This window comes from Balearica regulorum, chromosome 14 (genome assembly GCF_011004875.1).
Source record: "Balearica regulorum gibbericeps isolate bBalReg1 chromosome 14, bBalReg1.pri, whole genome shotgun sequence".
Taxonomy (NCBI): domain Eukaryota; kingdom Metazoa; phylum Chordata; class Aves; order Gruiformes; family Gruidae; genus Balearica; species Balearica regulorum.
The window spans coordinates 3,251,489-3,392,950 of record NC_046197.1 but is presented as its reverse complement, the minus strand read 5'-3'; the positions used below and the strand labels follow the sequence as shown (position 1 = coordinate 3,392,950).

The following is a 141,462-nucleotide window of genomic DNA, read 5'->3' as shown; positions in this document are numbered from 1 at the left end:
TTCTAAGTGCCTGTAATTGCATGTTACCAGAAACTAAAATATAAGCCAAATTTTTGAAATTATAAGTGTTAAGCTTTCCATTTCAATTCCTTCCCCTCCTCCTCCTCAAAAAAAAATCATCAAAACAAAAGAGAGCTTTAAAATGCCTCGCTATCCCACATCATTAATAAAATATACAGCATACTTAGCCTTTAATTGCAAATGTACATTTTGAAAGAAAATACTTTTTTTAAAAAAAATAAATCATTTTCCTTCTCTCCCAGCCGTCCAGCGCCAGAGCCGGGGACCCGCTCACCCCAGCCGGCCGTGCCTCCCTCCATTTTGAAGTGGCGTGTTTCGAATAACGGCAATATCTCCTGCGTGGTTTGGGCCTGCTTGTATGGGCTGGAGTACTGTTTCCCTCACTCAGATAGGTAAGGCTTTGAATTAGGTAAGTTGTGCAGGTCAGACGGGCCTTGCTAAGCCCCGTGTATCAACAGGAGGGAGGAAGCCCAGCATGCCCCCAGCTGGGTTTGGGGGCTGGCAGGGCAGGCTCTGCCCAGGCTAGCGATGCTGATGCTCCTGCCAGCTCCCAGTGACGCCAGTGAGGTTTGTCAGCAAGTCCGAACCCTTCAGGCGGACCAGCTTTGCAGTTGGAGCCCAAGGTGGGAAGGGCTTGTGTCCTTCCTTTGCCCTGTGCTAAAATGGGAGTCGCTTTGCATGGACACGCCACAGCATCTGCCTTGAAAAAAGTCAAACGTTCCCCCCCACCCTTGCACGGGTCTGTGTTTACAACTTCGCTCCTCTGAGAAGGCAGCAGGAAAAAAAAAAATATAAGATTAACCATTTTGTACACTTGATGGCTTCATTGGACAGGCAATAAATCAATACAATTGAATTGGAGAAGATAGCGTTCAAATGCTATTATCCGTCTCTCTGTTATTGAGCTGGGATCCTCGGACTGACTTTCAGAGATCCCTCCACCTCCAGGATTCCCTTCCCCAGGAAACCTGCGGGATTCGACCTGCTCCAGGGCTTGCCCGAACCCACAGTCCTGCACCTTCCTACAGATTTCATCCTTTTTTGGGTTTGTTAGCCAAACCCCATCCTTTTTTGGCTTTGCCGTTACATGGTTATGTTGTTAGAGTGCAAGCAGGAAATCATCTTAAACGCGAACGCTGCTGAAAGATGCTGTACTCGTAACGACAGAGGAGAAATCTACCCGCAGAGCCAAGGGTGGCAATGCCGTGTGCCCCAGGGCAGTGTTTCCAGGGCTGGAAGCAGTGGCTTTAGAGAGCTAACCTGGGCCTCTGCGTATTTGCTTTTGCCTTCTTGCTTTTGCCTTCTAGCAGTGAGATTGCCAGCGAAGGTCTGGCTGCTGCATACCCTGCAATCGTGGGCATTTATTTATTCAGGGCTGCTTGGAGAGCGCAGGGATTTTATCCGAAGGAATTTCCTGGTGCTCCCTGCCTGATTCGGGTGCCCATATTTCCATAGCTTTCCAGGAAAGATGATGCCACTGCAAGGTTTGTTTTTTGTAGAAAAGTCATCGGTAACAGCTTAAGATACCCCAAAGGGCAGATTTAATGTTGATTAAATGGGTCTGACTTCAGCAAAGTCGCTGCTAAGTTATGCCTTCGTAAATGAAAGGTAAATCAAGCCAAAGCGCAAACACTGCAAGGCCTGACGCCGATTTCAAGACTTCAAAAATGCTTTGTTAGCAAAATATTCTGTTTCTCTAATACAGGCTTTACTATTTTAAAGTCACCCTTACGTGGTGGCATAAAGGTTAAAAATTCTTGGTTTACAGGTGAAACCCCCACTCCTCCCACTTTCCTAGATCTTCTCCCAGCTCCAATAATTTGATAAATTTTCCCTTCGACATCCGTAATTTCAGAGTGCCCTCTGGTGTACATACATCTCCAATGCATCGCCCTCGCTCGTGCCTCTTCCCTCTGACAAATTCAACTTGCCTCTAACTCTTTGCATTTATTTATCCCTGTTGCTTCAGGTGTCCGACAAGGGGGCATCAGTCCCAAATGCGAGTCCCCATCCTGGAAACGCACAGACATGAACTTAGCTTGAGTTCCCTGGGAGCTCCATCAGTTCACAAAGGGTTCTGCCGATCTGATGGCAAAATCAGAACCCAAAACCATGATGAAAACAGTCTTGTGTTGCCACCGATGAGAAAAGAACACCTGGAGCGGGGGTCCTTAGCTGAGTTTGAGAAGCAGCTTGTGTAAGCGGTGACACTCCTCTCGGTGTGGTGCCACTGAAGATGGTGAGCCTCGCTGCACAAACGTGCCTGCAGAACTGGTCTGTGTTTTCCAATGTATTAACAAGAAATAAGTGAGCCAAAACAATCCTTGCTCTATCTCCTGTGGATCTAACATACCTGGAGGGTGAGGTTCTTACACTGACTAATGACATTTCTGTCTGATCCCTTTTTTCATTACATGGAGTGACCTATTTTTTTTTTTTAAGATCTATTAGTTTTCAGAACATAAGTCTGCAACAATGCTACGTCTTGTAAAACAAAACCAGTGGAGCCTCTGTGAACCAGCGACTACGCGCCCTTCAGCACTATGGGGAGGAGCAGACGCACGATGGGATGGTGCTGGGAGGACCAGCAGAGGTACGATGGCTCTGCAGAGACCTTGGATGCTGGCAGCAGGGGACAATAAGGCATCAGGTCTAACAAGTGGGTGCTGGGAACCCCTTTGTTCCCCTATGGCCAACATATAGATTGTGGGTTTGCAGCTGACTGACTGTGACTGCTTCCATTTAGATCTGGTCTGATGCAACCTGCTGGTGGATGCCATGATGACTTAGAGCACAGAGGAACACCAATGTGGAGCTCATCCACCTGGTCTCCTGCTCAGCTCCACTATCGCTGTGTGCCACTTGCTCTGAGGGACACCCGGGCACACGGGAGGTGTCCCTGCCACATGCCAGGCGTGTTTGCTAGACAGGAACATACAAGAGTGATGAACCATCCTGCAAGTGAGTGCAACACAGTGACAGTACGTGGGCGACACTAACTTTAGGAGTGCCAAGTGCTAATTGATCTGTCAACAGCTAGCTATTAAAGGCGTTGCTGGGACAGACCTTCCCACCTCAAAACTCTGCTGGTAGGGAAGCTGAAGGGGTTCTGGGCTCTTGCTGAGGTGACAGAAATGGCAGATGATAAGAAAAGTGACTGACAAGTGCTGCTTTGTAATTAAATGTTAAAAGGCACCACGACCAAGGTAAATGAAACTGATGGGCCCAACCTGGCAGAGCAGGAAGCTGCTGAGATGTGTGCAGTACAGCTGGTTGCGTCAGATCAGTGAACATTTTTACTCAACAAAACAAAGTGAAGATCTTGGCAAAGAGCTCCACAGAAGCTTGTTAGAAATTTGCAAATAGAGAGCAAAGCCTGAAAAGTGTAGTATAAGACAGATGGGAACTCTTATTTTGGGGTTTCTGTCAGCTCTCAGATTTCCAAATTTTAGATGAAATTGAAGAAGTATTGAAAAAAAAAAAAAATCTCTTCCTGAGGAAGCTGGAAATCCTCTTTCTTGTAAAGGAAGTTCTACACTCTTTTAAGAACTAACATCCCGTAGGACCCCAACCTCTGCTAAACCTATCACCTGCTTTTTAAAAGTCTGAATCACACAGACACGCATCGTTCATGGCCAGAGTTCTCGACTGGTGTGGGAAATGCAGAGAATTCAACAGGAGGTCCACGTGGTTTTCCTTTGTGTCGTCCAGGAGCCAAGGGAGTTGGGTAACTTTGCCATTGTATGTAACTGCACTGGAGATTAGTTTTCCCCACTACAGGATGAAACTGTGAGATAAGCATCAAGATGATCATGTGAATATTTTGTCACCTTTCCATCTTGACCTGCTGCAAATTACCACCAGCAGTAAAACATAGAGACTTCAGTTGAAGTAGGTTTCCAATGTAGGTGATTGATAGTACGAGCATGTAGGAGCCTCTGCCATAACTGAACAGTCTTCCACTGTGGGATTGTCAGAGATGGCTATGCCTGGATGGAAATGGCTAGCCAAAATACTCTAAACCTCTGCTGCTAGACCTGAAACCCCACTGCAGTGTGTGATCAGTCTCAAAACTGAGTTCTGGATCTGAGTCTTGTAACCAGCACTGCAGTGTATATTGGGCTGGAGTCAAGCTGAGGTCGAGGGGCTCTTGAGCTGTAGGTCTGCTTGGAACATCTGGCATGGAGCCTGGGCTGAGGAGCCCCTCACCTCCTCCCTGTTCGCATCAGATGAAATGCTCGGCCAGCCCAATGTCTGCCTGCCAACAGCGACGGGAAGAAATGTATGAGAGCAGGTTAAGGTTACAGTCAGATTTTCCCCAGAATATCTTCTCAAGCTATTCAAGGACTTCTTGAGCCAGAGAACATTGTCTTTTGTCTATCCCCCCCTTGACTGATTTTTCTTTTACATGTGTGTCCAATGCATGTAAATTCTGGTGTCCCCAGCATCCCGTGACTGTGACTTCCACAGTTCTGCTACGTGTTGGGTGAGGATCTGCCTCCTCCTTTTTTTCTTTTTTTTTTTTATTTAATCTGCCACCTACAAGTTTCATTTTATGCCCTCTATTTCTTGTATTAGGAGAGACAGCAGACAGTCGTTTCCTGTTCTCCATGCTTCTTGTTATTGAACAGCCCTTTATTTTGTGTTTTTTCACAACAGGACTATTGCTACCTATAGTAGTCAAGATGTAGTTGTACCCTGCACTCATATACTGACCTAATGATATTTTCTGTTTCTCTCCCAGTGATTCCTAACATTCAATTTGATTTTTTGACCTTTGCAATGCTTCAGACAGATCATAGAGCTGTGTATTACATCTCTAAAGCCATATTTGTGATCAGAGATCAGACCAGAGCCCATTGTTTCATCTGTATTTCACAACTGTAGTTTGAAAATGTGATAAATGTTCATTTGTTTGGTAAATATCTTTGTCCAAAAGCCTCCAGAAGCCTACAAGCCTATAAGCATATATATATATATGTATATATATATAAAAAAGCATATAAGGTGAACTGAGGATGTTTTGTGTGCAGGAGCTAGTAAACCACCCTGGAATGCTGCTGTGATGCTAAAAACCCCATCCTGCTGCCCCAGCTGGTCAAATATAACCCAGAAGGCAGAATGGTTTAATACTATTGCTTACATTAGATAAGCTCAGTAAAGTCCAGGAAAGAAACCGATTTATGGGGATGGCTTTAAACGTCTGTCTTGTTCTTTTTCATGATTCTGAAGCGGTTTCATTTGAAAGACCTTTCCTAGGCTTGTCTTTGCAAACTTGAGAGCTGCGATTCAGATCCTTGTGTATAACCACAGGGCTCCAGATTCCTGGCCTCTAAGAGTGCCCTCTAGCACAAGCTGGGATGCGTGGACCTGGTTTAGCCTAAAGAGCAAACTGAAACGTAAGAGCTCGCCACACGTATCTCACATATAGTACGTTTTCCTGGCCATGACCTTGACACTTGAGGAGGTGCTTGATGCATCAAAGTTCCTTACCATGAGCAGTCAAAAACTTGGAGTCCTTTTGTTTCCTTCCCTGCAGCATCCTCAGCCTGCAAGGTGGCCTGACGAAGCGTCATGGAACTGAGAGAATGCGGTAGGGAAGTAGAGAGGGTTGAAATTTGCACATTGTCCTGGCTGGGGAAAAAAAGAAGTGCAAAATGATACTGCTGTCAATATGACATCTTTCTGTCTTTATAGCCAGCATGGGGACTGTTGTGGAGAGGGTGAGATGCAGCAGTGCAGGAGCTGGGATGATAAGGAAACATCAGCCTCTCCAGGTTTGCGTGTGGATTCCGCAGATTTTTTTTTTCTTTTATGTGAGTTTTTTGGAGGGAGAGAGTAACAGAAGGCCTCTTTGCACGCTGGAGTTGTGGAGCTGCCTGTCTGCCTATTGCTCTAAGCTGAGAGACCAGAAATAATGTTGGCCATGCTTTTGACTCTCTGGACTTCTGTATTATCAGCTATGTACGCCAGTGGGATCTTGGGGACAAAACATGATGTTTGGCTGGTGTGCTTGATGTTCTTACACAACATGTGAGCAAGGTCAAACACAGTAGGGAACAGAGGGAAGGATAAGGGAGGATTATTTTCTTTCCTTGAGCAGATTGCTTTTGAATGTGGAAGCTGTGAAAGGTGCCGAGAAAGGCAAAAAAGATTCTCAGTGAGCCAAATGGGGTCTGGCACACAGCTTAGTGATGTTTCCTGGCCTGTGAGTTAATTTGGATCATGCCATCCCAGCTCCGAGGTCTGTGACTGTGGCTGAGTGCCCTCAGCCTCCACCATGCAAGACCTTCTAGTAAGCAATCCTCTAACAGGAAAGGTGTAGATAGGAACAGACAGAAAAACCTCACCTGGGAGACCTGGAGGAGCGTGTGAAATGTGGGTGACAATGCAGACAGGTATGTAGGAAGCTGATTTGGGGTCACTAGATGGTGCTGTTGATTTTGAAATGAAAACAGCGCTCACAAGAGGGAATCTGTCCTGAACTTGTACCCAGAGCATCTGCCCAAAATTATACTTGACTGACAGCATCTTGCATGCTTCCCAAACATCAAACGGACCCGCACTTCAGGCGCTGGCAGTGAAGCTATACAGACAAAGGAGTACAACAAACACAGGGAAGTCAGGAACTGGACAAGCCTGTGCTGTGGCCTCACCCCATGGCCTTGGCTCTGCCCTTCCCCGAGCCTGAAGGAACCATTGGGCATAGGGGAGAATATTTTAAAGCCTGTACTTCAGAAGAAGTAGATGTGAAAAGTGACCACCAGAACAGGCTACTTTTATGCGGAGTAGCATGTGTTCTCTCCCATCTCCATGGCCGTGGTTGCCTGTAGGTGATCAGCAGAGATCATGCATGTCTGCAGTGATGCAGCGCATCATTTTGCAATCAAGTTAATTGGGTTTAACAAGCAGAGAAGTGCCGTGGGCTGGCAGCAGGTATAGTAGTAGCGCACAGCAGCAAATGATATTCCAGGGGGAGGCACTGTAGACAAGCTCATGGGGCGAGGGCAGCTGGCATCACTGGAGCAGAGTAGCTGAAAAGGTTATGTGTAGTCTTCCTCACCAGCTTTACGTGCCCATGGCTTATGGAGCTCTTCACAGACATATTCCTTCCTGAGACATCGCAGCCCCAACAACTCCAGACTTTTACTACTCCTTCTACTGGGAAGTGGTCTCACCTTTAGGACCCGCAGGGCACAGAAAGTTTCAAAGTATGTAGATTTTTAGGGCCAATTTTTTCCAGGGAAAAAAAAAAAAAATAGATCCAGAAGACAGTGAAGGTGGAAAAGCAATCTGGATGTAAGACATGCCCTGGAACATGGTGCCCAGGGACGAAACAGCACATGGGAGTGCCGATAGGATCCTCGATCTGAAATGTTGCTGCAAAGCAGTGTATGTGCACAATATACAGAAGTTGGTAGAATTCAGTTTATCTGCTGATTATATCTTGTTTAAGGACCGGAGACCCTCATTTGGTAAGGACTGTCCTAAATACTAGCAAGGGCTGGTGAACATGTTCAGGATACTATTTCCTCTTGAATTGTATCTGGTACACAGTTCTTCCCTCTTTTCTTTAAAGGTATGGCTCTAACACACGTCCAGCATGATGGCAGGCAAGTAGAGACAGCTCATCCCTGCATCAGGTCATATAACTTACACTCTCTGTCCCTCCCCAGAGCGTGGCCATGCTAACCCGCGCTACTCAAACACCTAGCTCCCGTGACAGAGCCCTGACTTAGCACCCATCCTGGTCTGTGACCTGTTGATACGGTCCAAGTCACCACAAAAATCCAACTTTAACTGTTTCCTATTGCAAACACTTGGCTGAGATCCAGGCTAGTACCACCATTTTGGCATGAGTAGAGTCATACCCGAACCTCAGCTACAAGCAAAAAAAAAAAAAAAAAAAAAATCCAAGCATATAATTCTGATGTCTTTTTGTTAAGGGACCTACATTCAGGTACATGTTGTATTATTTCTAAATGAGAATTAATTATCCCATATGCGAGGCTTGATCATTCATACCAAATGTTTAGATCCTGTGTCTGTTGGTATGGTTTTTAGAGTATTTAAGAAAAAAAAGAGAAATTTCAGGCTATCTCAAGTCTGACTTGTGATGCTAACACACCTGGTGTAATTTACCTGCGTAACTTCATTTCTTAGCATCACTGTGAGACCTGAGTGCCTTCTTTGTGGACATCCTCGCTTGTCTGTCACTCTCCCTTTTAGGGATGAATGTCTGAAATCAGGCCCTAACATAAGAAGGATCCTTTGAAAGCTATATGCAAAAATACAGAAGAGTCGGAGCAGCACCAGCGCGTGCTGTCATAAGCATATAGACCAGGTCATCAGCCTTCCCTTCCAGAATGCAGCTTTCTCCAGTGCTGAAGGATCTTCTGATGCAGACCTTCATGCTGCTCTGCAGAAACTGTCTTACAGGCAAAGCTGGGCATGGAACAGACAGTGCACTAAAGGATGATGAAGAAAACTTCTCGTGTCCACCCATGGCAGGATCAGCGGTAAAAAGCAGACTGCAGGTAAGAATGAAGACAACCAGGTAAGGATGGTGTTCTATCACATCTCCCTGTGTTGAGCTGGCTGCGAACCCACCTGGAAGCAGAGGGAAATTATAACCCTGAGGACAAGTCTCCTCAAAGCAAGGGCAGGGCAGCTCTCACCTCTGCTGCACCTCTGTGGTTAGGGCACGGCTCTGTCCTGGCTGTCACTGCAATGCTGGAACAGCGTCCTGCCTGGTACTGCTAATGGTGTATTAATGATAACAGCTAGCGCCTCCCTTCTGCTGCCCCATCCACGGTTATTTCAGGTTAAATTGAAATACTTGGATTTTCAGGTTTGCAAGTGACTTCTTGTTGATATCAAGGACGGGAAAGTGTTCTGATGCCTTTTAAGATTTTGGCCCTGAGTATGTTGGGGCAGAAAATATTGACTGGTGAAAGGAGGAGGAGCCCAGTGAAGATGTTATGCGACAGCTATGGGGCAGCACAGCTGAAGAGTATGTCATTATGTCACCGCGCAAATTAAGATTGCATAGGAAATCTTTGTTGTGCCTGTAGCTTCTGATTGCTTGACTGCAACTGGGCTGTGGCTTTAACTGTGTTTGAAATGCAATTTCCTAAGTTTTGTAAAAGCTTGCTAAAAAGAAAATTCCATTAAGCAAAACCATGTTGACTCCGATTTCTTCCTCAATTCTCCCTGTACAGATATTCTAAATCACTTGTAAGCTTTTTCAGCTATGCTGAATATTACATACTGTAGAGTTGAGCAGAGTAAAATGATCGATATTGTAATGGCCCTCTCATCCTAGTACATGACAGAAATAATAAATGTTATGATATATGACAGCCCTTCTAAAGCCCTATGGAGCCAAATGAGACGCTGTAAGCATATATCTCCTACATCCTACCCCTGTTTTGCTCTCTGTGTCTGTCCTTTGTTTCCTCCCACATTTATTTCCTCAGTAATGGAAGACTGTAATTGAATTAAAAGCGACTCTGTACGCGCCAAGAACATGCTGTGGCTGCACCGCTCCCCTTTGACAGCACTGGTTGGACTTTTGTAACCGCAGCCTGCTTTGTGAGCTGCTCGGTGCTGCGCGGAGCAGGTTTTTGGGTGGTTTTGACCAGTAGTCATGCATTCCTGTTGGCATGACACCAGGTAACTGTACATGTAAAGAGCTGCAGTCTCTTTCACTACCACCACGGAGTATTCACCTTTCCGCTCCAGTCTGTTTGTCATTCGGGGAATGCCAAAACTTCACTTTAAATTTTTATATTAGTTTCCATTTCCAAGCCTAATCAAAGAAATATCTTGGATGAGATGTCTGGTCAATGAATGATGCCCTTCCTTTGCCACTGCCACCAGCCACCACTCTCGGTGGGTTTTCCTGCCTCTGCCACTTGACGAATCCCTGTGCGTATCTTCTCTGTAGTGCAGTGCCAAGCTGCCACTCTTCCTTCATCAAAGGCCACCCTTAGAAGTAATTGCTTCCTAAGGATAGTAAGAAATAAACCAAACCAAAGGTTACAAAATGAAACAAACGCTATTTATTCCTATCCTTTTTTTTCACACACAATTTTATTATTATTATTGTATTTTAGTTGGCCTTGGCAATGCACTTGACAGCACGGCAGTAGGCCATCACCTTTAACGTGAACAGGATTGTAGGGGGACGTACCCTGGTGAACCCACGGCTCAAGTAACCTGGTATTTGGAAAACTGATTGTATCTTGCAAATAGGAGACTCTACATTTAAAAATAAGTGTATGTACTGTGTATGTACTGTGGAACTGGACTTACTGTGAGCTTTGTGGGAAAGCACAAAAGAAGGTGAATGCCACATTTTGACAGGTATGATTTGTTTTTACCTCCGCATCAGCTCTTTTTTGTTTCAGTTTGCCTCATTCTCAGGAACAGAATTCAATGTTCATATTTTATGAGCATGAATGTAGGTATTACGAATACGAGTTACACATCTCAAATTAAGGGAGAGACGTGAGCACTAAGAAGTTATATACTGTTATTTTGGATGAGTGGGTGTTCAGGTAACAGTAACCATGAGATTAGCTCTTTTATAGCACCAAGACACCTGACTCTTACAGATAGGCCCCTGGACATGAGGACAGCCTGGAACAGCAACTCAATGGTGTGCCGTGCCAGGGCCAGCGATGGACTAGCTGTGCTAATGCACACCCAAGCCTCTGCAGGGCTGGTAGCTCTCAGTACAAAAAAAAAAATAAAAATTCTGAATTTTAATTCTGTTGTGACTCACAGATGTTCCCATGTGGCAATTCATGTGAAAGGGTAGTTCACTCCCGTCACACAGCAGCTGACAGGCAGTTTTCCAAAATATTGTTGCTCCCTGGGCTTGAGCCCAATGGCACGTGGAGCAGTAACTCAGAATGGCAGCAAACCTTAACAGGTATGGAGACAGAGAAAGGGGATGCTTTGGTTTTAATTAATCAAAGCTGACAGTGGCCGTCAGATCATGGCACACTCAGTAAAATACGAAGAGTATGTTTCCCTGCAGCAGGGCCCGCCACTGCACGGAAGAGCGCCGGCAGACGCAGGTCAGGGCTGGGAGCCATAAGGCCGTACTCAGGCACCCCCTCTCTCAGTGGGGTTTGTGACATTGAACCTTTTGCTGCGTTGCTGCCCCAGCAAGCCCCTGGGGTGAATGAGCGGTGCTGGGCTCGGAGCCTCCTGAGGGGGGGGCTGCCCGCGGCACCCCGCTGCCCAGCTCACGGCCAAGCAGGGCGCCTTGCCCTTCCTAGGGCTTTCCAGTCAGCCGGCTGGGGAGGCACCTGAGGAGCGCGGCGGAACGGCCAGCTGCCGAGCGCACAGGCTGCGCCTCCCCTGGGCCGCAGGACCCTCCGCCGCCGGGCCCATCCCACCCGGCAGCCGTACGCGCCCGCGGACAGCCATTTCGCGCCGCTGCCCGGCCTGTCCCTTCAGGTTATAGCGGCAAGCAGTCACCTGTTTGGGCGGCGCTCGCCGCCCTTTCCCCGCCAGGCGTGCTAGCGAGGCCACGCCGGCCCCACACGTGAGAGAACAGCCACCCACGGACGGCCCGTCCCGGGCCCGCAGCCGCTCCGGAGCGCGCAGGGACCGCCCCACCGCCTCCATTTTGTGATGGCCGCAGCCCCCCGCGCCCGGAAGGGTGCCGAGGGCCGCGCTCGCGACCACCTCTCCGCGTGAGCGCGCGGCGGAGGGGCGGGGCGACGCGTGCGCAGAGGCGGGCCGAGGAGGCGTGGCTAGCACGTGGGTCTCGCGAGAGCGCGCGGGCTATATCTGGGAGTGGGCGGGCACGCGGCTTCCTTTAGTGCGCGTCCGCCCGCAGCGCCGCATCCCGCCCCGCTCTTCCCGCGCGAGCAGGCCGAGAAGATGGAGGACAGCGCCATGGACATGGAGAGCATGGGCCCCCTGCGCCCACAGACCTTCCTCTTCGGTAACGGCCCGCCGCTCCCCCGGCCCCTCCCCTCCGCTCCCTCAGGCCTCGGGGCCGAGCGTGGAGCGGCTCGAGGCGGCGGGGCCCGCGTGGGGGGCCGCGGCCTGGTGCCGGCCTTGCGCCTCGGCGGGGCGGGGAGAGGGGAGGGGAGGGGAGGGGAGGGGGCGCTTGTCGGGGGAGGGGGCGCGCGGCGCCCGCCGCCCTTACCGCCCTGCGCTCCCCCGTAGCGCGCGCGCCCCACGTGGCGCGCTGCTCGCACGTGGCGGCGGCGCGGCCCGGCGTGGCGCGCTTTTGTTCCTCGCACGGCCCGCCCGTCGGCCCGCCCGTTCCTAAGGACGCGGGCTCGCTCGGAGCGCCCGGCCGGCCGCGGAGCACATGGCATCGCGGCGGGAGGCGGAGCACGTGGAGGGCGGCGGGCCGTGGCACGTTTCCCTGCCGCCGGCCCCGGGGGAGGCCCGGCCCGGCTCGCCGACGCTGGGCGTCCCGGGAGATGGCGTAACCCCGGGCAGCGGCGGAGGACGCTGAACGTGGACGGGCTTCTGGCGGATGGGCTTGAACGGGCCGCGCTGGGAGCTGCGTGCTCGGCGGTAGGCCGCGGGCTCGCCGGGGATTTTCCGCACCCCACGTGTTTCTCTCGTGAGCCTGCGGTGCCGCTGGTTTTCTGCGCGAGTGCGGAGTCTTGAAGCAGCAAGTGTTAAAATAACAAGTGGTTAGCAAATACCCGCGTCTACATAAACCGGTACGTTTATATCTAAATGGTCTTTTTACAGGCTGCGAGCTTAAAGCAGACAAGGAGTATCAGTTCAAAGTAGACGATGAAGAAAATGAGCATCAGTTGTCTTTGAGAACGGCAAGTATTGTTTAGTGTCTAAGCTTTTAAGTAGTAGTGCGTGATGTTGTGAGAAGTAAGTTTTGTAATGCGTAGCTTTTTTCCTTATTATTAAACTTGTTTCTTTTAGTGGCAAGTGATTTTATGTGGATCTGTTAAATAATAAGGTTTCATTGGGAGTGGAGCATACCATGTTACTTACTTGCTGTATTGAAAAACAAATAGTTTAAAATATCCACTGATGTTTTGTTGTTTACAGCAAGCAATACAAGTCTGGAAAAGTTTAAAAATGGAATTCACGGTAGCTTAGTAAATGTGTACTGGATGGAATTAAAGGCCAGAATATACACACTGACATCCCTAATGCAATAGTTCAAATGCTGCAGCATAGGAGGAGGATAGACTTAGCAGAATGATGCACGATCAGTTTTAGTAGAATTTATTAGAAACTTGATTTTGAAAAGCTTTTCCATATATTTCCAAAATATAATTCCAGTGCAGGTTTTTTGTTTGTGGTTTTTTTCATAAGCAGCTAGTAACTAAATCTAAATGGGAGGGTTTATGTTTTGATTTATTGTCCTTAGTGTTGCCCTCTCTAAGGATTTAAGTGGCAAACACTGTCTTTCATTCAGATAATCCATCTCACAGACTCTGCACTGAGCACAATACTCCTGGAAATCAGGGTCTGTACCCTGAGACTTCTTGGATGTGTCCTTGGATCTTTCCGCTGCCCCAGCAAGCAAGAAACAGTGTTTCAAGGCTTTTGTTCTGGGCTAAGGGTGTTAGTTTTGATTAGCAGAAAGAGAATGTGCCACAACTTCACAGGAAAGGAATTAAGAGTTGTGGCATCTCTCTACTTCATGGTTTATTACTGTATTTATTTAAATATAAAGAGATACCGTAATGATACCTGGAAACAAAAGAGCATTACAATTGTGGATAACTTCCTGCAGCAGAATTGCTTCCTACAGGAGACTTGCATAATAATGCTCTCCAAACTTCTTCACAGTGATACTTACAACACTTTAATAGGCAGGCATTACAGTTTTGTGAATCATGTGCCTTCAGTTCTTGCCTTTTATGAAAATTGCAGCCTGGACTTAACAATGACTAATTGGTTCTTAATTAGAATTTCTTTTGAGGGAAGAATATAGCAGTAAAGTACGTATAGGACAAGTTCATGCGGATAGTTCTCATATCTGAATGTCTGTCACACAGATGAAAGGAGTTACTGAGTGATACTTGAGTTGTATGGTTTTATCCAAAGATCCTGTTTTTTGGCAAATTACCTATAGCATCTCTTCTGATGCTGTGCGCTCTTCATGGGGGATGAAGCAGATTGGACACGTACCAGTGCTTAGTTTTTAGGGTTGTGGGGACAAAGTCTAATTCAATAACTTGTCTTCTTAAAGACAAAAGATGATATACAGGAGAAATGGGCATTAAAATAACAAATGACAAACTGGAAGTGTCTTAAAAGGCTTTGAAGATTTTAGACATAGCTACAAACAAGTGTCTTGGCAAGCAGAGAAAGGAGTTGATGGGAGATAAAATGCAAAGGTAGCAAATTCCTGGTGACTGATCTATGCACCTGATAAAAGACTAGATGTTTTATAAAGATTAACTGTCACATAAGGTCAGTTAAGATATAGGTGTGATGATGGACTAAACTAACAGTAAGTGCTGTAATATTGCTTGAAGGGCAAATGACAAGAGTAGCTGGGGGTGGAAGGCATGTTCTTGTCCTCGTGGGTAGTTGCACCATCTGAATGATTCAGTGTTGTTGCTAACCCATTTGAGAGGTGAGATCAGAGCAGCAATTTCACTTATTTACAGTAATGAAACTTGCCAGGAGTAGTGGATCCTAAACCCTGTTTCTCAGCCTTCAGTCTGATGTATCTTGTCTGGATCGTTACGGCCTGCCTAAAACGCAGCTCTCGGAGAATGGAAGTTGGAGTTGTATGCTGCTGCCTGAGGTGTTTACACCCACATCTTCCATGGGGTGTGGATAGCTGGTTTTTTTCATGGGCATTGGGAAAGGAAACAGAGCGCCCTGTTCACTTGTCTCAGGAATAATTGTAGTACTTAAGGCGATTCTTGGTTTTCACATCTCTTGCATGTAATCCTGACTCAGATGCCAGAGGTTCAGAGAACTGGAATTTCAGGCCTGCCCCCTGTCTGTCACTCATTTGCCTCCCTGCAGCTATGACTTTTGAATCAGACTTGTACCCAGTGTAAGGAATTCAGGCACTTGAGTTTTGAATTGCTCTGGGACAGCAGCTCTGAATTAATGCAGAAGGCATATGCATAAATGACAGTAATGGACTGAGCAGATTTAACTCCTAGTTGAATGTCAAGTAAGCAAAAAGTGTGTAGTGTGATAAAGTGAAGCAATTGGCAGGTGAAACGTGGCAGGAAGGGGAAGGATAAAGGCTGTGATTCTGTAGTAGAGTTTTATTTCCCTTCTAGGCATGTGCTTGTACTTCCTCCCTTGGGCCAGCTTCAGTGCTGACTGGACTTGTCACTGACTGATCTCAGTGTAATAATCCAGTAGCAAAAAGTCTTTTCACTCTCATCAAAATACATGCCTCGAGTTGCACCTTGCGAGTGTTATGGGGAAGGAGAGGGTATTGGCTTGGGGAGGAGTGCAACTGAATAGTTAGCAGTCAGAAATACCAATTTCGGTCTTAAGAGATGCGGAGTTTAAAAGACTTCAAAGTAATTGGGAAGGTTCTCAGAATGTGCGTTGTTCTTTACTTCACAGGTTACTTTAGGGGCTGGAGCTAAGGATGAATTACACGTTGTAGAAGCAGAAGCATTGGACTATGAAGGCAACCCTATTAAAGTAGTACTGGCATCTCTGAAAATGTCAGTGCAGCCTACGGTAAGTACAGGAACTTAAAAAAAACTACTATAAATTTGGTCTCAGGTGAGAAAAAAGACAAATTAGAAAATGTTTAGGTTGAATTTTAGTGAAACTGCACAGTGGTCAGTGGGTTCAGACAAGTGTGAAGTTTTGGCATGTGTAGTAAATACAAGCTAAGTATGAATACATTTTTTTTGTGCCTAGTAAACTTATTCTAGTCCTCTGGAGAGGATAGGCTTTTGTTTGAATTATGGGGTTTTTTTACAAGAAATTACAGTAATTCTGCATGTCATCTCTATGTATACAAGTGTATGTGTTGCAAGCAGATGCATCTATAGCCTGCATTGCTTTCTTTAAGCCTGGGTAAGAAAAGTGAGTTTTTTCTGCAGGTCCCAAACTCTTAAGAGATTCTAAAGATGACTGCAACCCTTTCTTGATGTCAGGGCGCCCTACTTGTCATTCCTGCCATCTGGAATGTAATTTGAATCAGCGTTGCTGAGGTTGTACAAGTGGAACTGCACAATGCTGGGGGCAGGTGTGATGGATAATGTTCAAATTGGCATTGTGGCCAAGAGGAGTAGAAACAAATGCGGATTGGTCTGGCTTTGAAAAGAGTGATTTAATTATGATAAGCAATGAGAGTATAGTGAACCCTGTTGTGGCTTATTGACTGTAAACACTTCTGGAATATTCTGTCAGATGCAAATTTGGAGTAACTATTAGCTTTGGAGTCACAGATGCTGGTGCTCTTGGTTTCATTTGAATAGATTGTCTGTTAAGCATGCTTTGCCTTTAATATTTGAATAAATAGCAGCGCTTTTTTCCTTAGGTTTCATTAGGTGGCTTTGAGATCACACCACCGGTGGTCTTGAGGTTGAAATGTGGTTCAGGGCCTGTTTACGTCAGCGGTCAACATCTCGTAGGTATGTGTTACTCAGGTTACTAATCTGTGATCTTGCTACCTGTCAGCACAAGCAGAACTAGTGATGTATCTGGTATCTCAAGCAGTACTTTCTCTGGTACTGACCCTCTGCATCTTTAATTCGCTGTCCTGAGAGGCATGAGGTAACTGTAGGACAAAGGTGTTCAGGGAAATGCTTGCATACATTTTCTTGCCTCTTGTTTTGTATGGATAAGGGGAGTTTGTCAGCCTTGCAATTAGAGTTCTGATTTGTCCCCTTAAAAATGGGTGTTAGGGTCCCGGTGATATTGTCTCACAGCAGAAATTTGAAAAATTTTTTTCTTTCTATGGCTGCTTTTCTGTGAGGAATGTTACAGGATGGTTATTGACCCATTTTGGATTTCAGTCTAGTAGTACATACAGTCCGCTGGAAAAGTGTCTGATCTCAGTGATTAGATCACTATTAGGAAGCTTCCTCCTGTCAATTCAGTACCTCAGTAAAACCTTGCCTGTTGAATTGTGGGTGATACTCTTCTGTTTCTTACTAGCAGTCTTGCTTTAGTTATTGTTAAATAAGGTGAATTTTTTATACATTGCCATCATTTTATCAGCATTAGAGGAAGAACCAGAATCAGACGACGAGGAAGATGATGCAAAAATTATGAACACTTCAACAAAGAGACCAGCCAGTGGAGGAGGAGCTAAAACACCACAGGTATATATACTTTCAATCAGCTTGTCTGCAGAATTTTCTACTGGTTTGGTATTACCTGCCTGTAGGAGTAAGCAGTTAGATGGCTTGCTATGATTTACTTAATATGTGGTCTGTTGATATCAGTGGAGAAGGATTATTTTGTACTTGGGTCTTTACACTTCCGTAATTCAGTACTTGTTAACTATAGATAGTTTCCAAAGCTTTGCTGGAGGGGCTAATATGAATGCTACTTCGGTGTGGAAGCTTTGTCCACTACAGTAACAGAGTGTGTGCAGGTTCTGGTGTAAACATCAGCATACTGCAAGTTTAAATGCTGATCGAAGCTCTGTAGTGTAGAAGGAAAGGTTTGTATGCTCAGGTGTGCTATAAATTTGTCAATAGCTTTTGACTTGGCAGCTGTAACTTCTTGGATTTGAGCTAAATTGATGGAATATGTAGTATGCCACAAATTGTTTTGGATCAAGGTTGCTGTTAATTAAGACAAAATGGTATTGACACATACTTGATCTTTTTTAAGAAAAAAGCAAAATTATCAGAAGATGATGAGGATGACGATGAAGATGAGGAGGAAGATGATGAGTATGTATTGTTTCGATAATGTATTTTGAAAAACAGGGTTAACTTTCAGAATGTGAATTGTATGACATAACTGGATGTTAAGTGAGCAAGCTACTTGGCTACAAAAAAGCAGAATTACCTTGTTTATCTCTGCAATGCAATTAAATTAGTGTTGTTAAAATCAGTCATATTGGGTTATAAAACTTAGTTTCATGTAATTCATTAACTTAATAAATTTAGAATTTTTTTATTAGTTGTAGTGGAAGTCTTAAGATACATGCCTTCAGTATTAAACAAGGAAACACATTGAACTGATTTAACAGTAGTAAGTAGAGTATTTGGCCTAACACCTTGCCATGTGTTAAAATAAGGTGGAGTAGATTTGGGAAGGTGACTTGCTTCCTTCATGAATAAAACCTTTTATTGGGAGGGGAGGGGGAAGGCAAATTCCTGATGTGGTTCAAGTTGTGAGTATGAATCTTGAGTTATGGTGACTACCTTTCTGATTGTAGCGATGAGGATGACTTAGAGGATGATGAGGAAGAAATGAAAACACCAATGAAGAAAGTAAGTGGCATTATGTATATACATACACATTGTGACCCTCTTCACCTATGAAGGATTAAATAGCCTGTTAACTGAATTTGAAAGGAAATGAGTTATAATATCAGGTGGACTTAATATCTGCAACTAAGTTTATTCAGATAGGGGGAGCAAGTGCTAACACCTCTTAACTTACTAATAGGTGTTAATAATTAACTGTCCTGATTTTGAGTCATCTTTGAGGATTCATGTGAAGACCCCCTAAAGCAGAAGGGGGTTTAGAGCTGTGTTTGCCTAAGTGAGATAGCTGTTAAGGTTTGAACTCTGCATTTATGATGATGCAGAAGCTAATTTAGGTGTCCTCCATGCGCAGTGTTCTGTTCTATAATAAACTAGGTATCAGTACAAGGAATGACAATAATTGGGCAGGTAGTGTCTTAAATCAATGAGTTTAAGCACAGCTGTTTGGAATGTGTGAATGGGATGCTTTGGATTTAGTTTAGTCTGCATAAAGAAATTGTAATGGGATTAGAACACTTGAGTGTGCACATCCAATCCATGTTTTAATTACTTTGCTGCAGGGGTGGCTGGGTTCATGCATATGCGCATGTGCAGTTGTCAGACTGGTGTGATTTTGTGTATGATTCTTGGGCAGCAAACAAAATCCTGCTCAAAGGTGTGGCTTGTGCTTTGCCACTTCAGTTAGTCCTACATGCTGTGAAATAGGTCTTTTTAGCAACTTAACCTTTGATTAAAAAACGTATCTAAATGTGTGAGCCGATTGGAAAAGGTTCACTTCAGGCAGCCAAGTGCTCAAATGCCAAATTACATCAGCCCTTGAGTGCCATCTGGTGGTAAAATAAACTAAGACAACTTGGTAATGGCAGAGATAGAAGGTAGTAATTTTTTTGAATTTAAGTACTTTGGCTTGAATTTATATGTTCGGATCTGCTGTTTAGAAACAAACATAGTAAAGTAAAACATTAAATATGCTGCTCTGTCCTAATGAATTTCTGTAGGTGATAGTGCGCAATAGTTGAAGGCCTGGTAAAGACAATCTGAACTGCAGATTGCCTGCCATCTAATCAAATCTAGTGTGGCTGAAAGAAATGTTCCCTTGATTTATACAGGAATTAAGAATGCAGTTCTTAATATGCATGTGGCATTGCCCACGCGCATCCCAGATAATGTTTCTGTATGAAATGCCAAACAAGAGGGTTTTTGTTGGAGATTAAATAGTATGTATTTGTTACTAAGTCTGGAGTATTGTGTTAACAAGCTTAATGTTTACTAGCAGTTTTTCGTGGCAAATGAACTTAAGTGTTTTCTTTTCAGCCTGTCCGTGAGGCTTCAGGAAAAAATATGCAGAAAGCAAAGCAAAACGGAAAAGACTCTAAGCCGTCCACACCAGCATCTAAATCAAAAGTGAGTGAAGACAAATGAGTAAACCAAATGTTTATTCTAGTGTGGAAGCTAGTTTTCTTGCCTAACAGTAACTTTAAATAATGTGCTAACCATTAAGTTTTTTAATCTTAATATGAAGCACACTGGGGATCCTGTTCGTTACATCATGTTCCCCTGTGATGCTCTTCAGTGATCAATCTATAACTACAACAGCCGAGATGCGAAATCAAGTGTGTTGTCCCTTCTGAGTATTGGTGATCCCGTGGATAAAATGCAAGTCTTGTTTTACTCGAACATGCGTGCCAGGAGGGTCGATACAGAAATTAGTGTGGGAAGGATGACAGGATAACATCTGAAAAGCAGTGCAGATGTGTACCTTTTTAAAGCATGACCTAATCTGGCTGCAGTTGTGGAGTAAACTCCAAATCACTCAATGTTTGGGCTAATTTCAGTTTCATTTCTGTTGGGAGAAAGAACTGTGTACGCACCTGCCCAGAAGTCTAAGATGCAAGCTGTGCTAATGGTAGTAACTCCAAATTTGTGTTGTTCTTTTCCTTGTTTCCGAGTAATGTATTGGAAGCACAAATTTAACTTTGTGATTTTTTTGAAAATCTACATGATAGTTATTTTATTCCGTATAAATTTTACAGTAGGTTTTAACATTCTTGTTTTTAGAAAACTTGTTGTTATATACTAAGTAGCTTTATGTATGTGCAAGTTCCTAATGAAATAAATAATTTTCAGACTCCAGATTCCAAGAAGGATAAATCTCTAACTCCGAAAACACCAAAAGTCCCTCTGTCGTTAGAGGAGATTAAAGCAAAAATGCAGGCATCCGTAGATAAGGTGAGTTTTGGAAACTTCAGCTTTCTCAGCCTTATTTTTATACTTCACAGATCAAAGAATTGGGTGTTTTTAAGAAATGGTTACATGACACAGATTGCTGCGCTGTTATCAGTGTATGTTGATGTTGAAGCTCAGAGAAATGAAAACTCACTTGAGATAAAAAGAAGTCTCTGTACTCAGGAGAAACGAGAACACTTGGTTTTTTGATTCCTCCAGTAGTGATGATTAGGAATTTGGTATTTCTTAGTCAACTGTCTCAGTTAAAATTGGGGGGGGGGGGAACCAACAAAAAACCACAAAACCAAAAACCACAGCAACAAATCTTGGGTGATATTTATTCTAAATGTGTCTTAACTAGTGTACACATTTTAGGCAACTAGAGTAAAGCAGAGTTCTTCACATGCTTGGAATACCTGGGTCTTAAAGCAGCATCCAACTTAGATATCCAGATATGTGTGAGGCTTTATAACTTCCAGAAGGGGGAGATAGGTGCTTGTGATACGCATTAATGAATCCATGAAGACCTGAAAGCATTTGCTTTCTGAGCTGGAGATCTGGGGTTAATTGAGTCTCACTCTCAATGGATGTTTCATCTTCTGAAAGTCACAGGGCAGTCACTCAGCTTCTGGTTTGTTGTCAGTTTTAACTAGCACTTCAGTTATGCATATGAATATTCTTCTTAGCTGCTATTTCAGTATAAAAAAGAAAACTGCATTTTAGTTATAGGCTGGTTGGGTAACAGTGTAGCAGGTAATAGCAATTCTTTCCCCCTTAGCCAAGTGTGGAAACCTGTGTACTAGCTAGGGGTGCAGCTGAGTACGTACCTGTACTGCGGAATAGGTGGTAGTGAGGGCTTGACATCTAAACTATACAAGTTCTGGTTTTACTTCATGATTGTGCTTATAGATAGTATGCTCATTTATGACTGAACTAGAAACTTATTTTTGGCTGATGTTGGTGCCATGAAGAATTCTGGTTTGGTGTTTTTTTTTTTAGTTTGGTGTGAGGTGATAAAACTTCCCTCCCTTACAGTGGCAATCAAAAATCAAAGGTCATCTAAAGAATTGGGATTATCTTCTGCTTAGATTCTTAATGTTTTGAGGCAGTTCTGTCCCAGAATACAAAATAAGATAAGAAGTGTTTCAATATAGTGGATGCAGAGTGAGCAATGACAGATTGTGATAAGGATCAAAATGTGTATCCCTAAATTGTGAAGCTGACAGTGATGGATGGCATCATTCTGCTAGGTCAAACTAACCTCTCAGATCCAGCGGATGCTAGGGTGGTTTTTTGCATGACACAGAGGAGCTGTGATTAGTGGTGGTTCTGCAGTGTAAGCAGAAGCAGCTGTGCTGCTCACAGGAGGCAGATGTCCCTGTGGAGGTAAGCATGCAGACCAGATAACTGGCAAGTAGCTTTAGAATATACTTTCTGTTGCTCAAGAGTGATTCTACTGGGAAATGCTGTGTAAGCACAAATGTGTAGAAGCAATAGCAGGCAGCTTAATTTAATGTTTTCCAAGATGGTGCTAGAGCATACCTTAGTAAGGCAAAAGGTTTGTGCTTTGCTGTATACAATAGTGCTTCTAGCTGACAGTCAGCAAGTTAGCAGCTTTTAAAAAAACCAGTAATTTATTAAATTAATAGCATGGAACTGCTGCATTAGGTAGTAAATACATGTGAACAAGCTAATAGGAAAGCATCAGTATGTGACAGAATCCAGGGGTAAGACATTGTCCAAATATCCAAGCTTTTGGTTGCGGTATTGCAGTTTCAAATATTCCTAATGTAGCTTTGTTTCCTTTGAACATAAATTTGCTGTCTTCTGTGATGTGCTGTGTAGCAGCTAAGCGTACTGTCATACTTGGCTAGGTATATTTCAACTGATGTACCTGAAAATGGGAGAAATATTACTCATGGGGCATGTGAAAGTAAATCACTGTCTCTTAAAATAGCGTACTGTATTATTTAGCCTGGAGATAGGAAAAGACATGAAGATAAACCTAGATCCATGAATTCCTGAGTCTGCTTTGTATGTCCAAAGACAATTTCTGACATACAAGCACATGTCTCTAGAATGGTTCTTTTAATTCATAGAACTAATCTAGTAGAATGAGTCTTGAAAGGTAGGTGGGAGATCAGTTATTTTTTGCTTCAGAGAGCTGAAGTTGAAAACCAGCCTGTGAAGGATAGTAATGTCTCAAGTTGCACGCTGTAGTAAGAATTCATAAATATGGAATTAGTTCTAGTTTATCTGAATGGAATATGAGTGTTGACTATAAACAAGGTTATCTTAAGTGGTGAATGCTTGCTGTTATGTTTATGAGCGTGAGCAAAGATGTTTGTACAGCCATTTTGGTGTGTAGGCACTCACTCCAGTGAGAAATACCTGGGTACTGTAGAGAAGCAAACTTTTAAAACTGATTTAAAAGCAGATTGGTTTGGGATGTTGCAAGGTGAGTTCAGTAAAATTCCATGTGTATTGCAAAGGGTTTAAGCTTCGTAAGTTATTTATTGGAATCATTAAATGACCTGCATAGACTAAAGCTTGCTTTTTTCAAAATAGGGTTCTTCCCTTCCGAAGCTGGAACCTAAATTTGCCAACTATGTTAAGAATTGCTTCAGGACGGAGGACCAGAAGGTAACTGAATTTATTGGAACTTGATAAAGTCCAAAAACTTTTATAACCTGACTTAGGGATTCTTTTCCACTTCTTAATCTTTACAAGCTTTGGACTGTTTCAAAGGGTTACAAACCACGAACAATACTTCAAATTAAATAAATGGGAATGGTTTTAAGGGTTTAGTTGGCTAAGATGGGAAAGCTAATATTTTATTACATTTTTCCAGCTTTTTATATGGTTGGTAAATTATCTCTTGCTTACTAAACCCACAGAATTTTCCTTTTGGCACCATACTGGCTAAGGAAATGAGCTGTGGTTTTCCTTGCTGCTGAATTTGGCCACCTAGGCCAGTCTGCTGTTCAGCCTTTTGTTGGGGAGGGTGTCTGGGAGGGGGAACTGTTTTGCGATTGAGATTATGGCTTTCTTACTACATTTTCTCCCAAAGTCAACTGAACTCTTGTAAGAGGGCAAGCCAAAAGGTGGTATCAGGAAGCAAGTTTCTGAATTAGTTATTACTCAACATACACTAGGCTAAAATGTGTCTTGGATTTCCCTATCAAAATTCCTGTAAGTTAAAACTTTCTTCCAGTGACAGAATTCCTTATGCTTTCCTGCTTCCCTCAGTGGTTCAGAGTAAACGTGTCTGATAGACAAATTGATAGGTTCTTGAAGGAATGTTTAAAAGCAGTTAGCCTCAGCTACTGGAGTTGGTCTGACCTAGCCAGGGTAGGCAGAGTTCAGCCAATATTTGCCTAGCTGGTCCACACCCATCCTCTCGCTTATACCTTCACTGAATTCTTATTATTGTGACTTTGAGTGAATAAGTTTTCTAGCAGAAGGACCTAACGTCTTGCTTTTGACTTGATTTTCTCTGAAAGGAATGCATTTTTTTCTTGTAATTTAATGTCAATATTTTGTGGAGTAAAGTGGAGATGGTAAACTGAAAATAACTAGAAAAATGGATTTCAATTTCTAACTTTTTGTGTACACTTCCAGGTCATTCAAGCTCTCTGGCAGTGGAGACAGACTCTGTAAGAAAAGAAAACAGTTTAAACAGTTCATTAAAATCTGCACTCTTACTTCTGTAACCATTATTTGGCTGTCCTTTTTACAAATGCTGAAAGAGCTTTCCCTACTGTGTCTGATAAATGTCATCCAGATTACCTTGCCAAGAATGTGTTGTCCAAAATGCCTGTTTAGTTTTTAAAGACTGGACTCCACCCTCAGCTTCATTTTAAGTATGTATGGAATGTTTTGATAAGGCATGGTGGTGGTGGTGGTCAGACAAATGGAAATGGTGGGGAGACTAAATGTACGTGGAAAAAAAATAAAATTTAGTATTTTAATAAAGTACTATCGTTTCTTTTTTATGGGTTGGGGGTTGTCTGCATGTTGAACCCGGAAGAAAACAGGGTGTTAAAGTTCTCATAGGAGCTACTGCTAAGTATTTTAGCTACTTGTCTTGACCAAGTACACATCAGATAGTCTCATTTATGTTAACTTCAAAACCAACTTTACTCCAATTCTGTGAGCTTTACAGCTACGGAGCAGATGATTGGTGAGAAGACTTAAATGGTAAGTGGGACTTTATTCTTGTCTGGAAGTGACCACTAATTGTATAATTGCCTAAAACAGCCTTTCCTGCTTCTCAGTTTCTGACCTGCTTCATCACTCTTTGGTTTATGGTTTCTCTAACAACTGAGTTCGTAGGGTTTGTGACTCCACTTGTAAAATGTAATACTTTTGATTTGGGAATTGCTGGCTGTGCTGTTCCTCTGAGGTTGTCTCGCATAATGACTGCTGTGAGGGTTTTGTGGAGAAGAGAATTAGCTTGAATGCTGTAGGGTGTGCCTGGGGAGATCAATGCCAGTGGATAAATTCCTGGGAATGATGAGGAGCTAATCCAGCAAATCCCAAAAGCTCAGATGGGCAGGTAGTCCTGTCGCAGCTCCTTGGGCCTTCACCGATTATTGCCTACCAAGGATACAAAGGCTGAGTTAAAATAAATTTTTGCACCATTTTTGGTTGTCATACAAAGTAGAAATGCCAAGATACAAGGGCTCTGAGATGAAGGGAAGGAAAACGTGGATATCGCACCTGGCACTGAACTCATCAAGGCTCTTGTCTAAATGCTGTATCACTTCAAATGCTTGAATGCTATGTTGATGTGTAGTAACTGCAGTGATGGTATGAAGACAGAAAGAATACTAATGTTTAAGCAGTTGTATGGTAACTATTAAACTGATTTAATCCTTGCTATGTGTGAGAATTCAACTGGCTTCTCTTTTTCACAGCAGAAAAACCTTACTTGAGAACAGAAGGGCGTTAGAGCAGACTTAAGCAGGTTGAGGGTTTTTTTCCCCTTGAAGGACTTGCACAGTTGAGGTCTTAGACCTTCACAAGACCCGGTAAAAACCTTTGGGTGGTGCTAACTGGGCACGGAGTCTTTTTTTTACTAGATGTTCTTTTTTCCAAGTTGTTTCAGAAGCAAAATGTATCATTTGGTTTGTAAAATTGTCACTGGAAATACTTTTTTTTAAGGTTTGCTATTATAAAAACATTAGTTCCTATAGTTGAGATTCTGGGCATGATGGAAACCGATGCAAGTCTCCAGAAGCAAATATTTCTGGAAAAACAAAGCCAAGCAAAGTGCATGGTAGAGAAGTGAAACACAGGCGCAAGTCTAGTGTCAAAGATTCATTTAAGCTTGAGTATAACTGCAGTATGTGAAATGGCAGAGTATAAGGGTTTGAAATGCCTGTTTCGGTGGGGTTATGTCAATAGATGAGGTCATATGCACAAGTGAAAGCAAATTTCCCTGGTGAAATAGAGCTAATGGCACAGACAGGCTTATTTAAGCAAAATTGCCCTCAATTTTGGCTGAAACAAGTGAAAATTGTACAGTAATTTCAGTAAGAGGCTATCCAGCCAATAAAATATTCCGAGTATTAAACTTAAGAAAAGCCAGGGTGGGTGTTGTGTGTCTGTAGGCCACTGACCAAAGCAGGTCGGTGGGGCGCAGCCACGCTTGGCACAAGGATGCAGGGGAAGATGGAGCCCCTGGGGGCAGTTCTAAAAGAAAATGTGTTCTGTGCTCTCACCAAGGTATAACGTAAGTCAGATCTCTGTCAGGCTGTGTCACGAGGCATCTTCTGAGCCATCTGCGTCACAGCATAAAAATGGTAACTTCACTTGGCCCCAGTTAGCGTGGTGGCTGTTCTCTGCCAGTTGATGTTGCGGCAGCTCTGGGTGTGAGATGTGGTCGGTGTGGCTGGTTGCTGCCCTGCTCCTGCCTGCGTGGTTGTCTGCCCCGTTCCTCCGGAGCTGACCTTGCCCCTTCCGAAGGCTTTGCTCCCGTGGGGACTGGTCATCCAATGACTCCTGTGGGGCTGCTGGGCTGTGCAACCATATTCTGTAGGATACTTGCGTGGAGCTGCCTAGTTCTTCCAGTTTGAACAGAGCCTCAAAGATTGAATTAAAAAAAAAATCTTAAAGCTCAGATGTGAAAATGCCTGTTGAAGATCCCGAATACCAGGTGGGGGTTATTGGGAGTACTGGTCTTGAATTTCTGCAGAGTCGAAACATGTTTTTACCATGGTAATAATGGCATGATTGCAACAAAGCTGTAATGTTTCGATAGCCAAGTTGAAGGTTGTGGTCCTGGTCCTTGAGGATGGCTTGAGAGCATGGAGGTACATAGTCAAGTGCATTGATGCAAATACAAGCTTCCTGACTCTACCATGGGAAAACAACTTGCCTTCCCTTTACTGGATGGTAAAATGCCTTTCCAGGCGGCTGTCCCTCGACCTCTCCTTTCTCCACAAATTTCTCTCCCTGCTGCCTTTCATGTTGCAGGACCCTTTTGTTCCTTTTTCCATGCTTTGTTTCCTCCTGTGTTTCATTCCTTACAATGAACAAGCAGCCGGTAGTGTTCCCCCCCACAGGACAAGTGGAAGGCCGAGGGGGTGTGGGGGAACCGCGCAGGGTGTGCAGCAGCACTGCTCGTGGTGTTGGCTGCAGCTACAGCTGCTCCATATGGATCTACTTTGTCTCCAAGTCTCTGGTGTTTCTGGGCATCTCATTTCAGAGGAGGTGCTAATAGAAGGATACTGTCCTGCAATAAAACCACCTTTTCCAACTTCAGGAGGTCTTGGTCTGTGGCTTATTCCTTGGGGTGTTCAAGAAAAGTGCTTGTGGCCACCTTACGTCTGTCTCGGGGTTCTTTTTGCTCTTGTGAATCAAACTAGCTTGCCAAAATGGTGTCTTGCACCCCAAGCGCTGTGATGAGGTCGGGGCTCTGTTATTTTGCCAGCGCTCAGCTTGTAGCAGCCTTTGGAGAGGAACAGCTCGAGCATGGCTGGCAGGAGGGTGGAAGGGAGCGTGTGTGGGCTGAGGTAATGGAAAACAGGGCCAGGATGGGTGGTGGTTCTGGGCTTCTTGCCACCCAGACAGTCCCTCAGGGGCTAAGTTCATGCTGGAACATGCTCTCTGTCCTCCTTCCCTAGAAATTGTACCCAGATACCCCAAGCTACGTCCTGTCTGCTTCCAGTGTGCCATTACTGACCAGCAGCCAAACTCTCCCAGCTTTTCCTTCCCTCTTTCCCTGTGGCACAGCCACACAGATCCTCATTCCTCTTGCCATTTTCCCAAAAGGGATTTAAAGACTGGATCCTACTTAGGAAATGTCATAGAAAAACATGCAAATGAATTGGGTGGTTTGGAGCTAAGCGTTGGATGGAGTGCCTTTATTCCCTGGCCTTGTCCGATGGGCAGTAGGTCCTGGCAAGCAGCAGCAAGTGCAATCGGTTGCGTTGAGTGAGGTTTGGAGGTTTTGTGATCTGGTATTTATTAAGGGTTGCTTTGAGTCCTGGCGCTCGTATTTGGAACGAGAGCTGGGTTTGTGATTGGGCACAGGAGCAGCGCTACAGGACTTCGAGGTGTGTCTGAAAGGCCCTGTCTTGTCCTTCCTTCTGCAGTCAGCAGAGGGAATCCCCTGCTCTCTACTTGCTGGTTGTTTATCTACATTTACACTTTTGGGAGCAATTCTGTGCGTTGGATCAGCTCTTCAGTGGCTCTCTGTTGGGCTGTTATGCAAGCCGATTTTAAGCCATGGCTAATTTGGACCAAATAAACTGAGCAAATATATAAACTGTTAATTAAGATGATGTAAGTGTGCCGTGGAGACCACTGGACTCCTAATTGTATGTACACGTGGCCTGTGTCAGTTGTATAGGGATGACTTTTGCTCTGCTCCTTCCTTTTTTCAGAAACTCTTCTCCCTTCCACCACTTCTGTTGGCTCTCCTAACCAAGCCAGAAGAGCCTTTGTAGGAAAAGCATCCTGGGAGAAAAGAAAGAACAAGAAAGGGCAATAAATAATAAAAAAAAAAAGTGAAAAAAGGTGGTTGAGGGTCAAGAGAGAATGGGAGAAATGGAGACCTTCAGTGGGATGCTCAGCAGGGGACCTCTAACTGCCTGCCACTGCCGGAGGTGGCCATGCAGGCAGGGATGTGCTGCTGCCCAGAGACTTGTCCAGCCAAGGGAGTGGAGGTGGGCATGCTTGAACAGCAAATGGCAAAAGGAAGGAACGTAACTAGGCCACTCAGAATTGATGTGCCTCGTTCATCGTAGCCTTAGTGCTTGGCTTATGCTGGTACTAGAAACAGTCTATTTTTAAACTGAAGGCAATTTTGTTAGAAGGGTCCTGCAGTCTTACTCAAGATCCCTTCAATTAATTGCTGGGGCCCTAAGCCTGCTGAGCGCCGTCCAGTTCTGTTGACTTATCTGATATTTAAGGGGAAAATAAGTTCCTCTTGCATGAGGATATAAATTTTCAAAGCTATTTTCACATTAAGCCTGAGGTTTTTTAATTTATTTTTTTAATGAGAAATAACTGCAGGGAGAGTTGAAGGCATATTGTAGCTTGTTGAGGCACTTGGCATTTCACTGCTGTAGCCACCTTTATCCGTGCCTGGTTTGTGTAACTCTTCCCATTACTCCTTATGTTTCTCCCAAAGCTCGTAATTGTGATATTTTTCCCAAGAAAATGGGAGAAGCCTCTTCCCTTGATGAGAGGCTTCTAGTGACAACGTTCACGCTATGTCGAGGCAGTGTATGTTATCCCGGTGCTGCTTTGGGTGTTGCTTCCCAAAGTACTTGCTGCTTTAGCTGTTCCCTGTATGTAAATGCGTGTGTGTGGACAGTGCGGACACTGGACAACTACGGCTAGCAGGTAAAGCTTTCGGTATAGTAATGAGGCCACCTCTGGCCTTTAGGACAGTCTTCCCTCTCCCTTAACTCTTTTTCCCATACTTTTAAGCATATTCTTCAAGTTTTACAGATGGAAATAAGTTGTAACCAAATGACAACCCCCCGCCCCCCAGCTAAGGGCAGTAACATGTCCTGGGATCACCGTAATGAAGGGGACCCAGCCCTTGCGATCTCCAGAAACTACAGAAGGACAGGGAGATTGGGGGATCTTGGCTTCTTTTTTTTTGTTTTTTAATCTTCTAGGGTCTCGAATGAGGAGAGATGCTTCTACTTGTTCCCTCTAGCTTTATGGTCTGGATAGTCCCTTCCAACTCATTCCCAGTTCTCCATCTTGCCACAGCCTTCTCCTTGCTAACAGTCCACCACTGCTCCCCGGGCTTCTCCTCTCTGTCTTCTGATAATTCCCCATTCCTCCTCCAGTCTTTTCTACCCATTGCTGTTGTGAGCAGCACTGTCTTTCCCTGGCCAGTCTGGCGCGCTCAGTCTCTAGAAAAACCTCAAACACCGTTGCAAACGTGGTGCTCCTGCACGGATCTGTTCGCCCTTCTGTGTTGCTTGGCAAAGTCTCCCTGAGAGCCCATCGGGGCTGGTGCCCTAGTTTCAGTCACGGTGAAGAAGGCTGATGATGAAAGCCCAGCCCTGCTGCTTTACTTCCAAGGGGATGGAGCATTCAGCCTTACCTGCTTGTTGGGCTGCGAGATGCTTGTGCATGCCTCAGGAGGATGGGACTTCCAGAGATGTCTCTTTGATCTGTTACACGGGTTTTCAGTAAAAAGACCACCTTTGGGTGTATTTTTGTGTAATCAGCAGAGAGAACCCACCCATCTGTTATTTTTGAGTTCTTCCTCTGAAGCGAGGTGTGGCCTACAGCTCCTCTTCGGAAGGATTAGTAGAAACATACTTTTTTCAACGTTGTTTTCAGAAGGAGCTGTCCTGTCTCAAGGCCTTTGACTTTCTCCAAGATCTCCAAGTTGCTCGTTCGGTTGTGCCATTGCTGAGGACAGTGACACGGGGCATCGAGAGGTCCAGGATGTCACCAGTTGTTCAGTGCCTGCAGGTGTGTGTGCATCAGCCCTGACCTGCCCCAGGGGTGGCACGTGCCAGCTGTGGGACACGTGAGGTCCTGCCTGTGAGATAGCGCCCGGAGCAGTGCAGGGGCAGTGGGCTGGAGCCCACAATGGTGGTGTGGGAAGGGATCGGTCATTCCAGAGAGAAGGAGGCTCCGCAGACAGGAGTGGAGATGGTGACTTGCTGGAGACAGCTTAATTCAGGAGACCAGTCAAAGAGGTTTATGTTTAAGAGCTGTCGAGCTGAAAAGCTCTAAGTTAAGGAAATATTAAGTTTTGAAGCTTAACAGCTTGTGATTTTTTTTTTTTTAGGGAAAAATGAAACCATGGAGGAATATAAATCCAAGAAGCCAAGCCGTAGGATTTAATGCTGTGCAAAGGCTGGAAAGTGGAATTTCCCACCGGTTTGTGTAGGGTTGTCTGCAGAAGTTTGCTTGTTCTTGCCTCCCTTCAGAAGCATTCAAACAGCTGCCACGTGCTTTTGGAACAGAGCTGCAATGCTCCTGGGTGGTGGGACCAAGGAAAGCCCGTGGGCATCCTCCCTGTGTTGGACAGGCAGGGCACCAGGGCAAGGGTGGGCAGGGTGGGGGACGTGGGGTGGGGGCACCCGAGGTGGGCTACCCAGGAGAACAGCGTGTTGAACTAGTCCTCTGGTGTCTCCTTCAGCTTGAGATGTCCATCACTTTCAGTGATTTTGTTTTCCTCATTCCTCTACTGATAAAGCACTGAGATTTGTTTAACGAGCGTGCTGGAGCTTTCGGAGGAATCTGAGGTTTTAGTTCCCAAATCCTATTGAAATTCAGGAGGTGTTTCAGTGGAGAAAAACCTTTGCAAACCCTGAAACCCAGGCTGCTGAATAAAAGGCTTTGTTAATTTTTTTTTTTTCTCTTAATGAAGTAGCGATACACATCAGAGTAAGGGCTGTAGCGTGTTGCGTTCTCCCTTTGCGTGGGGCCATGAGACATGCCTATGGGCTGGAGCTGGAAGAGATGCTGCTCTTGCCTCTGTGTCCAAGGCTGTTGTTGTTGGCTGTGTTGGCTGCAGAAGCTCTTGGGAGCATCCTTGCTCTCTGCAGCGCTGGGCTTTTGGGATTTCCTGGCCACCTCTGTCCTCCCGGGACTCTGCTCTGCCTGCCCTGCCCCAGCTCCCTCCCAGTCCGCAGGCGGCCATCGCACTTTGTTGTCCCTCTTATTAATGCCACGGAGTGAAAGCTGCCGTGCCTGGTATATTATTTGTATTTCCTATTTATTCTGTATTATTCTGTTATTTTATGTGTGTTTATATTTGGCACGCGTGATGTGCTTTTTTCAATCTTCGTTCTGGTGGCCTCCCTGGTCATGGCAGGGAGAACTCCGGCGAAGCTGGGCTGATCTGCATGATCTCTCGCTCACCGTTAAGGGACTTCAGATCATTCCTCACAGCTATTCTCTCCTTAACGCTGAACAGTGGATGTGTTGTCTTTACCCAGGCTCCAGATAGAGACCTTCATCTCTTCCCAGCTGGGCTTCCCAGCAGCTATTAAATAGCAAATACTTCTTGCTAAAAAGATGGGCTCACGCCACACGCGAGTCTCAGTGGTGCCAGCCTGCAGGTCTCTTGACTGAGACCCTGACCCACCCAGGTCACTGCAGGGGATGGATGCTCCTGTATTGGCAGGATTAATGTTTGTAATTCCTGGTGCCATCCCCGCTGGCGTGGTGTGGTTCACGTGTTCCGGGTTGGCATCTGATTTGTAGGGCTTACAACGCACAGCTCAACGGTCACAAGCTAAAAACTTGGTGAGCGTAAGGCACCCAGCAGCAAAAGCGCTATTTTGGGTTCCTTTTTTAGCGAAGGAAAGCTCTGTTACGCATGTTTTCACTGAGCGTTTCAAATGCTTGGTGTGGGAATTCAGCGTTTCTGCTTTCACTGTATTTACACCTTTGTTCGGTGTTCCAGTTCATTTCCTACGCCTCCGTGCGTTTTCAAAGTCCAGGCAAGCGGCAGAGCGATTGCAGACGCGCGTCGGGGCTGCGCTGATCTCGCTGGCTCTTCATCCCTCTCGGGGCTCGGTGAAATCCCAGTGTAAAAGCTGCCTTGGGTTGCTTTTGTTCCTCCACGCATGGTTTGTTTATGTCCGGGGAGAAACTTCAGCGTGCTAAAACCTAAATTCCATCTGGAGCTGACTGATAAGTGAGCCTTCCCTACGCCTTGTGGTATGCGGTGAAATCTGGGAGCTTCAGGGGCCGAGCACCAGCACCCAGCAGCTTTCCAGCCTCGCAGCTGCTGTTTGACGGCCCGCGGTAAAGCGAGGTGCCACCCATGGCATCAGAGCATCAGAATTGCTCAACGCCAAATCGTCGCACGCCCTTCTTGTGTTCAAAGCATGCCGACGCAGAGGTACGGAGCTGCTGCCTTCGGCTGCCTGCGCGGCGTGGGGAAAGCGTTGCGGGGTGCGTTAGCGGATGAAGTGGGCTACAGAAAGCGAGCAAAGCCGTGCGCCTCTGCTCCCGGCTGCACCCTTCTTGTGCAGTTGCTTGCAGGGCTCTGTGTCTCGGGGGATGGATTTTCACTTAGAAATTACAGTTTTGCTTGTTAACCTTTTGTACGGCCTTTCGCTCTCCTCTCCTGTACGTGTCAGCAGGGCTGTTGGCCGTGCTGCCACCTACCACACTGCTGACTTGCAAATTGCTCGCAGGATTTTCATGCACGTTTTGTGTCTGTGTGTGTATATGTGTATATATATATATATGTGGCTTTGTGCTTCCAGTGTTTCACGTCTGGGCTTTAGCCCGGCTCTTTGTGGCTGGTTGGATCACAGTCCTGACCGTTTGCTCTTCACCATGTTCCTCCCGCAAGGTTGGGGCTGAATGTCATGGTGCAAAGACTTAAGTCCTGTCCTCACGGGTATTGCTTCAGGGTTGTTTGGAGGTGGCTCTTCTGGCCAGTGGCAGTAACTGCAAAGCATCCCCTCCCTGCCTGTCCAGGCTACGTGGCAGAAATGTTTCTAAAATCCCTTCTTACCTTGGGATGAAGTTGCCTTTTGGTGTGGAAATTGGATAAAGACAGAAGATGCATGACAGCCCTTCTAAAAGTTGTCTTTCCTTTTACTGAGGGTTTAAAATGTAGAGAATTGGTTAAGAACTGCTTATTGAAATGACCCGAGGCTGGAGCTGCAGATGATGGGAGCAAACAGCGCACGGGTTCGCTCGCCAGCGGCAGGGCTGAGATGCAGAGCTGAACTTGCTCTTTGTAAAAACTCAGCTTGGGGGGGTTATTTCTCCTTTAAATCTCAGCTGTAAAGGAGAAAGGGCCCTGGTGTGCCAGGTGCAGCGGGGCCGGATCCTGTGCCGGCCTTTGCTGCCGGCTTCTCATTCACATTCCAAAGGGGCGTCCAGTGGGTGGGAAGGTTTCCCGCTCAAGCATGCTGCTAAGTCCTCGGCCCCATTGAACGGGTTTCGTGCTCTGTGAAATGTCCGCTCGTTGGGCGATATGGACCACTGGAGCAGCGCAAGGGAAACTCATTTCACTGGGGGCACCTTCGCAGCCCTCCAAGCGAAAGGTCATGCTGCGCAGGCTTTGATTCGAGCCGCTGAAGAGCGGTCGCTAATCCAGTAAGCCCCCCAGGCCCTGTAGGACGACGCGGTCTTAATTCAGGCATTTGCGTCTGTGAGGGGAAGGCAGTGACCCCGGGAGGTCCCGGGGTGCCCGGCAGTGCAGACACCCTGCCCGGCCCGTGCCTCCCTCCTAAACGTCGGGGAACTCCTGGGGACGCGCTCCGCCGGCCTTCGCACCCTGAGCTGCGCCCTCTGAAGAACAAACGGCTGTCAAGCTGTTCGTTTGCCAGTGGGCAGCGACTGTGGTGGCTGGTTTGTGTTGGGAATCAGATCAAACAGCAGCCTTCAGCAGTGAAGCAACAGGCATGGGCGCAGAGCTCTTAATCTTTTTTATATATATATATATATATATGCATGCACATATATATGCATAACAACGTGGAGCTAAGTGATATTTCTATTTTTCCACAGATACGTGAGAGCTGCCTCATCTATTTTCTGTGCTCAGCTGTGTTTTGCAAGGCTGGTAGACTGAGATTCACTCAATATTGGTATTATTCTCCAGGTAACTATTGGGGTTTTAAAGATTAAAGGGCTTTGTCAGACCGATGAGGCAGAAAACATGGATCTAGTTTAAATAAAGAACTCTTGTGTGATTGCAAATGAAATGTTTTCGTAATTGAAAAAAGAAAAACCCAGTGTGCCCTCTTTAAAAGTGCCACCCAGGTGTTGCCCTGGCAGTTCTCACTGTTTGAGATGTCCAGGTGCCTTTTGCTCTGCGCGGATCCAGTCCCTTTGGCAGCCGAAGCGCCGGCTGGGATGCGGCAGTGGGAGGCGGCCGTGCTGCTGGCACATAGCACGTTGGCACGGCCCGGGCCAGCATCGCCTGCGATGAGTTTTTCCATGCGTAGCTCGCAGCTCTGCTGTAGCTGCTGTAATTTTCCCTGCTGCTGGGGAAATTGAAATTAAAAACGTTAGCGGCAGCTTCACAAATTATTTTTCTACCCGTGCCGTTTTCATCTGGGTGCGGCGGCCCTGGGCTGGCTCGGGTGTTGGGCAATGCCATCTGTCGCTGTCTAAGGAGCCTTTTCTCGGAGGTGGGTGATGGGGCTGCCGCGATGCAAGGTCCCAAAGTGGTGGGACAGGTGCTCACGGCCGCTGGAGGGACTTCCATCCCTTCCCCGGCGCGTTGCCAACGGCATTTCTACATCAGACTGGTCTTACGAAGGCCCAAAGTAGAAGAGCATAAACTCGCCTTTAGGTATCGTTTGCATCACTGGGGTGTACAGGTGTAAAACATTGTTCTACCTAAAGCCCCTGAGCTCCTCGAGGCCAGCCTGGTGTTGGTCACGTAAAGCCGCTGATGCTGCCCGTATGGGAGAGGGGGGCAGGTTGCCTGTGGGATGCTTCGGGTACGAAAACCTCACCAAGAAATTCTAACTTCCGTATTATGGTTGCTGTGAGTGTTTTCTGTTCTTGTGGAAGGAGGAAAACGCGATGCTTTCACCTGGCACAGAATGCCACCTGTACGAAAGGTCGAGCTGTGAGGCTTGGCGGGATGGATGTGATGGTAACAGCGCGGCAGCTTGGCACCATCACGGCAAGGATGAGGACCAAGTTTCAGGTTCCCGTTTTCTGCATGGATCCTGCTTCCTCAAGGATAAATCTGCGGTCGGGAAGAGGGAAAGGTGACACGGGCTGTTGGTGAAGCAGGAGAAATCTGGTTTCGGGTGAGGATGACGTCCTTGGTCAGGTGCGGTCTGTGGTGCGCTGGCCATCTGTGGGGGACACTCGGTGGCCTTTTCCGGAGTTCTGCCGGGCAGACAGTCCACGCAGGCTTCCCACAGCCAACTTCTACCATCTTCCCCCTCGGTACGTTATTTATGGCAGGTTGATTTTACAGCCTTGCATTTGTGCCTAAAGAAGAGTTAAAGGGAAAAAAAAAATACCTAAGGAGGGTCAAAGAAACCCCTGGGGGCCCGACTCCTGCCCTGGGCGACAGGACAGACTGTTCCTCAGACAGTTCAGATATGTTTTTCTGATGGCTCTGAGTTTCAGTGGTTGGTAAGCCCAGAAGACGCAATCAAAACTCGTGCTCGCAGATGACCACAAGTGACTGCGAGCCTTAGGGAGGAATTACGGCCTTCTGCCTTCGCAGAACTGCTGTTGCGTGGCGTCTCCTTGGCTGGCACGTACTGGACTTAGCGGGGTGACGGGCTGATGCACGCGGAAATGCTGGGCTTTACGCTCTGCCCTGGGGTGCCCGTCCCATGGGTGACTGAGCAGCGCCCGACGATGGGAGGAGGCGTAGGCTGGGTTCCTCCCCACCCCAACTGCGTAGAGGCAAAGAGGCATTGGTGACGGTTAGGAATATATTGAATATTTTCACATCTAAGTTAAATGCTCTTATTCTGCGCGTCTCTGGATTCTGCTGGTAACGTTTCTGTGTGGGGATCTCAGTGAGCTCAACTAGCAGGGCTCGGAAAAGTGGCTCTGATGGGCTCGGCCATCCTTGGAAATGGCCTTCAGGTGTGGGAAGGTGCCGTGGGGCCGCTGTGATGGGGATGTGTGGTGCCACTGGTGGCAGCGGCATCAGTAACTGACAGCAGTTTGGATTTTTTTTTTTTTACTTATGGATCTATAGGATACACCAGAAGTGTAAAGTTGATTAGAATTATCACATACGTGTATTATTGCTGGAGAGTTTATAAGAACTTGCTTTGGTCACTGTTTTCAAACTTCTTAATGTTTTCTGTGATTCTCGGGGCTGAAACTCTCTGTGATTTGGTGTCTGAATGGTCCCCAGTGATGGCCTCCAGGGATTAAAGATGCCGCTTGATTTGTGGCTGAAAACAGGGGGGGAACGGCCACCTCGGTCCCCAGGGACGTGGGAGCAGCAGGGTCCGACGTGCGCTGGTATTCGAGTGGAGAATTTGGAAAGCTCGGAGGTATGAGCTATGGTTATGTTCTCACTTAATAAGGTGTTAACTGACATTAGGCTCTCTTTGGAGAGTTAGACTATGTGTGGAGGTTAACAGTTCCTGGCGTTTTGTCCGCTATAAGCGAGCTTTCAGAGATGGGGAAAGACTTACCGCATGCTCTCAGCGTGTGAATGTTTTTCTTTACATCATCATCATCATCATCATCATCATCATAATAATAATAATAATTTATGTATTAAAAAAGAGGGGGAAGCCCCTTCGGTGTTACCCCGGGCTGCAGGAGTGGTCCAGCCGAGCCGTGCCGTGCCGAGCCGAGCCGGGCGGGGGTGCGGAGCGGCGGAGCGGCCGCTGGAGGGCAGGCGAACCGTGCCGAAGCGGGCGGGCAGCGGCGGCCGCCGGCCGGGGAAGTGCCGGGCAAAGCCCGACAACCTGACCCCGGTGGAAATATCCCGCCGTGGGAGCGGTGCCGGGCTAATGGACCCGGGCGGGCGCGGCGCTGCCCTGCCCGAGCGGCGGCGGGGCCGGGGGGCGGGTGTCCGGGGCTGGCGGGGCCCCGCTGCCGCCCGCCCGGGGCTCGCCGGGGACGGGACGCGCTCCTGCCGGCTCGGAGGTAAGAGCTGGCCGGGCCCCCGCCGCCCCCCGCCTCGGCCGAGCGCGGTGTGGGAGCGGCCGCGGCTGACACGTGTCGGCGGCGCGGAGAGGAGCGGAGCGGGGCGCGGAGCGGAGCGGCAGCCCGGCCGGGGGGAGGGGGGGGGGCAGCGGCGGGGTCTCTTGGGGGGCTTTTCCCCCCTCGCGTTTCGGGGGAGCAGCGGCGCTGCCCGCTCCGTCGGGCCGGGGAGGGCGCCGAGGGGGCCGGAGCGGCGCGGCCCCGCTCCCCCCCCTCCCGTGTTTTGGTTCGTGGTGGTGGTTTGGGTTTTTTCCCTTTTTTTTTTTTTTTTTTTTTAAAAAAATACTTTCCTCGCCGCCCCTGCCCTCCGTGCCGCGCCGCGCAGGCGGTGCCAGCCCCGCGGGGGCTGCCCGGGCGGGTCCCCGCCTCCCGCTCCGCGCCCCGCGCATCGCCATGCCGCCCGTGCGGAGCGGCGGGGCGCGGAGCGGGGCGCGGCGGCGGCGCTGTGCGGGAGCGGGGCCGCGGAGAGGCTTTATCCGCCTCGCAGGGCTGGCCCGGGGGGGCGGCGGGGGGGCACTTGCTGATGATCGGAAGTTACTGACAATAAGCACCTTCATCCCCCCCAAAGGCGGAGAGAGAGAGAGAGGGAGAGGAGGAGGAGGAGGAGAGACAGGGGGAGAGGAGAGCTGATGCCTAAGCGAGTCACTCGGAGGAGGCAAAGCGGGCGGTACCACAACTTCTCGGCGGCGCGGAGCGGCGCGGAGCGGCGCGGAGCGGAGCTCGCCGGCCGGATCGCTCCCATGTCAGGGCGGCGGTGGGGGACTGCACTCCGCTAGCGTGAAGCCACTGACCTCCCCCCTCTCCTCGCCCAGCGATGTATTCACTGCTCTCAGCCTGCACTTGCCTGTAAGGATTATGGCATATTTTAAAATATTTTTTTGGGGGTATTTTTAGGATTTTTGTATTGTTTTTATTTTTTTCTTAAACTTTCCTTTTGGAGGCTCCGGTTGCGTTTTCCTCGCAATCAGGTGGTAATAGGGACCCGAGCCTTTTTATAAGCAGAGCATCGCTCTGTGCCCTTTTAAAAAATTGCAAACAAAAACAAAGCAAAAAAAAAAAAAAAATCAACTTTAACCATTTTACTGCATCATTTGATCTTTTGTTGCTTTTTTTTTTTCTCCTCTCCAGATGTTTACATTTCCTGCTGCTGTGCTTTCAGGTACAGGTACGTGTCCTTTCTGTCCTCTTTCGCTTTTGGTTGTAAAATAGAAACAAAGGCGGCGTGCTGACCTCGGAGTGCCAGGCAGTTTTGGCTAGGGCTTTCACTTTTTTTTTTTTTTTTCCCCTCTAGTTTTTATAGCCGTATTAAACCGATCCCCGCGCCAGATGCTGGAGTGTCACCGGCCCTGGAAAAGGGCTGCCCCTCTCGCTGAGCTCCTTTTCAATGACCGCTTGTGCTGAGGCACCGCTCTGCGGGCGCTCGGCCGCCCGGTGCGGGCTGGGGCGCAGCCGGGTGCGCCGGTAGCCTGCCGTAGCGGGATCCTCTGGAGTGCATTAGCCTGGCTAATGATGTGAGAGGGAGTGCTGGACTCTCCTCCCTTTGCACAATGTTGATTGATGCACTTGCCTTGGAAGAGCAGGCGCTCTCCTGTTCGCCCTCCTTTTTTTTTTCTTTTCTTTTTTTTTTCTCTTTTTTCCCCCCCCTCCTTCCCCTCCTAGGGAACTTACTCCCAAAAACCGATACTCTGGAAAACATGAGTTTCCCTAGCCAGGAGAAGGAGGCTGTGTGCTCCCTCCCCATTATTCAGTAGAAAGCCATCCAAGTCAGATCCTGCCTTTGATCCTGCCTCGGCAGGAATGAAGCCGTTGGAGGAACACCCCGAGCGGCAAGGCTCTGCAGCCAAGGCGCCTGTGGGACGGGGACGGCGGCTGGGGGTGCCGGGGTGGCCGCTGCACCCCGGGACCGCGCACCTCCCCGGGATGGGGGTTTTAGCTGGGCATCCCAGAGCGGACCCACCTGCGGGGCCGGGCAGAGCAGGTGCCGCTGCCCCGGTGGCTCCAGCCCCCCCATCCCGCTGGGGCTGGGGGCCGCTCACATCACCCCCTTCGGCCCCACGTTGTGCTTCGGCTGGAATTGCACCTGCTCGTCCCCTCGCAGATACCAGACGGCAGCGAGGGACGGTCCCGGGCGAGCGCAGCCGCAGCCTTGAAGGAGGCTCCATCCCTCCGGCCAAGCTAAAAACCCAACCAGCCCCATCCTGTGCTCCCCACCCTCAAAAAAAAAATCCCCGGTCACGTTTTTTTTTTTTTCTCATCCCCTCTGAAAACTGCAGCTTGAACCTAACACCAGCAGAGCCTCCTCTCGGCGGAGCAGCCTCCTCGTCAGGAGAGCATCCACAGCTGTAAATTACCCTGCGGTTGGAAGGCGTTTGCTGTATTTCTCCGGTGCGTTTTTGGGTTTTTGGTGTGGTTTTTTGGTTTTTTTTGTTTTTTTTTCCAAGCCCGAGGAATAACAGGCTGCGCAGGGCTCGCAGCGACGGCACCCTTTGCAACGGGGAGACATTTTTTTGCGCTTGTGCGGTAACTGAAGTTAATCGGCCCTCCAGCCCCCCTCCCTCTCCCCCTCCCTTTGGTGCTTTTAGTGAATCAGAAAAAGTTTGGCTGGCTGCCTGGAAAGCACTTGCTAAAATCTGATCTCTTACTTCAGCAGCCTTAAAACTTGGGAAGTTATTGGCATTTATACAGTTGGAGCTTGCAGGCTTCCAAAGCAATAAAATAATAATAAAAAAAAAAAAAGGCCAAAAAAAAAAAAAAAAAAGCTCTGCGCTCTGGTGCTATTAGAACCATACTTGCTCCATTTCGTGCTGATTTTGCAGCATTTTGCGGGATTTGAGGCCGGGATTCGCTGCGGATGGGTGCTGCGGAGGTGTCCTGGGCTGCGGCTGGAGGGGCGGCGGATCTCACTGGGTGTTACACCGAGAGGCGAGCTCTTTCGGCGATTAGCGTTGGGAGCCAAAACATTAGATTAGTCATACTCAAGGGCCTTCGAGTGAGTGTTTACAGTATTAATGGTAGATGAAAAGATGTGAATGCTGTAAGTTTTTATTGCCCATTTTGTTACACTTTCTTTCTGGATTTATTCATGGGATTACATGTTTTGAGCCTGAATGGGAGCGAGGGATTATAGGATTTCTTTTATAATGATCAGTTTGGGTAGGAGTTAGCCTTTGGTGAACTGGAGTAAATTAATGCATCACTTAGGTTTAATATTTATTTAGGCTAAAGGAAGTTGTTTAGTTTTGCTTAAAGGGCTCTATGTTGTATTGGGGAGATTTAAGAGCGCCTGAAATGGATTATATTCTAAGGCCGCCTTTCGCCCTCCCGTGCAAGCCATGATCAGCGGGTCGTCCCGCGTGTTAGTCTTAGAATTACGCTCCTCTGCTGCTGACTCTTACCCTGTGGCTCTGCAGGCAAAGGTAAAAATCCCTCCAGCGTGCGCTGGGGCTGGACGTATTCTGGGGTAAAATACCGCGGCTCGGGTATTTTGCATCTTCTTTTGGTTACGGCTGCGGTGCGTTGACGTGCAGGCTGCCCGCGGTTAGGGGGTGTGGTAGCTCAGCCGCTGGCTCAAAGCTTTCTCGTAGACCCCGATGCTCCTCTGCAGCCGTCCGCAGGTGACCCCGTCGGGTGTAGCGTCACCCGTGGGTGGGTCGTGGCAGCGCTGGAGAGACGTTCCCCAGCCCGGACTGTGGGGAGGTCGGAGGGACGGGAGTTTTCAGGAGCAGGATTTAGACTCCTGGGTCAGTCGGAGTCCTCCAGGGGTGACGTTTCCACCGAGGAACAGCAGGGAATAGTACCTGGGGGGTCAGGGGGGAGCGCTGCTGGGGCGCGGTGGCCGTGCGATGGCACGGCTGTGAGAACGGCCCTGTAGCTTACGGGGCTGCAAGGAGGAGAGCTCGTTCTCCGGTCCCTTCCCCCGTGGCAGCATTGTCCCCATCTTGTTTTGTTCTCCTGCATCTTGGGAAGTTCCTCTGCTGCTTGGGGTTGCTGCAGTCCCGAAGGCAGCAGGGACACTGGATATCCTTGGGGACGCTGGAGAGGTTAATTTATTTAGCCAGGTTGTTCTTAGGGGTGCCCTTGCACTGCTGGTCACTAAACTCTCCCTCTGTCGCTTATCTTTAGCATCCTTCCATTTAATTCTCCCGCTGCCTTTTCACAATTCCGGGAGCAATTTGTGCTCTATGTGCTTTTTCCCTCCGTGCGTCCCGGAGCAGTTTTGGGGTTGGCTTTGGAGTCAGTCCCTGTTCTTCATGCGGGCGAGAAACCCCAGGAGGACCTTGCTTGGATGGAGGGGATCTCCCATGCTGCGCTGGCTCTGGCAGCCCCGGTGGCCCTTAGGACGTTGGGATTGGGGACATGGGTCTTCAGGAGCTCAGAGGTCCCCCTTTGCCGGGGCAGGTGGGGGCTGGAGGCAGCTTTGGTGTAGGCTCAGCAGTAGGACGTGAGGTTTTGGGTGCCGTCCTGGTTTGCAAAGAGCTTCCAGCTCTCCCGTCCCTGGGCCACCTCCAGCGCATCGTCAGCCAGAGTATGGGGCGATGCTGGCGCGGGCTGCCCGGCCACGCTGTGGAGCGGAGGCTGATGCTGCCTCAGCCTCTTCCCTGCCCTGATAAACCTTGGCGTGTTCTTCTACATGAAGTGCATCTGTCTTAGATTATGAAGAGGTCCCCGATAGGGCCAAATCCTTTGCTTTTATGGCTCTTGTAGGTTAAGATCCAGCTTTGGAATCTGATCCAGAAGCAAACAGGAGGTCAGAGGAGCGCGCAAGGCAGCACCGGGCTATTTTCACATCTGCTGGTGTTGTGTAAGAGGAAGGCTGCCGCGCGCCATGCCAATAGCAACTTATGTTTCTCCTAAGCTCCTGTGCAGCGACAGACAGTTATTGTTTGGGGCTTTGTAAAGTGAGACCCAGAGAAGTGTTGCTTCCACACGTTCAGTGAGCCAGATCCTGCGGTCTGGCGAAGCTGCGTGCAGCACATGTCGGAGGCGTGAGCCTGCTGAGCGGCTCCCTCCCCTCTCCCTGTCTGCTCCTCCCCGGGGGTGGTCGGACATGAGGGACACCGAACGGTGCCCGGGACACCGTTGCGGACGAGCCAGAGCATGGTCCTGGTCACAGCGCGCCCGGTTTGCCTCGCCACGGGGCTCTTGAAGCGGTGCTGGAGCCAAGGGTCCCTGCTCGCCCTGCCCTCGCCCTCCTGGTGGCAGTGCCGGTGGCCGGCACCGCGGGCGGGGTGCTGGACCACGCAGCCCCGGCGGGGTTGTTCTCGTGTCTGCCCTCACCCTCCTCGGGAGGCACGAGCGTCTGTCTTGAGATGGCAGCCAAGGCTGTGTGCCCTGCCGGGGACGGAGGCGCTGGGACATCGCTGCATCACTTTTGAAGCCCGTGCTGTGGGATAGCGCAGGCGCCACTTCGATGGGGAATATCGCTCCGCTCCCTGCGGCAAAGCCCTGCGTGCTGAGACTCGGCAGCAGCTCAGTGCCCTGCGGCTGCCAGCCTAGGAGATCCCGTGCTTGCCATCTCCGCTCAGCCCGGACCGGGACCACCGAGTCCTCGGCACAGCGTCCCCGTGCCGGCACCAACCTCCTGCTCTGTGAGGGTGTCCGAACCCCTCAGATGGAGGTAACGCTCCTCCACGAAAACGTCTGAAGTGAGTTCTGCTTTCCAGCCTTGTCTCGCTGTGGTTCCTGCCGCGCTGCAGTACCCGCCCGAGCTGGCCCGCCCCGCGCTCGTGTGGGGCTGCTAACGCCCGGGTTGTAGAAGTGATGCTGCGAAGGAGAAGATGTGGGAAAGGTAGTCTGGGAAAGGCTGGGAAGTTTTCTGTTGATTTTTCTGATCACAGCTGACTCTTAATTATTAGGCAGTGAGAAGACAGAAGAAACTGCCTAAGCGAAGTGTGATTTAATTAGAGGAGGAGTTGCTCAGTGATGTTGATGAAGCGCATGATCCCATCACAGGCCAGAGTTCCTGAAATGGTCCATGGCTCCAGGTCTGTCCTGCTGCTGGACTCGCGGCGGCGGATGCCGTGCCTGCTCGTGTGGCTCCGCTAGTCTGCAAGCCGCAGAGGCAGAGTTCGGTTGTGTATTAAATCAGTTTTCCCCTGTTTAAAACCCCCTTGCTCTCCGGGAAACAACCATGCTGCTTGCCTCAAGGGGTTTTTATTCCCCGCTGCTGACTCATTGCACTGACCTACGAAGCGTTGTGGCCTGAAGCTGCCCCTCGCACCCTGCTTCTGCCTCCCGGTCCTTGGAGGGCTCAGGCTCGGGGAGGAAGAGGAGACACGTTGGAGCAGCCGCCTGGGCTGGGGCAGGGAAGTCCGGCTCTGCTGAGCGACAGCAGCCTGGCGCCTGTGCTGGTGCACGCTCCGGCTCTCCCATGGGAGAAGCGAGGCTGGGATTAGCATGGAGTGAGTGCAGATGGGGGGTCTTGCTCCTACACGGGTGGGGGTACGCAGCCCATGCCCCCCACGGCGGCCGGCGGCCGCCTGCCCTGGGCATGTGCTGCCTTTGCTTCCCACGGCCCCCAGCCCTTCAGCGTGCTGGGACGGGTCCTCTGCCAGAAGACCCCCTCAAACTCATGTTTAGCAGGAAAATTTGGAAGGACAAAGCTGGCTTCCGGATTCCCATCCCAGCGAGGCAGAAACAGAGGTGAACTCCTTCGGCTTTTGGGGGCTTGGCATTTGCTGGGTGTTGTGGCAATGGGCAGCAAGGCAGAGCTGCTGCTTGGAGGCTTCGACCCGCGCACCTGCGTGTATTGCAGTTTGTCTTTTCAAGGCTCTGGAGATGCGCAGGATGCTTCTGAGAAAGAGAGAAGGACGCGGGTGCTATTGAGGAGAGCACGTAGGAGGGCACGGTAGATGTAGGGTTCAGATTTTCCCCGTTGGAGGTAGCTGGATGCATCGTGGTGGTTTAATTTCTATTTTGCTTTCCTTATTTGCACCTTATTGGACCGAGGCTGGATGGAGGTGAGCGGCGCTGGGTTTGGAGCGGCGCTGGCTGTCGCGGGAGGAATGCCCGCTCGAACCCGCGTGTTCTCAGCTCGTGGAGCAGCTTGGCCGGAGCGCGCTGCGGCAGGAAAGAGGCGAGCGGAACAGGGAAGGGGTGACACTTCCCAAGCCCTGTGTGCGTAGTTGGGACGTGGAGATGGAGCCGGCGGTGGGTCCTTTGGCGAGGGGGAGGCGGGGGTGACTGCTGAGGGCTTCTGGGGGCTCGGGTAGGGTGAGCAGCGCCGGGGGGCTCAGGTGGCCGCTCAGAATATCTGATTTTGCTGTGAGCTGATCGCACCAAGCTGGTCGCATGGATATCTGCCTCTGCTGTGGGAGCTCAAGGGAAAGATTTCCCTGGGGCTGAAAGAATGGGGTTTTTTGATCCATAAAGCTACTTCCCGGATCCTTGGGAGTATTTTTATGGGTCTCTTCCTTTCCTTAGGAGCTGGGAAACCCCATGTCGTAGTGTCTGCTCTCTTCCCTTCACCCTGCCTGAGCAATAGCTGCGTTTGCTTTGATTTTCTGAGGATACAGACACTTTTGATATTGGTTGTGATAAGAGCAGGTGAAAAATGTGTTCAGGGAACAGTGTGAGTCAAAAACCAAACAAAAATAGTGGCTACTGGTGGTGCCAGGGCAGGGGTATGTGAAAGTGGATACCTGCTGCCAGGGCCTTTGCCTCGGGTCTCCGCGAGCTGCTGCGGTGCTGGGAAGGCTGGGGTAGGGCACGCCACGCGCGCTGGGGGGCCGAAGCCTTGGGCACGGGGAGGCACCTAAATCCCCTCCTGCCTGCGAGCCCAGCACAGCCCCGGCGCGGCACAGCCCCCAAACGTGCTTCGGGAAGAGATGCTCTGCTGCGAAGCGTGACCTTCCAGTGCTCTGCTCCTGAGACCGGGGGGCTCCATCTGGGAATCTGTGGCCCCAACAGGTCCAAACCGTAATTTTTTTTTTCTTTTTTCCTTTCCTTCCCTGGGTTTTTGTGTTTTGATCACCTGCTGGGCCACAGCAGCAGGTACAAGCAGAAATTATGCAGAGCTGTGCATGACGTTGCCTACCTGGTATGTCGCTTCTGTGTCCCGGTACCTCTCTAGATGTCCATGGAGGATTAGGCATCCAGTGAAGCAGCTGGAGGGAAAGTAAGGAAAAAAAACCCAACAAAACCCCAACAAAATAGACTGTCTGGCTCTACCAAAGTATTTTCCTGTTGGCATTCAGCAGCCTCGCCATAGCATGAAGAGAAAGAAAGGGGAACAGAGAGAGGAAGGAGGAGGCTTAGCCTGTCATGGTCTGCGCGTTTCCCTTTGTGCGAGCTCCTTGCCGCGCTGGGGGCTGCGGTGGGTGGGTGGGAGCCGACGTGCCAATCTTCCCTGCTTGGCCGGGGCAGGCTGCGGGGCTCGTGCCCCCGGCTCGCCAGCTCGCTTCTGTGCGGGGCTGGGCTCCGCGGGCAGTGCTTCGACACCTCCCTGCCTGTTTCGCCCACACAAACAGCTGGATGTCAAGCTCAACCTCAGGGCCGTGTTTTCCACGTAGCGACAGCACATCTTTCCCCGGCGCAGCACTGTGCCCTCTGCCAAACTCCACTTATGCCCCGCTCGCCGCTCGTGTTTGCTCTTTCATGAGGTTATCCGCTTTATTCCGCTGCAGCCAGCGGAAGAGGGGTCGTGCTGCCGGGAAATCCGAAATGCCTTTAACATACCGACCTTCGAGTGGAGTAACAGCATCTAGCAGCATCCTCCTGCGCAGAGCTCCCATCTCAGCATGGTGCTGCTCCCGCTTCACGAGCGCGTGCCCGTCGAGCCCGCTGGCGATGCTGGCTGAGGTGAACTTTGCTTTGGAGGGAAGCTGGGAGGAAAGGGGGAAGATCCGAGGCTGCGGTGTTGGATAATCACAGCCCCTGCCTCGGGGGGCACTTGACATGGGATAAAAAGCGGGCAGCGGGGAACCCGCGGCAGGTCCTGCTCGCCACCGTATGGCCGGTTGTGACGGGAGAGGAGGCAGAGCCCGGCCCTTGGGCTCACCCCACGCTGAGGGGAAGGTGAGACGGTGCTGCCTGGGGCTCGCTGGGGCAGACCGGGGGTGCTGGGGCTTGTCCCGGGGGGAGGCAGAGCCCCCAGCGGTGGCCAGGCTGAGGGGGCCAGATCCTGCCAGCGACGAGGGGATGGCGCTGAGGGGAAGCAGCGTGGTGAGGTGCCGGCTGTGCCCCACGATGCCTCCTGTGCTGTTAATGTTTTATAATCCAAATCACGTCGAGATTGATGAATGCTAAACCTTGGGGAAGGTCCCGGGGAACTGCATGTTGCACGGATACAAATACCAGAATGCGGCAATTAATAATGGATTGCTCTTCCTACAAGGTATTTCCAGCGCTCCTTATTCCTCCAAGTTCCTTTTTCTCCTTCTGCATACTTCAAATCCCTTTCTTTCCTGCTAAAATACTATCTTTGGCATCATTTTTAAGGACAGCTTGTTAAAAAGCTGTTGTATCTTTTGGAACACCCCGAGCTACTCTTCTGCAGAAATGCAGAATGAACAGAAAAACGCAGGGAGCAGTGGCGAGCCTGGTAAATAACTGGGCTTGCAGCGTGCGTGCAGGGTGCCCGTGGGCATGGCCGGCGGGATATGAGGCCCTGGGAACATTAATTAGAAAATGGGATGAAGGACAATATCGATAGAAGGGCGTTTGGTGGCTTCTCTGTTGCTGGTAATCCCCCGGGAGAGAGGGATGCTCTGGAGAGCTGGCGCGGCAGTGCTGCGATCGCACGGGTTCCCTCTCCCGCAGGTGGGTCTGGGGTCACCCCCCTCCCTGCAAACCCTGGGCCATCCGCTATCCGCGCGGCTCCTTGCGCCGCTCCTGCCGAATTGTCAGGTACGAACCTGAACAGATACTAATATTTATTTTCCCAAGTTGGATTCAAACCAGAGGCAAAATTTGGCTCAGTCCATTTGACTCACTGACAGCGAGTGGGGCGCGTGCTCTACTTCCAGCCATGATCCCCAACTATAAAATTAAAGCTGATTTTGACCCCCTTAAGCTGCCGGGCCTTAAGGTTACAACCCTGCATGAGTAGCATCGGTTCCCTCCGTGGGAGGCTGTACTGTAAGATTGCACGGCGCAGTGCGGTATTGATTATCTGTAAAATAAATTATGATGTATGTAGTGCGGGTTTCTGACCCCGTGGTCGCGACCTCACGGTGATTGGGGAGACTTCCGACCAGCTGAGATCAGAATAGCAAACAGCCCCCCAGCAATCGATAGAAGAACCAGCGGGTCTGTGATTGTTGGGGCCTTTTACAGGAATAATGTTCGATGCTGCGTACGCGTGGCGTTTTTATCCCGGGGAACAGGCGGTTTTTGCTACAGACTTCACCTAGAATTAGATGTGAAACTCCGCGTTGGGCGTTCTGCTGCGTGACGAGCCAGGCTAACCACGGGGCGACCGGGGATGGAAAACTTTGTGGCGCAAAAGGGAGCGCGCGCGTTTTCTGCGTCGGGGTTCTCAACGATCAGCGAAGCTGGTACGTCTTGGCTTGGAAGGGAGGAGCGAGGGGCAGGCGCCGAGGGTCTGCCCTGTTTATATTGTGTATTTATCTTGTGAGTTCAAAACAGCATCATCTCAGCCCCTGGGAGAGAGCTCTTCTCACCTACAAGCCAAACTGACCGATTTCTGGCAAAACCGGTAGCTAGGTTGCAGGGCTGAATATTTAGAGATGCGCAAGCTGCCCGCAGACGTGGATGCGGTGAATGAGGTGCCCGCTCCGGTGCTTTGCTGGGCTTGCTCCCCTGACCTGCGTAGGTGCAGCTGAGCCACCAAAGCACTGGCAAGGTGGGGGACGGAGGGGGAGACAATAAGCGGGCGTGGTCTGCCAGAGAGGCAGAGGGCTTGCTTTTGTGCTGTTTATGTTGAAAGAGTAGGTAATGTGAATTTAATTGCCGTTTGAATTGAGTAAACGAGAAAATGGAATTTATTTGCGCAGTTTTCATTTCTGGGAGCGTGATTTCCCCAGCGCCCGCCATCGCCGTGCGTGCCAAGGAGCTGAATGCCACCAGGTTATGTCGTGGGGTTTCACTTCTGGAGAAGATCCGTGCTAGCTCTGACGCGGGGCCAGCGAGGCTGAGCCCGCAGGGCTGCTCCGTTAGCCGGGTGGCAGGCCCGGGGACGTGGGGAGCTACGGCTGGTCCCAGACCAAACGGGAGCTGTGGGCGTTCCCAGGTCAAATGGGGAACTGCTCGAACTGTTTCTTTGGCACCGTTCGGGTGCCGCGGGGCTCTGACCCGCTCCTGCGGGTCCCCTTGCAGAGGGATGCTCGGAGAGCAGGGGCATGGGGACGTCTGGACCGAGGCACAGTGCTTTACAGCATCCCGGTGCTGTAGGCACGAATGCTGGTGGTTCAAGGAACGGGCTGTTGGGGAATCCCCAGCTTCATGCCATACGGTATCCTTTCTGTGTTTGCCCACGGCTGACCTGAATTTCCGCCCAGCAGCGCTTTTCCCCGCTGCTGGTGACTGGTGACGGACGCAGCAAAGCGTGTTGGGATCTCCCGGGTACCCGCAAGCTGTGCGGGGATGCAGCAGCCCAAACCTCAGAACGTGCCTTCGTGATTTAGTGATTCTAAAGAATCACCTTAATGATTCTTGGTGAAAGAAAACGTCTCTTTTTCTCTGCCCTCCCCTGCCATTTAAAAAATGTTTCAAAAAGGATTTATTTTCCAAAACTGTTGAGAATCGTTCCCTGAAAATGGGAAACCTGCAATCTAAATTAAAACCGAATGAAACTTTTCCCTAACTCAAAGTAGAAAGATAAGAAATCCTATTTGTCCGGCATTTGCAGTCTAAAGATTTCCATGCAGAAGCGCAGCTAATAGGGATCGGTACAAATCTTCTATTAGAAAACAAACCGTGCTTTTCATTTCTGGCCCTGTGTTCGCGTGTTTGTTATATCTGATCCTGAAGGCAGATTGACAGTTTGGTTTGGATTAAATTCAACACATGGTTTATGCCATACTTTCGATAAGGCTCAATAGTAATCTGATTTTTTTTTTTTCTTCATGTAGTCTTTAGTGCATGAGCAGCAGAATTGTCCGTTCCTAGGAATATTTTTGCAGTGAAACCATTGAGGAATTTATTTCCGGAGGGAAGATAAAATTACTGATTTTAAAAACTCTCAAGGTCCCAAGTAAAGTTGAAATTCATTAACTGCAGGCAGTAAGCTTGACGTGACCTGGGCAGCTTTCGAGCTATTTTATTGACTGATAAAAAGAGCATTTTCTTTAAATATCTTTGGAAAGGCAGCAGAGGAGGAGACTGGCTCCTGCAGAGGGACCAGCGCAGGTTCCTGTACTTGTACCACCAGCATCGGCTCACGGTTCTGGTTAGCCGGGAAGGAAGATCGTCACCATTTGCACCTGTACGTGCTTGGGAGCTCTGGCTTCTTCCTGGGAATAATGAGCATTGCCAGTGTCTGCTGGTTCCTTGAAGGACCTCCTGCGGTACGTCCCAAAGACGGGCTTTTAGGTCCATTGGCCCATTAGGTACAAATAAGTTACTTATTTGTATAACATATATATTTATTCTGCTTAGATGGGCTTTGCTCTCCAAAGCTGTGTCTTTTGTCATTGCTCTGATCCCTAGAAAGAAAGTGGGGGGAAAAAAGGTAGAAGAATTGGGCGTGGGGAGGACTGAAGGAGCAGAGGAGGAGCTGCTTGTCGCCTTTGTGGCTCAGCGTTTTGTGCCTGGAAACTTGGCTGCAAAGCGTTGTGTCCGTCCTCGCTGTAGGATGCAGCGATCTGTTGTGGCTAATTTTGGGTCCGCCTCTGATGCAAGTGTGGCGACTTGCGAACGTGGTTATTTTATCGGGGTGAGGTTGGTCCTGAAGCTTGTCTTTGGTGCTTGGTGGGACCTGTCGGTTGGTTGTACGGTGCTAGAACCGGGTGCTGGAAAAGCTCTGACTTGACAGTGATGCTGAAGGCAACTGAGATCCTTATCCCAACTATATATTAACTTAATAAAAAATGAAATTAACGGAGCTGGAGATGAACATTGCCTGGGTCTGCGTTTATTTGAAGCTGCCTCCGGCAGCAAGTTGCACCCAGCGAGGTGCTTAGGTGAGCTCTCCTCTGAGCGATGGAGCTCCCGGGCCGCGTGGCTCAGGGCGAAGTCCTTGTTCCTCAGCAAGACGGTGCGAGTTCCCTGTATCCATCCGTGTTGGGTGAGCCCGGAGATCTCCAGCCTCAGACGGAAAATGTGTGTTTGCACAATTAGCGTGGCCCCTTCCTTCCCTGGGAGCAGAATGGTTTATTGATTTCTTTGGCCCGCTCGCCCCCACCTATTCAGCAATAATGACCCTTCCACCCCAACTCTAAATCATCCCAGCCTGCCTCGCCCGTAAGCCCTCTAATCTTTTTGGGTTGTTGTTGGTATTTATGCTCGTGGAGGTTTATGATCTGTCGGCGCTGGCTGCTGAAATGCTTTATTTATCCATACGCTGGGCCACACAGGGAGCGTCCTTATTCTGGTATCGTGTTCAGGATGCTGTAGTTAAGGTTTGTGTCAGCACTTCCATGCACAAACCTTGTTATTCAGGGGTTTTGCAACTCCGTGGAAAAGAAAACCAGCGACCTGGCACGGCGAGGGGAGACTCAGAGGCACACATGAAAGCCCAACAACCCACTGCCCATTTAGGGATTATTAGATGGGCAACCTCTTTCCTCAAGGAAAATAGCCAAAAACATCCTCCTCCTTTGGTTTGACTTTGTAAAAAGAAAACCCTCTTTTGTGTGCTTGTATTGGTGTCGGATGGGGAAAACACAGTGAGGTAGGACACGGGCTGGAATCCTCTCCGGATGCTTAAAAAATAAACATCCGGCCGATGCGGAACAAAAGTGCCTTCTCCTCTGGAGAAGCCGTGTGGCGTGGAGGGTTTGGGGAAGGCAGTGGCTGCTTGCTTCGCCCGGTCCCACGGCCGGCTCGGCACCGCAGCCCTCCGAACAGTAGGCGACGGGCTACATAAATGTGATTTATTGCCCTGTTAGCGCAGGAGCTTGTGGGCTTATAAATTACTTGGAGATTTCTTGATAATAGAGGGAGTGTGGTATAAAAAAGGAGAGATAATACGGCTTGAGAATGCGTTCCCAAGAACTTTGGGGGAAGGAAAAGTTTTGTGGCCATTGGCGGGTACGGGGTGATGGCTGGCTGTGGTGGTGCAAGAGCCTTTACAGACCGACCCAGCTGGGGAGATGTGTTTTACTGCTCCCTCTTAGTGGCTGGTGGATTTTGGGGGCGCTCCCTGGAGCAGAGCGATAAGTCAGAGTGAAAATGCTCGTGGAGCCCGTTAGCCCGAGGCAGCAGGCTGGGGTTTGCATCGGGGTGAGTTGTTTAAGCAGAATGGATCGGCCACTTGTGTCCGCGAGCAGGAGCAGGCAGTGATGAAGTACCCTCCAGCTCCCTCAGATCAGGGACACTGCGGCAGCAGGGTTTTATAAAGGGAAACTGGGAGTGTCAAGGAGGTTCTTGACGAATTTCATTAGCAGGTACGGAGCTGACGTGACTGGCAGCCCGAAGGCACTGCTCCAAAGCCGTTTTTCTCATCTCCGGGATGGTGCCAGCAGGTCTTGCAGCACGTCACCACGTGTAGCCGAGGGGAGCATGCAGCAGGCTGAAAGCAGCAGTGATGGTACCGGAGCATCATTTTGGGGAGGGCATTAGTGAATTGGGAGGTGCAGGAATACATCTCCTCAAACGTGCCTGGGGCCGGGGGATGCCCGGATTTGGTGCTTGTCTCCCTCTGAGTCCTTGGTTTGCTGAGCGCCTTTGGCAGGGCATGGGGGGAAAGGGTTGGCAGCTTCTCTGCGGGCTTACGAGAGCGCCGGGCTTGACGAGGAGCATCTTGGGTGCCGACACTGAGACAGAGGTGGTTCCCATCTCCTCTGTTTTCCCTTGAAGCTCTTGGAGCTGGCCATACAGTTTGTTCATGGAATGTGAACTTCTAAGCCATTTGTGCTCTTACTTTGGGGGTGTTTTCAGTGTGAAATCGTGCTTTGCTGATTGTTCCTGGGAGCTCTGCCGCGTGTTGCTGTGCAGCATCTCAGACCGTGGTTTCAGGTAGGGCCACCCTGGAGAATTGGTAGGAAATGGAAAAGGTCATTGTTAATGATGACTTTAATTGAGTTTTGCTAAATAAAAGTGGGTCGTCCCAGGTAAGCTGATTTGAAGAGATTTATTTAAAGTAGCACATTTTCAAATGGAAATGGGTTCTGTCTGCCTCCTATGTCAGCAAGGCTCCCGTGGTGAAGTGTTTGGGGTTCAGAGGACATCCAGAATGCCCCATCCTGCCTTACAGTTGATGAAATGGATTTTGCAAGGCAAGCTAAGCATAAAGCAAGATCAAAAGAAAGTATCTCCTTTGCAGAGATGAACGAAACTTTGCATCTTACGTTTCTCATAAGTGAATTACTGATCAAAATTATCTCTGGAAAACCCTGTTCCAGAACTAGCTTGGGAGACTTTTGTGAATGAAGATTTTTGTCGTGTACATGGGAAGAGAACAACTCTTATATTGCAGATGCTTGGTCGTGGTAGCTTGGTGAGAGGAAAAGGAAACTCATGAGCAATGTGTTGGCAAAGTGTGCAACTGAAATGGGGAAAAGCTGCTGAAGGGCAAGGGGGTGCTCATCTCCGTGGCTGTGATTTCACAAATTGCCATTTATTTGTAGGTAATTTGCTGGCCTACTCCACTTTTCACCCTGACTGCTCTTCCTCAAGGCTGTTAACCCGGGACCTTGCTTTTAAGGAGTCCCAGTGTGTTCGGAAAGCTCCGGTGGCTTGTTCCTGGGAGCTGGTCTGCTGGATTGTGCTGTGCTCTTGTCCCAGTTCCCTGCTCTCTCCTATTCAGGACCCTCCAACGTCATTTCCAAACCTAAGCTTTCCTCGTGGAACAGCAGCATTGGGCATCTCTGGGCCCCTGCAGGAACAGGGCAGATGAATCTTACATCCCCTCTGCCCCCTTTCTGTGAATTTTGGGGTTTGATACAGCTGCGTACTTTGATTTTTGAAAAGGAAGGGTTGTGCCCCTGTCTCTTCCAACAGGATCTCAAGTCAGGGCTTGTCTGGTAGACTATTTGGATATGGTGGTTGAGGTCCAAGCACAGAGAATATGTCATTACCTATTGCCTGCGTCATTGGCGAGTGGGAACTGGAAGGAGAAAAGGAAATGCCCAGAGGCGGTTGGTATTTTATTGGGTTTTTCAGACCTGAGGAGAAGTCACTGTCTCTGTGAATCATAACGTGTAGTTTGCAGAGATCTCCTTCGCGTACAACTCCTTTTCCTGTTTTGACACTAAAAGCTTCGGATCAGCCTGGCAGTTGGGGAAGGGCAGGTCTGCGGCGACCCCTCGTCATGCTGCCGTGCGTCAGCAGCACCAGCCCTGCCGTCACAGCTCTATTTCACCAGCTCGGGACGAAGAGCCCGGAGAGGCTGGACATCTCCATCGGGTGTTGTAATTAGGCTCTGAAAGAGAGATCAGCCCAGAGGAACAGGACTTTTCCCCCTCAATAACTAGTATTAGCAGGCTGGTATTCAGGAGACGGGTAACTATTGAGGCTGCAGTGTATTTACGAGTTTCCAGTGATGTTTTAGTAGTTTCCACGACATGGACTTGATACTTGCAAAAGTCTCCCTTCAGAGCGGTGCTGTTGGAGATGGTGGGACTAAAGCAGATGCTCAGTTGAATGATGGCGAAGACAAACTTTAAATGCAGGAGGGGAAGGTGCAAGCTATGGGAGGGATTTTGGGTCTCAAACAGCTAATGTCAGCCAATCCTAAAAGCAGGCATGAAAAACCTGGAGGCTAGTGGGAATGAGCGCAAGGCAGAAGTGAGGTATCGGCAGCACAAATGTTCCCAGCGGAATGACTCCCGCGATGTCAGTAAATCCCCCGATTGGCCTCCGGTTATTGTTAGATGGATTAACCTCCCTGTTCTCGGTCACAACCATTTTCTTATAACCCAGCACGGTGTGGAGCTGCCAAATCATGGGATGAGTGAGCAGCGACACCTGAGGAGGTCCCTTCCCCTGGGCACCGTTCCCGTGTGGGGTCACTGGGTGTTACCTTGCCAGAATAACCAGGAGCAGGACCGGTTGGAGCTTAGTAAAAGGTTTCCAGAGAGGAAACTCGACAGAGGAAAAGTGGCATGGGATAATTCAATAGGGTCTGCAGGCATCTGAATCAGCTGTGTGCTTTTGGAGAAGCCACCTTTCATGTGAGATCAGCGCTTGGGAGCTACTGTCCGGGGAGATGGTTGTTAGCCACATTTTTTTTTTTCTTTTTTCTTTTTTTCCAAATGCAATGGAAAAAAGGTGTTTTGGAACTCCTGCCCTGAGCTCGTGTGCGCTGCTCGGCAGTTGCCATGTTTTACCCTAGAGGGAGTTGCTTTTCTGCAGTGGGAGCGGGGAGCTGTGTGTTCCTTGGACGATGTCAGGGGACCGGGATGAAAGGAGCTACCAGGGTAAACATCGGATCGCTGCTGCGGTGCTGCCACTGCCAATGTTTATTTCTTTTATGGGGGGATTGGTCTCTGGTGATCTTCTGTCTCCTTCTGATGGTGGTGTTTTCCTGAGTATCGCTTGGATTTCCCATGTGTTGTGCTTTTGCTCCTGTTTTTGTGTATGCCCTGGCTGGGCTGGTACGGAGCAGAAGAGCCAGAGATGTCACCTTGGACCTGATGGGCCCATGCTTCAAAGCAGCATGGTAAGTCCTAGGGGTGAACGACTCTGCCTTCTTCCAGGGTTTGGAAACCCCCCGACCGGTTTCAGAGGAGTGAGCTTGGGGTTTCCGCTCTGCCCTGCTGCCGTGGCCAAACGGGTTTGCAGCTGGAGCATCTGCCCTGGGAGGAGGTTGCTGCTGATGGAAGGAAAAGGTCAGGAGTGCTTTGAACCTGGCAGGTTTTTCAGTAATTGGGCTCAGGTCTCGTTTGAAGAGACCAACAAATTGCTGGTAAGTATTTTTAGTGGGGTGCATGCAGCTTTTGTCCCAGGAGCACCCCGCTGGGAGGGCTGCCCCGGTCTCTGCTGCAACCCACCCGGTGTGGCCGAGCCGGGCTCCTCCACCGCTGCGTGTGAAACGGGGTGAGGAGCAGAGGGCGATGGGGACAAACCGTGTGCTCGCCCGGCAGCACCCTGGGGATGGTGGGGGGCAGCCCCTCACCCTTGTTTGTCACCTTTGCAGAACTCCCTGTGCTTTGTGCAAAGGCTTTTAACTTGTTCATGAGCAAGTTGGCTGCTGCTGGGTCTGCTTCAGAAGGGACCTCCTCCGCAGCTCAGACACGGGTTATTGTGCTGCTGCCTCGTTGGGGACCGGGTTTGCTCTTAGTGTGTTTTGGGCTGGAGAGACTTCAGGGTTTCCTCTCGAGGTTTTGTTTCTTGAATGCCTGTTTCAGCTGCTCAGCAACACAAATAGACAACTGCTTGTCACAGTTTGAATTGCTGAGGGGTTTTAATTCCTGCCTGTCAGGGCTGTTTATTCCAGCAGGAGTATTTTCTCCGTAAAGAAAAGAAACTTTTTTTTTTTTTGTGAAGGCAGAGAAGCATGCCAAGCCCCCCGAATCCAGCTGCTGGCTTCGCAGGTTGGTGGGGGCTGTTCTGCAAAGCCTTGGTGCAGTTTTCTTTGCAGCGATACTCATGCCATGAGGAGGCACACGGGCATCGAACTACTTCTGAAAAATATTTATGTGCTGGTGCAAGCAGCGAGGAGCGGTGGCAGTAGCACAGAGCATTGCAGGGATCCTGGGTCATGCGTGGCCTGTGTGAAGCCTGAGGGACGGTGTCACCGGTCAGCAGAGTGTGTGGGGAATTAATAAATAGTGAAACTTCCCCCTGAGCAGAGAGTGTACCCCTTGGGAGGCACAGCGGGAAGGGGGGGATTGTTTTGGGTTTTGTTTTGGCCTCACTGAACTTGATGGTGTTGGAAAGAAGTGTGGTGAAGTGGCAACAACGGGAGCTTAGCTCTTCCCCAGCAAAACCATCTGGGGAGAAACCATGACAGGAAATTTCAGTCGTAAAGGGAATGTTTTGGAAAGGTTAGGCTTGTGGCAGTAGTGAGTTTTGCAGATCAGGACTGTTGTGAAGGCTGTGGTAGTGTAGCATCCTCCAGAGCCAGTCCTGTCTTCTCTCCATGGGTTGTGTGTCTCATGATCCGCGTGGTAGGACGTGTCCGGAGCAACGTTTGTGCAGTGAGGTCTCGGTCCTGGGGAGGTGCTGGCACCAAGGTTTGGGTTGCTCTGTAGTCACAAGGCAGTGCTGTTCAGGCAATGTTTGGCACCAAAGGGGATGAGACCTGAGCAGGGGCCTGGAGGGGACACGGGGGCTTCGCCCTGGCCCTGGAGGGCTCTGCCAAGGTCTAAGGTGAGTGGCAGAGCTACATAAACTGTTGGGTGATACTAGTCCAGCTTATTCCTATGTTTCTTCCAATAAAAAAAATAAATAAAAAAACCCCATTAGTGCAGTCGTAAATGGGAATGTTGTACATCTTGTAAAACCGAGCGCTGAACATGGGAACAAATTTGGAGCCCTGAAACCCAGCCTATCCAACTTCTGTCTGGTGAGTTTGACAGCTACAGCATAAACCTTTGCAACTTCTGCAGCCCAGGCTGCACAGAGATGCCCTGTGGAAGCCTGAGGTGACCTCGTGAAACCACCATGGAAATGTAATGTATTTCAGTAAGTGAGGGAGGATTCTGTTGAGTTGTTTGTTTGGTCTTATTTTAATATCTTCTATTTTTTTCCCCCCTACTTATCTTTTTGAAACTCCTGTTCTTACTATTCTGGAATTTTCACACTATTTCCTAAAAATATAGTTTCACTGAGATATCGTTGGATTTTTTTTAAAATGGAAAAGCAGTGGATCTTGTGGGACAGAGGTGTAGCACTCGAGCAAAGCTAAACTGCTTTGTACCATGTGGCCCCAAGTCTCCCTGCATCTGAATCTCTTCCTGAGACAAAATCACGTGGATCGATGACAACTTTGAGTTGAGATTGCTGAGATGGCCTTAAACTGGTATCAGAGATGTCCTACGAGACCACAGGGCTGGACATTTTAAAGCTCTGTCATGATCTTGTGTCCCAGTTTGGGAACCCCAGAAAGGACAACCAGAGTTACTTGACAAACATGCATCTGATACATGGAGGATCTTAGTTTTCCCCTTGAGACCTCGGTTGGCCAACGGTTGGAGCTGCAGAACTGAGCACCTGCAGATCCCTTTGGGTACGTGGGGACCTGCAGCGACCCTTCGAAACCATCCTGAGGGAGATGAGGTGCCAAAGTTGGAGTGGTCACATCTGCGTGGCGTCGGGTCGGACCTTCTTTCCAGTGCTGACCTCCCTCGCAAGCCCTGGGCAGCGGCTTTGGAAGGTGACGTTTTGCCAGGCACAGTGGAAGTCAGAAGGACCACCCAGTTCTGATAAGGGCAATTTAGAAAGGAAGGGGAAGATTGTGAAAAGAGGGGCAAAGGGGCACAAAGGGAAGGAAAAAAAAAACCCAACACCCCACCGCTGAACAAAAATGAAGATCAAGACCGCTGTTAAACACACTGCCTGCGAGGGAGGTCTCCACCGTGCCTTTTCTAATCTAGAGCCAGCAAGGATTGTATTAACAGCTTCAACGCAATGGAACAAATTAATCCCTGATGTAATTGAAATCGGTGAGGTCTCACAATAGGTGAGTTTGACCCAGTGGGATAGAAATAGAACAAGTATTGGAATGAAGGAGTGAAATGAAGTCACACTGTTCAGCCATTGGTATTTCATTCCTAGAAACAAAGGCCAGACAAACGCAGAGAATACATGGCTCTGCTGGGCATGGTTGAAAGCTGCTCAATAATATCAAGCTTTGAAGGGATATTTCTGTGTGGAGAGGAAGTATATAGCAGAGATATAACAAGCATTAAAAAGAAAGAAAGGCAAAGAAAGAAAGGAAGAAAGAAAAAGCCCTGCTTGCTCGTTGCCTGATTGATAGCTGTGATAAAATACCAGCCCTGAATTAAAAAAAAAAAAAAAAAAAAAAGTCCCAACTGGAGAAAAATAAGAAAAAGGATTAAAATCTGAATTGTGTTTCCAGAGAACCAAAACTGTCAAGAGTTTGTGGCAAGATACCCCCGCCGCTGAGATGCACGGGGTTGGTTTGCTTTGGTTAGCGCAGGTAGCAGAACTGGTCCCACTGGGAAAGAGGTGCCTTTGGGTGCTGGGAGGTGCCTCGGTCTCGGCCCCTTCGTCGCTGCTGCGCCACGGCACGACGCAGGCTCCTGTGTCGGGGGAAGGTGGACGCCGGAGGGGTGAGCTCCCTCTTGCAGGCTGCTGAGCTGCTGTTGCTCATGGTCATTATATTAATAATGTGACTTGGGGGCTGCAGGCAGCGCCCTGGTTCTGAACCGGTGAGAATGGGCCCATGCAGGTGGAGATGTGGGGGATTGGGGTGTTGGGGAACATTTCTGAGAGCTGCATTGCGCACTGGGCTTTGCACCGGCGCGCAGCGCTGGCTGGAGGTGCCTTCCCTTCCTCTGGTTGCACGCAAGTATGGCTGGGGTTTTAAAAGTCATTAATCAAGGCTGAAATCAAGGCTCTTCCCCTGACTGGACCATTTCCTAGCGTGGAACAAGTTTAAAATGTCCCCATCTCACAAATAGTGCATTTTTGCAGTTCTGGCCAAGGCTCACTCCATCATCAAAAGGAGAAATTTGGTTTTCTCGAAGGCGGCATCATCTTTCTCTAGAAAATGGCCAAATACTGACTGATGGGCCATAAAACATTCCGTTTCCTCAAACTCTCTCAGGTTCCAGTTTTTCGGCACTACCTCCAGCCTTCCTCGTCATTTCATACCAGGCTCAGTAAGGCTGTTGTCTGTCGTCCGAGGGTCCATGGACACCGTGCTTTGGGGGAGCTGGGTGGCGGTGGTGCGTGGCTCAGCAGGCTGGCGGGATCTCGGGGAGATGCTGGGGAGTTTGGCTGAGCGATAGCTGTATTCCCCAGGGGCTGCGTCTTTCGGAGAGAGCGAAGGTCTGGCGCTGCCCAAAGAGATTTAATGTATGGCCTCTCTGAATGAGACAGGCAGCTCTCTGGAGAAAAGGAGGCTCTGCTTGCAGAGCAGCTTTTGGATCCAAGTATGTGTCACCTCGCTGAGCTGTATGTCCCCTCTTCCAAGCCCTGGAAACGTCTTCTCTTTGGGTCTTGTTTAACATTTCTGAAATCCAAAGGGACGGCAGGCTCGACCCCCTCATCACCCCATTTCCTTCTCCTTTCCAGCTCCATCCCTACATGCACTTCGCTTAGAGTACATTAAGCAAAGAGCAAACATCACTGAATTTCGCGTACTGCAGCAGCTTGAATGACTCGATTTATGAACGGGCTGTAGAGTGCTACAGCTCTTGTAGAGCCAGATCTTCTGGCATCTGGGTTTTAAATAGGATATTCATGCTTGTCAGATGAAATATTTTTTTCCCACTCAAAAAAAAAAAAAAAATCAAAAACCATTTCAAGTGAAATACTTGGTAAACGCTATTGGTGGACTCTTCTGTGGCGTTTGGGAGTCTTGTGTCTGCATCGTTTTGAACAACCTCTTCCATGGAGCACCAAGTTGCCCTTTCTCACGGTGCATCCCGGAGGGGACGCAGTCATCGTCCAAGGTGATGTCTCCCAAGACTGCGAGTGCAACTTTAGCTTTTCGGATGTTTATTTTTCAAGGGAAAAAATATTTTCCTGTGGATAGCAGGGAGAAACAAACACCAAAACAAAGGTCTAAGTTCTGTTATTTTGAAAGGCTTGGTTACGTTTGTGCAATTCTGGCACTGTCACGCCACAGCCTCTCTCCCGTTGGATGCACAAGGATTCACTCTGAAGTGCCCTTTCCCTTCGCTCCAGGTTCCTGCTGTGCATCTGAATATGGAGCCGCTTTGTGTCAGATAAACTTCCAGATGTGCTTCTAAGCCAAAAGATGTGAATACGTTCAAGTGATGCACGTCCACTTCTGTCTGGCTTCGAGCTAGGCTCTGTAACCTGAGGGTAACAATATCCTGGTGACGGATTGACTTTGTGGTGAAGAGGAGGAAAAAGCAGGAAATAAGGAGTGTGTTGTGTTTCACTGGGCGTCGAGGATGTCTGTCGTGGTGAGCTAGCAAATCCTGCTGTAATTGGCATAGAGGAATTTTGCCAAAGTCATGGAAGCAAAGTGGTTTGTTACTTGCCTTTGCGGACTTGAGAGAGATCTGTCTTGGATATCCTCTTGTTGACCTTACTGAGTTAACTTTCATGTGTTTAGAAGGTCATGGAGAAAATCATTAATATTAGGTTGATTTGATGGCTGAAAGGTAATAAGTATTTCCTGCTTATCAGATGGGGTTTGAAAGGACTTTGAATAGCTCGCTTTGTTTGTCTTTTGCAATCGGTACGGCCCTTCGTGAGAGGGATTTTGTATTCCTAGTTCAGTTTGGGGAATGACGTATGGCTTGCTCTCTGATGAGGCTTGGAGGCTCCATAGGATAAAAAGCAAAAAAATCAGGAAATTCTGAAGTCCGGCTCCCAGCTAACTTGGCCATGCTGTGGGCTTTGGACATCTCATGCTGTAACGCTTTATGACATGAACAGTAACGGATTAACGTCCCCTTTTACTGAAAGGCTCAAAATAGAAAATTGGAGCTGCGGAGATGTTGGCCGGATGGAAAGCCAAATCCTGTAAACGTTTCATTGGATTGGCTATTTATTTTTCAAGGGAAAAAATATTTTTCTGTGGATAACAGGAAGAAACAAACACCAAAGCAAATGTCTAAGTTGTGTTATTTTGAAAGACGAGTATCTCATTGACCTCGGCGAGGCTGTGATTGCTTTCTGTTCACAACAGGGCATCGGTGTTTGCAGAGATGTGGCACGAACTTGTGTGGGACTGATGTTGCCGTGCTGCTGTCAGAGGCTTTCACCATGCTTGAGTGTTTCTGGGGCTGCTTAATGGTGAAACCTTAGGATGCATGAGCAAAATGGTCTTCCCCTCGCCCTCCACCTGAGATTTAACAAATAGGAGAGTCATTCTTTAAGCTGAAGGATCATTGTAAAGCCATTTAAAATGAAATCCACTCATTGTTTGAAAATCATTTGGCAAAAAACCACTTGAAAATCTCCCAGTGTGGGCTGTCTGAAGACAGATGTCCTTTCTGGTCTCTGTGGCTGTTTGGAAAGGAGGTAGGGCTCAACGCACCTGCCTTGAATGATGGGGCAAGTACGACAGAGGAGGGAGACCTGCTGCTTCTCAGGGGTGAGGTGTTTCTGAGGCATTGGTTGCTTGAGATGATGGTTGTTTTTAAAAGTAATGCTGTTTATTCCCTTGCATTACCTCCGTATTGCCAGCTGTATTTTTAGGATGTCTTTGCTAGCTGTATATTATCAGTGAAAGATGTAGCGGTAAATAAATAATAAATGGATGAGGAACTGATTAGAAAGAAAAAGAGAGGAAGAATAAAAATGAAAGCAAATGTGATGCTCTGTTTTAACAACTGTGATTTTGCAGACTATAAACTGTTGGCAAAGAATGAGATGGAGTTCTCTGAAACCCGCTGTCCTGGGATGCTGAAGTTGTCCCGCATAGGCAGCAGCCCATACCGGTTGGATAGATTTCCAAAACAGACCATGATATAACCCCAGGTCCCACCAAAATGCTGGAGGAGATAAAATAATGCAGGAAATCCTTTTCCTGTCCCTAGAGAGTGTCCCACAGGGCACATTGCTGGGCAGGAGCTCGAAGGTGCAAAGCAGCAGCCGTTCATTTCAGGGACCTGCTGTGCTGAACGCTGGATGATCCACAGTCTGTTTTGCAACCTACAGCAAGGATGCGTGGATGGTCAGATTGAAAGGAGTAAAAAAAGGCAGTCATTTTGCATATGATGTTTTTATATGCAGTAATAACATATTAATAGTAAAAAAAAAAAAATTTCCTAAGATTTCTTTTGGCTTTGGTGAAGAGAGGTGAAAGCCCATAAGTTTTCAAGTGATTCTGGAACTTGAAGACATTTCTGCATTTGTTTTTGCGTGGTTGTGATTGTTACAGAAATGCGTTTGAGGGTGGATGGACTTGAATTTAGGTGACCTTCTTTGCGATCGGTTACCGAAGGCGGCATATGTTACTAATTTGTTTGAGATTTATGAAAGAGAGTCTCTCTTACGGTATATATAAATGGACTTTCTTATCTCAGTAAAGTTAGCTGCTTGAGGGAGTATACTCTTCAGGGCAGGGAAACTGTGAGAATGGATTTCAGCACTGATCAAATAGGTTTTATCTCGTGAAATCGACACTGCATGAAATTTTATTTTGGAGTATGGATACTCTCTGCTGCAGGCCAGATGCAGCCCAGGCTGGCATGGCTAATTCACCTTGGCCATGCTCCAGCAGAGCATCTTGTTTCAGCAGAGCGGTTAAGCGCGTGCTTATCTTTAAGCAGGCAGCTGAATCCTGGTGGTTTCACTGATGCTCTGGACCACGGCGTCTTGACCAGGGGGCAGGTCAACTGCAAGGAGAACCTGTAGCATGTTCCTCCTCCAGGATTTCTTCCCCTGGGTTAGAGCCGGATCGGTTACTGGGGAAGTGATGGAGTGATACGTGCTTGGGATGACTTTATTTCAGGGGTCGGTGTCCTCTGCCGATCCCCGCCTCAGGCTGCCGCTGGGCTCGGACAAGGTGTTGGGGTTGTGGGAGATGCCAGCCAGGCCCTCGGCCAAGGGAGGAGGAGATGTCATCCCTCTGGGCTGCGGCGTGCCCTTCTTGCGAAGGGAGGAGACGTTTAATTAGCTGATCTTAGGCAGGAGAACTGTGACAAACATGCGCAGGCGGGATCGTGGCATGTTTGGAGCTGGCCGCAGTGCGGGATGGCTCCGCGGGTGCTCCAGAGTCCACCCGGGCACTGCGGCCACAGGCTGGGGCCTCTGCGGTGAGAGTGCTCGAGAGACGATTAAAAGAGAGAATTCAAGCATGTTTTGGAAAACAGATTGCCTTTTCTGTTTGAAGTTTCCAAGAAAGCAAAGCAACCTGCCCTTCCCCCTGTTTCAGATCCCACCTGTTTTGGTTTTTTTTCTTAGAAAAATGTGAAATTCATTAACATGTGGTGAAAGCAATGTAACGACGTCATCTCAATTTAAAATCTATTTAAAATCTTAAAAATGGTGGAGCCAGAATCTTAACTGTAAATAGCCTTGCTTTTGTGGGTACGATGCAGACTGTCAACATTACTTGAACATCTCTGGTTTTAGTAGTTTAGCATCCTTTGCAACAATATCATTTGAAAAGAAGGCAAGAGGAGATGTAGGAAGAAAAAAAAAAAGAATATTATTCATGTCTAAAGCAAAGTCTTGCTTGCTGTGGTGCCTCGGGAGAGGAGAGCGAGCAGAGCCTGGCTGAGGAGAAGGACATGAGCTCCATCAGCATCCCGCGGTACCCTCCTGGCAGGTGCCGTGGCTGCTTCTCCTCTGGCGTCCCCAGTTTTGGGTCACGGCTTCTTGCTGCGCTCTTTTCTGAGAGTGGGAAATACCACTACGATGAATCGTGTAATTCTTGTCTGTCACCTAAAATGTCTGTTTAGGCGCAGCGTCGCCATGAATCTCCTTTTGCTCAGCCTGGGTGTTTAGCTCCTGGAGTCTCCTCCTGACTTCTGAGAGCAAAATAAGAGAGTTAAATCACTTTCTCTCTTAGGACCTGGGATTCAAATAGCATAATCCCAGCATTTAATAAGGGCAGCAAAAGCGATCCCGCAACATCGCTGTAAACCTGATGGCTGTTGCCGCTGTGTTGAATATAATGTTTTTGTTTGGGTTGCTTAGTGAAGGTCTGGTGCTAAGCAGCACTGCCTGCCTGAAGTTTTCCTCCTGCTGCTCATCTGTGCGTCTACTCGATAATTGGAAACGCTGAAAAGTTCTTCTGAGGTTTTGACTTTCAGGGAGTATTTGGCTTCAAAATATTTGCTGGTATGAGATGACATATGTAGGAGGCTGAAGTGGGGCTGTTTTGCATGTTGTGGCCACTTGTTCTTATGTGTTTTAGCCTGGAATGGACCTGAATGAGGATTTATTGACCCTTTTCCATTTGCAATCCCAGCTCCATCCCCACACCAGTATATCAGAACACTGCTTGCAAGCTTAGGAGGACAAGTGTGCCGTCTCAGGAGTGTGTTAGGAAGAGAAGTAGTAAACCTGCTAGCAGTAAATGTTGTTCCTCAGCCAGTCCCAACCCTAAGCATCATTAAATTCCCATGTGATTCTTATTTTGTGGTGGATTTTGTCTCTTACATGCAAGTGGTAGACAGCATTAGAGTTCACCAACGACAAGTAGACTTTGAATGGTCTTTGTCTTGGTCAAATTAGAAATTGCCTGTTGTGTGGTGGTTTCATGTGGGTGCCACTCAATAATCTTTTGCTTTTGATTTCCGAATGATTTATTGTCCTACGAAGGGAGTCTGCCACCAAAATGTTGTCCATCTGTGAGCGTGGAGTGGACAGCGTGGATGTTGTGGTTCAAACGCTCTCGAGAACAGATCACAGAGCCATTTCTGGGCTTTTGTATTGTGAGGGAATGAAGTGCTTTTGGGTGCATGCTGCCCAGCCTCCCCTTCCAGAGAGCATCCTGAGATGAGAATGTCCACATTGTCTGGTCCTCACCTTGGGCAAGGCGGGACAACTCCCTGGAAGCAAAAGCAGGGATCCTGTTTTGGTGTTTCTTGGGAACAGTTAAGATTGGAAACAAGACCTCCAGAGAAGGGCAGATGTGTCAGAGAAAGTTTCTGGTAATATTTTCAGGCTGTAATGAATTAAGGCTAATTTAATCCATTGGCCGGAAAATCCAGAAGAAGTGGTTGAAGCGATCAGACTCCCGCTGATGGCGGGCTGGACGTGCTGGTTTGGCTCTCGCTGGTTCTTGTGACCTCTCTCCAAGCCCTGGTCCTGTTGAGGCGGACAGAGATGTGTCCATAGACCGTCACCAAGGAGCTGGCTTCACTGAAAAGCGGAGCTGGCAAAAAAGTTAGGCTGAAGAGTGCCCACGTACAAATGACACTTTTATCATAGTGGATTTTATGCCTGTGCGAAGCTGGAGTCCAGTCTGGTAATGTCAGCAGAAATAATTTTTTCCCTTGGCTTGTTCCCTGGATTAACTAATCTGGGGAATCAATGCAGCTACTGAAGGTGAAGCACAAATTCTCTGAAACAGAGTTGTCCATCCCCTTTCTCCCATACTCATCTGTGTAACCTGGTAGAGACTGTGCATATGCAAAAGAGACCCTAATTTATGTCCAGCGTGGCTGACTGGGGTTAAATCAAAGCAGGACCAAGCAGAAGTTTTTACTCAAAAAAACCCCCAAAAAAACAACAACCCACAGTTTGATTGTAAAAACCCAGGTTTGGTTTACTGTCGAGAGCCAGCTCTGGCTAGAATTACACGTTGAGTGCCTGATACCGCGGCCACAGCTGTCAAGTGAAGGGCAGCCAAATCCGAGTCCTCTCGCGCCACATGCCCGTTGGCAGGTTGGTGTGCAGGCTTTCTGCCCAAGATGCTTGTTTTGTTTCATGGTCTGGTCTGTTCTCTCTTCCCCCCCCACCCATCCCCATCCCCTCTCAGATGTTTGCTGCCGAGGAGAATGTAGATTTTCGGATACATGTGGAGAACCAGACGCGAGCGAGGGACGACGTGAGCAGGAAGCAGCTTCGGCTCTATCAGCTCTACAGCAGGACAAGTGGGAAACACATCCAAGTGCTCGGCAGGAGGATCAGCGCCAAAGGAGAAGACGGAGATAAATATGGTAAGAGTATTTACTGGGATCCCCCAGACTCCGGGTCAAAGGCTTTAATCCTGTGATTTGGGCTGAGAACCTCTTGGGAGAAAAAATAAGAGCAGCAATAAAAAACAGGACAAAAGGGAAAAAAAACCCCAACCCTTTCCAGGTTAAGAACGTGGGATTTGGTGTGTTGGAGCAGGCTGTCAGTCCGGTGCCCGGCTGCGGGCAGTTCCCACGGTAGTGTCATGTCCCAATTTATTAATATATGATGGTGCTTGAAGAGAAAAAAAAATCTTTTTCTGCCCACCAGATGAGCTTACAGTGTATCTACTGTAATTCATAAGCGATACCCAGGCTGGCGATTGGGGATTGTTCTTTCCCTGTGAACTCTGGGCTCGAGTTTGGGTGAATCCAGTGCTTCAATGAAGCACTCTCACCTTTCTAGGGGGGGAGGATACTTGGTTTGAGCTGAAGTTAAGCAGACTTTGGAGCTTTGAGCTCAAGCTGAATCTTGGGGCGTGTGGGTCCTGCAGGAATGCAAATAATTGAACTTCCCCTGGGCTAGCAGCGTGTTCAGCTATTCTCATTGTGGTTGCACACAAGCAACACGCTAGAAATGCTGCTGAATTACACAAAAACCCTATTTCTGGTACATTTTGAGATGGTTGCAGCAGAGATACTTTTGCTCAAGTTGGTTGCTGGAAGGATTTTAGGGCTGTTCAGAGAACTGCTCCTTTTTCTCTTACGGACGTACAGCCCCGTGAGCTCCTGCCTTGCTGCAGAGGCGTGTGCATGCATTGGCTAGCACGCACGTTCACGTGAGGTCGACTTCACGTGCAGCACTGGCGAGGTGGGCTACGACGATGGCAGGTCAATATCTGGGAAGGGTCGTTCCCTCGGGGAGCTTCAGGCAGGACGAGCTACATGCCGTGCCTCGCACAGAGGGCAGGTCCTGCCGCCGCGCCGGGGAGGTGACAGCTGGAAAGCGCCTGGCTGGTGTGCAGTGAACCCCCACGGCTGTTGCGTACCGTCACCCAATCTCTGGGAGAAAGCCCTGCCCCGAGGTCTTACCAACCTTGTCCTTTGTCATTCCCAAATTTCCAGATAAAACAGGAGTGGAAAGTGCCACATGGCTGCTAATTATTGTGTCATTTTATTGCATTAATCCTCTTAAGGTTTGATATGTAAACTAGTCGCTGCGTGCTGGCTTCCCAGGAAACGCTCTTGCCCACGGTGCCTGTCAGGTAACGTGATGCAGTTCTCCTCTCCATAAAAGAAGGCAGCATTTACCGTGGGGTGCAGCAGGGAAGTGTGCCCGTGAGCAGCTGACAAGTGCTAATTTATGTGTCAAAGCCCATCTTGTCCCCTTCATACATATGCAATCGTGTCTGAACAACAAATCCTCGCGCGGGAGCGTGCTCGTGACCGGTGGCGATGCCGCACAATCACAGAGCCTGAGATTTCCCGTCTGGGGAGCTCCCCGGTGCCTGCCTCGCTGCTCGCCACCAAATCCTCTCTGCTCCTGGTTGCTGGCATCCTTCTAAGGACCCGGAGTGCTCCGGCCGTGGGGGCCGTTTGCTGACACCCCGCCTGCTCCCTCCCCCCCGCGCCTCCTAATAAAACTCCTTGACGCATCAAGCTGCGAAGCCTTCCCGTCCCTAGCCGTGCTGAAAGGTTATGGAAATCTGTTCGTCATCGTGCTTGGCACGGGAACGCTTAAAGCATGATAATCGGGGAGACAGTGAGGTGGGACGTGGAGGTCCAGGATGTGACCACGCAGAGCTTCTAGCTGTGATAATGAAGGGGGGAGAGATGTCAGAGTTACTGAAGTGAGAACCATCTGTGTTACAGCCAAAACTGGATACAAAGGCAATGACACAGGATTCATTATGTGCTGGGAACCCCTCCCCCCGAGGCATTATCATGGAGTAACCTTTGATCAAGACCAGAGAGAGGCTTAAACCAGGTCTGGGGATCTCAACAGTTGCGAACTTTTGATCCACGTCTCCGTCTTGCTGGTCGGGTCTGCCTCCGAAGGAGGACACCTTTCCTCTCAGGTGGCAGATGGCCGGTTCTCCTCCTGCCCTTTTTCTCTCCTTCCTTCTTTCGCTGCCTCTACGCTGGCACGGTGAGTCTGAGCCAGGCTCAGCGCCGGGGAGCGCCCAGCTCCCTTCTTGGCTACGTGTCCCTCGCAGACGGTGCAGTCTCCCACAGCTTCTCCAGTGCCTTAACCCTGTCCCCACTGACAGGAGGGGTGATGGCGGAGCCGATGCGGGTCGATGTCCGAAGGATTACAGCCCGGGGAAGGCTTTGGGAGGACGAGCAAGAGCCTGAGCATCTCAGAAAAGGCAGGGGATGTGGGGAAAGGTGCCCGTGAGCTGGCTCCAGCCCTGAATGCTCCCAGCAAACTCAGCCCCAGTGAGCGAAGGTTAACGTTAGGCAAGGGCAAGGCAGGCTCAGTCTTAACGTGGGAAGCTCCGTGGAGCAGCCTGGCTGTGGCTGAGGTCCGTAGTGCTCATCACCAGCAATTAGCACTAGCTAGTTTTAAGGATGGGGGAACTAATAACGTTTTAGCACCTCTTTCCCTTCTCCTCCCATACATTCACAACTGGTTAACGAACAGTGTCCAAATGAAGAGATGCTTTTTTTCCTCTTTTTTTTTTTTTTTTTTTTTGCACATACACATATTCCAAATGGCTGGCGTGAGAGGGTTGTCCTGCCTTTGAAGGGAGATTAGTTTTATTGCAAGCTTTTATTGACTTCTGTAAAACTTCTCACCTCTTGGTTGAAGAGAATGCCCAGAAAAGAGGGGAGGTGGCAGATCTCAGGCAGGGAATTGCTCGTTTCCATGAGTACAGCAAAATGACCGCCCAGCCCTGGTTCAGGGAGAGAAGGTACCGCAGGGCTGGGGGAATCCGGACGGAGGAAGCCCCCTTGAATGTTTTATCCGGGTCTGCAAATGCCACGTGCAAGGAAAAATGCATGCTCTGCAGTGCATAGTTTTGCTGGCATAATAATTCCGGTATGGAATTTTTGGTTTATGCGTTCTTTGGGGACAAGATCTGGCCCCATGTGTCAAATTATTAAATGGCAAATTAAGTCAGTTAATAGAATTAATTGAGTCGATGTAATCCTTTTAATCAGGTGGATTTGATCTCTTCTCAGATGAATTAGAATCCATTAACAGATAAGTCAATTATTGGACTAAATTAAATCTAATAATAATGCCTGCTGCTCACAGCAATGCTAATTAATCTAAATACACTTACCTATCTCCCAAGGTTGTTTTTTTTTTTTTAAGGCTTAATTGATGTTCCTAAAGTGCTCTGAGATCTTTAGATAACAGTCGATCTATGTGAGCAAAATATTATCTCTTAACAGACTATAAACTAATTAAAAGACTGATCTATTTACAGATTGCATTTTTACTTTAATCTCTTCAACCTATTCAGGAGTTTGCACTGGCCCAGAAAAACAATATTGCTGTTATAAGCTTATTATTACTTTACAGGTTCCTAAGTGGTCCTTTCATTCAGAAAATGAAAGGAGGAAGGAGAAAAAACAACCATTAAAGTGCTGACAAAAAAAAAAAAAGAAAAGGACCTGGAACCTTTATATTCTACCTCCGATAAATGGTACAGATAGGGAAGAGAGGGATCAGTGACCTGAAACCTTAGATCCTTTCATTTATTTTCATTTCACAAAAGGCAGAAGACATTCTATCCTGTTTGTTCACGATCTTTGTATCCGGCGCAGTTGGGGAGACAGAGCTTTCTTGGTTGCGTGAAGGCATTTTTTTGCCTCATTTGTATTTCACAGCCATGTGATTTTTGTTTTAATTTGTCCCTGGCTACTGCTGTCCTGCGGGGCGACAAGCAGTGATAGCCATCAGGAGAGAGGCGAGGGGGGTGTGAGAGGTCTTTGGGCTTGCCCTCTCTGCGGAGGGAATTTTTATTTGCGGCGAGTGCTTGGGTGTCCTGAGGGCTGGGATGCGGCGCGTGTAGGTAGATCGTTAGTCCGTGTGTGCCAGGTTGCTGGCCAGTGGTATTTTGTCCATTGACCTAGTCTATCGCGCTTCAAAAAGCCCTCGAAGGTTCTTAAACCATCTGTTTTATAAACCCTCTCGTCTACAGCGTGGGAGGCTTTGTTTGAGGACGCCCCGCGCAAGGGGCAGCGCACAGGTATGGCGTCTCTCCTGCTCAGCGTCCCGTCGCTGCCAGCGTTTCCAGCCCCGCAGGGGGATGGACCCTGAGCCAGGGAAGTCCTCTGGATGACTCCCCCGAGTTCACTTCAGTGGGTTTTAGCTCAGGACTCAAGTGATGCTTCCGAGACCTGGAGGTTTGGGGAGGTTAAAGCGTGGCTTTGCTAGCAGGGTGTCAACAAACCTGGGGTCGGGCAAGGAGGGGAGCAAATTCCGGAGGCGGTGTGCATGCGTGATGCCAGGCGTTCCCTCCGCGTGTCATGGGCGTTCCTGCTACAGAACAGATGTGCTTTTCGGGTGGTACGGGGAAAGCAAAGAGCTTGGGGAGACGGGTGCCTCCTTCCTGGGGCCACCCCAGCCTGGGTGATGTGCTCCGCAGCTTGCAGCCCCCGCCTTCTGCCCTAGCTGGAGCTTCCCAGAGATGCCAGTGGACAAGCCCATGGAGAGCACATTACAGCTGTCTAGACATCAGCCACACTCCATCCCGCCAGAGATTTCATTTGTGGTAGAAGTGGGCTCTGTTCCATGAGGAGGTGTAATATGTGTGGAAAATATTATTATAGCAAAATAGTCTCCTTTAATTGACTCTAAATTTTGCAGGATTCCTTCCTAGGTTTGGGTAATCCTCTGCTCTCCAGAATTAATGAGCTGACATAGCACTTCTTTGGGTTTGGCAGCCTGACAGCTAATTTAGAACTCCCTAAACTCATTTCACTAATGACTCCCATTTGTTCTATCTCAAAGCCTGGAAACAAATGCAAAATACCAGTGCCATTGTCCCATCTTTAGCAAGTCATTCCTTCCCCTCAGTATTTCTGGCACCTTAACAGCAAGCTGCCTTGGGAAACCTGATTAACCCTTTCCCTCCCTAGAATAGTTAAAATCAATTTTGATCCCCCTCCTGGGAAGAAAAAAACTCCACTCATTGTGGCTGGAAGGTGCAGAATTAACCTGCGAGAAAGACGGGAGATGTAGCCCGAGAGGCAGTTGGGGTTAGCTAAATATAGCTGGATTTCCACAGGCTGGACGTGCGGAAACCTGCTTTTCTTCCCAGGAACCAGGTATGTGCGAAGGGACTGTCCGTCGCGGTGCAGCTCAGCCCCGTGCCCCCCGTGAACTGTGATTTGCGTTGTAATTTATTCCGCTGAACCATCAGGATGGCTGTTTCCTATTGAAACGACCTATTGCTGCCTCCAGTCTCTTCCCATTACAGTTTTGACGTGACAACAAGACAAATAATTTTTTTAAAAGACCTTTTATCTTCTAAACCATTTATTTTCACTTACTTAGCCCGGGGGCAGAGCTGACCTCAGCTAAGGGATGATCATTCACCATGGCAGCTGTACAGTCATATGGGTCCTGGGGACTGGCCTGAGCCGGAGAAGCCTTTGCCGTCCAGCTGCTGTGTTGTGGCTTGGGTGGGGTGGTTTTTTTTTTTTTCCCTTCTTGCCCAATATCCCCTGATTGCTTTATTTTTTTTATTTTTTTTTTTAAATTTTTTTTTTCCCCTTCAAATATCTCCCCGTCTCATCTGCAGCGGTGAAGTTTTCCTTTGAAAGCATGGGGGGATGAGCTCCCAGGCTGCGCTGGTGGCGAGGAGCCTCCGTTGCCCTCACCTTCCCAGGCGACTCCGAAAGGTTCGGCAGCCATTTGAAATGCGCTGTAAGCATCTTATACGAACCATCTGTACGTTTACCGTGAATTTGAGGCATTTTTATTTTTCATTCTGCTGTGTGCTGTGCCTGTGCCAGCATAAGGGAAAGCTCTGCTTAGGCGGGATGAGAAGTTTGGGAGGAAAAATCCAAGCCTTTTGCTTTATGATTCACGACAAACCTATTTCAAACAATGTATTCGTTGGCAATTTCCTTTACTTTTGGTTTTGGTAGCAGCTACCCCAAGCTCCCGCTGCGGCCAGCTTCGCACCTGAAGTTCAGCTCTTTCTGCAGCGGTCCCTGTTTTGACACTGCAGTGATTTTTTTTTTGATTTGACACTGCAGTGATTTTTTTTATTTCCCTACTTCTGGGCCTTGATAGCTTAAAGAGCCTTGACTTTCACGGGGAGAGGGGAATAAAAAAAAATAAAATAAATCACCCTGTAGCTCTGTGTCCAAACTTCAGGTCTCCATATAATCATTGATCAGGGTTTGGAAAGCATAGGCCTGTCTGTCAGGAAATATTAGGGACCCAGAAATAATGAGAAGTAGTAATTTAGAGGTCTGCTGATAATTTGTCATTTTTAATTTCTGCGTGGAGTGGGAAGTGAGTTACAAAGTGAAAAATCTTTATTTTCATGTAAGTTGTAAAAGGGTTTTTTGTTAACAGTTTGTGTGTGTATATAATTCTGTGCTGTGATTTAAGTGTTCCCATTAGAAATGCAGAATAGGAAATAGGATCCCATCTGTGAGCAATTTAAGAGGAAGTGAGACAATGGAGTCGATTGCTGCTTCAGTTTAGATAATCAATACAAATATTATTAGTATAGTGATTTATCTTCCGAGACACTTTATGAAAATGTGAATGCCAGACCCTGAAGACAGGTCAATATGATATTATCTGTTCCTGCCTTGCTGTGGTTATCGTTTTTTTTTTCCCATGAAGCTCGAGCAGCTGCTTTGCTAAATGTTCTTCCCTGGCTGTGATGAAATAATGCAGAAACAAAGTTAAGGCTTCCCTTTCTCCTCCGTGACTCTGAAAACGCACTGTGCGTATTAGTACAAAGATTACTTTTATCTGGTATTTGTACCTGGGGACTGCCGGGTGGATACTGGGAGATGATCTTTAAGGTCCCTTCCAACCCAAACCATTCTGTAATTCTGTGATGAAGTTCTGGAAGAAGTTTGCATAATTTTCAATATATTTCTAGGTCATGAGTGATTCTGTGTGCAAATTCAGAGAGAGCTCCTTTGAGTTTATCGCAGTTTTATGTTAGTGTCTGTTATCAAGCCTTGTATTGTGGCATTTGAGGTTTTCCCATATCTAAGTATTTGGCCACTCATGAATTCAAGTCTGTTCTTGGGATGCAGTTAAAGTACCCTGCAAATAGGCTAGTCTGCATTTCTGAAAGGGTTTTTTAATTGCTTTTACGTTGGAGAGGGAGAAGGAAAACATCGTCAACAAATCATCTTGTAAATTTTGGCTTTGGTGTACGTTATCATGCATATTGTCAAGTGGCCGCTGAGATTTGTCCTTCATAAGAAATGTTTGGAGAAAATGAAAAATGACGATAAACCTATTAAGAATATGCCTAATCAAAGACAGGATGGGAAATTGAAAGGTTGGTGCGTAAAGAGCACGCTTCAGCTTGAAGATAACGTGGGATCTTGCTAGGTCGCCGTTTGAGAGACCTAACGTCAGAAGCTTGCTTTGCTGGAGACTTAATGGTGGTGGTGGTGATAGCCAAGTCGCTCAGCTGGAGCAGCTCCTGCAGTCCACTTTGCCCAGGCTAGGTGGTGGGACACTGAGGCTGGACCCTCCACACAGCAGAGAGAGAAGGACCTTTGCTCCTCACGTATAATGAAGTGGCACAAATTTCATCCTCTCAATCTCCTCGTGCGTCCCTCATCTTCAGAACAAGGGTTGCACCATTCCCTCACCTCGTAGGCGTGTCGTCAGGATAAAAGCATTGCAAACGGAGAGATGCTAAAGAGACAGTGGTAATGGAGACCACATCGGTAGCCTGCTTAGAAGTAATTATTTGGTGTTTTTTAGATGCTGTGAGACCATTCCTGTTTTCAGGTTGGGGTTTCATCAAGAAAGTGTGAGACTTTATAAAAAAATAAGGCACTTTAATCGCTCAGATTTCACCTCAGCTCTTTTAAAAACCAGATAGTCAGGAATTTCCGCAGCTGCGAGGTGGAGCACAGCAAACATTAACAACGCCAGGAGCATTGCGTGGCCGTCTGGAAGAGCAGAGAAGAGCCTGGTCCCCTACAAAACTGCACCGAGCCTCAGGCTCGGCGGAAAGGTGAAAAATAATGAAGCTCCGAAGAGGAGAAATTGCTGATGCATGACGCTTGGAAATCTGTAAGAGTCCAAAAAGGGAGCTGAAAATACCCCCCAAAAATGACTATCTGTGGCTTGAACGAAATAGTGTCCGATCAGCATTCAGAAACCGCTGAATTCAGGCCGTTCCAATACTGGCATTTTCCAGACTGCCTGCCAGTCAGATGCAGAGGAGAACACGTGTAGAGCGTCTGCGGTCTCAGCGCTCGCAAGAAGGGGAAGGCGAGCTGGAAGTAAAGGGAGTGAGAAGGCCCAGTAAAAAACCCCCTATTTCTTCTTACTGTGAGGAAGAGAAGGGGTGTTGGGGTTGGAGGGAGATGGTTGCATGGCCGCACTCTGAGCATCCCTTGCAATGAGCTGTGCTAGCAATAAATAGCACGCTCTTTGGTCCCGGATGAATTTTTAAACTCTTTTCTGAATGCCCGTAATAGATGATTCATGCTTTTATGGGGACGTAGAAGCTGAGCCCTTCTAAATGTCTCCTGAGCTTTGTGTCCCTGACTTCTACTGCAGTCACTTTGGGGATGTGCTTGTCCTTTTCTGGTGCTACCTGGAGGTGGTTGAGCTTGAAGAATCACCGGGTAGTGCTCAGATTTATTTTGCCCTCATCTCTGAGAGCTGAAATGAGTGCCTAAAAGGCCATCTCCTCCTCTGCATTTGCGGCTGCCAAATAGGGGTGCCTTTCTTCCCAAAGCAATAAGAACGAACCCTGCCATCTGCCATGACCCTGCCTTCTTCTAGCTGTAACGAGCTTTGGGTCTTCTCCAACAAGCAGTTTCCCAGCGATCACAACTGGATGGCAGCTGTGCTGGCTGGAAGGATCTGGCTTCAGGTAGTGCCATGGAGAGGAGTCCTTGTTCTCTGGCAGCTGCTCCGCTGCTTCTGTTCCTCATCCAAGAGCTGGGCTGGTGGGATATGGAGGAGGAGCGGATGTTGTGCCTGAGTGACACGATGGTGACGCAAGCCATTGGCGTTTGAGCATATGGTAGGCGGCATATGCTTGGGATCCTGGCTTCAAGTTGGCACAGCTGGTAGGGTTTGGTTTATACCTGATGTTCTCAAGTGCTTTTGGAAGGCCAAGCAGGAGAGGAAACAGGTGGTCAGATGTGAGAGGGGAGCTCTATCAGCAGGGGACATCACCCACAGCCGCCGGAGGTGGTGAAGACATCAGTATGGAGAAGCGGCAGGGCTAAGAATAGGATGGCATGTAACCACCAGATAAATCTAAAAAAATAATGTCCAAATGGCCTCAGTGCTTGGCCAGGGACAGTCACGAGGCTCACAGTGTGTCCATGCCCCCCATGTGGCATGGGTGTGAGGGGTAGCCTCACCACAAAAACCCCATTACTGCTCTGGCAGATTTTTGCAGGGGTGAGTGCTGAAGCAGACTGAGGGGTGCTTTGGGTTCCTAGTTTCAGGTCACACATTGTGTCCAGGCAGAGGGGGAACTCTGCAGCTGCTGAAAGCTGGTCTCGTCCTGTTGGGATCAGTGATGTTGTCCCAGGTTCCAGCAGCAAAGGAGCTTGCCTAAAGGTAACTTTAGTGTAAATCCCAAATAACATTTCTGCTGGTTGCATGGAGGGATCACAGGGCTGGATCGCTGTTACAGCTGAGGCCTCATTATCCTCTTTCCTATGCTCGTGAAACTCCACCGACTTCAGCAGAGCCATTCCTGGAGCTCCTGTGTGAGACTGAAAGGAGATTAAGTGCCCAGCAGTGCCTCCCATTCCTCCTGTGTCTTGCACCTTTGTTAAGACCTTGCATTTCAAACCATTTTAGCCGGTGGGAGGCAAATCAAAGCTGTTAGGTTTTAGCCGGTGACAATGGTAGGGTGCTGCGTGGTGTGCCCAGCCCCTTGCCTTTGTGCAACGCTTGCTCAGTGGTGATTCTCGCCTTTATTTCGTTTGCTTCTGCATCTGCATTTGTAACCGATTTTTTCAAGTGAAGTTTCTGACTGGTGACTCATTAGGAGTAAATAGGCAAAAGGATATTGACTTTACACCTACTAATTTGGGGGTGCTAACAAGCAAATGTAAGAGCTGTATAGTCACTGGGTAAATCGTTCCACCTGGGAGGACTGGAGGAGGGGAGATAAAAAGCATTGCAAAGAAACCACGCTTTTGTTTCTAGCTAGGAGCCTTGATTGTTCTTGCAACTGTAATGCCTTTGGGTGGACATTTGACGGTCACCATTGCTGTAACCTGCTTTGAGCTTTGCCAGGCTTTTCTAGCGCTGGAACTATTAGACCCATGTGGGCATGAGAAGAAGCTAAGATCCCAATTAGAAGATGCTAAATATGTTCGCTCAGAAATGAGGTGCCCTTTACGGCGGCTTGTGGAACAAATCCTTCTTCCTGCACCATATGTGAGTGCAGGGCGGCGATGAGTCAGGATGTGTGTCGCTGCCGGTGCTGGTGTGCTGCGTGTGTGCTGCGCTCGAAGGAGAGTTAGAGACATAGAGTAGCTTTAGTATAGCTAGTATAGGTACGGACAGCAGCGCACATCAGCGGTGTGGGATGCCCGTTAGGTAAACGTGACTCAGCGTTGCTCCGTGGACTGTGGCTGCAGGAGCAGCAGAGGCTCGTGGCCATGGGCAGCTTGCTCCTGCTGAGGTCGGTGCTGAGTTTCTCTGGCGCTGGGGCCCAAGTCAGCTGCAGATGTGTCTGCCCCCATCCAGCCACATCTCTGACGCAGTGACCACACACCCTTAGGTGGGCTTAAATCAAGACAAGGATGTCAGCTTTCTGGGGAAGAGCAACCTGTTGCAGGGGAGCTGGAGCACAGCTAAGGAGTGATGGTCTCTAGCCCTGATGGACCTCCTCTGAGCAGAGGGTTGAGCTGGATGACCTCTGGAGAGCCTTCCCAGCCTAAATTATTTTGTGATTTGGTGAGTGTCTTTCAACACTGATTGTCAGAACAGAACTGGTGGATAAAGTCATCAATGATCCATTGCTTTGAAGGCAGTGGTTCTCCTTTGGATGCATTCAGTGGGACCCTTAGGAAGTGTCTTTTCATGGTTTGTCCCTCACTTTTCTCCTTGTGATTTTTGTATTGAGATTTTTAAGAATTTATATTATTTAAAAAGTTGGATGTAGGCAATGTTTTCCATTCTACCGCTTTAGTCCTTCTGCCCTTTCCCTCAGCTTGGGGTGACCCACTTACATCTGTAAAGATGATACCATCTGCACAAGGGTATATAAACTGCAGTTTATAAAGGCGTGTGCTGCGGAGCGGAGAGGCACACTTCGTACCAGTGCAATAACCAGTTATCATCTCCACTCCTTTCTGGACATGAATCTGGTTTACTGTGTACTTTGGATGGAAGGAAGGAGTCCCCAGCCCTGCCGTATCTGATGCCAGGCTCCCTTTCACCGGCTCCCGCTCTGCGGCTGTGCCTTCCAGCCTCCCTCCTCCTCGGTGCCTGACCTGGCTGCAGCCAATATCTGTCTCTCAGCAGGAGGAACGTGAGGAAACGCAGCAAACTTCAGCTCCTGGGGCTAAATTGTTGTGCTCTGTAACAGCAAACTGTGTTGAACTAATTGACAACCAGCTTTAAACGTACCCCGATCAAGCAAATACATTGATTTATTTTTTCCTCTCTTACCGAGTGTTAAGCGGCTTCCAGCTTGGTTTCCTCCCCAAGAACTGGATAACTCATCTATTGTGTAGTAAAACTGATGGGCAGTTTTAACCTCTATACAATCCTTTCAGTCTGCAGAGGGAGGAAGGAGTTTCTTATACTCGTATGAATGTTTGACCACTTAAAAAAAGCAAAACAAAAAAAGCCCAACCCAAAACCACACACAATAACAAAAGATGATCCATTTTCTCTGGATGTCTTTGAAAGAAGCTTAGTTTAGAGACAGACCGGAGAGAAAGGCTATTGATTTTGTTTGACCTCCAAACAGACTGCGGTCAGTATATTTTCCCTGTTGGAAGTGGTTCAGGGCTCTGAATTTCCATGTCAGCGTTTGTATTCTGAAGTGCACTGGAGCTTTTGCTGCTTCTTCAATAAATAGCAAGCTGTAGGGAAAGGTAATGCTGGTATATATGTATTTCCCTCTGGGTCTGCTCTTCCTTTCTTTTTCTCTCCTATACCACTCCGTTGTGTTGCTGATAAAGCATTTACAAGTCCTTTTCACTGAACCTCTTGCAGGTTAGTGGCTTAAGCCGGGACTACAAGCAACAGTTTTGTAATCCCTGTCTTGATTTTTCCGGTGCTGAGCCAGGTCCTTTCCCAGCCTCTTGCCTGCACCAGCACCGTTGCTGTACCTGGCGCGAGGAGAGAGACGCCTTCCTGTACGCAGTAATAAACCCTCTAAAAAATACCATCCCCTCTTCTATCCTGATTATTCTCAACCTTTACATAGGAAAACCTATTCCTACATATAGGAAAGGATTTGCACTTAGTCTTCTGCAGTGAAACAGAATATTTTGTTTGGTGACTCCCATAGTACTGGAAATGCTCTGCTCGGTACGGGTTTGCATGGTTTTGTAGATGGAAATTTGTAAAATGGCTTACGATGACCGATGTGCCCTTTCTCTGGCAATCGCCTATCAAAGAGTGGCTTCAAGGGGTGGAAATACCTGTAGGATGTGTTGATTGTCAGGTTTCTAAATGAAATGCTCTTTTGAGATGAGCAGTACCGATCGGCATCTCTCCAGGCCAAGGTGTCGACTGTATTATCTCCTCCTAATTTAACAATAGTGCTTCACACGGCATGTTTTTTGGTTTGTGTGCTTCCGCCTGCTTTGCGGCAAATTCAACACAGCAAGTCGGCTGCTGTCGGCACATCAAAGGGCCGCCCGATAAACCCGCCGCGATGTAATCAAGCTGTACGCAGAGGGTCGCTGACGCTGGATGCCAGTTGCTGAGCTCCTCTCTTGGCTTTGGCAGCACGAACTTCGTTTCTAACCCACGCGGACAGATGTTCCTCTTGGTCCTGATACTGACCCCCTCTTTAGAGAAAGGGGTGGTCTTCATTGCCACTGCCAGCCTCACGCCTGCTTCTAGCCGTGTTTTGGGTCGGGGTGGAGGCTGCTGGTAGGGATGTGCAAGAGCTTGCGGCGCGTGTGGTCTGCTGACAAGTATACAGCATCGGTTTCTAACTTAAGCGCTTAATTTCCCAAGGAGTAATAGCCCACTGCATCCCTAAAAAGTAATGAATGGTGGGAGGCGTATTTGTGCAGGCTGTGCCAAGTCAAGCTGAGGTGGCAGCCTGCGTTGCGCGCGTAACTCGAGGGACTCCCCGGAGCAGGACTTTAAGGGTTCCCCAAAACCTTTGCTGGCTGTCTGTAGCCCAAACCCCCCCTCTCCCTACATCTGAATATTCAGTTACGTTAACCGTTTGCAAATGGCTCAGCAAACACCTCCGAGAGCGGGGCGAAAGAGAGACCTGGCACTGTTAAACCTCTGCACAAACACGAAGGCGAGGAGCTGACAGAGGGAGATTGTGGGAGGTGATGGAGTCGCTCCCAGCGATGCCCTGGCCCCAGGCAGGGTGTGATCCTGCTCAACAGAGCCCAGCACCGTTCGCCCTGCGTGTCCCCACGGCTGGAGCTGCTGGAGGTGGGTCCCATGGGTGCTGCCCAGCCATGCTGGGTGCTCGTGTCTACCCCGGGAGCTGCTGATCATCCCTTGGCTCTGGTTCCCAAGGCCTGCGTGGCCTGCACTGGGCCATTGGGCAGAAGAGGGCAATGAGAGGGACTGCCATGCTGTCTGGGATGATTTAGTAATAATTATTAGTGATACAGCGAGAATATTCATCAACCTGCTACTCGTCTTGGGAGTAAGTAGTCCTGGGCTTGCAGTCTGAGCACAGGCTGGTCTGTTTAGGTATTACCCACCTCAAGGTTATCGTGGACCTTCGTTAATTAGTAAGCAGAGTTTTGCCAGAGCCCTGAGTGACAGGTGATGTGTCAGTAAAACATGTTGTTGAGAATGTAGTAGGTAATCACTGGGAAAGCAGCAATGCTATACGTTACCTTATTGCAATGGCTTCCATAGGTGGTCTGCAGTGCATTGTGATGGTGGATCAGGAATATGACAGTTTCTCGTTAATGATCTAAATCAAAAACTAAGCACACATAGAAAAGCAAAGATGTCCTTGTGTTTTAAGTGCCTGTAATCTGTTTCTGAGAGCTGGGTACCAAAATATCCCTTTGATTCTCAAAGGTAATTGTACCTCTTAATTAGCTGGAGGAAAAAAAACCACACCACACCACAGCCTGAGATCTTGCTATATAAATTATAATTAACCCCTTGGCACTGGAAGTTGAGATTTCCTGCCCCCGAGCACAAATGCAAAACGCATTAGCAGCACTTAACGTCAGGCACTCTCGCCCACCACAGCCGAGGGGTCAGCGCGCTACCCCATAAATACTGCTGCGCTCCCGAGTCCGCTAGGAAAATGGCAGGGAAGCAGTGGAAACCCGAGGGGAAGCACTAAATACACCATTTGAGGATGTTTGACCTGCTTTTTTTTCAGACCTGCAAATGCCCCAGCAGGAAGGACAACACAGAAAAAAAAAAAACCAACCCAAACCCAAAAAAAAAACCAACCCACAAACCCCAACCCCGGTGAGGAGACGGCAGCAAGGAGAGGGACGCTTCCCGGCGAGCGGTTTTGTTAGCCGACATGGCTGGTTGCTTCACCGTGAGAATGGCTCTCGGTGCTCCCGCCTCACGCACCTCCAGCGAAATAATTGTCTGGTGCCAGACACACTTGGCTGTGCCTGTTGTATGCGGAGCGCGCCGGGCAGGGGCCGTTGGCCACCCACTGCTGTCATTCACCAGCATCCTGCTTTTTTGTCTCCTTTTCATTCCCGCCCGTTGGGGGATGAGCTTTAACTCTTCACACCGGAGGTGGACCTGCGGTGAAGCGCCAGGCCGGGGCAGCTGGCGGCAGGGAGGAAGGCAGCGTGGCGGTCGCCGGGGGGAGGCTGGCCTGAGCCCCCACGGCGCCTGCGGCTCTTCCCTGCCCGCTCCCCCGGCCTGCAAAGGGTCTCAGCTCACTTCACGACCTCGGTGGAGGGCCGGGCCTGGTGGGCACCGGGATTTAGGGAAAGCCCCCTGCTTTCCCTGCCAGGAGCTCGCACAGAAGCTCCTTAGTTCAAGGTAGCCGGGTCCTTTGGGGCCCCGGATGGAGAAACGACTCTCTTCTGCCGTGGGTCGGTCCCAGGCTGGCTGCAACTCTGCGCTGGGCTACCAAGCCCTTGCAGATAAGGTGGTGTTTGCCAAGGGCTGTCTCTTGCCGCGCGGGTTGCGTGGCATGTCCTCGGGCTTTGGCGGTGAGGGGTGGCGTGGGCTCCTCCTGCAGCAGCAGAGCTTGGTGGATCTGGGGGGTGGCAGCAAGCGTGGGGTGACTTGGCCACCTCGGCAGGTTTCTCAGGTGGCTTCGCCCTCCCATGGCAAAGGTGAATGAGGGGCAGCCCTGCTCCTCGGCCTTGGCGCAGAGAAGTCAGGACTGCCTGTAAGTGTTTCAAGTCTGCTATGTATAAATAGCTGTGGGGAATTTCCTTCTCCTGTGTGCTCCAAAGATTCTAGAGGGAGACAAACCAGGAGAGCAATGCTGGGGAGGAGGGATGTGCTTGCTGGCGTGGGGTAGCGAGCGCCGGAAGGAGGGTTTGTGCTTTGTCTGAATGTCTGAAGACTGTTAAAGCGAATTATGTGCTGATTAAAGAGCTGGCCGAAGAGCCCTCCAAGCTAAACGAGCTCTGTCTGTCTGCGTTGGGATGGGTACAGGTGGTGTCACCTGCCACCCGCCGCATCAAGGCACCATCACCCCCTGCGCAGGTCCACAGGGCCACCCCCTCCAGCGCGGGGAGGGAAGGATGCTCTGGGGCGGGGAGGGGAGAAGGGGACTGAGAAAATTTTGGCTGGAAACATGGGGCTGAGTCTGAGCTTTATAGGTGACCTGGGTCTCTGGATAAACTGAAAGCGGGATAAGTAACGAATAATATAATACAGATTTTATGCTGTCAGTGCTGATTGTTTAAAGCCAGAATACCCAAAAATAAGCTATTAGAGATGTTGCCTCTTCTCTTTGCTGCTCTAGTTTATAATGCCGCAGATGAGGACTGGCTTAGTTCTGTACCTGATTTATTTTTTATATTAAGATTTAACATGGGATCTCCTTTTCTTAGTCCAAACGCTTATGATTTGAATGTAGAATTTTATTTGAGATTTTTAAAGTACCTTTATTAAAACATAAAACTAATTTTACAGTTCTGACAGGTCTTATTTAAATACCCAGTGCCAGATGCCTTTTGTCCCAAATGACTCTAGGGGAAAAGGAAAAAAAAAAGACTTTTAAAACTTCTCGTGCAATTAAAATGTAGTAAAAGGCAAGTAAATAGTCTTACCTATGCTGTGGACTGGTGGTAATAGTTTGAGAAAAGCCCCGTGATGAATGTGTTTCCAAAAAAACCCAACCAAACCAAAAAAAAACCCCAAAAACCCCAAACCGAAAAAAAACCCCCAAAACCAAAGGTGCTGAAAGCAGAGTTAATGTGATACCTGATTTTTGGTTATTTCTGTTGCTTCTGCTCTGAGCATAGTTGAAAGAGTTGTGCCAGGTCTGTAGGGAGAGACCTTTTCAAAGGGACTGATGCAGAGGACTCTCCTCCAAGGTTCTTCACCCGGGGACTCGCTTTGGCTGCAGTCGGTTCCAGAGGATGCGTCTCCCCAGGTGCTGTAGAAGATCAGTTCTTGTCCACCTCTTTCAACCCTTACCCAAAAATAGACACACTCTCATGTTCTTATCTAAAAGTGACAATTTTCTATACTTAATTTAATAATATGTTGTCTTTTATTTGGCAAAAACGAGCTTCAGCAGCACAAGCATTAAAAAGTCAGATATCTTTGAAATTGTGTTTGTGTCCATTTGTAAGAGCAAACCCTGTTTAAAAATCTTAAAAATTTTCCTTGTGTGCCAGAACATTTTTCCTGGTAGGTTGCGCTGCTGCCTCTGCTCCTCCGGGTTCCAGAGCCACAAGAATCCCATTGAAAATACCGGAGCATCCTGCAACTTTGTTTTCAGCATATTTTTTTTACTTGCTGGAAGAAGGGAAAGTTCCAATGAGCCCCTTTGAGAAAATGCACGTGCATGCTTATATTCCTAGCCATAAAATTAATTGTTGTAATTTCAACTTTTACTGGAGGGCACAGAATAGTGAAACCTGCTCGGTAGAACATAGCATCTTTGTATATCAATCAACCGCAGCTGATAATTCAACAAACGCTGCAAACGCTTTATGGATTTCTCCTGATTAGCCCCGTTTTGGAGCACTCGCAATCCAGTGGAACCTGGATGGACTGACTTTTGGAGTAAGTGCAACCATCATGGTGTTGGCACACGGGAAAGATTTATGTGTTTGAGACTCCTTGGTAAGAAGATACGGTGGTGCTAACATCACACCTACTTCATTGCTGAGGATGAGCAGCCAGCCACCAGGTTGCCCAAGAGAGCTGGGCAAGTGCTTCAGAGTAAGTGTGGTCTGTCCTACGCTTCTGGCCACAGATAAAGCAGCTTTGGAAAAGCAAGAGTACATGGGGTTCCCATAGTTGTCGTTCTCCGCTTATTGTTATTTTTGTGTACATCAGTATTTTTTTTGGGTTCAGCTGAGCCTGGGAACAAGAGAGTCAAAATAACTTCAGCAGGGTTTGTTCTTGTGGTAATTCTAACCCTCTGCGGGACGGGAAAGGTTCACGCTATTTCCAGACCCAAGAGATTCCAGTGCTTTGGATGCGTTTCAGCTAGGTGCTCAGGGCCAGGTTCTGAGGTCCTTGTCTGTTGGGCTTGACTATGTCAGTAGGAATTTATTCAAATGAGAATGATCAAAGACATCGGGGTTTGGCCCTTTATTTTTCATTTTAGGTGCTTTTTCAAGCATAACAGAGCTTCTGAACTTTTTTGAGGCTCATCCTTCACTAATTCCAGACTCTGAGCCTGGCAGCTTGTCAAGCAGTTTTCCTGCCTCTGTAGAAATACTGTCCACTCGAGCTGTGTTTGGAGGCAGCAAGACACCCTGGTGAGATAGAGGAATTTCTGTGCTAACATTTTTAACGTTTCTCTTTCCAAGCCTCCTTCTTAGTCATGGTGAGCGTGCAGGTGGCAAAGTTCAGTGAAGAATTTGTTCGCTGCTGCTCCCCGCCCAGGCATTTTTAAAGCACACAACCTATCGCCTCCAGTTTTACTGAATCTTGTCTAAATAAGCTTATTCACCATTGAAGCAACTGCCAAAATATTTTTAGTGTCTCTTATGGTGAATTATGTATAAAACATCTGCGAGAGGCCAAGTCTGATTCCCCACTGCTTAATCCTGTTTTCTTAGATCTACAAATGGGTGCAAATGGCTCCGTGTCAAAATGACAGTATTTTACATTCATTTTTCACGTGGGTAAACGATGACCAGACTCTGAGTAGTGCAGTCTTGGGCCAGTAATAAGGTACTTAAAATTTTCATGTTGTCCTCAGATACTTATTTTTCTGTTTTTCACAGAATCACAGATTCAGGGATTTATTAAATTTTTATTTAAGTTGGGCAAAATCTCTAAGACATACCTCGGTATTTATTCTGGTCTTATGTCAGCTAAACTATCAAACAATTTTCATATGCATGGGCTGATAAAAGACCTCAAAGTAGCGAATTTTCATTAAAGCTTTTCCCAAGATGTGGTGAATAGAGTTAGTTTACTGGGACTGTGTCTGGAAGCTTTGTCATCCTTTAGGAGCCTGGGCAATCCTGAGATGAGTACTTCTTTATTTTAGAATCTCCTTTTTTTTTTTTTTTTTCTTGATAGTGCCATTCTGGCATAAGCAACCCATCTCCTACAAGGTTGGGAGCCAGGTTCTCCCCAAGATGGTCCCTGAGATGCTCGGGGAACACCAGCAGCTCAGCATCGTTCCCTGGGCGTGTTTTGTTACCCGCTACTGAAACAGTAGTGGAATTTTTTGGGTGGGCGTCCCGGCAGGTGAGACCACTGTAATGGTGTGACAGGCTTAAATAGTGATGGTTTCACTAGTGTGTGAGTGATGTTTTATTGCCCAAATATCTCGGTCTGTGCCCTGCGTGGGGTTAACTGCTGCGGTGGTGTGTCATGCTTGCACATCTGTCCTGGGCTGGGTACTCGGGCTGGCGTGGTTGGCACCGGCGTGGGATATTTCCGCATGTCTTGGCTTCGTGTCATGCAGACGTGCCCAGTGAGCGCCGAGGGGATAGCTCAGCGCCCTGGACGTGGGACAGGACACCTTCTCAGTGCTAGATAGTTGTTTGCAGATGAGAGTGCCTGAGAGCACCTCCCGGAGACTGGAGCTCTTTCACCTCTGAAGTGTAGAGGTGAAACCCAGGGGAAGGTGTCCCAGAGGACACCAGGAATGGGAACTTTAGCCCTTATTTCTCTGCTAAAAGTGCTGTGATCCTGCGCTTTCCTCCATCCATCGAGCCCTTGGGGCGGTTGCAGGTAGGCAGGGCGAGGAGACAGTCCTGCGGAGGGCTGGCGAGGGGGGAAGCTCGCACCTCCATGTCCAAAGCCATGCTCCCGGCATGTCCAACCACGCAGCCGGTGGCAGAGGCAGGACCCTGAAGCCATGTAAGGGTCTTTATCAGCACTCGAGGGACTTCCGATGCGTGCGAAGTCCTTTGTGTGAAAGTATTTGTGGGATCAGGTTGCTGCACTGTAAGTGCCTTTGAGGTCTTTGCTGCATTATAGATTTTCTTCTGATGTCTCCCATGCAAATATTTAACTTGTCTGGTTCCTGAGAGCTACTAAGGCTGTTATGCGGATGGCAGGTTGTCTCTGCAGTCCTTCCTTTGTTCACACAGAGCCCTCGGTCCTGCTCCCCTCCCCGCCCCAAAATCGAGCATGGAGAAGTGCCACGGGGGACGTGGCACTGGGCGTGTGTTAAAGTGTTGATGCTCTGAGGGGCTTATGCGCTCCAAATCACGTCTTTTTCCCTAACTGCATCGGCTGACCAAGTACAAGATATGATGTTTAAATGAGGTTTAAAAGCAAACCTCGTTTTCAGAGATGGTGTTTTTAAAAGCCTGGGTTAAGACTGGGTGTTCCCGGTGTGGTCCCCCTGCTCTAACGCTGGGTACTTCCCTTGCTTGTGCAAATTAATGGCTTAAAAAAGAAAATACCTGGAGCCTGGGTCTTGGAGCTGCTCTTACTCCATCTCTCCATGACCATCCCTTGTAATAATTTGACATACGTATCCTATGCTTGCTCGAGACAGGCTCGATGAGCTAATTGCAATGGTATGTGGGTCAGAGCTCTGCCCTCCTGAGCACCAACCTTATTGATTTTGGTAGTTACTCCTGATTTGCACCTGAATAACTGAGACTGGAATTGGATTGTATGGGTTATAACTATTTAAAATGGTACAGGTTGGAGGAACATACAAGTGTGCAAATAAAACTTGAGGACGCAGCCTAGATTCCCTCACTTGTTCATAGCCTGCGGGCTTTATTAGACCCTCCAGACTTGACCTAATTTTGGCATTATTCCCTTGTTGTTATGTCATGGATGTGAAGTGGAGACAGGGTTGTTCTCTCCTATGTTGTGTCATGTAAAGGATTCCCGTGGTTTTGGTGGGGGCAGGCTGTGTTTGAGCAGGTTTCAACTATTTTAAGCACCTTTGGCCATGCTGGGGTTCACACTGGAAGATTCAGTCTTACCAGAGAGTAAATTTTACTCTCCCATCAGATGCAATGTGTACTGTGAACGTTGGAAATGCATTTTGTCTTGGTTAATAGCATCAGAATTAATAAACTGGAAAGCCGCTCTCCATCACCAATGCTGTGGTCCAGCCTCGGCGTACCTGTACATCCTTCCTCTTCATTAACTGGAAATTGTTTCAAGTGCTGCGAATGGTTTCCCCAACTTTGTAATTGCATCAGAAAAAAAGTACAATAAAAGCAACAAAATCTTGGTGCCCTCTGAGCGCCTTTTGCCCCAAAAATCTGTTTTAGCCAGCCTGCTTCAGGATGCCCATGGGCAGCATAAGCGGCTGTAGTTTCTTTTTCTCTGCAGCTCCTTTTGCAGGATTTATACCTAAAAAAAAAAAAAAAAACCAAAACACAACAATGGTGGGTAGACCTAAAGTAACCAGTCCTTCTGCACCTTCATTGTGTTTTCCCCCTTTATCTCTTCATTTATCTGAAACTGGCTGGCACTAGGCTTTTGTGATAGGTACGTGTAAACCTCACACTTCTCAGGTGCCCTCTTTCTTCTTTCTTTCCCTGCGCTTTTCTGGCTCCTGTCCTCCCACTCCCAGGAAATATTTGAAAGATAATTTGGCATATTTTCTGCCACCTTCACATATCTCCCTGACCGTGTTTTCTTAGCTGGAAGATAGCTTTTCAACGTATATATGTAATCCTTTTCACCTAGACATGTGAGGAATTCCAGTCTCTTCCAGTGGGAGTTTTCAGGAAGGTTTAGGTTAAATGGGCCAATAAGGCAATAGCATGTAGCAGAAGATCTCACCCTCTAAAGACATCTTTTCTCTTTAGCTTTCCCCCCCCCCCCCCCGGAAAATATATCAGAATATCTAGCTGTCAAAGAATTTAAACAATAATACCTGATCTGAAGGCTAGAGTGCAGGGCTTTTGAAAACAAAGATTGTAATCTCTCTGGGGTGTATCCAGGGACCGATGGCGCTGAAGTCAGGTGTCCTGAGCAGCACACTGCCGTGGGGACGCTGCTCCGGCTTGGTGGGACTTATTTCACCCGTGGATTTTCCCTGGCGCTTTCGTTGTGGCTATAGCGTCTTTATCGTGGAGGCAAACGAGACAGCAAGCCGAGCTTGGCTTACATCTCTTTAAATCTTGGTGGTGGTGACTGAGCTCTTCTCCTGCCGCGTGGGAGTGGGGTGGGAGAGCTCAGCACCCCCTTCTGCTGGGGCAGCCACCATCCCCTAGGAACTCTTGTTGCAGCAGTCAGGACTAGGATGTCTCCCAGCTGATTTTAGCTGACTAGCGGTGTTGTCAAAGGTCCCTGTCACAGCTCCTGAGAGAATTTAAGGAGATGCCTGTTGTGAAAAGGAGAATGAGCTGTATGGGGTGCCTTAGGCTGGAAGCCAGCTGGGTTATGAGCCCAACCCTAAAGCCGCACTGATGTGTCTTGTAGAAAAAGAGGTCAAGGATCCCTAGAAATAAGATCGTTTCCAACACCTTAAGACCCAGGGTTTTCAGAAGTGGGTACCTACGGGTGGCCTTAGCCTGTACTTCAGCAGTTAGGATCACAGCAGGGAGCGGACAGCATCTGCTGAACCTCCTTCTCTCTGCTCCCCACTCCTAGACATGGGGTGCAGGGTGATCTCTGGGGCTCGCGAGCCTCCTTGGGACGCTGGGGTACGTATGCCTGTGTATTTTCTGGTGTGGGTGTTGCACTAGGTGCTTGCCCGTCTGCTGCTGCTCGGCCCGTGCTGCGGCGCTAGCCCGGGAGGATCTCAGTGCCGGCATAACCTTTGCAGCCTGCAGGAAAGGTGACTTCCATTTAGTTCTAAATTATGACATTATTTTATTAGATCTTTAAACTTTATTTAAATTCTTTATTTAAAAAGGGGGAGGAAGGTATCATATTTTAATTAGTAGCGGTGTCAAAGGAGACCTAGATTAATTATTTGAAATCACTCCATCCAGATGGTTTTAATTTTCACAGCAGGGAACCGGCATCTTTTTAAGGTGATATTTTTCAAATTAAAATCAGCTTGGATATTACTCATACTGGCTGCAGAGCAAGGGGGTGGGGAACGCGAGCCGGCATGCCCTGTGTTTGTCCATCTGAGCGCGGCTGCCGGGGGGACCTGCATCGGAGAGGTGCGGGTTGATGACTGTCCGGCGGGACTGTGGATCGAGGCAGTCGCGTTGGCGTGCTTTATCGACGTGAGCTCCTACTTTGGCTGGCCAAAACCCGTCTCTGATACTCAGTGTTAGTCTTAGCAGCTTTAGTTGCAGCGCTGAGACTGGAACGGACGGGGAATGCTTCGCAGCTTAGACAGGAACTTGCCGTGTCCTGTTCTTGCCCGTGTGCGAGCTGTGGAGCCCTTGCTTCACCCCTTCGGTGGGTGGCCCTGGGTCCGTTTGCATGGGCGGGTTTGACACTGTAGATCTGTGGGCAGCTCCTCGGGTGCTGGTCGTGGTTCTTGGGCCAGTCTTTGGGACCTCTTGTGCTGGCTCCATGACCTTCCCTCATGTGCGGGCTGCTGCTCTCCCCGTCTGAGGCTGACCATTAGTCCTCTCTGATGCCCTTGTTCATTTGAGAGGAAGACCTTTCACAGTCACCTCTTTAAAGATAGTCCTACCTCTGGCCATTCCCTGGTTCGTTAATGCTGCGTTGCATCTAAGGAGCCTCCCTGAACTTCTTGAAGCAGTGGGCATTCACCAAGTTACATACCGTGTTGCTCCTTTTCCCCTTGAAGACCAATCTTTGACCCTGTGCCATCCTCCCCCATCCTGGCTTTACTCATCCGTATATCCTCATGACGATGGGATATTTCTGGTGCATGTGGCCCTTCCTCGCAGGTGTATGGGGGTCGTCACTGCTTCAGTACCACCTTGGCAGGTGGGGAGGGGAAGCCTGCAGCACCCGGCTGTCGCTGGCAAGTGGCTCTCCATCGCAGATACCCAACAACGTGGTGTGTTTCTGAAAGACTTAGATAAATATCCGTATTTATGCGTGATTGCAAGTAATATTCTGCTATAATACAGGCATTGTCCCACTCACTGTCAGAAAGAAGTTATTATTTAAATATCCCCTGCGATAACAGCTTTAGCAAACATATCTAAATAAATGTAAAGAGCTAGTAACTGGGAAACCCTGAACTTGCATGTGTGAGTGAGCTGCAAAGGGAAAACTCCGTTTAGGGCCCTTGTGAGTTAAACGTTTGTGATATTTGCACTGCTGCAGAAGCCAAAAGCTGACTTTACAAGTGGGAAAAATATTAATGTGTTTAAATGAAACAAACTCCTATTTCTATCCCCATGGTAAATCCTTACAGCGAACATATTTGCTCTTAGAGGGTTTTAAAGTTTGAAATATGAATGCCAAAAAGAATGTGACTTTTTGCAGCACAGATCAAACATTCTCCAGAGTTTGGCAAAAGCCGTGTTTCTACGGTAAGGCTCGGGTCTTACAAGCGTGAGTATTTCCAGAGCAGGACCGTGGATTTGCACTTGCTGACGCTTACACATTCTTGCATTGTGTTTCAACCATGTCTCCTTTCTCCCCCTCTGTATCGGAGATGGATCTGAACCAAAATGTCCAGTCTGCCTGTTCCTGCCTCTCCAGGGAAATTCCTGGAATCCGAATCTCGAGCATGACTGGAATTTGTGTTTAGATCAGAGACGGAATAAAATGCTGAATTTGGATGTGTCTAGGTTTTTGACGTGATGATGGCACGCTACACATCTGGGTGGCAGCTCGGCCGCTTCTGCGAATACAGCTGTGTCGGGGCAGGTGGTTTATGGAGATGCAGCAGAAATCTGTCCTCTCCCGTGGCTCCTGCAATGCTGCAGACCAGCTCTGGCCTCAGTAAACGTGCGAGGTGCTATGAGATTGGCCATATTTCTCCCAGCTAGAGCAGGAGTCGTGGACCTGGACTGCCAGAAAGCAATTAGTGACCTCCTGGGAACACAGCTAGACGCACAGAGGATGGCTGCAGGGCGGGTGTTCATCAGAGGGAGCGAGCAGCGACGAATCTCTCCCCTGCTAGCTGTTGTGGTGATCTTCAGGAGATCACTGTGAGGTTTTGCACCGTGACCGTGTGGCTGGACTGCTTCTGTGAAGTGTTTGAGGGCTGCTGGCCGTGGGGAAAGGATTTTCATTGCTGTTGTGTTAATGTTTTATTTGCGTGAGAACAAAATCCGTGTTCTCACCCTCTGAGAACCCTCCTGCGGTGTGAAGGGGAGCATCTAGCTTTATACTGCTGACGGTGTGGTGGGATTGGTGTGGGCTGATGGAACACACGTGTATACGTGCGTAGTTTGTGCTAAACTGGCGTTAAATCTGGAGCATCCGCATAGGAGTCGGTGGAGACGTGTCAGCGCTGCACCTGTGAGCAAGCCTGGAGCTCAGCCCAGGGTGGTTCCTGGGTGGTTGCCTTGCAGAGCATCCCCGCGTGGTGTCGTTCGGGTAGAGGTAACGGGACAACGCGCTGATGAGCTTTGCACGCTCTGACTTAACGGGACTGTATTGGTAAATGCTTTTTTTTTTTTTCTTCTTCCTTTACAAGCCCAGCTTCTAGTGGAAACAGACACTTTTGGCAGTCAAGTCCGGATCAAAGGGAAGGAGACAGACTTCTACCTTTGCATGAACAGGAAAGGCAAGCTCGTGGGGAAGGTGAGTGTTTCCCATTAATTCATTTGTAACGTGTTACCTTTAGCAGCCTCCTCAAGGCTGTAACGATGTGTTCGAGCTTTGTCTGTCAGCCTCAAATGAAAAGTGGGACGGGGGGGTTTGCGAGGCAGCCCGTGCCCTTCCGAGCCTTCCCCTGCGCCCGTAAAATCGAGCTCTGCGGCGAGCCCCGGGATTCTCTGATGCCGCTTCGGATGCGGATGGGTTTGCATCAAACTGATGTGAGATGTCATCTCGGCATCCCGCTGCCGCGGCCACCTCCACAATGACTTCATTGCTTGATCTTTTGCTTTGGGGTGAAATTCAAAATAAAAGGGCCAGTGGAGTGCTGCGCTGGGGAGGTCGGTAGGCGACATAAAGCTCCTTTCGGTGGTGAGCCGGGGGATGGCGTGGCACGGGTAATACTGGAATCCCAACGTCGTGCTGGGGCCGGGCCTCACAGTTCTAGCGTTACAGGAATATTTTATTACTTTGGATCCCCGCACAATGGAAGCATGCAACAAATTACAGCGTGTTCACCCATCTAGCTTAACTTCTTTGCTGAAGTCATATTTTTTACGTATTAACTTGTTTTTGTAACTTAGGCAGCTCTTCTGTATTGTTGGCGAGCCTAGAAGCTTGCTAACCAGGCGGGAGCTTGCTCAAAGCTAAAATATCACCAAAAAATAAGTATAAAATAAACCATCTCAGCCCTCGAAGGCCCCCTCCCTCCCCTGCCTGCACTTTGCACCACCAGGAATTAAAATCTGGCATCTTTGTGGCTGTGAAAAAGGGAAGCTGAGTTTTGTTTTGAGTCAACACAGCAAAAGCCACGCTCCCAAACAGAAACCAGAAACCAAATTGCTCTGATGAAACATTATTTACTTTTGTGGTCCCGAGAGTGACACTTGTGGGACAAGCGCCTTCCCAGGAGGATCCCTCCTGCCACTTTTGTTTTCCTCGTGAGCAGCGCAGATGCTTCTGTTGAGACTTCAGCCCGGATCTTTCGCGGGCAGCCGCTAGCCGTGGCAGCCTGCCTGACCCGCTGCCGAGCTGCTCCGGCGAAGCCAGCAGCATCCAGGACGCTGCTCGAAATCGGTGGGGACTTGGAAATCGGTGCTCCGGGAGGGTTGGACCAACGCAGCCGGTTCTCGCTGCTTCCTGCGCTTCTGTGGTGCAATTACTGCTCTGAATAAGGCACCGTTGTTTGGGTTTGGACAAGGAAATACGGGGTTTTTACTGCCTTAGACTTCTCAGGATATATACACATGGACGCTTTTGAATGTTGCACTGAACCCAAACCTGGCCCTGGATATTAATTTTTTTTTGGCCTTAATTTTCCATCCTTTAAATGTGATAATAGAGTTTTTCCCCTGAAATATTATAAGGATAATTTTGTTAATGTTCATGAGGTGCCGATACCACAGTAACGGCGACCTTAGAAGCATCCAAATTAGATGGGGTAAAATGAGCATGAAATCTTACCTTTTTCTTTAATAGACCTTACCCTGGGGCAGATGAGCAGTGGTGCACAGTGCAACCCACATCCTTACCTGGTCTGCGCTGAGTGTCCGGGAGCGTCCTGGCAATGTCAGAGGCTGTTTTTCAAAATGCATAGTATATTTTGGCAGGATTCATCCCTTGACTTGGCCCATTGGGCACCAAGGCAGGACAGTTCTTTAGCTTGTTACCTTTCATACAGCGTCAAGTTTTTTTTTTTTTTTTTCCTTGATGTGCTTTTCATAATGTTAAGTTGGCAAACAGTTTGTTATAAAAAAAATAATAAATCTATTCTTGTAAATATGAGCCTTCCCACCCCAGACTGCTGACAAGTTCATAAACCAGCCGACCTGAGCAGGAGGGGGTACGGAGCATGGCGTTTGGAAGGAAAATGTTCCAGACGCGTTGCCCATATTAACAGCTTCTCATGAGCAAAAAAAGAAAGTAATAGCATGTCTTCTTGATACCAAAGAGTGTGGTTTTAATTAGTATCATAGTTTCAGCTCTTTTTGTGGCAAGAGTTTGAGGGAATGCTTTTTAGCCTGAATGCTCTAAACAGCTAGTAAACCCCAAGGAAAACATTAGATAAAAGTTACGCCTGGGCTTATACAAATATTTAAGTTCAGTCTGGGGGTGGAGGGGAATGAAACCCATAAACTGATTGTTTCACGGTCGCCCCGGTATGTTCGTTTGGCAAGAGAGGAGCCATGGGACCAAACCGGGTCTTTTTCTCTGCTCATTTCCTATTGCCTTACACTGCATAATCCCTAACAATACCAGCATATGCCATCTGGCTTTGTTCTCCTCCTCAGTCAGCAGTTTTGGATCCCCCCCAGTTGAAAACCTGCTTTGAATTTAGTCCTTTTTGTTTCCCATAATCACCTACAAAGGGTATTACAGACCCGAGCAGGTTGTTGTTGTTCTCAGCTGGAACTGGTGATGCATGCAGGAGCTCCAGAGCCGGGGCTTGCTGCCCACCTCGGAGCCCGTTGTGTTGCAGGTCAACTGACAAACCCATTGGGCTGAGAAGAGCAGCTTTTGCGTCTTTTTACTAATTTATCAGGAGTTGCACCTATGCCAGCTTTTCTGAGCAGAGGCCATCTGATGGAGCTTTCTCAGGAGCCCCAAACCTCGTGTTTTCCTCCTCACTTGGTTGTTACCCCATGTGTGTTCACGGCCAGCGTTGGCCAAAGGGCTCAGAGGTGTTTTGGGTAGGCTTCTAACTTTATTTATTGTCACAGCATGCAACTGCTGAGGTCACCGAGGTTCTACATGCTACTTATGAAAACAGGAGACAGGGCAGGTGTTGCACAGAGAGTGACTTTTCTGTTAAAGGCGACCAGCACCAGGGGAAAACAAATTGGATTGTGTTTCTTCATTGATTCTTCGAGTTGTGTTGAAGAAGGCCCAAGAAAGATTGCATTTTATTTTTTTTCCTTCTGACCATATCTTTTTTTGCCTGTGGGTTTTTGGTGCCTCTGTGTATGCACGTATAGAAATTGTAGGTCCTGAGTTTTCTGATTTTGCTGAAGGCTTTTTATGGACCACTGAACTTTTTGGTGGAGTTATATTACAAGGAGAAAGATTAAAATATGAAAACTCAGAACAGGAATACTAGGTGTTTTTGGTAATAACTTTTTTGTTTTTTAAAATTATTGTTACTGTTTGTTTATCTCAGGCTTCTTACTAACACAGGGAAGAAGGGGACTCTGAAAGGTTCAGCTCTCCTTCTAGGGAAAGGCACAACGTGACTTGCCCACTTGTGACAAGGCACAGTGAGACTGGTCACCTTGAACGCAAAAACGCTGAATATTTGAAATAATTCAGTGTTAGGGGAGAAGAGCAGCTAGTGGTCTCTTTGGAGGAGCTTTGAGTTTCTTCGTGGTTCTCCTGGTGAGTCCTCCGGTGGTTTTTCTCTCTGCCCCAGCTTCTCTTATCTCGTGCGTTGAGATAAGGACGTCAATAAAGTGGGGACTTATGTTTGTAAAAGGCTGTCAAAGAGAAGTCTTTTAAGTCTCTGGGGCAAGGAATAGCAGCCGGGGTGTGAGCAGGTGGCTGTTATTTAGCTTGGCCACCTCTAACTGCTCTTGCTGTGCCTCTCCTTACAGCAAATTCACGCGATCTGGAATGGCAGGACGCTGCGGAGATCTCCTTTCCGTGCCCTGTCCCATCCCCTCATCAGGAGAGCATTTGCAAGAGGTCAGCGATCTCTGTGAAGCTTAAACTGGATCTGTCGGCACCATTACAAGATGACCAAAGCCCTGCCCCTTCCTTTAGGCGCTGCTAGGGCTAGTGGCCGCTGCGTGGAGATCAGAGCATCCCCTGATCCCCAGGCACTGTTCCCAGGGAATTTCCCATGGTTCTGCACCAGCCACCCATGGGATCACGCAGTCTGGTGGGCACTAGCGCTCAGGTTATAGCAGGTATCCGTAACGGGGAGTGCTTTGCACCCCTGGCTGTAAAGGGAGAGGGGAGAACAGGCCTGTGTTTCTGCACTGACCACGGGCAGAGGAGAATGGACCTTGGCTTCCTGCAAAGCTGCCAAGTGGGAGGAGAGGCTGCTTATTGCAGACCAGAGCAAGGGAGACATCAGTTTTCAGAGCAAGGAAGGTAAGTAATGACTGGAAGGCATCCAGAAGATTTGAGAAGAATGGGGAAAGAGCTAAGCACATCTTTGATTTGATCCAGAAATTTCTTCAGAAGATGCTCCAAGCAATCCCACTAATGTTCTTTCATGGTGTTAGGTGGATTACATCTTTGCCAGATCCAGTAGCAATATTGTTCCCTGTCGCTCTCTGTTGTTCTCTGTTGGGTTCATTTTGAAAAAAAGCTCCATCTCTCAGTGCATTAAGTCACTCCTTGCTTCTTGAGGAGAAGCAGGTGGTGGGTGCTGAAGCCATCTCCTCAGGGTGGGATGAGACTCACTGCCGGTGGAGTTGGGACGTGTGGTGACTGTCAGTTGTGTGCTGGGCTCCCATGTGATGCTACTCCACATAATGTGGCTGTAATACTGATGCTGTGAGTCTGCAGGAAACTCCTGCACCGCTGTGAATGGGGGCGAGTTCTTCTGAGGTAGGATGTGGCTATGGAGAAAACTCCAGAAGTAGGGGCAGAGTTAGAAAAGCGATAGACAGAATGGGGTCTATCACAGGTATTGTCCCTTTACAGAAAGTGAGAACAGTAAAGTTGTATTCCGAGAAGTCCTTGCTCATTGAATCACTTCAATTCCTTCTAAGAATTCAAGCCTAAGAGCATGCAATACTGTAAAATAGGTGATTTCCCAACAAATCCACATGCTGATTTGCACAGTCTGTCTTTGGGTTTTCTTTCAAAAGTCCTCAGTGAGCTGGTATACACACACTCTCAGAAAATCGTTATAATATATATGCATTATTTTAAAAAGAAAACATTTTAATGAGTTTGGTTCTGTTTCTGCTTTCTCCATGCTTAACGTGGGGGGAAAAAAGCTGTTGGTTGAAAGGTAGGAACCCCTTGGCCGTTTGGGGTGGCTGAGGCATTGCTTCAGCTCAATGACGGGTAACTCGGATGCTTTCTGGGGACAGCTTTGCTGATGCCACGTCCGTACCGCTGAAGCCCTCCTGGCACTCAGGAAGCACAGACGAGCAGTGCAGAGCTTGTGCTCTTGAGCACCGTCCGGCTCTTGAAGAAAAGCTGAGCCAGCCGGAGCGTGGCTGTGCCAGGGGCACGTCATCTGTGCTGGGGGCTGGAGGTGGCACAGCTCTGCTGGCCACCATCACCTCTCCCCCACCCCTGACCAGCACCGCTGTGCTGATACCACTTACAGCATAGACCTGCCTCTGAGATGTAAGGTTTTTTCTGGTGTGATAACTGCTTTCCAAGCCAATATATTTCTTAATGTTACCAGAAAGTTGCTAATACCATATGGCAAGGCTCTCTGTATTTTTGCAGGACAACAAACAAATTGTTGCTAGATGCCAGACTGCTCTGGCAGAGCTTTATCACTGATGCCTGCCAGCAGTAGCCTTTAGGGGATAGTAATAATTTGGGGTTGTTTACATTACAGCTTTAAAATAGGGGTTTTCTTGAAGCATGTGTGTGTTTAGTCAGGAAAGTTGGCTAAAAAAACTCTGACAGCATCAAAGAGCGAAGGCGCTCACTGCGGCCCATGCATGCGGTCTTGGCCCTTTATAATACCTCTGGCCGTACAGGAGAAGGAGTGTGTTGTGTTACAGGGGCTCCAGGTGGTTCAGTGGGAGCCACCCTTTGCAGGACAAGGGAACTTACCTGAGTAGGGGACACCAGGTGGGTTCTCCAGAGCCTTATCAGTGTATCTGGACCAGCTTTGTCATCAGTTGACTTTGGTCAAGGCTGAGGTTGAGCTTTCTTGAAAAGCCACCTTTGAAACACCCATGGTTGGGATGCCAGGGCCTTGCTGTAAAGCCAGGGGTCTGTGTTAGCCTGAGACAAGGAGACTCAGGGACGAGCTCCGAACCTGATGCCCTCTGTGTGCCCAAGTCCTGCATGGCATTTGGTCGTGAGTATTCCCCGGTGCCTGCCGGCGCCAGGGTCTGTCCCAACAGCCAAACGTGCTGCAAAGATGTCGGGAGGCGGCAAGGGCAGAGGGGCCTGCAGAGGTTTGCAGTTTGAAACTTCCATGCAGTAGATGAGGTGTTTGCACTCCTCAGCTTGTATATTTAAAACCACGCCTAACTGCATCTTGGATTTGAGGCAGAACTCTGAGTTTTGCAGGGGTTTGATGTTTATCCAGAATTTTTCCCGGAGTTGCGCAGTATTTGGGTTGCTTGAAAGGGGCTTGTAAAACCTAACAATTTCTGGGGCTGAATGCTGAATTTGCAACAAAAACACGACCAGAATTAGTGGGGTGTCGGGTTTAATAGCGTGCGTTTTGCGGATCTCTCTGTGACATGTTCAGCCATAAACTGTTCTGACTTGGCATCTCACATGAAAGCAAAACTTGACATGGCTTTTGCTGGATCAGATCGCTCAGATCTCAGTTTGGACCATAGACTGGTTCTTCCTATAGGATGGGATTGGTCCTTTTTTAAAGGGAACTGTTCCCAGGCTTTTGCTCCCCTGTGAGTTTGTTTTAGTTTAAGTCATCTAAATAAACGCCTTCAGTGGAACCTGGAGCCAAGCAGCCTTGGACCCTGTCATACTTTGAACAGGGACCTGAGCCGAAACCAGCCTCAAGCCTCTGAAAATCTTGAATCAGGGTCTGCAGGATCGCAAAGGTCTCAAAAGCAATGAGATGGTAAACCCAGTTTTCTTTCGGTTGAGCCATTAGAATCTTCTGCCTTCGCCTAATCTGGCTTTTATCCCTGCAACCAGTGTAAAAAAAAAAAAAAAAAAAGAAAAGAATTATTGTTCTGAAAACTAAGGAGCTCAGATTCTCATGAAATTAGAAGCAGAAGCTAAAATCAGCAATCACCCTCCTGCATTCTCAGCCCCCAAATATCATCAGGCTTTTGGTAACACTGCGACCTTCCACAGCTGCTCCTTTCCCCGTTGCTGGGCTACCTGAAGCATCACATTGAAACTTTTGGGGATGCTGGTGGAATTTGTATCATCTGGTTCATTTGTCGCAGTTTCAAGTTTTTACAGTGCTGAAAATGTGTCAGAAGGGTTCCCCAAGGAGGGGTTGCTGGATGTTACGGTAGGGATGTTGTTATCACGTGGTCTTAGGGTATGTGGACCCAGTAATTTGTCGTGTTAATTCTCGGTAGGTGTAATGTGCTAAGACCTGGCCGGACCCCATCGTGCACCTTTGCTGCGGTGGCTCTGCCCTGAAGCTGTAGGCAGCACAGGGCTGGGGTGTTGCAGCCGGAGGTGGGTAGGGTTGTGTTGGGTTTGCACACCTGGCGAGCAGGAGCCCCGCTGGAACAGCTCCTGACCTTGAGCAGAGGCAGCCGAGTGTTACCCGGCTTTTCCTGGAGTCCTCGCTCTGGACGGCACAACCGTGGAGTGATCCACAAGAAGCCATCGATGGTTGAATGAACTTTGTGGAAGAAGTTTAGATGTTTTGTGGTGGTGTGGGATAGCAGGCGGCTGATCTCGGTGTTGCAGGGAGCGTAGGGATCATTTTGAAGCTCTATTGTGTTTAGAGGAGGAGAGCAGTTTGATGGCTACTGAGAAACATGGGATGGCCTCGAGGCTTGGGAAGGAGGGCTGGGAACAGGGATCGCTGGGGAACGCTTGCAGTGCTGGAGCTCACGCATTGCACGAGAGGCTGAGGAGATGCAAGAAACGTGCTATGTGGAGAAGACCCTTTATTGCACAAACGGTTAGAAACTGCATCAATTCTTAAAGGACCATGGCCTCCGGTGGGGGGTGTGCGTAAGTTTGGATGCAAAGCCTGGAGGCAGTCCGAGCCAGAAGACTGTGGTACTTGTGGCACTGAATGGGGAGAGAGGCTTGTGCCACCACACAGGGAATTTACCCACGTCTTCCCTTCGCCGGTCAGTTGTTAGTGCTGTGCGTACACTTACCTCATGAGCTGATGCATTTAGGTCACGGGTTTCGTAAATTGAGCACATCGTTAAGCACGCTCAAGCCCACACTGTGCTGCTGAGGTTGGATTTGTGTTTAGCCACTTTGCCAGACAGAATGTTCACAGTGTTCGTTGGACATCACCTAAGAATAATGTGAATATTTAAGGTCTATGCTAAGTCCTCCTGTGCTACCGTCAGTTCTTGCGATCTTCTGAGCGCTGATGGACGCTGATCCTCTCGGGCTGAGCAAGGACAGGAGGTTTGGCTTTAACCATGCTGTGGGTGGAGGAGCCATGTGCGACATGAGCTGTGAATCCTGTGAGCAGGGCTTCCTCGGATGGTAGCGGGAACATCTGAGATGGGACTGATGCTTAATCCATCATTTCATGGGCCAGGCCAGGTGGTCAGGAGGTCCTCATAGTCACATTTTAGCCATATATCAACATCTCCAGTTAACTTAAGCTTCTCAGCACAGCCACAATGCTTTAAGTGTTTGCTCAAAAACAGAGAGAATGGTCTTTTGTTTTAAAAAAATATATTTCTTCATGTTACTGGTTTTATGCTAGGGAGTCACAGTTGCTCAGCTGAGGACGTGAGTCTTGGACTTTATCTCTGGGATGTGTCTGGTCACCAGAGAGCTAACAGGTTTATGGACTTCTGGTGGTTCCTCTTTAGCAAACTTCAATTGGAAATTCTTAAAAAGCACCAATTCTCTCTCTCAAATTGGAGTTTTTGCAAAGTCAGGGTTCACGTTACAGACCAAGCTTGACCTCTAAAGCTTTTTCTTATCCCGTGGCTGGAAGCTGTATATCCCCTTCCAGGGAAAAAAATGCCGCTTTCTTGAAAGCTTCATGACAATTTAATTCAATCCTTTCTGTGTTCAAGGAGCAAGTGTCACCATAAAGCTGCTAACATCCTGTCCCCTGTGTTTCTCAGTGGCTGCAGCTGTGTGTCATCTTGGAATATTTCAGTTCCCTAAGGTTAAATGTTAATTAAAATTATTGAGAGGGGATCTTTGAGCCCTGGTCATGCCTCATCCATTTTGGGTAGAGAGGGTGTGCCGTATGTGTCTTGTGCTCACCCTTGTATCAAGCTGAATTTAATTGCTTTCCTCGGAGCATCTTACCTCCAAAGTGCAATGTTTGTTGGTCTTGAGCCTCTCGAAGATGAGGGTGATGTTTCTTCTAAATGATACTTTGCAAATAGGTCGATGTGTTTGACTTGCAGCAAGCAGCAAAGCAATGCAGCCTTGTCTTCTTCAGCTGGATGCAGTTGAGATGCACATCCAGGTGAATCCTGCTCTTCGAGGACTGTTCCCACTTGACTCAAGTCATTTTTGGAGATGAAGTGAGAATGGAGGCTAATTTTGAAGTGGAAAATAAAACCTATGCTCCAACAGCAGCAAAAGATAGTCCGTTTGATATGGCCATTACAGTACATTTAAGGTCAAAGAAAAGTAGATCTTGCTTACATATATTTTTTTGTTCTTGACATTTTCTTACGATGTCTTTTGGGTACTTAAAGATATTAGGTTTTCCTAAAGGAAGACAAGTCTCAAAAGCCTTGCACTTGTTTACAGAAGGACGTTTGTCATTCACAGGCTGGAACAATTCTTGATGATCATTTTTTATGGATGGCACTCGATTTGATCATGGATTTCTCTTTCTTCTTCATAATATAATTTGACATGAAGAGAATTAATGCCATCCTGCAGACAATCAATGACCTTTCTTGGTCTTAAATTCCACTGATTTAAATTTGCCCCAGGGAAACTGGTGTCACTACCAGAATGTCAGCTGAATGAGATAGCACTCGTTTGAAATGATAACTTAAGAAGTCAGTGCATATGTTTGTTTTATGTGTATAAACCTGGGGTTTACCAGACCTGCTATGGGATCAGCAGCTGTTATAGTCCATGTTCTTGCTCCACTCATCATCTAGACCTGATGTTTTAATTTTTTTTTTTTAACTTTCTTGTAGTGGCATACGTTCCTATATAATGAATTTAAGCCTGCATGAAATATGCTGCTGCTCTTAGTTGGCTTTTGCAGAAAGTTCAGGGTGAGCCTGTGAGTCTCAGTGGAGGCTGAAAATGACTGCTCTAAAAGGAAACACAGCGAACTCCGGCAGTGCATTTAACCAACCAGTTGTGCCTGTACGGATGGGTAAAAATGCCCTCCCAGCTCTTTCCTTAGCACCTGGAAGCATACACGCAGCTCGATCTGGTAGGTGCAGGCAACGGTAGATGTCTTTGAGCTGCTCAGATGTCACGTCTGAAACCTGCCTTTGGTTTCAGATCTCCTGAAGCAGTACCTTCCCATTGCAGGAACCCGCAGTTTTGACTTAAATAATTTTCCTAAATTTGCTATTGGTTTCATAACTTTCATTTAAAAAGTGTTTGACGTTTCTAATCATTAATAGTAAGTACACATAGTTCTCTGAGATGTCGTTAGGAATTTCTATTAACCAAAGGTACTTCTTTCCAGATGAAGCCAACGTCGTTTGCTCTAATTGTGGATACGTGCCGTCCTGTTGGCAATAAATGTGACGGAAGGAGCAGGTTAGGAAGCACATCCTGGCGCAGCCTCAGCCTTGCTTGGGTCATCCCTACGAACGCACCTTTCATCTCTGCATCCTGCTGTTCATCCTGTGACAAAATGCTCTTTCTTCCAAGGCGGTGTGAGGTTTACCAAACAGATAGTAGTTAGAAAAGTGGAATTTTTGAATGAAAGGTAGAAGAAAAGAAAAAATTTAAACCTTTCTCTTCCTTCCTTGGTTCTTGCAGCTCGTGCTGTGCCAGGCACAAACAGGGACAGGGCTCTGCGAAGCCTGTTGTAGGTCCCATCCCATGCACGCAAGACTGTGCCCGTTTTTGCATGTTCTCAGGAGAGACGGAACGTACCCCCAGTGCGTGTAGGCCGATGGGGGCGAAAACGGGCAACACTGCTTTGAAACTGGGCCTCTGGAGATGTACCCGCTCTTCGGAGAACCTCCTCCGCGTGGGTTTTGTATTACTTCCCCTGCACTTAGATGTCCTGTATACATAATTAACCTCTCTGTTGCACTGGCAGACACTTTTATTGAACTGCCCATCATGACTCCTAAGTATTTTCCTCGGAGGATTGCGCAGGTTCAGAGGCCAGAGAGCTGGAGGAAACGCGCCTGAAGCTGAGTAACTCTTGGCAGTTAGAGATGCAGCTTCCCTGATTTTCTGGGAGCAAGAATGTGCATTTGGGTCAAGAGGTGTCTCTGCGGTGAGGATGCCTTGCCATAAATCCAGGATGCTGAATATCAGGATGCTTATGATGGGTCTGTCCTGATAATGCCTATAAAGTGCACGAGGATGGCTGAGCCTGGTCTATCGGCGGCCAGAGCACTCAGATTTGCCGTGCTGCAAATAACATTTCCCACGGCATTGCTGGATCTGGCAGCTGCTGTACCTGCCCCGTTGTCACGCTTTCTGACCTATCTTTAAAAGGTGTACGTGTGAAAGGGGAGAGGTGGCAGTGCTAAAAGCTGTGATATTGACACAGCTCCTGCCTTACCTTCTTCCACTCGGGATTTTCCAAGCCACGCGGCGCGAGTCTGAGCTCTGACTTTGAGCTGAGCTGGCGCAAAACCACAGAGAAGTGATACGCTTCATCAAAATCACGTCACTAGGTACATGCTGTGTACAAGCTCTGGGGTTTTATAGGGGGTGTCAGTGCTGCTGGGTGCACCAGCCCTTGGCCCTCAGCTGGGGATGCTTCAGGAGTGGCTTACTGGGACTGCCGAGCCACGCATCTCCTGAAAACCCAAGCCTTCCGTGCCGCCAATGCTCCGAAACGTAGGAAACACAGGGCAGGATTTCTTCTGTATAATGCAGTGTGTGAATGTAACAGTGCCAGCGTTTGGGGGAAATTTGTAGCAAGCCTTTGAAATACTTGCTGAGCTCAGTGGGCGTACCTCGCGCCTGGGGGTGGCGTGAGATCCAGCACGGTGGGGTACCGCTGCTCGGGAACCCCCTCTGTCTGCCAAGGGGAAGGGAGGGATGCAGAAAGGGCCCGTTTTCAGGGTTTTTCCTTGCAAAAAACCAAGGTGCGTATGCCTCTTGGAAACCTTTTGGTTGAGCGGTAGCTTTGCCTGCTCTGGGATTTTTAGGCAGAGGGGGCTTGCTTTCCTCGCAGAGGGAAGCGATCCCGCTTCTATCTCCACAGTTTGACTTTGAGCCGGGGGGGCTGAACTTGCAGAGAGGTGCTAATTAGACAGGAGGGTCATCCCCATCCTACTTGAAAGGTTGAGTCTTGCTGCGCCCTGTGCCAAGCCGGCGTTCCTTGGTCATCACAGAGGTGTCTCCTACGGTTTGGTGTTTGTTATTATTTGCAGCACATCACCAGTGCGGGAGTTGAGTCGCCTTACCCAGAGAGCTTCTAATCGCAGCATCGTTTGAGGAGGGGGGGAGCGTTTTACCGTAAGCTTAGCTTAACAGCTTAACACAGCATTGTGCATAGGGCTTCATTTGTGCCCCCCATCTTTGCAAACAGAGAAACCGGTCAGTCTTGGAGGCGTCTCTCGCCGCACCGCGGCCTTACCCGAGCCGCTTGCGTGAGCTTATTGTTAAAAGCCGAGTGACGTTTGGATTTGCCGGTGCCCACTGAGCCAGATTTGTGAAGCGTAGATGAGAAAACCTGCCCTGGCCTCCGTTTCCCATAAAAAACTGCTCAGGTGGCTCAGCGCAGCAGGCTGATGGGGAGAAGGCGGAGGCGGCCGCTGCACCTGCTGATGCTTTGGCTCGGGCTGGTGGCACAGGGGCTGCCGCGAATTCCCCCTGAGCAGCAAGCTGTTAGTGGCAGGAATGCCTCGCTCAGAGGAGCGCTCCTGCTACGACAACAAAGAGCCCTTTGATCCTTTCCATTTGGAGAACTTAAAACGAGAAAGCCAAACTACAATAAGACCAAGTTGGGTCATAAAAAGGAGAAGCAGGAGCACCAAAGCGCTCCGGAGTGTAATTGTAGAAGCAGCAAATGCTTTGGCACTTAATTCTGCTTTAGTGTCAGTTCAGCATGTTTCACGTTTAATACTGGAGAGCCTGTCGCCAAATGCTCTGCACAAACAATCCGGCGCTGCTCCTTGGTAAGCTCGGGGCGCTCGGAGAGCCCCCGGCTCCTCGTGCTGCCCAGGCTTTACCAGCACGGCTCTGCTTTCCCTCGCCTCTGCGCAGACCTGGGTGATGCCCGAAGGCTTTCTGTGGTGGAAGGTGGTGTTTCGATCAGGCATTTTATAAGGTGTTTATCAGAAGCCTGGCTAACAGCTACTGCATCTTCCCATGGCTATTAGAGGGGTGTTTAAACAAAAAACGCTCTGAATTATTTCTGCACAAGGAATTGAGCTGCAAGTTGTCACCTCTGCGGTGGCACGGCCTCGTCACGCGGCCAGGCAGCGCCTCCCGGGAGCAAAATCAGTGATTCGGGGGTGGCTCGTCACGGGTACGAGGTGGCGGCAACTCGGAGAGCCTGTGCCCTTCGCAGGAGCAGAGTCGTGCCGCTACGACAGCTCTCGCCCTGCCCTGAGCGGGGAGCTTGGCTGGAGATGCTGCCTGTGGGATGGTGGTGAGCAAAAGCGGGACCCCTGAGCACGTGTGGGACCCCCGGGGCCGCAAAGCCCCTGTGCTCGCCCCGCTCTGCGGGGCTGATGGGGATGCGGGGCTGGGTGCGGGTCCTCCCCCATCGAGGGGCAGCGCCATCGCAGCGGTTCCCGCACAGCTCCGAGGCTTTCCAGAACTCGTCTTTATTTTAAAGAATCAGTTCCAAACGTAAACCTCCACATCTTGAAGGGCGAGCGCTCTGCAAGGTGCATCCTGACAGCTAAGTATGTGTGAAATGCGGCTTGGCAGTGTCTCCAGGCTGATGTCGGCGGCAGAGGGTGCAGCCCCGTATCGGCAGCAAGCGTTTGCACCGGGAGCTCCTGGGGAAGGGTGAGCAGGCGGCTGGAGCGGGGGCTGATGCTCGGCCAAAGCCGTCTCCCTTTTCTTTTCCATCCTCCTCTCTCTGGAGGAGTGAGGGGATGGGTGACAGACCCGATGAGTGTTTTGCTGTCGTTTAAATAGGGACGTGATTAGACTTTAAGTGATGGGCACCTGGTGGAAACAAGGTGACACGTAAAAATTATTGAAAACCCTCATAAATTGCTTTTTCCCCTAATAATTACCATGGGTCCAGCTCTCCATGGTGTAGGTAACATGTGCGAGTGATTTATTCTATTGGGGATTATAACAGATGCTGTAAAATCATCTTGTGAGGATTTGAAAATCATCTGTCTGTGTCTGGCGTGTCTTAGCACGTACAGGAATGCTCTGTTTGGGGAAGTGAGGTCCTTATCCTGATTTATCTTGAGGTGCTTGTAAATGTTACTGTAATTTCATGTTATCAAATCATTTAGCTCTTCCTCTTCCAGAACTAAGTTATTTTATCTCATGCACCTTGTTTACTTCAAATTAACCCTGAGGTTGGCCTGAAGTTGCACCTTGTTATTCCTCCACCTCCTGTCTCCATCTTAGGCTCTGTTGGCAAATTTGAAGGTATAAGTAAATACTTTTTTGTTATTAATAGAATAACTTCCCCCTCCTACACACACGTTTTCTTTTCATTCCAGTCTTCGTTTTCCATGAGAAACTCACATTGCAGTACAAGCGGAAACCTCCCAAATTGCATGAAAACGCCTTAATTCTCCTAGCAACAAGGTCAGGGCTCAAATCCAGGACCTTTCCATGAGCGTGGGGGAAATGGCCCTTCCAATTACCTGCTCCCCCTGCGCTACGGATCCGGTCGGTTCATCAGCACCTGGGTTTGGGTGGATTTGAAACTCAGCCATGGTATTGTTTAAAAATTCTCCATTCATTGGGGAAGGGTTTGTAGCAGGCTGAGCCCTGAGAAACCTGGGGCTGGTTTTTATGGCTTCCCATTGAAACCTGGTGGAACCCCGTGGTGTCGACTGATTTCCCCCTTCCTCGCTCATGTGGCTTTGATCAAACCCAGGGCTCGGAGAACGACCCCCCCCAGGAACTGGAACCACTGAGCTTTGCCCAGTTCTGCCGTTCATTAAAGCGTTTGTGAGCTTCCAACTGTAGATGATAAAATCAGGAGCTTTGTGCCCAGCCTGGCGTGGAGATTGCCGGTCCTATGGCAGAGCTGGCTTTGCCCTCGTGTAGGGGGCACGTATAGGGAACATGGACCCCGGATTAGCATGTCTGATGCAGAAGTTGCCATCATCTCCCCACCCTCTTAATGGGACCTACTGGGGGTAACAAAGCCCTTTAGGCAGGATGGTTGCGTTAATGATTTTAGGGTAAACTTCGCATATAGTTGCACCGATTGAATTGAAGCTCTGCTTAAAGGTATGAAGCCGGGGAGGGGTGGCTGGAGACTGGGTCCTGGAGGCTGGTGATGATGAAGCTTTTCGCCTGTTGTAGCCTGCGTGACGCCAGCTTGGGTTGTCGTGCCTGATGGTTCCCATCTCACAGCTCTGTCTGTAGCTCGTACGTGGGTTTTTGGGGATCAGAGGTGCAGGGAAGCCTCAGCCAGCCTGGCCTGGGGGGCTTTCCTCCTGTCCCACGATCCCTGCGCTTCCAAAAACCTCACCAAACTGCTGTGATGGTGCAGGACTTTTTAGAAAGGCTTTTAGGAGAGAGCAGGCTGACCTGGCCCTGGGGCAGGGGTGCTAAGCGTGCGGGGCTGAGCTCCTCACCCCAGCCGTCGTGCCCGGTGGAGCCCCTGCGCGGAGCCGCAGCAGCCGGGGACCGACCATTGCTGCGGGTGCTGTGCTGGGCACGCTGCTGCGGCTTTCCTGTCCCCCGGGGTGGGATGGGTGGGATGGCTGCAGACTGAGGAGGGGGGCTGATACTGTTTAGTTTGTGTGGAGAGAGTTTAATAGTAAGCAGAGCAGTAAGCATAGGCCTGCAGTACTGAAAAACCCGTTCTTTGACTTCGGGGGGGAGCTGGATTGGGCTAATACTGTGATGGAAATCCTTCCTTTGGCTTTGCTGACCGTTGGATTAAGTCCTGTATGATGCTCCATACTGTGCTTATCCCTGTCCGGAATCCATAAAACACCCACAGCTGAGACAACATCCAGGGCTGACAGGAGCCCGTATCTACTCCCTAAGATCTTTTGATGCATGAAACAAAGTGCCAGTGCGCACAATGATGCACGATGTTCTAGGTGCAGCACCAGTACCTCAGTTAAAGGAACTGCTGCGATGGCACTGCCCCTTGATGGGGGAGGACCCACATCCAGCCCTGCATCCCCATCAGCCCCGCACAGGGGCTTTGCGGCCCCGGGGGTCCCGCATGTGCTCAGGGGTCCCGCTTTTGCTCACCACCATCCCACAGGCAGCATCTCCAGCCAAGCTCCCCGCTCAGGGCAGGGCGAGAGCTGTCGTAGCGGCACGACTCTGCTCCTGCGAAGGGCACAGGCTCTCCGAGTTGCCACCACCTCGTACCCGTGCTCCAGCGTGGGTCTCTCCCACGGCGTGCAGACCTTCAGGAGCAAACTGCTCCAGCGTGGGGTCCCCCACGGGGTCACAAGTCCTGTCAGCAAACCTGCTCTGGCGTGGGCTCCTCTCTCCACGGATCCACAGGTCCTGCCAGGAGCTTGCTCCAGTGTGGGCTTCCCACGGGGCCACAGCCTCCTTCAGGTGCCTCCACCTGCTCTGGTGTGGGGTCCTCCACGGGCTGCAGGTGGAATCTCTACACCCCCTCATCCTCCCTCCATGGGCTGCAGGGGGACAGCCTGCTTCACCATGGTCTTCTCCATGGTTGTGTCTTGACCCAGCGAGCAGGTGGGGAACCAGCAGTCCGAGGCAGTGACGGGGAGGTGGGTTTGCACGAGGTTGCAGCAGAAGTGGGGGGGGGCGCTTTGTTGCAGGGTGGTTGGGGAGCAGCACTCATGCTCAGGAGCTTCTGACCTCCAGTTCTGCATCTGATCCTGGCTCCCTCTGTGAGGAAGAATGTCATTTGGGGAAATGGTTTCCCAAGCCAGGTACTTGAGCTCTGGGTGGCTGCTTTTAGGCTGAGATTGAAGGGTGGGGAAAGAGGAAGGACCACGTCCCCTCTGGCACCAGAAATGAAACCCTCTTCCAAACAAAACCCAACCCTGAGAGTGCAGAGGTATAAAATTGGGGCTTACATCCACCCCTCTGGCTGGGGTGGGTCTGGTGCCTGAGGACGCTGCTGCCCCGTATTCCTCCAGCTGCAGTCATGTCAGGATGCTGGTGGGATGCTGGCCCATCCGGGGAGCCACTCCGGCATGGGAATGGTGCCTTCCGCTGCTGCTGTTGCTCAGGGATGCGAGTTGGAGCCGAGCCTGGGGTGTGCAATGCGGCTCCGAAATAACCGCTTGGATGGAGTTGGGGACCTCGACACCTGCGGCACCCCTCCGGCTCCTCCCCGGAGCTCCATGCACGGTTTATTTACCCGGTGTCAGCGCCCGGGATGCTGTGGGAGAGAGTTCTCAAAGCACTGGGAAGGCTTAGACTAAGGCTTGTAATGATTTTAGTGGGATTTGGGTAGTTACGGATGCAAGTCCATAAGGTATTTTGGAAAAACGTGTCAAAAATGAGGTGTAGAAGTGGCAATGCTGATGTTTGGCCTATATGAGATTCTGAGTTTTTTAAATTTTTTTCTGATTAAGTATGATGTTTCCCTGGCATGAGTCCAATTCATCCTCCTTCCCTAATGGAAAAAGCAAAGCTAAATGTCTTGCTTTGCTTGCAATAGAATGAGCTGGACTGGATAAATTTAACTCTTTTCTTTGAAAATTCCTTCTCTCCTTGGATAGGAGTGTTTGAAAAAAATGAAATGATGACCTCATGCTTTTGTGCTTTTTTTTAAAAATTCATTTCTGTTTCAGCTGATGTTTGTTACGGCTCCTATTAACAATGTTTGAACCAAAAACAAGATCCAGATGTGATGATTTTATTGATGCCAAATTGGGTTTTGGTCACTGAGCTTGCATTTGGATAATGAATTTTTTTCTTTTTCTTTTTTTTTCCCTTTTTCAGCCTGATGGCACCAGCAAGGAGTGTGTCTTCATTGAAAAAGTCCTAGAAAACAACTATACGGCACTGATGTCAGCAAAATATTCAGGCTGGTATGTTGGATTCACCAAAAAAGGGAGGCCACGGAAAGGGCCCAAGACCCGGGAAAACCAGCAAGATGTACATTTTATGAAGCGGTACCCAAAGGGGCAAGTGGAGATACAGAAACCTTTCAAGTACACAACAGTCACCAAGAGGACTAAGAGAATACGACCCACCAACCCCAGTTAAAAATAGACAAAAACAGTGTCACAATAATAAACCACAAAAGAAAAAAAAAAACTGCTCCAGAGGAATATTTTTACATTAAAAATAAGGAAGAAGCTCTATTTTTGTACATTGTGTTTAAAAAAAAAATAAAAATAAAAAAAATTAATAAAAGACTAGATGGCAAACGCTGGGGAAAAGCTGTTAGGGATTTATTGTGACTTGAAAAACAAAATGAACTGCTCTATTTAAATTGACTTCTTGTTGTTGATGACACACAGGTGCTTATTTCGCTTTTTTGGAAAGGACAACTTTTCAAGCATATCCCCAGAGGAGGAAAAAAAAAAGTAATTATTAAAAAATAAAACCAAAGAAAACCAAAGTTCTTTCCCAAAGTTACTGAGACCCTGCCCCGAAAAGTGCCGGTTTTGCAGTACTCTATTTATTGTCTGCTGCACGCCGGCCCAAGACAAGATGGTGTGTGCCGCAGTGATTGAGTTTCCGTGGAGTTCTCGACGCATCGATCTTCTGTAACCTTTCTGACGACATAAGGTGTCACGGCTCCGTGATCCTGCATTATGCTCAGTTCTGGAGAATGCTGCTAAATACATTCAAGTGACTACAAGATGACCTAGTACACCAATGATAAGGGAATATTTTAAAACCAGCTATATTATATATATTATATATATATAAGCTATTTATTTCACCTCTCTGTATATTGCAGTTCCATGAACCAAGTATTACTGCCTCAACAATTAAAAAAATTATTTAAAACACATGTACATATTTTTGCTGCTCACACTTCTTTCCCCTCCCTGCGTAGTGGTTTTTTAATGCATATTTATCTTTTATGTGAGGGCAGCAGGATATGTTCAGGGTAGTTTCCTCACTGTAAACTTCATTGCTAATTCTGTAATTCCTCCTTTTCCTTAATACCGTCTTCCTCCTCCTCCCTTGTTGTTCCCATAAGGAAGAAATGTTGCGTGGGGTGATGATGGGCTGAGTGGGGGAATCCACGCTGGCATTTTTCAAGAGCAGGAGTTAAATCTGATACTTTTCAGTCGAACGAATATTTCCTAGATCTTTGGCCAAGCAGAAGGTAAACTGGAAAATTAACCTCTGACTCAAATTAACACGTACTTGCACGTGGCTTGTGTTTCCTTCACTGGAGGTTTTGAGAGGGGCCATTTGTTTCAGTTATTTAATTCAATGTTGTATCTTTTAAAACTTGCCCTAGACTGACCAAATCCCTGGCCCCGCGTAGGTCTCCCGGCCCTTCGGTGACTCACTCTCCTCGTTGTCCAGCCAGCTTTTCTGCGTAGGACTTGGGCGATGCGAAGCCACGAGGTGTGAATCTGTGTATGGAGTGACCCACGCGGTGGGTTGGGTGAGACAGTGTTAAACAGTGGGGGGAAGAAAGAAGGATGATGAAATAACTGTCCTCAAATTTTAGCTGAAATGGCAACTGACCCCAAGTGAAGCTTCAAGAAGAAGCTTACTTGACTTTTTCCTTCTCTCTGTGTGCAGACGTTGCTACACTCCCTGATTCCAGCCAGGGCTAAAAATGCTCAAAACCACGAAGAAAGCTTTTTCTTGTTAATCAGTAGAATGACTCTCCCCAGAACAAGCTTTCTCAAGATAACTTTGAGTGCTGCAGCCAAATCCTGCAGATCAAAGCCGTTTGGGAGATGGTGCAGATAAGCATGCAAGCTTGAGGATGCTTATCTGAACCAATCTCCAAACCTCGCAAGCCTAGAGAAAAATGAACAGTGCTGAACAGGGTCACTTCGTGCTGCTCCACAAAAAGCTGGGCAGCGTTACAGGTGATGCCTTCACCCCAGCTACACACGGGCGGTCGCTCGAGCAGCCCCTCTCCCAGTAAATATACTGGGAGCTGCTTTCCTGGTGCACCTGGAGATCAGCACGGAAGCGGGACCTGATGGCATGGTGGTGGAATTGGTTGGTGGGGGCTGGAAGGCTTTGCCAGCTTTGCCTTCAGATTGATTCATGTGGGAGAGATTTGGGAAAAGTTCAGAGGAGCGCTGGGGGTGCAGGATTGGGAGCGGCTGGAGATTTGCTGTGTTAATGCCTCCAAGAGGAGAAACCCCGTTGATTTCTAGCGTCAGAAAGGATTTATGGGTGCCTTTTTTCTCCTTGAAAGATCACCATGGCCCATGGCACTGATGGTTTCACTGTCAGAATGACAGGGTTGGTTTGCCATCAGGGAAATTCAAAGGGGTGGAGGTGGTAAATGCTGGAGAAGACGGGGCAGAAGGGATCTCCTGTGAGCTTGAGAGCAACCAGGGAGGAGCTGCTGCCTGTCTTACATGCCCGCTGCATTTGGAGACTGGCACGTGGGAATTGTCATGAGGGGCCTCTGGCATATGTGGTGTTGGTTTACAAGAATATTTACTGGGCAGCAATGAGTAGGGTTTATTGGGCTGTGAAAAGAGTGTGGTGAGGAGATGTGGTGCTCACCTGGGTGAGGTGCCATCGGAGAGATTTGTTGGCTGAGAATGGTATGTGTTGAATATTCGTGTTTGAACATTTGCTCTTTGGGCTTTATTAACAACAACAAAATCAGGGGCAAAGACGAGAAGAATTCACACCAGGTTCCCTTCAGAGCACCTTCACATTGGGCAAAAGGGTGCTCTGGGGAGGGGACGTTCAAGAAATGAACAGAAATAGGGGAAATCCATCACGTGCCCAGTGGTGGACAGCCTTGTGCTTGTGGCCACCAGGCATGTGGTGTTTCTGGGTTGTGCCTGGTGCTTAGGCCAGAGGTTGCAAGTGGTTGTCAACATCCCCGGTGGACAAGTCTCTCTGCTGACCTCCAGACTAAAGCAGCAGCTTGTCTGTGGTGTTTAACATTTCTTCCTTTCAGAAAGTCTCCGGGCTCCCTGAATATGAGCTGAGATTCCCCATGTAGGCTATTACATTTGATTTACTTTATAATTGAAAATTGTTAATGGGGATTTGATTACTATTGTGGGAATAACCTCAACAGTGAGGGGTGTAACACTAGGCGATTGCTTGAAGCAACTGATGGCATTAATCTGTGTGGAGCTCTGGGTGGGCACACTTTAAACAAATACACTGCTTAATTTGATTTAGTAAAAGCATATTGTAGCTACTGTTTCAGAAATACTGCTAGATTTGTAGCAATCTTTTCATAGCTGAGATCAGATGATAGTGGCACGCTCTGATAACGCCATGGTTGGCTTTGTCATGAAGCCGGGCACAGGTGCTGCTGGGCACACCAAAATCTGAATCCATCCAGGAGGGAAGCTCTGCAGGTCCAGGGAAGTTTTCTGTCGATACTTTGAGTGTGTTGCACAAACCAGACCGCTGTTTGCTGGGACCTTGCAGGTTCTGGGTCTCCCATGCTCTTCCTGTGGAGGTGAAGGGTTGGCAGCCAAAGCTCAGCCAGGCTCTGCAGCTGATCCAAGTAGGACAAACCTTTCGTCATGGCATTGTCATGACCTGCATGGGGCTCACCACTGGCTGAGAAGACAAAGAGTGTCCTGGTCCCTGTGCAAGGTGTCTTCCAGCTCACCAGGGACCCTTCCTGGATGATGGAGCTTTCAGCGAGCGGGAGCAGTTGACACCCCTGCAGCTGGACCCCCCAAAGCTAGCGTGGTCTTTCCTGCTCAACAGCCAGTAGGTTTTTTTCTGCCTCTGCCCTGTTGAATGCAAATGCAGGTGCCATTGCAGGCTCCGTGCCATGAAGCCGGGCTGTCGCTGCACCTGATCTGCCCCATTTGAGCCTGATCCGCCCCTCTTGCCGAGAGTCGGCTTTTGGCAACGTGTCTTTCAGGAACGCGAGCACATGAACTCGGTGCTCATTTTCTTAGGCTGTCCTTGCCGTCTTGTTTAGCTCAGGATCAGCTCCGTAGCGCTGGTTCACAGGCTTGGGGGTGAGCTTTTTGCAGATGTGAAGTGATGGAGAAGCCTTTTCCAGGAGCACGCTCGCCATTTCAGTTGTGCCCTTCTGCAAACAGGGCATTTGTAAGTGCACTTGCCTACCTATGCTACATCACCTCTTACACACCCGTGTGATTGGTATTTGCACAATTAATATTAGCTTTTGGGAGCATAACTGATACACCCCTCCAATAAAGGTCACAAGGTGAGGAAGAAGGAATCTGGACAAAAATAATGAGGCCTGGGGAAGGGATGCTGCCCAGTGATGAGAAGATCAAGTTTTTACATCCATGACTCGTGGAGTTAAGGCCATAGCCCAAACGAGGTGGGTGCTCTAGTGCCCGTGATCCCGGCGTGTCTGTAGGGAGACGCACGTGGGAGCGGAGCAGAGCTTGGGGAGCATCCTGGAAGGCACTGCAAGGCCTGAGCTCGGCTCACCCCTGCCGGGTGCACCGCCCTGAACCGTCTTGGTCTTTGCAATAGCTTATTTACTTTGGCTCACGGAAACACGGCAAGGTTTAAGCAAACGCCCAGCTTATGCCAGATCTCGGAGCAAGGCTTGACAGGCACATGCGTTGTGCTACGGGCAATGTGTTGCCCTGTGAACATCCATCAGCTTTTCCAGTTTCACTGAGCGTTTTAGTGTCTCTGTACTTTCACAAAAGCAGCGGAATAAGATTTCAGCCAGGACCTCAGCCGCCGGCTGGGGAAGATGGTTTAGCAGTTTATCTTGTCTAGCAGAGTTTGTCCATCAAAGATCTGACTGAGCAAACGGAGTCAGGCCTAGGTGGGATAGGGTGGGTAACAGAAAACCTACATGAATTTGGCTCTCAGAGCGTGTGATGTTACCGTACCTACCTTTAAAAAATAAGATTACATTAAAGTGTGCGTGTGGAGCGGTGGTTGTTCTTTTTCAGGGCACTGAATTACTCTACAAGGCAGGTATCTGCCGATGGAGGAGGAGGAGGCATGTGTATGTCTGTGTAGCTGTAAACACCCCCCTGCAAAGCCCTTCGCCTGTCCCGGAACGGCCCAGAGCCCCGCTCGCTCCCGCTCGTCCGACATAGCAGGAGGGGGCGGCCAAAGCGTGGGTGTCCCCCAGGAAAAAAAGCGTTTCTCTCCTGTCCACTCTCAAGGTATTAAACATCATGATTTTTGTCTGCTGCAAAGGAAAGCAGGTATATTCCTATGCATAATTTCCTGGTGTAGTGCCAAAGGGTGGAAGTTTATACTTAAGATTCACAACAGCTGTTTAAAGTGCCTATGTCTCGTGCCAGCCATACCACCTGAATGGCCAAGGGATATATATAAAACTTCAATTATTTTTTGAATGTTTGTTGTTATTCATTTGGAGACGGATGAGAGGAGATTCCTCACGAATGATGTAACCTACGTAGACTCTGTTATTTCCAACGGTGTGAGCTGAAAAATTAGGGAGGAAAAATCAGGTCAAACTGAAACTTTTCTTCTTTTTTAAGTGAGACAAAGTACTGGGTGGAGAAACTTGGGTTTTCCAAAAACATTTAATTCACCCTATTTTGCAATTTACTTCATCTCTTTCAATATAGGTAATTTTAAAGGAGAAAAAAAAAAAAAGAGAAATGACAAGCTTCACTTTGAAAGTAAAAAGCAATATTTGTTATGTAAAAAAAAAATCTCGCCTGCCTATTTCTCAGTTGACACTGTTTTCAAAGTCTCTGAATAGATCTGAGCCCCCCTCTAAAACCCCACTTCTGCGGCAGTTTACTGTTTCTTTAGCAAACGCCACGTCACTCCGCTGGCCGAGGCCCTGGGTGATGACTCCCACCGCCTTCCCCTGGAGCCTGCTGAGGGGTCCAGAGCCCAAACCTTCTCCAGGCTGATCATGTCTTACCCATTTCTGCTGCCCCCTCTGCTGCCACCCCCTTTTCTCCAGAGGCTGAATCCTGCCTGATGGGAAAAAAGCTCATAACACTTTTTTTTTTTTTCTCCCATGGCATTTTAAGCTCACAACACCCTCGTTAATGTGCCAACCCAAGGAGGCATAGACCACGAGCATCCCCTTCGGTGTGTCACCTGCAGAGTCCCTGTCCCGCAGCAAGGTCTGGCACGCACCGGGGTGTCCCTGGCAGGGAAGACCCACGAATTTAGGGGTTACCAGCAGAGACAAGCCAAGCCATGAGCTCAGGGCTGGTGCCGAGCGCTGCTGTACCTGGCCATATTTGTTTTGGGTAGGACTTGTTTCTACTCAGAAAGTTATGGAAAGTTGTAGTCCAACCAGGGCAGCCCGAAGGTGGCCGACACTTCCCCGGGCAAGAGCTGATTTCCAGTTTGGGAGCAGACAGAAGGGTAACTGTCTGCACATCCCCAGTGTCTGCCAGGCTGGGGGACCCGTGGCTGAACCACAGGAAGCATAACCGTGTTACGCCGGGCTTGGGAAACGACCGGTTGAGTTTCCCAAGCCACATCAAACCAATCTAAAGAGAGATGAATTGGTCTGCTCGGGCCTAAAGGATAGAAAACACTGCCTTTGTTTTGAAAAAAACAACTGCGGTGGCCAGGAATAACAGAAGATGTAACCGCATCGAAGCCTCTAATGGGAGTTTCTTCCTCGGTTGAGCAGCGCAAGTGTTGTGAGGTTCCCGGTGCGTTTTGAGGGATGTCCTGGGTGAAGGACATGGCCCGGCTGGGGGAAGCACTGCAGGTGATGCTGCAGCTCCCCATTCCCAGCCGGTGCCGAGGACCTGCTCCTTCCCTGGGTCACGTTTCCACCATTTTGTGCAGTCCCAGGCTTGGAAGGGCCTTTTTTTTTTCCCCAAAAAAGGCAATTCTGAACCTGCTTCCACCCTGAGTAATTGAAAGGAGCTATAGAAATTGTGGGATAAAGTTGTAATTGGAAGATTTTACCCCAGAACTTCCCAGCTGGGGGATCTGGAAACGCACACCGATTTTGGGGTACACCGCGTCTCCATCGGTAGCCGGGAGAGATGCACCATCAGAAACTTTGCCGTGGGTGGAGGAGAAAGGACGCGAGGGAAGGCTCTCTGAGTGTTTTGTGAGGCTGTGTGGAGAGCCGTCTTGAAGCAGACCCCATCCCGGCTGGTTCCGAGCCAGCTGTCTGCTTGAGGGATGTTGTGTACGAGGACAGGAGGAAGCAGCGTCAGGAACAAGGAGGGAAAGTGATGGTGTGAGATAGGCCATGGCCCGCAGCACACCAATGATTAGTGCATTAGTTCCTGGGAGGTAGCACATGTTACTTTGATCATATGATCGTATTTGCATGAATCAGAATGTAAAAATCTTGGCTGGGGTTTACAAAGGAGCCTAGAGGAATGAGCTGCCTATCTAGCTATGTATCTGACACGAGCACATAGTGAAAACCCTTCCACTCCTTCGTGGGACTATTTTCCAAGGAGAGACAGCTATGTGGAGCTTAAATGTTGTTTACGGCCATGGCAGGCTTTAGGGCTGTGATCATCTCTGCTCGAGAGTTTTCAAAAGGATAAAATGAGCCTCCTATTATAAGGGCTGAAAATGATCCTAAATGAATAACACACACGCAGCCTTCACAGGCACACATTTCTGAGCCATTGGAAATGTTGGCACATGCAAACAAACAAAAACACATGTCTTGGGTCTCTGGTTTTCATAGATTTCTGCATGCCATGACATTTTGGGGGATGGCATTGCCAAGAGCTAACGAACCAGATTCCCAAGCTTGGCTCGCAGGGCTGGCTCGGTGACACGGGCACTAAGAGGGGAGGCCTTTGGGCTGGGGACTGGAGCACTCTGGGCAGACAGTGGGTGCCAGCCCGCAGGAGGACCGGGCAGCGGGGAGGGCTGCTTCCTCCGGAGCGAGGTTTGCAATGGGGAGGCTCTCTGGAGGCAACCTGAGACGGAGGAACTGCGCCCACCTCTGCTTGAAGGCAAAGAGGTGATGGAGAGCAATCGCTCTGAAACCCGCAGCCGACGGCAGTGCCCAAAACACTCCCCAGAGAGAAAAGTCTGGGCGAGTTGCGTGCGTACAGCTCCATCCAACCCTAAAGGCACAACGACAGCGACGCTGGCTGAGTGTGGGGGGACGGGGACCCTGCGTCTGCCCGGAGCCCGCAGAGAGCTGGGCTTGCCCGGGCTGTGCCCTGCAGAGCAGCTGGTGTGACCCAGCGCGGGGGCACCATCCATCTGCCTGTCTGTCTGTCTGGGTTGCTTGGGAAAGGTAAAACACCGTTTCCTGCGGGGTAAGATATTTTGGAGGGGGAAGAAAGCAATTTGTGGCTGTGTTGTCTGCCTGATCAAAAGTGTTACCGGACTCGGCTACACAATGTGCACTCTTTAAACCGGTCCCAATTAGCCCTTCTTGCTAATGCTGCGTTTCATTCCTGGGAGACTGCACTCGGAGAGCTGTTATGACTTTGTGATTGTGCACATACCTTTATGTGCTTTCATTCTTAATCCCCTTTTTGCAGAAGCCAAAAGGTCTTCCAGCCAAAAAGGAAATCAAAACCTTTTGTTGGCTGCTTCATAAGAATTAAGGGTGGGATGAAGGTTGTAGCAGGATCTTAATTAGCCATTGTAAATAACGAGAGCGGCAGTGCCTGCAACCATATACCACCTTGGGTTGAGATATTGTCAGACCACACAAAGCTAGGTGAATGGGCAGCACAATGGCAGATGAAATTCACCCTTGACGACTGCAAGGCAAGGCACGGTGAGGAATAATTCCAGCTATGCACGCACGTCGTTGGGCTCCAAATTAATTGTAATAATTTATGCTTTTATTGAGCTATCTGCAACGATTCTGGGGTCTTTTTTCCTTTTTGCTGTCAGGAAAGTAAAACAAAATATGAGGATGGTTAAAGAGAGGGATGTAAAATATTCCTGAAAGCCTGCCTGCTCACAGCAGAGATCCGGAGGAGACCCTTGCTAACATGCCGGGCTGCTCTCTGGATATCTGATCTCAAAAGGGGATATAGTGGAAATAATAAGTGTTCAGAGGCTGACAATGAAAATGATTAGAGGCCTGGTGAGGGAATGCTTTATGGAGGTATTGAAAGGACTGCGCCTGCTTCATTTAGAGACAGGAAAGTAATGAATAGTCTAGACTGCAGAGAAAGTAAATTGGGATCTCCTGCTCACCTGCTCTCCTAACACAGGCAGGGAAATTCAATGAAAGGCAGCAAACTTCAAAACTGGTGAAAGAGAGCGGTTCTTGACTTGGGAAAATTAGCATACGGCATGGCGATTAACCTTTGGGTTCAGACTATGAGAGGCTGGAGCCCGGCCTCGGGAGGGAAGGGCCTTGGGCAGCGTACCCCCTTACAGACTGGTGTTTCTCCCATCCCACCCAGCAAAAGCCATGGTGCTTAGTCCTTGTTTCATCCATGTTAAACAGCTCTGGGGAAAGCATAAGACACCTCCAGGTGTGCTTGGGGTGCTTTCCTGGTCCTACCACATAGGTTGGCCATTTCTCACACTCCTGTGCTGGCTGAAGAAGCAGCAAAGATGCTCTGTGGTGGCCTCATAGGACCCTTGCAGGGTCCGTCCTCTCCCCATTACCTTTCCAACCCTACAAGAAGCTCCACAGGCACCTCTCCCCAAGGAGACCTGTGCCCAGGTGGAAGCCACCCTGCTTGCAAATCCAAGCTTGCTTTTTGGAAGTCCCTTCCACATTGCACCAGCACCATCCCGTTTGCTCACCACTGAGACAGTGCCAGCGCTGGCACGGGGCAGTATTGTATGGCCACCCATACATCTCCACACACCCATACGCTCCAGCTGGCTGGAGTTGGAGAGAACTATCAGCCCCTGCCTTCACCCAGGTCTTCTCCAGCCCTCGCTGCCTTTCATACCAGCCACACCAGGCAACTAAGTGCAAGCGGTCCCATTCCAGGGGTGGAGAAGTTGAGATTACTCGTTTGATCTTGAACATGGCAAGTTTTGAGCTCAGTGTTTCGGAGCCTGATTGTACAAGCTCCTCGCATACATTCGGGCTGAGATCTTTCGTCGCCTGGAGGATTTGGGTGTTCAAGTCCCATCCATTTGGCATGTTGTAGCCAGATTTCTCCTGTGATTTCAGGAGGAGATCCATGCACGCAGTGGGCCCTTTGCTATGAGAACCTGAGCGGCTGCAAGGCGCAATTTGCTGGGAAGCATCAAAAATAGCTGCCGGGTGGGAGGCGACTCTGGCTCCGAAAGCTCCGGGGCGCTGCAGAGTAACCGGGTGTCCTCTCCATCGCCTGCACGGGGAGCGGGTTTGGCCTGGCCAGCCCAGCTGTGGGGTGCTGCCGTCAGACATCGTGGTAGGTGGTCTGAACCCGGCCCAAGGTGCTCTAATCTACCATCTGCTGTAGCAGCCAAGTGATTCAGGGCTGGATGTTTGCTTTGTACCTCTTCAAGGTGTGAACCGAGATCACGTCATGCTCTCGAAAGAAGGTAACGAAAACAGACCCTCACCCTTCCCAGCTGGCTTCTCCAAGCAGACAGTGACTCTGCTCAGGTGGTGGGACCGACCACCGCGGGCTCAGCCACAAGCCCTGGAGCAGCCCTTCTCCCTGCCCAGGGAATCGCTCTCCACTTGTGTGGGACAAGCCAGATACCAGCTCACGGCTGCTCTGGGGGGCAGGGATCGCCTTTGAAAAGTGACTGACCAATAATAAATAAACCATTTATAAATAAACAAACACCAAACCCCTGCCTTTAGGTGGAATTCATGACATGTAAATTTATAGGTGGCTTCTGTGTAGTGCTGCGTTGCAAGGGAGCCGGGAGCAGGACTTTGTGATGGGGTGCATACCCTTATGGTATGTGCTTCATTAAACACCTTTCCACCCACGCCAAGCGGTTCGGACACCAGAACAGCAATCAAAGCCTTTCCTGGCAGCTTCCCAGCCAGAGGAAAAAGGACCACACTGTCCCCTGGGACGTGGGGATAAACCTCCGGGGAAGGTTTGGCAGCAAGTGGATGGGAGCATCGGCACGTGGAGCAGACCTGCTGCAGAAGCCTGTCCTGCGCAAAGGGGTTGCCCATGCGGGCAGATGGCAAAAACCATCACCCCATGTCCTTGAAACTGGCAGTGACGAGGGGAAAGAAAAATGGATCAAAGGACCATGCAGAGATGAAGGATTAGCAGAAGTTAGTTGGTCTGGAAGTTTCCAGAGAAGTGGTGGTGCATGTGAGTGAAAATGTGGCTGTGGCCAGAGGTTGGAGAATCAGGGGAGGGCTGCGCCTGCATCTGCTGGCAAATATCCAAAAATCTACTTTTTGAGGTGTATTATCAGCTTCACATCTGTCCTGCAACTTCTCTGCTGTTTGAAGCGTGTTGCTAGTTCCAGACCAGAAATAGCTGTGTCTTCCCGGAGGGCACAGGGACACCTGCTAGACATGCTGAGTCGGATGCGCTCGAATGATGGAGGGGAAAACGTGAGCGCCCACCCGCGTGGGGAGAGCGCTGGGTCGCTGGTGGGGTCCCTCTCTCTGCCGTATTTCAACACACACGTGTGGGTGCCCTGAACCGATGTCAGGGATAAATTGAGTCAATTATCTCCCACCATCTCTGTTGAAAGTGGTACTTAATCCTTTCCTCTAAACCTTTTATCTGACATTAAATGGTCATTAGTTTAAAAGAAAAAAGTTAAGCCGACTCACTTTCCAGCTGGAAAAACCTTTATAAACGCAGTAAAAATGCACTGAGGGCATGTACTGATAACATTGTTTCAGGGAACAAACAAAAAACACCATCAGTTTTACATTAATTAGTTTTCTGGGCAAATGAATTAAACAAACAGGACCGCTGATTAGTAACTTGTGGGCACATTATTGTGTTTACTATTAGACCTTCCTGGAAATTTCCCGAGTTAGAAGAAACATTTAAATTATAACCAGCTACACGTTTCTGGTGGGAATCGTTCCCAGTCATAAATAATAAAGAAGTCTTTAGGCTGATGTGAAGGAATTCAGATTCATCTCCCCGATGTTTCCAGTCAAAACCAGGAATCCAAGACCCTGCTGCTTTGGGTGGAAGCTATCGGGGTGGGGAGGAATGATGGTGGGGAGGCTGGGGATCGATGCTCCCGCGAAAACGGGAGACTCGCCTTGTCCGCCTGTCCTGCTCCACAGGCTTGTTAGTGGTTTGCATCGTTAAGCAACTGGCCTCTGGTCTCAGCACGACACCTACCCCATGCCACGCTGGAGCAGCTTGGGTTTTCTACCAGGGCTTCTCCATCTGGGCTGTGTCCTGCTGCTCTGGGGCAGGAGCCTCCTGACGCACGTCTGACGCTGCAGAACCTTGCGCTGATGGGGATCAGCAATGTGGTGCAGGAGGTGGCTCGGGGTCTCCCATGCAGCGGCGTGATGAACGCAGCAGGCCTGTTTTTGGCTTTTGCAACCCCAAAATTGGAGTATTATTAGTGACGTTACCTCCTCAGCATCCCGCCTTTGCAAAGCTGGAAAACAAGGTAGTTTCTGTGCATTGACTCTTTATCTGCCCGTGGCAAGCCCGCGCTGCGTCTGAGCTCTGCCACAGCCCTCCCCGTCTGCACAGGGTGACAATAGCAGGGAGGGACCCCGAGTTACTGGGGGAGTCGCTGCCGCCTGCATCCCTTCCTGCTGGCAACTCACGGGGTGACGCGGGGAGATGGCAGCCTGCGCCCTGGAGCAGCCTCCCGCCCTGCTGTGCGCCCAGCGACCGCCAGCCCGGGGTGCGCAGTGGCATCCTGGCTCGGTGCTGGCACCCACCTTGGGAGATGCCTTCATCGTGGCCAGAGCTAAATCTGGGATTGGACTGGGGTGGTGAAACAAGGACTAAACATTAAATCAGGAATTAGCTAGGGGTTTGGTGAAATGTGACTGGGATTTTTTTTGTCCTTTTTGCCTTGAAAAGCACAGCTAAAGGATTAAGTTTTGTGTTTTTTAATCAGATTTTTCTTCTTGGAAAGTTCTTTGCATTTTTCCAGCCTAGAAGCAAAGTCTAGAAATATTGAAATGTGAAAAGAATGCATTTCAGGTCCCAGTTTTTCTACTTGTGACACAAATAAAGGTTTCCTTTAATGCAAAGTTTTTGCTTATCCATAAATGTGTGGCAACATCTAGCCGTCTCTAACACAGATTATTCAGCTTGTAAATTTTGAAATGGAAATGCTGAATCTTCCCATGGTTAGGAGCGCGGTGCCAGGCCCTCACCTCCTGCCGCCAGCGTTGCATCACCCGCGGCAGGGCGGCACGCGTACAGAGCAGGGCGCGAGTCAGGAGCTGAGCTTGTGAATGCCGCAGGACTGGGCTGACATGGGCCAATCCAGCTGTTGCCATCGGGCTGTTTCCGAACTGCCCGTCTGAAGCCCCGGAGCAGGGTACCCTGTGTCCCCCTTCCCGGGACCCTCCGCACCCACGCGCTCGATTCTGCGGGCATCACTTCCCGAAAGCAATACTGGTCATATTTCATTTACTGGTAAATTATAGATTGGGGAACTGACTCCAGCCTTTTCGGTTGTGCCCTGTAGCTAGGCCTGGGTCTGTTATCACTCGGGGACATTTTTATTAATGAGACACGCAGCCCATTAATGCCAGGGGTTGAGATAGCGGGGTTATTTGCCGTTGTTTGAATGTTTTGCTTACGCTGGCAGCGAGCCCTCCGTTGCTACCTGCTCTGCAAGCAAAGGAGAGCAGTGGCGTGCATCGCCTGCCATAGCCGGGGAGCTGGCAGGGCCATGCGGCACCGTGTATTTCACAGGAACTCAGTCCTGCGACGCTTTGCAGAGTTACGTGGCAATAAGAGCAATAAAGCCGACAGACACAAGGACAGGGGCGAGAGCAGCCCCCATCCAGGTGCCGTTGCTGCTTGCGCATGGGTGCAAAGCTCTCCGCTTTGCGCTGTGGTTAACTGAGACTAGGCGTTTTTGGGCTGGAGGTTTGAGCAACATTTCGCACACCAGGGTCTTTGCATGAGAAAAGTCATCGTGACAGAGCGCAGAAGAAACGACGCCAAGCACGAGCCCCTTCTCTGCGCAGCAAGAGCTGCTGCGAGAGGCTTCTATTTGCATAACGAAGTAGCTCGGCTTTTGCTGTCTGCCCGACTCATTTATGCTTTTCGGCAGCTCCTAGCCCCAATCCAGCCAGACTTGACATTAGCAGATGCCAGATGAATATTTGCACAAATGTTCACCAGCGAGTTTTCGTGCCGCTCCCTCCCTCAAGGTGGCAAGTGTGGGTGTGGAGAGCGCTGCCCCTGTTTGCGAACATGTCCCTTTGAACTCCCCAGCGGGGAGGGTGAAAGAGAGGGGAAAAGGTTTTCCAAGCAAGAAAATAAATAAATAAATAAATAAATAAGTAAATAAAAATCATCTGAACAGGTTCCCGCCTGTGTTATGTTGTTGTTAACCCAGAAACCTGTGGGTACTGGAATCTGGGAAAGGAGCGGAGGAATGGAAATGGACTCAGTAGGAGCAGGAATGCGGTGAGAAATAAAGGAAACCCGAAAAAGCCCCGAATGATGACTTTGGTTTTGTTGATATGAAAATTAGACACATACAAATTAGCTAGGAAATATCCTGTTTCTTTAGGCGGGCTGGGGGAGGAGAAGGTATTAACCTTATGAAGGGAACTCTCCGGCCACCCCAGGGAGCGTGTGAAGTAAGTGTTGGGTGATGTGTTGACTTTAATGCAGGAAAGGAGTCTGCTGCCGAGAGCGACATTAATCCTGCGTCTGCGTTTGGGCTGCAGTCGTGAGCATCCTCCCTCGTCTCCCAAACGCAAGCGCCCCGTTTAAAGCAGTACCCGGAGGATGCTGCCCTGGGCACGTGGCCCCCACCTCGGCTGGAGGGGGCCAGGCTGGGGAGGGGGTTTCCAGCTGAGGAACCCAAATCTGCTCGTCTGGGGGCTGCGGGTGGTGGGCACAATGTCGGGTATTTTGCCACAGACAGGCTCTGGCAGGGATTTGGGGGTGGCCCCCTCAGGAGCAGGACGCACCCTTCCCATTCCCGCACCCCTTCGGCACTGCAGGTGGGAGCAGCGCCGACCTGGGGCAGGATTTGGACACCTTCCCCAGACCTCCTCGGTCTGGTGTTCACTGGGTCCGGCTGGGTTTGCCGTGGAGCCTGCGAGGGGGGAGCAGCAGAGAAACACGAGGATGGAAGAGTTAAGCGCACCCTGGCAGCGGTCCCCTGCCTCCCCTCCCCAAGCTAATCTAGCAGATGGGGGAGAGACTAATTATCCCCCAAGCCGGTAGCTGTGTGGTGAGGGCGATGCTATCCTGGAGCCGTGCCACGCTACGTGGCAGCGTGGAGGCATTGCTTCGGCGAGAGTGGGGTGAGCCGTTTTGGGGTGACCTGTGGGGACGTGGTGTGAGCAGCCTGGGGAGAGGATGCTGCTGTAAACCCTGCTTGCAGGAATAAAAGCAAGGCGCTAGCGGGGCTGGGGTGGAAACAGGCTGGGCTTTTCCCGTCTCGCCGTACCCTTGCTTTGGACACACCGCTATCCTTAATTCCTCCTGGGAATTCCCAAAAGAACAAGTAGCTTTTAACCGCTGCAGTGCATTATAGCAGGTAACTGGAAAGATGGTCTGGCAGCGACTGTTTCCTTAACAAACAAACAAACAAACAAACAAGCAAAAGAATGAAAAAATCCCTATATTTAGCATGCCTGAGAGATGCCGAAGGTGCCTTGTCAGCACGCAGCTTGCCCCTGGTGCTTGCTGGGCTGGAGGGACCGGTTCCAGCTCTGCCTTTTGAGTGAGGGTCTGTTCAACCCCCCCCTCCACGCCAGCTTCCTCCCCTGCAAGCCCCCGGCGCCCACGCCCCCCGACACCGCTCTGGGCTTTGCAGATGAAAGCTGCGTTACGAACAAAGCATTATTGATTATTATCCCCTCGAATTTCAGAGCGGGCTAGCATTTCATGTGCACGACACAGTCCGTGGGCTTGCTGGAATAAATAACACATGGGAGCTTGTTCATATGCCTAGTCAATAGGGAGCTGTCGGCTTACATGCGATTTCACACATTTTTTCAGCTAGCTCAGCAATCCAAATGCAAAAATCCGGCAAACAGGGACATCGTGTTTATTTCTGACAATCCCTGGAGAGGGCTGTATCCGTAAACCAATGAATGGATTACACTCATCCATAGATGATGGGGTTTTTTCCATCTGTGACAGATATTATATGGAAAATCTCCATTTAATATCTGATCCAAGAATAATTCAATACAAGTGAGTAATATAAGTTAAAAATATTGTAAATTCTTCTTAACTCTTTCAGGGCAGTATGTGCGGGTGGAAGGCAGAAGCCGGTGGAAATCATTTGTGAAATAGGGAATGACGCTTTGCAGGTGGTGTCTCAGAGACCTAACATCCATACAGCTCTTGGGAATACAGGTTGTGACAAATTGATCAGGTTTTGACCCTTCTGAGGGGCATCCTAAAAGCCTGGCTGGGAAATGAAAGAGGGGGCTGAAATGCAGAGGTCGCAGGCAGAGCTCGGTGGATGTTGTCACAGCAGTAACTGGTGGAAAGCTGCTCTTCTGGACCAGTCCGCAGAGTCATGCCTGGGTATGGGCCAGCAGCTCCAAATAGTGGTCAACTATCAAGATGTGGTCATCAGTTCAGAACAGATGCTTCTGGGTAAAGTTGGATGGGGCTTTGCACGGTGATGCCGGTGGTGCCCTGCAGACCAAAACGGGGTGATGAGGCTGTTGTACGAAATTCCTCAGCAGCAAAGCACTAAGGAGAGAACCACCCTGAGCAGAGAGAGGTGATGCTTCTGGTCAAAGGCTTGAAACATTGGGCTCCGTGCACCAGCTCTTGCCTTTTGGGTCTTCCAAAGGTGGCTTCCAGCAATTCCTGACCTGGCTTGGGCTGGATGACAGAGGCAGTCCATGAGTAAAGGACTCCAGACCTTCTCCTGAAAACTCACCATGTGTCCTAGAAGCAGTGACAGTGGCTGAGATGCGAGATGGGTATCAGAAATGGAGATGGAGGTGATCAGCTTCTGCTTTCTGCTCTGCTAGCCTGGCACTTCTAAAAATTAACGTAGTCCTGAATTTATACCAGCATGAATGAGATTGGATCACTAATGACCACAGATTAATAGGCTGTCACCGTGTGTTTTGGCTCATACAGCCATTAAATGATAGTGGACTCTTCCTGATGTGCTGGTCAGAGGGGCAAGCCAGCATAGTCCTTAACCCACACAGTTACCAAGTGAGTAAAAAGCCACTCTGGGGTGAAAAGCCAGCACCGTACCGACAGCTCTGCCAAAGCACTTGGAGCCATGTCCAGTGCCACGGATCCGGTGTCAGCCCTTGCTTGGGTGAAACTCATGTTAAAAAGGTTTTTCCTGATCAAGGCTGACTTTCTCAAGAGCCCAGCTTTTTGTTCTGCTCAGGACAATTTAATAACGGAATGATAGGTCAGGCTTGCAGGTTTGAGCACAGGTCCTGTGCGGGGAGAGCAGAGTCAGCCCCGCTCCCCTGCCCGCCTCGTGATGGCAGGGGGTGCACGACGGCAATGCCAGTAGGTACGTGCAGGGAAAATTCAGAATATTGAAACTTCTGGCCACACAAAGAGCTTCAACAAATTCCATTACCTTGTGCTACGTCAGGGCACACTGACATTACTCAATGTGTCTCCAGAGCCACCGTGACGGCTGGAAGTGTCTCTTGGTCCAGCACGAAAAGAAAGACCTCAATTTTCCTGCTGGAAGAAACTGCTCAAACAGAGCGTGCTCTGCAGATATTTCAATTTCAGTGAAGTCCCATTTTCTAATGGGATTTTTTTCTTTTTTTCCACCTAGCCAGGAGAAACAAGGCACTGACTATCAAAGGCTGGACCTCACTGAATAGAAGTAGAAATAGAAATAAAAATAGAAATATACACACATGCATAAGCATGCACTACACATACACATACATGTGTGCGTGCCTCTCTGTCTTCATTGGTACCACCACAGCATCCCAAAGCTTTTGTCCTTGACCTAGGCGATGTGCAGTACCAGCGCTCCGAACCCGAGCAGGAGAGGAAAGGCAGCAGATGGGTGCAGACAGAGAGCGAGCACAGGGAGACAATGAGCCAATACTGCTCAGTATGATAGACAGTGGTCTTAGCACACCAGCAGCCTAATTCAATTTTTTTTGCTGTCAATTTTTCGGTAGATATGCTGGCAAAGGATGGATTTAAGGAGGAATGTGAAGCGGCGGATCTTGCTGCTGTTTGCAGAGATCATCCCGGGGTGGAGGGTGGGCTGGAGGAAGGCACTGGGGCCGTCAGGGTCACTGGAAATGAGCAGGCGCGATGAGGTACAGTGCTCGACACCAGCATCATGCGGGTGAAAGTCCAGCTGAATTCAATGTGTGTTGTACCTGCCTGGAGACTGGATCCCCTTCAGATAAACTGGGGGATGAGATCTGGAGCTTGCTGTGGGGAAAAACAAAGAGAGAGAAAAATAAGAAGGTTTTGTTGTAATGATGGAATTTCGTATGGGATAGACTTGCTTTAAGCTTAAAAGATCACAGCATCAGTACATATATGTATTTACAAATACAGAATATAACGGCAGAGCTTAGCGTTCAGAAATCAAGGTATGAGAGAATTTCCTCCGTGGACAGCGTCCTTCTCTCAGTTCCACTCCTCAGCCCTATGTGCTGGGGTGAAACCCTTATGTGCCCCGTGAAACCTCTCTGTCCCTGTCAGCCACTTGCGTGCTGCATCCCAGAGAGGTTCTTTCTCATCGCTGTGCGTGCCAGATGCCTCATGCTTTTTACTTCATCTTGGTACCGTCTCAGGAACACCGCAGCATCCTTTATGTGAGATTTCAGCCGTCCAGACCTTTTAGCTCCCCCCAGATGTGTTTCCTGCTCTTACTCCAGGAAATGGGCCCAGGATGAGGGATAGCTGCCTGGGCTGGATTCTGCCATGAAAGCCTCCTCTCCCGGAGGAGAAGACCCCAGGAGGTCTCCATGCCCCCTTTCCACCACCCTGCAGCTCATTCCCTTAAATACTTGCACCTTCTGTGAGGATATTTAACTCTTTCCCCGGGCTGTGCTGGCCTCTGGTATAATATCAGCAGCTGCTTCCAGCTCTTGTCCTAGTTGTCCGAGCCTGCAAGCTGGTTTGGTTTGACCTGTGAAGCACAGATGCTGTCATGGATTCTGTTCTCCTCTCCATACCCTGGGTTGCTGCTTTTCATCTTTTCCTACCTGAAGCATAATTCTTCACATCTTCTGATTTCAGTGGTGCTCAGATGCCTCCTAGGAATTTAGTAACATTTCCCCTTTTCATCCTGCCCCACTGCATTTTGATATCATCAGTGTGTTGGACAGTATCCTACTGTGTCCTGTGAGCCATGGGCTACAAACGACTACGCAGAATTCAGGAATATTTTGGAACATATGTTCCTCCACCTCTCTGAGGCCAAATATTTCATTTTGCTTCAAATATCAGGGAGGAAGTAATTAATTAACATGTTCATTACTCATTTCTGGTACAGCACAGTCTAAACATCTTAGGTTTAATCCATGCTTTTTGTGGTGAGTGCCACGTAAACTCACATTAAGAGACTGACAGCCATTGCAGCGTAGCGCTTGGTATTTAAGAAATGAATTAAATTTTGTGTATTACCGGTAAGCAAAAATGATATCAGCATTACTGTCGTGTAGCTTTGGATAAACCCGCTGCTGCTTTGAAGATGCTTGTTCACGGTTTAAGCCCTGCTAACTCTTGCAAGGCTTGTATTGCGGTTTATAGCGCAGTATAATGTTTGTGTGTGTCCTTATTCTTTTACCGTTCGATCAGTGAGCAAAGAAAGAGGAAATAAGATTTGTTAGCAATAAAGCAGTATACAATAGCTATTAAAATGGGGTAATTACATAATTAGCACGGTAGTGGTAAGTCGCCCAGCATGAACAACAGTAAAACAAACCCCTGTTTCCCTTGGTCCGACTCGAGCTGGGACCCTAACAAAACCTCCAAAATGGTTATTTAGTTGAAACACACACGAAAAACTTAAAAGCCATCATAAAACTGAGAAGGGAGGCCCAAAAAACCACAGGGAAGCCAAACACTTTCAAAGAAACAATAGTAAATTAGGTGTTAAAGATGTAAAAGCCTGTTCCCTAACAATTTAATTAGGTAGCATGTCTGTTACAGACATTATGCTGCTAGTTTTGGAACCCATGGCAGGGCCTCACAGCTCTCAATTCACACTAGCCCCCAAGAGAGGAGTTTGTTATGAAGGACTGATGTTTTTGCTCTACAGAGAAGTGTGATGGTAATCAAGTGAAAATGGCAGGTAGCACAAGAAATTACTATTTTTCTTCCCCTTTGCAACTTTCCTTGACATATTTTTACAGTAATTAAAAGCCCAGTTTGAAGAATAGTCCTGTTTTTAATTAGCACCTGCTTCAGTTTCATCTGAGCTCATTCCCTCGAAGAAGGAACAAAACAACAAAACTCTCCCGGAATGGGCTTCAGTTTGACCGGCGTGAGATAAGCGTGCCTCCAACTTCTGTCCTGCATGCGGGAACGGGGCTCAGCGGCCAGATGCAGAGGCAGAGCCCCTTCGCTGGGTGTGCAGCCTGCGAACGCGCCTTGGCTGAGGTTGCATTTAACTCCTCCTGCAACCACACGGCATTTCTTGTGCTCAGAAGTGAACCTTTTCTTGCCGCATCCTAAATCTGTTTGGTGGGGTTCTGGCTCCTCCAAAGGAACTGAAAGTCCTGGTGGCTTTGCCTGGGCTGAGTTCACCATTAGTGACTTTTAAGATTAAACCCATTAGGTGGAATCCGTGACAGGAATGCCTGGGGAGGGAAGGGGATTGTTAAGATGCTGTTATTAAATTGAAAGGTCCAAGTGCCTCAGTGCTGCTCAGAAATCACCCCATCACTAGATACTGCCATAAACCCTCTCTGGAAACGCTGGCTTTTACCTCTGAGGCTCTAAAGATGCAGTTTTTTTCTCTTTATGGCAAAGATGGTTGCGTTTAATGACTGCTGTAGGAAGAGCAGGATCTTGTGGGAAGACTCTCCCTGAGCTCTTCTCAAAGGCAGGATACCGAGCAGTAGTCCTGCTGTGCCCAGGGTAATCTTCAGGGATAAGGTTTCCATCGGAGTGTTGCTTGGCGGTTTGCTCTTCCATCACCTCCCAGCAATGTTTATACCCAGGAACGGCGAGTCCATCACGAGCCAAGGGGCTCATGCATTTTCAGTGGAGTCTCTTTGCTAAAAAACTATGGCACATCCCTGATGGAGTTAACCAAAGCAAGTGGAGAGGTGCTCACATAACCCTTCTGTTGGTGTGCAGGCTTTGCCTTAACACCTAGTCTGATTTTACATCATCTAATAGTGAATGTGCTGTGCAGAGCCGTGAACTGCCCTGCAATTAGCACACCATTTCGATGCTGCCCTGGCCCGCTCTGAGTCCTTGTTTCCCTACAGCGCTGCTTCTCATCCAGCAGATCTCAAACCAGCGACATGCAGTCACCCGTCCAAACAAGACCAAGCCCCTTGGAGAACTGGCCCCGCTCCCTCCAGAAGTGTGGGTCTTCTCCTCTGGTTTGATGTTTGTCCAGCTGAGGATGTGGACATGCAGGTCCACTCCAACATCACCAGCTGGAGATGGAATCAGAGCTTTTCACTTTCAGAGACCGCACAGGAGTTGCTTTGAGCTCTCAATGCACTCCAGAGAGGGGCGACGGCACTTCTACATCATTTTTTGAGGTTTCTAATCCTTACTTATGCCTTTGCATGCATTTCCAGACCTGTACTGCTGTGTTCAGCTGGAAAAAGGAGTAACACTGTAAAACAGGATCGGGTCTGCTTTGAGAACTTCTTTAAGGACAGGGTGATGGGGGAAAAGCAGCTCTCTCGGGGAAGAGCTGCTCCCCGTAGCCTCAGTGTGCTCCCCATATTTTGAGAGCATGCACCCCCTCACTGGGTTATGTGCTGAGAACGAGCCTGGGCTAAAGTGTCTCCGGTTGAGAGAGGCACGGACACTGCAGGACCTGGAGATGCTCCCATGGAGCCATGGGGAACCAGTGCAGGCAGAACTGGTTCCCTGGTAACGACCAGCCGGATCGGATGGACAGCTTCCTCTGACCACACGTCAGCCGCTCAGCCGAGCTGCAATGCTGCAGATAAGGAGCAAAGATCCAGTGATTTCTCTTACTCTGGTATCCCTGTCCAAAATTTCCTCCCCAGGCCACTGAGATTCCACTTCTCCTCCCAAAGTAGCTGGCAGCAGCTCCCCTCCCCAGGGAGCAAAGGCTCCTGCATTTCCATGTTGTTGTGTGTGTTGTTTGTGAAGGGCTTTGGAGTGAAATGTTTCTCACAAGGCTTTTTTTTTTTTTTTTTTTTTGTTAGCACTTCATTGTTTTTTCAGGGCTGGAAACATAAGCTCAGCTATCCTGATGCTATTTTGGACCTCACACCTCTTCTTGACCTAAGAGAACTAAGGACAGCTGCAAAAATACAAACAAACAAATAACTTAGAGCATTGGATATGCTTTAAACCGCTAATGAGCTAAGCCTAACAACCCCCCTAGGAGGCATATGTTAATTTATGTTTTCATTAAGTCTAGTCTTCAGCCTCTTGATTTGTCTGTGCAGTGTGCAGCATTGCAGGGTCCTCGGTGAACAGGGAAGACAACGGTGGGACCGAAGCTTTGGCAAGAGCGTTTGAGATAAGAGCATTTTCTCATATGAAACATCTCCTGCTTAAAAAGGACAGTGACTGTCTGTGTCACAGCGATGCGACGAGACGTTCTGGTCACTGCACATGCAGATACAGCAAGCAAGGCTGCAAAGCGCTGAAATAACGCACATGATGTCGAATAGCGGGGAGGAGGATGGCACAGATCCGCAGCGAGCTGCCTCCGCTGCGCACGGGAGCCTCCACCGACCATCCCTCTGCAGGACTCTGGGCCAGGGGCTCTGTCTGGCCAAAGCTGCAAACCCTTGCCCTTCCCGCTCCATCTTATTCCAGCCAAGCTCAGATTTCCCACACCCAGGCACTGAAATAGGGGGAAAATAAGCCATTTGAGGAAGGGACGATAATATTCTCCCCCCTCGCTTTTCAGCGATATGAGATGTCAAGCGGTTCTGGCATAAACAGCATGTTCCCCCCTCGTAGCTCTTTTTTCCAGCTCGTTCCCGTGAAGCTGCAGTTATTCGTGACTTCACTCTAGATCTATTGCTCTGGGATTTGGGAAGTGCTGCCACTCCCTCAGCCCGCATCGCCGCCGGGGGGTGGGGAGAAGGAGAAATGGGGATAAACAGGGCTGTCACCTTGCACAAAGCCGGAGATGGAGCCTTCCTCCACCGCCCGACCCTGCCGCAGCCCCCGGGGTGGGGACAGGGCTGTGACCGAGGGGCAGGAGCGTGCGGGAAGCTATATGAAACCATCGCCTCTCTGTATAAACAGCAATATTCAGAGATATTCACATAGCAGCTGCAATAGTGAAGCACTGGACATGTCCATGCCCTGCAGCTCCTCCTCTGTAATTCCTTGTGGCTAATGCTGTGTGTTGCGTGGTGCAGCAGCAGGGTCAGTGGCTGGTGAGGCAGTGGAGCAGGCTCCATCACACCTCCAGCTGCCCCGCTGCAGGCTCTTCTGCTCACCGTGAGCTACTGGACCCATGGGAGATCATTCACAACCCGTCTTGCTCCTCTTTCACAGGGCAGGTACGTCCACTTGGATTTTTGGCTTGAGTGGTCCAACTTGTGGAGGCAACGCTGATGGTCAGAGGGGTGTTGATAGAGCGAGGAGCCAGCAGTGCTCCTTGCCCAGCCTTGCAGCGGGCCAGGGGACACCTCCGGAGCTTGGTGCTGGCGCGACTTGCAGCAGAGCAGAGCCCACTGCCTTCAAGCGTCTCCTTGGTTAGAGAAGCGAGATGGGTAAAAATAGCAGCTTACTGTTGAGGAAAACTGCTTCCTGTCTGGGCCTTATTTCATCGCCCCAGGCCAGCGCCGTGCAGCTGCGAAACCGCAGCCTGGCTCCGTCTCTTTGCTCCCTACTTGTACGTGGTCAGTGCACTCTAATAATCACAGCGCTTCGGGAGCGGGGGGAACCGTCTGGTCCTCAGGGCTCTGCTTGAGGGTAGTCAGCCTCAAATATTTGGGGCTCCACATCAGTCACATTTGAAATACATTGTGATTTGTTTACTTGCACTGAAATTTCCCTAAGAAGCTTCCCAGCTCTGCTAGGAAGTTCCCACCCTGTTTTACTTATGATCTCACCTTGTAGTTTGTAACCCTTCGGCTGGGGGTGGGCATCTGTGGGCTGAAAAACTCAGTGATCTGCTCTTGTGATGGGAGTGTGGTCATTTTGCAACTGCACTCATCTCCAGTTGGATGACAAGCGGAAAAGGCTGCAGAGCCCTCAGGAAAGCGGACAGAAGAATAGGTCATAGAGTGGACACACTCTACTAGAGTGTGATCCAAAGGCTGTAGTTTAGGTATGACCGAATAGTGGTGGGTGTAAGAGCAAAGGCTGAGGGAATTGCAACAATTTGGTCAAGATCAGCCTGGAACTACCTGATCTTCTAAAGTCTCTTACCGACAGTGGGCAAGATCCTTCAGCTCTTAGGACTACAACATCACCCTTGGTTTGCCTTGTAGAGGTGAAGTCATTTTACAAGTGATTTTAGAAACAGTCCTAACCCTTAGAACAGGTCCAAAGTTTTTTTCTAAGGCAAACACTCCCCTGGGTACTACTGGGTTTCTGGGAGGGCTCCTCTAGAGAAGTGCGGAACCTGCAAGGACGACAAAGGAAAGCAAAGGGGAAAATGGTGGTTGATTTGTCAACACTGGTTTGGGTCAGATCTCATCTTGCCAACTCATGCTTCCTCTGCCTTTCTGCAGATGACTTTTACTTTGTGTTGCACCAGCCTATATGGCCACCCATGCTCTCCTTCACTGCACTGTCAGGTGATCACCCAATACACAGGAAGGAGCTACATCATCTGAAACCAGTAAACTTGAGGAAATGGCAGATGAGTTCCAGCAGTCAAAAAGGTATCTTCAGAGAGAAAGGAGCATGTCTGTCCGAAGGAGTGCTCCTTTGGAAGACAAGAGACTGGCTGAATCTCACCCAGATGTGCCTCTCTGCAGTTAGTGTTTCTCATGTTTCACAAGCACTTGTGATGTGCCTCACTCCAAGAAGGGTTTCCTCTGCTTGTGGTCGGATCTGGTCTGGGTTCTAGCTCCTCAGCCAAAGCCTGTGGGAGGCTGCCTGTCCAGTGTCACATGGTATTATTACTTCAGCGGCCTGAATTTCTTCACATTCCTGTATGTCCCTCATTTTTGGTCAAACTACATTCAGAAATATTTTTTTTTCCCATCTTAGGAGTAAAATAACTCTGAGGATTTATTCCACTACAATTCATCTTCCCAGAAGAACAGTAGATAAATATTTCAGGCTGCATCTGATTTGATTTAAGATCTTATTTCTGTTGCTGAGGTACATTTTCCTTGCATGGAGGGCAGGCTGCATCAAAGCCACGATGATTCACTGAGTTTCGCAAAGGGCTGGTTTGCCAGTTGTGTTCTCCGGCTGTTGCTAGGCTTGTGAATCAGATCTACCTTGGACCTTCCCACAGAGCCAAGGGTTTCGGCTGGGTGAGGGCTGAGTGGTAACGAGACCTGGTCAGAAGGTGGAATTTCTGCTCCAGAAGAAGCTCTGACACTCCCCAGTTCTTTTTGTTACGAATCAAGATAAAAAGGTGAAATTTGGAAGTTTCCCATGAAATGTAATTTCAGAAACTATTTGGAAAAGAAAGCCTTATTTAAATGACTTTGGTTTTGTTTCTACTTTCCTCTCATACAAAAATGGAAAAACTAAGACATTAGGTAGTGCAAAACATAAAAACTGTATATGGTTTGACTCAATATTCAACTATGTGCAGGAGTGGAAGCAAAAAGACCATAATGAAAAGAAGCACGTCAATGCCATCGAAAAGAACCACTGCGGCGGTGATGAAACACCATGTTTTGACATACTCCTGTTGTAAAATTTCATTGAAATTGACAAACTGCCGAGAAATATTTTGATTTTTTGAATAGACTTAACTGGATGAGAAATTGCTCTGTTGAAAAATTTTCAGCTGGCTCTACTGCAAACTGAGTCAACAGCTGATGAGCAGACCATCATCACTGCTGGAGAGGGCCTGGAGACGGCGAGGCAAACAGGCGAAGGTCAAATCCTGAGCATTTTAGCAGTCACTCATCAAAATACCAATTGACTTTAGCAGGAAGCCGGACTAAATAAGAACAACAGTGTTTGGCACTTTGTGGGTGTCCAGATGGCCTAGAATTAGGCGCTGGCTTCTAAAAGTAGATACGACCCACGTTGTTATCAAGGCTTCTCACAGCAGCCATTGCAGAGATTGACAAGTCAGAATGCCTTTGTTAGGAGCCAAAGTCAGGTCTGCTAAATCAGCCTGTAAATTTCAAGCAGATGCAAGATGCGAAAGTAGGAGGAAGATGGCAAGAAGAGTCGCTCGCTGGAACAGATGTACTGGAATGTGCACTCGTGTCTTCTGCTGGAGGGGCCCCTGCCAAAGAACATCAGTTCCGAGGAATTGCTGGTTCAAACTGACATTTAGTCTCCTCAAAAGGGATTTCATGTACACCCGTGGCACATGGATCTTAACTGTCTTGTAAGTCTGAAAGTCCACATCGTTCTGTTGGGAGCTTCAGGGCAAGACAAAATAAAAATGCTGAAATCCACAACTGCCTCACTTCCAGTAATTACTTTTAAACTAGTTAAAGTATACACTTGAAGTGCTAAAAACAATAATCATTTAACACTGAAGAAGAGCTGTCAGTCAGAAAAGTGTGCGCCCTGTTTTGGGGTACATAATGATGTGCTGCTTTGTCTTACGTGCAGAACTCAGGCCAGGCTCAACCCAACCCGCAGAGCTGCAGCCACAAACACCCACGTACCCTGCAGGATCTGACCGTGGCTGCACTGCAGAAATGCAGAAGGACAACAGGTGCAGAATAACACCTGGTTCTATGGTTTCCTCAACTGTTGTGCATTCGGACTCTTACCTGACAGGAGGATTTGTCTTAGGAGTTTCACGGTTGGAAGACACGTGTGATAGATTTATGGTAAGACATTTTTGGATGCACGAACAAGGAAGAATAGAGTTCCAAAATTATACAAGCCTTGTTGTTTTATAAAATCCTAAGGCATCGTAATGCTGTGACCCCAAGGAAGGTCTGTGTTGGCGCTGAAGCTTTGGCATGCCTCGTGTCATTGATGGTACACAGGAGCTTGGCAAATCGGGACCGGGAGATGGACGTTGTGACATACCAGTGCACAGCCTGTTTGTTTTGTTTTCTGTTATGTTTGGCACGGACAGTGAACAATGTTATTCTAGTAAATGTGGATGATACTGCTCGCAGATAAACTATGTTTCAAGGGGGAAACCTACAAAGCTTTGCTCCGTTTTGCAATGAAGTCCTGTTGCTTTGCTCACACTGACCCTTGGGAAGCTCTCAATAAACAGGTGTTTTATCACCCGGGTTGATGCTGCCTGCTCTTTCTTTTTTTCTTTTTATGATGATGTGCTGGGAACATGTTGCATGGCTGCTTCTGATTGCCTTTCGATGTGGATGGAAGGTTAGAGGCGGGCAGGCAAACCACTGCTGGGCAAGAAAGGATTTTGGTGCACAACAATGGGTTGTAGATGTACAAAATAAGGTGTCTATGTACAATCATGCACACAAACAAACACCAGCTACCTTCCAGTGGCTTCAGCAGCACCCTGTGCCTTCCTTATACAAGTGGGATTCACAGAAGGGGCAGCGAGGAAGCTCCCACACCGGGTCCCAAAGATGCCTTCATCTCTGTATCGGTGTAGACCCAGTCTGTCGCTGCTCTGAGGCCACCCCAGCCCCACAGAAGTGGTGCAGCACTGGTGAAGCATTTCTCCACGAACTTGTGTGATACTTTCAGTTACTCCCCGAATGCCCCTCTGCAGTCTGTGTTGTGACTTTTCCTTTTATTGTTCTTTTCAGTTGCAGCTGCTCATTCCTCTGCAGATGAAAAGCTCTGAAGAAGCCTCACTGATGCCCCAGTCACAGAGCGAACGTCTACTGCTGGGTTTGCTAGAGAAAATAGAACATGTATGGCAAAAGATGGACTTACTGTTTTTATTAATGTTGCAAACCAGCTAGCTTTGAGAAGGAGCCGAGAGCTGAGCTAGTCCCTTTCCCAGCCACAGGTTCTCTTTCATGTCAAACCCTTCTCTCACTTGGCAGCGCAGTGCAAATGTGAGAGCTGTGCCTTCTCCTGCCAACGCTCCCGCGTTGCCCCGTGGTCTCCAACAAGCCGTCCAGCCTGGCTTAGCTGAACTCGGGAGTTGCCCCTCTGCCTTAGTCCGCTCTGCTGGCCCAGGTGTGCTGGAGGGGGTGAGGGGAAAGAGGGGGGCCAACCTTGCATCCTGATGGCAAGCACTGTGTCAGGAGGTCCCACGATCACATCATGGCCGGATGTCACACGGCTGGTTGTGATGACTCTTCCCCTCTCTGCGAAGTGACACTAACTTGGCTTTTTCACAGCTCCAGGTATAGGAAAAGCACCACTGGCTGCAAGAACCGGGTGAGTAATTTGTAATGAATAATTTATGTAATGCTGCCTTTTTTCCAGTATGTGAGTTGTCTGTATGAAAAGGCTGGATTTTTCCCAGAGAAAGTTGTTTTTTGAATAATCTCTGAAAAAAAGAAAATCTCGGTCTGCAGCTTATTAGTGAGTTGTTTGTTGCGAGTGTTTGATAGTCCAAATCCAGACTGTCTTGCATGCATGCACACAGCTCACATGAGCCTGATTAAAGTCCATTTAAAGTCGGAGGGAGCCTTCCCACCGGCATTGCTGGGCCCCGGGACGTGCAGTGGACCTTCTGATTTGAAGGGTGCAGGCAGTACTCAGAAACAGGTTTCTCCCATGCTTACACCTGGCTGTAGGTATGCATCAGTGCTTGCTGAGACTCTTCAATATTGGCTTAAAATTTGTCAGTTCAGGGCACAAGTCTATTCAGTAACTCCTCTGCTAATAAGCACGAGTTAGCTCTGGGCAGCATCCTTGTAAGCTCAGAATGTAGCAAGAGATTTTTTAACAGGTTTTGTGAAAACAACTTATTGTGCAAAGGAGAGAAGACAGCCCGGTATTTAGAGGACTGAAATTATGTGGGATAAATTTTTTGAAAATACTTTTCCAGTTTTAAAGCACAATTCCCACTTTCTTTCCATTCTCTTACATCAGTTCTGCCCATTCCAGCTCTGGTCGTTGGCTTTACTCTTGACTCCTAACTCTTGGAAGTACCGTGCTGCCCGCCTCTCTCTCAGAGCAATCGGGGAAGTGGGCATCCATACGTCTGGGCCATCGGTCCCCCCCGTCACAGTGAGGGACTGAGACTTGCTGGGAGTGGAGCTCCTGGGACATCCAGTCCAGTGTGTGCTATCACTAGTTTCAAGGGCTAGAAACCCATTTATGAACTGCCAGCTGGAGCTTTCTTGTATCTTTAGGGACCTTTGAAAGTCTGGTTCTGCAACCGTTAATCCCTTCGACTGTCCCCAGGAGCACTTAGGCACTTCTGGAAATCTCCCTCATTCCCATCTCTAGTGCTTTGTCCGACGGGGCTTTGGCTGATGGAGCATGTCAGACTCCATGCAGCCCCCAACCCAACTGTGGTAGCATTTGGCAGCAGCTCCTGAGAGTAGCTGTAACTGCACATGGGATACAGCTGACCTCAGCTGGCCTGGCCAAGGTTACTCTGAGATTAATGCATCACACGATCACAAGCGCGGTGCGTTGCGGAGCAGGGATGGTCCCCATGAGTTCAAGGGCAGTGCAGCATCATCCCCCTTCTGACAGCAGGTCGCTGAAAAACAAGAGCACCCATTTCTGAGAGCACGGGGATGCTGAGAGCCAGCCTTGAGGCTGCTGTCATCCAGCCTGAGTTGGCCAGGACCTTGCTGCACCAAGGACACCAGGAGATTCCCCATTTCCACACTGATGTCTTCTTAGAGCACGGAAATGCTGAATGAGAGCAAGAGTGCTCACACCTGCTTCTTGAAACAGTGTAAGCACTGAAAACCCAAAATGATCTCTGAGGGAGGGAAGGGGACCTCTTGCAACCCAAGAAGGTTCAATGGCTTGTTCAAAGGCTTGCACAAGTGCCAGCCGGTCCCCTCTGGCTCCCAAGAAAGTCTGCATTTTTCCATCACCTCCGAGGCTTGGTTGTGAGTCTGGTCCCTGCCACAAGCAGGCTTCCCGCTTCTTGCAGGAGTCTCCTGGTTTGCTCTCACGATGCGAACTCTGCCATAGCTGCTGCACCCACCCTTGTCCCCACAGCCTTCTCCAGCAGAGCCTGCCCCTTGCTCTCCAGAAAGCTGCACCTTCTCCCTCTCCCCAGAGCAGTTCCAGCTGTCCTGGAACACAGGAGCCAGGACAAGGTCTGCCGCCCAGTCACAGCCTTTTTCACAGTGGACCACGTCCATAAACCAGATCTGAACACAAAGGATGTGTTCCAGCCTTCGCCTCACAGCAGACTGAGGGTTTGTCCCCCTCCCACAGCACGTCTTGGGAGTCCAGACCCAAAACCATCCGTGCTGTATCACTGTCAAGCACGTCCAGAGTCCAGCTTTTGTCTGCTTCCAGGCTTGTCTGCAAGTAGAAGAAGGAAAAGGGGTGAAGAGGAGGCAGAATGGGTGATGTCTTTAAAAACAGAAAGAGGTGATATTTTTTTGGTGGAGTTAATGCTTGCATGTCCAAGGAGGGACTGAAAAATAGGAAAGGGAAAGAGCCCAGCCTACATAGCTGTGCAGATAGCCATGGGTTAGCCAGCACGGAGCGAGAGCACTAAGCCATGACAGGAGGCTGGCGTAGTATCATCTCAGATTATTAGTGCCTCTTGTTTTATAAGCTAAGTTCTGGGGGAGGAAATATGTAGTGAAGTGAAACTGGTGATTGTACAGGCACGCCGGCGATTAAGGTTGAAGTGGGTGGGCAGTCTGTGGGGGCTGGTGTGTTAACTCCAGCCAAGGAGAGGCACATGCTTTCCAATCTATGCTATCTCAGTTTCAGTGCTGCAGACAACCCATCAGGGTGTCATTAACAAGCAGTTACTCCGCTCTCGTTGCTGCGCTTTAAGGAAATATGTCAAAGGCATTTCTGGTGAGCGAGGGCTCGGTGCGATCAGATTGCTCCAGCCTTCTCGCAGCATTCCATTCAGATTATAATACACA

At 48.9% G+C, this 141,462-nt stretch overlaps 2 protein-coding genes across 2 annotated transcripts; both read left to right on the top strand.

The window, feature by feature from the left end:
- Positions 1 to 11,826: 11,826 nt before the first annotated feature.
- On the top strand, positions 11,827 to 24,623 carry NPM1 (nucleophosmin 1). The gene is made up of 11 exons (XM_075766173.1): positions 11,827 to 11,986; positions 12,757 to 12,836; positions 15,580 to 15,699; positions 16,511 to 16,604; positions 17,194 to 17,297; positions 17,815 to 17,876; positions 18,368 to 18,422; positions 19,734 to 19,823; positions 20,547 to 20,648; positions 23,214 to 23,288; positions 24,267 to 24,623. The coding sequence occupies exons 1-11, from the start codon at positions 11,923 to 11,925 to the stop codon at positions 24,303 to 24,305; spliced, it is 885 nt and encodes a 294-aa protein (XP_075622288.1). The 5' UTR covers positions 11,827 to 11,922; the 3' UTR covers positions 24,306 to 24,623.
- Positions 24,624 to 37,493: 12,870 nt separating this feature from the next.
- FGF18 (fibroblast growth factor 18) lies at positions 37,494 to 111,102 on the top strand. The gene is made up of 6 exons (XM_075766603.1): positions 37,494 to 37,694; positions 38,330 to 38,597; positions 38,880 to 38,916; positions 66,358 to 66,538; positions 91,957 to 92,063; positions 110,085 to 111,102. Exons 2-6 carry the CDS (start codon positions 38,566 to 38,568, stop codon positions 110,349 to 110,351), a joined length of 624 nt encoding a protein of 207 aa, XP_075622718.1. The 5' UTR covers positions 37,494 to 37,694; positions 38,330 to 38,565; the 3' UTR covers positions 110,352 to 111,102.
- Positions 111,103 to 141,462: the final 30,360 nt, after the last annotated feature.

What these genes read in the sequence shown, in the direction of transcription:
- NPM1 (XM_075766173.1), top strand. Translation starts at nt 11,923, where the DNA reads ATGGAGGACAGCGCCATGGACATGGAGAGCATGGGCCCCCTGCGCCCA. An exon ending in GATGAGGAGGAAGATGATGA is followed by an intron (nt 17,877 to 18,367) that starts GTATGTATTGTT and finishes TTCTGATTGTAG; the next exon opens with CGATGAGGATGACTTAGAGG. An exon ending in TGAAAACACCAATGAAGAAA is followed by an intron (nt 18,423 to 19,733) that starts GTAAGTGGCATT and finishes TTTTCTTTTCAG; the next exon opens with CCTGTCCGTGAGGCTTCAGG.
- FGF18 (XM_075766603.1), top strand. Translation starts at nt 38,566, where the DNA reads ATGTATTCACTGCTCTCAGCCTGCACTTGCCT. An exon ending in CTCTCAGCCTGCACTTGCCT is followed by an intron (nt 38,598 to 38,879) that starts GTAAGGATTATG and finishes TCTCCTCTCCAG; the next exon opens with ATGTTTACATTTCCTGCTGC. An exon ending in TGCTGTGCTTTCAGGTACAG is followed by an intron (nt 38,917 to 66,357) that starts GTACGTGTCCTT and finishes ATCCCCTCTCAG; the next exon opens with ATGTTTGCTGCCGAGGAGAA.